At 45.1% G+C, this 144179-nt stretch overlaps 2 protein-coding genes and 1 long non-coding RNA gene across 8 annotated transcripts in view; 1 reads left to right on the top strand and 2 right to left on the bottom strand.

Annotated features, from left to right (window-relative positions):
• Window positions 1–24889: 24889 nt before the first annotated feature.
• GPAM (glycerol-3-phosphate acyltransferase, mitochondrial) lies at window positions 24890–87962 on the bottom strand. Of its 6 annotated transcripts, none has more exons than XM_078434836.2 (22): window positions 87708–87962; window positions 59887–60057; window positions 59680–59810; window positions 58441–58563; window positions 55395–55468; window positions 52044–52157; window positions 49694–49840; window positions 48994–49090; window positions 48189–48325; window positions 45040–45139; window positions 44493–44705; window positions 41140–41253; window positions 39566–39651; window positions 38273–38388; window positions 36101–36171; window positions 35035–35299; window positions 34416–34558; window positions 33198–33275; window positions 32423–32563; window positions 30633–30822; window positions 29367–29425; window positions 24890–28697 (listed from the first exon to the last, which is right to left on the bottom strand). In XM_078434836.2, exons 3-22 carry the CDS (start codon window positions 59779–59781, stop codon window positions 28581–28583), a joined length of 2487 nt encoding a protein of 828 aa, XP_078290962.1. In that variant the 5' UTR covers window positions 59782–59810; window positions 59887–60057; window positions 87708–87962; the 3' UTR covers window positions 24890–28580. The 6 variants fall into 6 exon arrangements, with proteins under 6 accessions (XP_078290962.1, XP_078290961.1, XP_078290963.1 ...); XM_078434835.2 differs by lacking the exon at window positions 87708–87962 and adding an exon at window positions 61548–61747; XM_078434837.2 differs by lacking the exon at window positions 87708–87962 and adding an exon at window positions 61548–61747 and having other exon boundaries at window positions 59887–60054.
• A 32551-nt stretch (window positions 87963–120513) lies between these two features.
• LOC132684895 (uncharacterized) overlaps window positions 120514–144179 on the bottom strand; it is a 37157-nt gene continuing 13491 nt past the window's right edge. Inside the window, exons 3-5 of the long non-coding RNA XR_013550568.2 lie at window positions 130562–130647; window positions 124874–124947; window positions 120514–123434 (exon numbers count right to left, since the gene is read on the bottom strand). This is a non-coding gene — a long non-coding RNA (uncharacterized LOC132684895). The remainder of the gene's footprint in view (window positions 123435–124873; window positions 124948–130561; window positions 130648–144179) is intronic.
• TECTB (tectorin beta) overlaps window positions 134340–144179 on the top strand; it is a 23245-nt gene continuing 13405 nt past the window's right edge. The window contains exons 1-6 of the mRNA XM_060641507.3: window positions 134340–134582; window positions 135291–135481; window positions 136674–136816; window positions 136922–136994; window positions 142806–142909; window positions 143030–143113. Of these exons, the coding sequence (XP_060497490.1) occupies window positions 134507–134582; window positions 135291–135481; window positions 136674–136816; window positions 136922–136994; window positions 142806–142909; window positions 143030–143113 (671 nt within the window). The 5' untranslated portion in view covers window positions 134340–134506. The remainder of the gene's footprint in view (window positions 134583–135290; window positions 135482–136673; window positions 136817–136921; window positions 136995–142805; window positions 142910–143029; window positions 143114–144179) is intronic.

Genomic DNA, 144179 nt, shown 5'->3' with positions numbered 1-144179 from the left:
ACGAGGTCACATGGCAGTCCTCGCCGTGCTGCTTGTGTCTCCCCCTCTCTCTCCCTCTCCCCTGCTCGCCCTCTGTGTCTCTTTCAAAAATAAATTTAAAAATTTAAAAAACAAAGACACTTAATCCTGGGATTTGGAGTTGGGACCTCTGAGAAGGAAAAAACTTGCGCGTGTGCTCTCTCTCTCTCTCTCTCTCTCTCTCTCTGTTATTATATTTGAAACTGAGAGGACATATACCTGAAGCTGCTGGGCCTAGCGCACCAAGAAAGCCCACCAACACAACAGAAAACACGACCAAGAGAATGAGTGGAGGCCTGATGACATCGTTAAGACCCTAGATGCAGCTGTGTCTGAAGCCTTAGAATTTCTTATATAAATAAATTCCTCTCTATTTGCCTACACCAACCGGACCTGGATTCTTAACATTAGCAACCACAAGTCCTCAGTAATACACTCACTCGCCAAGCCTCTGTTTCTTCATATTACAGTGGAGATGATATATATCAGTGCTTAGCCTCATATGGTGACGGTGAGGTTTAATTAAGATACGGCAACAAGTATAAAAGTGTTGGCCTTTAATGCCAATTTCTCCTAAAGTAAAAAACTCGACTAGATTAAATAGTTGTGGCAGAACTGACCATGCTCCCCAAATACTCCATGTACTCTCAGCCTTTTTGCATGTAAGAGAGGCTGTATGACGAGTCCTTGCCGATATCACTGACATATAAGAGCCGATAATTGACCCTCCATCTGCCGTCTCCGGCCACTGTGACCGAGAAGCTTTATGAGGAGCTGATGGCACCACAAGATCAAAGCAGCCAGAATTGCTGAGTTACTACATAAAGCACAACTGCACCAGAGAGTTGCTGGACCCACCTCTGCCGTGTTAAGTCATTGCGATTCAGGGGGGAATGTTACTGTAGCATAGCCTATCCCACGTTAACTAATAGAAATTTCTTCTGAAGAAAGACCTCCACAGCCAGACAGATGAATGTAGTGAGCATCTGAGCCTGCATGAGGGGAACGAACCATCCAAGGAGGTGGACACTCCACCCCGAGACAAACTTCGCACATGGCCTAATTTTGCAGGCTGTCTTTTCATTTTCCAAGTGTGAACTTTCCTGGCATGTCCTACAGGAGTCTTCTTGACCTCTCTACTGAAAGCAAGTCCCCTCAGTATTGTCCCTCTCCGCTTCCTGTTTTTTTTTTTTTTTCTCCTCCCCCCTCCCCCATACCTTCTTCTTCCTCTTCTTCTCCATCAACAGAACTCACACTGACTGGTTGTTTTCTATGTGTTGGGAAGAAGCGTAAGCTCTCTGCATGGATTGTGCCATTGAGCCCAGCCACAACCCTCTGCATCCATCAGGAATCTTGAGTTCACACAACAGAAATCAAGCCTATTTAAGCAGAAAATGCATTTATCGAAAGGGTATTGAGTAGCTCACAAAAGCATTGGGATACCTGGAACCAAGCAATACTGGATGGCCAGAATCCCGGCTCCGGTCAAACCACAGGCCAGGAACAACCACTGCCACTGCTGCATGTGGGTCACCATTGTTGTCACCACCGGCCCCACACCTGGGCATGCTCACGCTAGTTAGTCAACTCTAACTGCTCCTGTGTCTTTGAGCCACAACCTTACTCGAGTCAAAGCCTGAGGCAGAAGCACCCAATTTTCCAAGCCAAGGCCAAGCGAGGTCCTCGCTGGGCTACTCCAGCAGTTTCCATGAATGGCTGCCTAGTGAGAGGCACGCTGGATCGCTCCCAAAGAACAAGAAGAAGATTTGGATGCTGTCTGGCTCTAAAAGCAAGTTGCCCACGTTCCTTGGGGCAGACAGAACATTCCAGTCACAATTTTTAAAACCCCTTGCTAACACCAATGCCACCCCCACTCCAAAAACAAACCAAAAAAAATGTTGAACAACTATTTAAAGACCATCCATTTGAAGAGGGGCCGAATTATTAGCTTGACGAGGGCACCCACACTTTCCTGTCTCATTCTGCTGGTGAGGTTGAGAAGTTTCCCAGATGACTTCTTATAACCTTAGTCTCTCACAGATTTGTAACTTCCCACAGCACAGCCAGGTCTCTAAGCCTTCCAAGTCCTGCTACACAAAGTGTGGCCCTGGAACCGGACAGCGCGTATCACCTGGGAGCTTATTAGCCCCAGGCCCCACCATCGTCCTACTGAATCAAAACCTGCATTTTCTCAAAGTCCCAGTGATTCATGTCCGTGTCAAAGTTTGAGATGTCCTATTCTTACGCAGTGATTCTCAACCTCACCCACACAAGGAAATCACATGGGCAAGTTTTACAAAGTACTGAAACCTCATCTCACCCCCAGAGATTCTGCTGTAATTGTTCTGAGGTGTGGTCTGATCATTGAAATGTTGAAAATCTCCCCAGGTAACTCCAAGGAAAAGCCAAGGTCAAGAACGACTTAGAAAGATGTGATTAATCCATCCAGAGCGCCCTCAGAATGAAAAGTTACTCTCATGAAAGCTGTGTCAGTCCAGGATCATTTCCCAACATTTCCCTCAGAGAGGGTCCCAGAGTGTTGTCACTCACTAAAGTTGATTCCTGGAGAAGTGATTTTTAAAACCACTGCCATTCTGAGCTTCTTACTCTAGATCTCAGTGGGGTTTTTTTCCTATAAGAGTTGAAGCTCTAAAAAGCATTTTTACCCGAGAGGTCAGACGGTCTAACACTCTCATGTTACAGTTGAGGAAACTGACGCACAGAGAGAGGAACTGAGCTTTCAGGCACAACCAAGGACCTTAATTCCGACCTTCCAATGTCAAAGGCAGTCCCTTTCTGCCACACGCACCGTGTGCTTCTCCAGGAAAGCATGCTTATGAGGAAAGATGTTCAATGAGGGCATGGTCAAAAGTTCATTGCCAAAATGTTTACTATTAATAATGAGGCTACGAGCTTTGAAGCCAATCCCGTGCCAGTAGCTCCCACAAAAGCCATTTTTTCAGTTTGCTCTCATCTAATTACCGGTAGGTACAGTAATTGGAAACAGGCTATCTCCGATGGGCAGGGTTTCAGGAAATGGAACCCTCTAATGCAATTCTGCCGGGGAAGAGTCTGCGTCCACTGTCACGTGCAGCTGGGACTCTCGCAAGGCCCGCCCTGGGGAGAAGGAAAGAGGACACGTTCCGGGGGGAGTGGGGAAAACAGGACTAAAAGACCAGATTACCGAGGTCTGGGAGAGTGACAGTCTCACGAGGAAAGCAAGCACCTGGCCCCTGCGCTGTGGGGACTCTGTGCTGTGCCAGTGCCCGAGGGGCCGTTACGTGTCATGGGCCACGCAAGCCCGGCATGAGGGTGGTTGGTTGTAGTCTCCAAGTTATACTTACTGGATAGGTACCCCTAGTCTCACAGGTCGGGGCGGAGCCAGGATTGGGGTCCGAGGTCATCTGACCCCAGGGCTCCGGTACCCACTGTGCTCCACCATCCAGCCCTGCTGCTTGCAGCAGCCTCCATTCTTCACCGCGACCAGCCGGACCCTTAGAGAGGGAACTAAGCACAAGCACTCGTGCCACCAGAGCAGAGGGGCAGAGGCTGGCCCGAGGAGAGTGGCCATCGGAAGGAAGAAAATGGCATTCACGTAGTGAACAGATGCACCTCTCAAATGCTCTGGGAGTGCCAGCAACGTGAGTTCAGCTGGCCCAGGAGCTGCCCACACAGGCGTCTGCTGCAGTGCGTGGTCACTGCAGCGGGGCCACGGGACCACCACCCCCATTTGCGCCATCTGGGCTTCCAGGGGCAGAGATGCTGCCACCGTCTGCAGCCGAGTGTAAGATGATCGGGTCTCCAGTGAATACCACTTAACAAGTTGATGGCTCAGTGGCTCCCAAGATGGATTACCCGAAGCCCCTTGCTCGGAAGCCAGATTTTCCGCAAAGCCGGCTGCAGGTGGTTTCTCATGGTTGCCATCAGCCTTGTTAACAGCACCTGATCTGCACATCATCGTTTCCCCATCTGCTGCCTACCAGCTGGGCTGCTGGCGGCTGGGGGATTGATTTTTCAATCCCTCTCCCTGCTTCCTCGCTTTCCCTCTCTCCCCGTCCTCTCTGCACTTCTATTCCAAGCCAAACTTTTCATTGGTTTAAAACCCCATATCCTATTTTGTCCCCATTTTCAAGCCCAACTTCAAATTTGTATCAGCGAGGTGAGGGGAGAGACACTCTTTTTTGCCTGGTTATGGTGGTGGAATAACACCGGCCAATCCCGGCCTACCCTCCTCTCGCCATGAGGTTGCCCAGGAGTTCCAGGAGGGCCGATGCAATGCTGAGGTGGGGGAGGGAGAAGGATTTTGACATCATCTCCCCTTGCCAGGTCGCTACCGTCATCCCCATTCTTGCCCCTGAGGCCCCTGTTGCCCTTGACCCTTCTGGAATAATCTGTTCTTTTTTTCATTTTAGGTCGGATAAAGGAGGCAATTCAGTGAATTCTTTATCAAGACTCATTAGGGTGTCCTTTCCCCCTGAGGCCATGCTGCCTCTGTGGAAGACAGACACAAGTCTCCTCTGCCCTCAGGCACATCTGGCAAGGTGGCTCCTTCTCCAGGGCTCAGCCTGGGGAGCAGGAAGCCAAGCCCTGGTGAGGTCTCTCCATGTCTACTCCTCCCCTGCCTCCCTTCCAAGTTGCCTCCCTACCTGCATCCCCGAGACTCTTTCTGGTCAGAGATGGGGGTGGGAAGAGGGACTGGCTCCCATGTATCTTGTTTCCTCTGACATGAGTCCTTTCTAGGCTACTGAAACTCAAAAGCCAGGAAGAGAGAATTTTCCCTTCTCCTTTCTGCTCTCGCGGGAAGGCATATGGAGAAAGACAGGACTCCCACTAATGGATGGAAGGAAGAGATGGGAAGGAAAAAGAAATAACCAGTTAATATTTTTTAAATATCCCACCACAGATTAAGAGACAGGCTCAGAGACGTGCAGCATCTTGCCCAAAGACACCAAGCAAATGCTTATGGGAAAACCTGAACCAGGAGTTCGTAGCACGAATAGGAGACATGGAGGGGCGCCAGGGTGGCTCAGTCGGTTAAGCGTCCAACTCTTGGTTTTGACACAGGTCATGATCTCACAGGTCATGAGCTGGAGCCCCACATCGGACTTGGTGCTGAAATCACAGAGACTGCTTTGAATTTATCTTGCTTGCCTCTCTCTCTGTCTCTTTCTCTCTCTCTCTCTCTCTGCTCCTCCCCAGCTCACTTGCAACTCTTTCTCTGAAAAAAATTAACATTAAAAAATTTTTTTAAAGAATAGGAGATACAGGAGAAAATCCAAACTCCTTTTAATCCAGTGGGTCAGGCTAGGAGTCAAAACAACCTGGTCACACATGGGGAATCTGACTCTAACATGAGAGCCCCAGGAAATTAAAGAGTTATCTGTACTCTTCAGAAACCATTTTCCAGATGAAGACACTATGGCCCAGAGTAGGTAACTGATAATCTACCTACTTGCAAAGAAATTGAGGCCGTCCACAACAAGTTCATGGCATCAAGACTAGAACATGATGCTGGGCCCACTTTCCTTCTTCCAGAAACCAGCCCATTGTCTATCCTCCATCCTGTTTACTCCTGGGAAAGAAAACATTTTATCCATATATATGTGTATATACACATATATATATATACATATATACATATATCCATATATATGTATCCATATATATGTGTGTATCCATATATATGTGTATATACATATATATATATATATACACACATATATATATTTTACCATTTGTAATCAATTTATTCCCAAAAATTATCTAGAAGGCCAATCAGGTTGGGACAGAAAGGGAAGAGTCTGTGCTCAGGTGTGACTGCCGTGAGCAAGAGGGCTATTAATACGTACTCAACACTCAGTTGTCCCACCCAGGAGGTGTGTACACGTGTTTGGAGCAAGCAGGCTCAACAAAATCTGAAAATACTAATCTGACCGGTAATTAATTACTAGATCAGTCCTAAGAAATATTGGACAACATCATAATTCTTTCGGTCAAATAATAATTGAATGCCTCCTGTGCGCCCATCCCCATGCTCAGACAGGGCACGGAGGTATCATCTATCTCATATAATGTCCCTACACTCGGGGAATTTACACTTTTATAGGGAGATAGGCCGAAACAAAAGTAAACATGAAAATAGGTAAAGTGATTCTTTTATGTGAAAAATGGCAACATTATGTGAAAAAGCTTAGGCTGGGCTAGAACAGGAGTCGGTAAGTTTTTGTTTTTGTTTTTGTTTTTCTAAAAACGGCCAGATGGTAAATATTTTTATGCTTTGTGAACCATACAGCCTGTGTCTCCACCTCTTGGCTCCGCCCTTACAACCCCAAGGCAGCCGAACAGGTAAAGGAACAGGTGCGGCTGTGTTCCAATAAACTTCATTTATGAAATCAGGCTGCAGTCAGATTTGGCCCACGAGCTTGGTGACCCCTGAGCATGATGCATGGGGGGCAGGAAGGTAGAGGGGATGTCCCGAAGACGGTAATGTGTAAGCCAAGTCTTGAAGGGGCAGAAAGAGAACAGAGCCTCGCCGCACAGGGAACCCAGGGCAGGGGCGGGCTGTGAGCCAGCGTGGAGACAACAGAACAGTGGAGAGAGGAGGTGCAGGGCTAAAGGGGCTGTTGGCACCAGCAGGGGGCACCCACGTGGGCGGGCCCTCCCTGTGGGCCCTTACAAAGGGTCAGAATTTTACCCCAAGCGCAACAGAAAGCCACTGACAGTTTTAAGCAGAGGGTTAATACGATTTGAGTGTGTTTTGTCTTAAAGCACGGCCCCTCGTAAAGCTGCTTTGTGAAACATGAAGTACATGGGAGGCAAGAGTGGCAGCAGGGACAGGGGGAATGGCGTCTTTCGGGAGCTGGGTGGGGGTGGCCGTGGTAATGGAGAGCAGGGGGGCATTTGAGACACACTGGAGTGATCGAGCCCACAGCTCTTACAGGTGGAGGCCATGCGGAGGGGAGCAAAGGAAAGACTCAAGAATGACGAACAGGTTTCTGATTGGAGCAGGTGGGTGGAAAGGGCCCCCAGGCCCTCTTAGCTCTGAGAGGCTCCATTTCTCTAAGTGGGGAGACGGCGATAATGCAGAGGAGGGGGCAGATCACAAAAAGGATCACCTGGCCTGCAGGTACTCGTGCCATCCCTGGCTGTTCATTGCATCCATCCACCTTAATTAGGCACCACTGTGTGCCCAACACAAAGCCAGGTTTGCAGGTCCCACCTGGATGCAGTTGGCAGTCTCATGAGAAATAAGGACAGGTGAATGAGGTCGCAGGCCTCCTCTGTGCTGGTGACACTTGGCCCCCCTCCACCCACGTCTGTCTCCAGTTCCCAGGCATCAAAGAAATCAAAAGGGCAGCGGAGGCTGAGGCTGAGGAAGAGCATCTGTGACCTATCAGCACCCGCTCCACTGGTGGAAAACTGGGAAGTTTTAAAAAGCTTAACTTTTAAATGAAATAAAACTGTCATCTTTATTACCTGTAGGCAAAAGCTGGGCCAGATGAAGTGATTGAAATGCCAGCCTCCCAGCGAGCATGGGGGATGGGGATGGTTTTCTACTTGGTTTTGACTGGTTTCCTGAGGAAAGTCCCCAGGAGATAGTCTGGGATAGTCCAAGGACAGCTGGATTCCAGTCCTGCCGTGCCCCAGGGAGGATGCCCGTATTTGACCCTGAGCAAGTCATGTGCCTTCCCAGGGCCTCAGTGGACCCACCTGTGAACTTGGGGCAGATGCTCCTGGAGGCTCTGGTGTCTTGCCTGGGCCATAAATCTCCTCTGCTGGGTGATGTAATTCACCATAGGCACTGCCCCAAAGGGTCTGTGGCTCCTGTAAATCATGATCACCTGCCCTCTGCCTGGGCCCCATAAATCACAGGGCTGAAAGGCCTTCCCTGCACAGACTCAGGGCTCTCCTCAGCGGCCAGCAGGGCCAAGTTCTGTCCATTTGGCAGAGGAGTCTGGCACATCGTGACAAGCATGTGGCACCCCAGAGTTCACAAGGAAACATAGATGCTGGCACTGACCCACCTTCATCAATATGTCCTACCCAGGGCCTGTGGATTGGGTCATTCCTGACCTCCCCCAGACTCGCAGCGACCCCCCCCCCCGCCACACCAGCCTCACTGACTGGTTCTCCACCTAGCCTCATCCCATGAAATATTTTCACTTGTGTACATTGGGTTCTTTTACTCCACAAATATTTGCAAAGCCCTTACAAGGTGTCAGGCCCAGTATGAAGAGCTAGGGACACAGGACGAAAAGACAGACACGCATGCTTGTCGATCTGGTCAGGAAACGGCATCACAGTCTATTTAAATTATAACTTGCGGGGCGCCTGGGTGGCTCAGTGGGTTAAGCACCTGACTTCAGCTCAGGTCATGATCTCATGGTTCGTGGGTTCAAGCCCAGTGCTGACAGCTCAGAGCCTGGAGTCTGCTTTCGATTCTGTGTCTCCTTCTCTCTCTGTCCCTCCCCCACTCGTGCTGTCTCTCTTTCTCTCTCTCAAATGTAAATAAACATTAAAAAAATTTTAAGTACATTATAACTTGTAATAAGTGCTAAGAAGGAAGTTACAACAGAAAGATATGAGACAGACAGACAGGTGCTAATGTTGGTTAGTGCAGGGTCAGGGGGAGGAGGCTGTTCTGGGAAGGCCACTCTGGGAAACGACACTTGAAGGGAAGCCTGTTGCACTTGTCAGGAGGAGCATGGGCGTGGCGGCAGGACAGGATGGGCCACCTTATTCTAGGTGATTTCAAACGCCATTTCTTAAGGGTTTGTATTAGTTGCCTGGGGCCATCATAACAAAGTACCACAAACTGGCTTAAAACAGCTGACCTGTTTCCTCTCACAGTCCTGGAGGCTACAATCCTGAACTCTAGGAGTGGGCCGGGCCGTGCTCCCTCTGAAAGCTCCAGGGAAGAATCCTTCCATGCTTTCTCCCGGCTTCTGGTGTGGCCGGCAATCTTTGCTATTCGTTGGCTTGTAGACATCACTCCAGTCCACCTGCCTTCTCCACAGAGAAGACCTCTCCTCTTCTTTTAAGGATGCCAGTCATTGGGTTTATGGCCTACCTTCAACCAGGAAGACCTTATTTAAACCACATATGCAACAAATCTATTTCCAAATAAGGTCACATTCTGAGGTCCCATGTAGACGCGAGTTTTAGGGAAACCAGTCAACCGACTACAAGATTTGAGGCAAGGGACGGGTATGATGGGATCTGTATTTCAAACCTATGGCTCTGGCTGCCATCTGAGGAATGGACTAGGGTGGGAAAGTAAGAGTCTGAGGAGCAGAGGGGAGATGAGGGAGGTGGGGGCTGGGCTGGGGGAGACTGGAAAGAAGAAGACAAATTCTACATCTGTTTTGGAGGTTGAGTTCACACCATTGGCCATGGATGATGGGACATGAGAGACAAAGGAGAAGGATCAAGAATGCCTCCCCATGGTTTGGCCACGGGACCAAACATACTTTGAAGGTATAAAACGATACTTTCTTCCCCCTGGGAATTTCTTCCCAAATACCCATGTGTTGGTGGATGGTTCGGTTCTGTTCCCAGGACAGAAATCCTAGGAGGTGAGCACAAGGCCTCTTCCTCCACTTTGCAGCTGTCCCCTCCAGGCACTGTCTTTGGCTTACGTGAGGGTTTCCATCCCGTAGGAGAGAGAGTAGACCCGTGCTCCCTGATCTACCCTCCTGCCCTCCTCCTGTTTCCAGGGCACCCTGGGTGTTGGGGTGATCACTGTCACTTCAGCTTTCACGCCATCTCTGCCCCATCAGCCCATGAGACCTTTGGGCCACAAGCAGAGGCTCACATCTAACTTCTCAACTTTGGCAAAGAGCCAGCACTGAATAATGGGGGTGGGGAGGGGGAGGAGAGAGCTGGGTTCTCAGAACTTTCAGGGTCCCTGACAGGAAGGACTCTACGTCAAAATATGAGCCACAGAAGGAGGCAACAGGAGCAGACCAGAGTGCAGACATCACAAAGAATTGTGTCCCCCCGAAGAAGGCTTTTTCGAGGTAGCATCCCAGGGACTGACTTTGAGAAAGGGATATTTTCTACAGTTCCTGGCCATCATTTTGGCAAGTAGCCTTGAAGCAGCTTTGCAATCTTGAGAGAAGCCTGGGAACATCAGAAAACAGTGGCTTCTGGGAAGTGGCCAAAGGGGGAAGAAAGTAGCCCAAAGGTAAAAGCACATGTGTGTGCACACACTGGAAAACACACACACATTGCTCACCAGGTTGCCTTTCGATTTTGTGCTTTAAGAAAGTCAGAGACACAGGCGTGCCTGGGTGGCTCAGTCGGTTTAGCACCCAGCTTCCACTCAGGTCATGATCTCACAGCTCAAGGGTTCGAGCCCCGCGTGGGGTTCTGCACTGACAGCTCAAAGCCTGCTTCAGATTCCCTATCTCCGTCTCTCTCTGCCCCTTCTCTGTTCACACTCTCTCTCTCAAAAATAAAGAAACATTAAAATTAAAACAAAAAGAATGCCAGAGACACAAAAATTGCACCTGAAAGGGATCAAGCCTCCAGATCCAAGTTCCAGATTTCCAGATTACAGGCAATACAGGGGACAGAGGAACATGTTATACAGGACATCGAGGATGCCAATGACAAGAACCAGGTGTGGGAAACCACAGAGTAACGCACCCAGTGTCTTAACACATTCATTGCGAGGAGGAAAAAATGAGAGAGGAAAAGTACAGCTCAAAAGAAACTTGAAAGACCTCATTGCTTGCCGTGTGTGGCTCCTACTTGGATCCTGACTTGAACAAACAAGCTGTTAAAAAAAAAAAAAAAAATTTGAGGTAATTGAACATCGAACACCAACTAGAATGACTGCTGTTTTTAGGTGCGATCATGCTATTGTGATTATGTTTTTAAAGAGTCATTATCCTTTAGAGCTGCCTGCTGAAATATTTATGGAGAAAATGATCCGATGTCAGGGATTTGCTTTGAAATAATCCAGAGGTGGGGGCTCAGGAAGAAAACAGATGAAACGGAATTGGCCCGAAGCTGGCGGTGGTTGAAGCTGGCTGATGTAAGCGTGGGGTTTTGTGGCACGAGTCTCTCCACTGTTGTACGTGTTTGAAATTTTCCATGATGAACAGGAATTTTTTTTTTTAAAGGAAAGAAAAAGTCCCCTGTTCAGTAGACTTCCAGCCTCCACTGACCAGCTGGGGGCCCCTGGCCGCTCCCAGCCAGTCCCCTCAGGGTATGGATTCCTGCTTTGCAGGACCAGCGTCTAAGAACTCCATCTAGTCAGTTATCTCTGCTACTTCTTTGTCTTTTTGTTAGTGTGTCCTCTCTGATTCTCTTGGGAAATTCTCAATGGGGTGTCTAATTCCTGGATTGTCCTCCAACAGAGCTCCACTATCTTTCACTTCCTCTAAGAAGTCTGGCTTGGGGGGCGCCTGGGTGGCGCAGTCGGTTAAGCGTCCGACTTCAGCCAGGTCACGATCTCGCAGTCCGTGAGTGCGAGCCCCGCGTCCTCTGGGCTGATGGCTCGGAGCCTGGAGCCTGTTTCCGATTCTGTGTCTCCCTCTCTCTCTGCCCCTCCCCCATTCATGCTCTGTCTCTCTCTGTCCCAAAAATAAATAAATAAATAACTTTAAAAAAAAAAAAAAAAAAAAAGAAGTCTGGCTTGGTCCCCAACTCAGCCAAGGTGAGTCCTTCCTCTGACTCACCCTGACACCCTGCCGGGCCTTCCCACACAGTGTACCCATCATCCTTATGTGGTAATGGCCCATCCACTTGTCCTCATCCCCCATCAGACCCTGAGCTATCCTCAACAACTAGCATGCAGGAGGGCTTGAAGATTATTTGACCAACTGAATACATGAAACCAACCACCTTTCTGTGTCTCTTTTTGCAGAAAGAACTCCGAAGCTCTAGAGGCAGAAATCTGACTTCTGACCCTTGTTCTGTCACTGCTTTGCTGTGTGGCCCTTGGCAGGAATCTAAGCCTCTCTGAACCTCTCCTCTAATAAAGTCACACTACGATCACATTGCAACACAGAATGAATGGAAACCTGGCCGCGGCTCACTGCCGCCTGGTTTCTGGCAAACCCACGTTGGTAACACAACCCCTGTATCCGTCCACCTTTGCCTTCAGAAGCAACACCACCACCTCCAACCCGCTGGCCCTCCCTTCATCAGACTCCATCCTGTTCCACCCTGGCTCCCCAAGAGTCCTCAGGCTCTGGACAATTTCCATCGATAAGGCTCTCTTTAGGATGGAAATCATCTACCAATGACATTTGAAACCAAATATATGAACATTTCAGACAAGCCCTAGACACAAAGAGGGTTTATTTTCAGACCCAAGAAATGGCTGCTGGAGATTGACAAACGAGCAATGCCCTCCAGCTGCCAGGGTGGAAGCTGTATCCGCTGGGGGAAGAGAAGGCCACCTGCCCAGGGTGTCCACAGCCCACACCGCGAAGGCGGCAGACCCAAGAACTTGAGGCAGCGTCACACGCGGTTGGCGATGTTCAGAGATGCCGGCAGCAAGACTCGCCAACCGAAACCGCTGCAAACAAGACACCTGTGCCCGCAGCTGTCAGGGCCTCAGTGGCCCCCAGGAGCACAAAGGCAGCCTTGGATGGTGGGTCTCCCCGGGTCCTCCAGAGAGCTGGGCCCTGTGCTTAAAGGGAAACATCCCTGCGCCCCAGTGCCCAGGTGCGGAGCAGCCTGGAGGAGACAGCTTTGGGGGCGGAAGCAGAGCTGGTTTAATGGGTTGCTTCTCGAACAGTGACAGGCCTCGGTGGCCACCGGGCCAAACCTTCTCTGGATATAGATCCTCCCTGCCTGTCTGAACCCTCCTCCGCCCTCCCCTGCCTCCTCCTACCCCACTTCCTCCTCTTGGTGCTGTGGTCCCGCCTCCCCCCTCCTTCCGGCTCATCCCTCCTCCCTCACTCAATGTCCCATCACCCTGCAGGACCCGCAGAGCCCCAGCCTCCTCACCCCCTCATTGCTTCCCAAGGCATTGCCTCCGCCCCAGCCAGCAGTGTGCAGGAGCGGACCCGTGCAGATCTAGTGCATTTGATGAGCTCCTACTGAGTGCCACAGCCAGCCAGGCCTGAAGGGCAGGGGGGGAGGACAATGACAGGCCCAAGGCGGGTTCTCCCCCAGGAAACTCACCCCGTAGGGAGGAGGCTGGAGGCCCTCACAGGTTCCTGGACAGGCAGACCCATCTACACACACTGGACCCAACTCGGGGAGCCCTTCTAATGTTCACCACAGCGGCCCAAAGCCCCAAGGGCCCTGGCCAGAAGTCCCCACTCCCAGGGCTCCCATGGCCAGTTGTGGGGCCACAGCTGGTCTGCAACAGGCCCAAGGAAGCAGCAGCCACGTCTGAGCACCAGAGTGGAGGAGGGAGTCCAGAGGATGCGAGACAGCAGTTCCAGGCCCTACAGTATTTCCATATGAGGTCCCCGAGACACCCCCGAATTCTCCCACCAGTGGCTTTCAAGCCTACAGACAACTCCGGGCCACACTGACGGGGGCTGGCGCCCTCTAGCGGTGGAAGTGCCGAAGGTCCTATTCCGCCGCGCCTGCCGTCTCCAGGGGCAGGAGCTGCTTCCCTCTGGGCCGGGAGGACGGTTCACGTTCAGAGTCCCAGAGGGGCACGACCAGAGCAAAACTGTGAAGCGCGGCGCACCAGCCGTCAGGCCCCAGTCCCTCCCTCCGCCCCTCCTCGGCGTTTGCCCATCTTCCCGCAGGTCCCGGACCCAAAGTCACACTTCCTCGCTACCCACCTTACAGCTTGCTCTGAAAAGTTCACTAAAGGTGCAAAATTTACACTGTAAAGGAGACCTAATAGGGTAGCCTTCTCAGGAGGAAGGAGTTTAGAGCCAGCGAAATCTTCGTTAGGAGTGAAGTTCTGACACGATTCAGACATCCAGGATGTGTTTCTGGGTGGCATGGGAGGGACACCCACTGTCCCTTCTGCAGGCCCATCTATCTGCCCTGCAGGACTCCTGAGGCACCCCACTTTCCGGAGGTGAAGAAACATGCAGGTGGGCCACAACGGAGAACAGGAGGGATCTGGAGCTCACTGCTTACGCAATAGCCGTGAGGGCAGAGTGGGCTCAGAGGCCCCTGGCACAGAGCAAAGGGGACAAGAGACAGCCCAGCCTGGCCCCTCACTGTCTGCAGCCATTACAAGCATTCCTCAGCCAGCCAGCGGCAAGAAGAGATGGGGGACCCTGCTTCAGCCCTGTTGGCACCCGTATCCCCAATGGTTTCAAATATTTATGCTTGTTTTGCCAAAAGGAGGCTCCCCCCCCCCTCCCAGGAAACGCTTTTGGGGACACAACTATTAATCAAGCACAGTTCCTGCCTTCCTGAAGTTTTGAGTCTATGCATCAAATGTCACATCATCCTTCCAGGCCACACTGCCCTCCTGCACTCCCCCCAGGGCTGGCTGCAACCCGCGTCGGGTTCTGTGCTGACATCCCAGAGCCTGGAGCCTGCTTCGGATTCTGTGTCTCCCTCTCTCTCTGCCCCTCCCCCACGTGTGCTCTGTTTCTGTCTCTCAAAAATAAATAAATGTTAATTTAAAAAAAAAAAAGTCTTAAACCTTGGGGGCGCCTGAGTGGCTCAGTTGGTTAAGTTTCTGACTTCGGCCCAGGTCATGATCCCACAGTTTGTGAGTTAGAGCCCCATGTCCGGCTGTCGGTTGTCAGCACAGAACCTGCTTCAGATCCTCTGTGCCCCCCTCTCTCTCTGCCCCTGACTGGCGCGCTCTCTCTCTCTCTCTCTGTGTCTCAAATAAATAAACATTTAAAAAAAGAACCAGAGGAAAAGTCTTAAACCCTGTGGATTTCCCTTCAGTGGCTTCCTACCTTGTGCTCTGGTGCTGGGTTCCAGCCTTCTTCCAGCTTCTCTACAGCCCAGTATCTTCCCATCCCGGCACCCTACTTGTCCCCTAGGCAGGAACGACCCACTCCTGAGCCCCTTGCAAAGCTGGCTCTTTGTCAGACTTAAGTCTCTCAGCTTAACTGTCAACTTGCTCAGAGAAGTCTCCCCCAGTCCACACCCCACAATTACACTCTCTCACAGCACAGCACCCCATTAGCTTCGTTCACTGCAGTCACCCTAGTCTGCACTCCCGTTTTCTCCTTCCCGACCTATCTCACAGACTGGAATGCAAGCTCCCTGAGGGCCGGCATGTCAGTACCGTTCACCATTGCATCCCCAGCACCTTGCTGCATGTCATAGGTGCCGGAGAATACCGGGATGAAAGGATCAAAGAGTCCAGGGCCACGGGAGGGATGCAATGAGGCTTCAGAAGAAGGAACAATCACAAGACAAAAGGGAGACAAGAGACCCAGGGTTGCACGAACCACACCCAGTGCTGCTCCTTATATCCCACCCCTCTCCATTTCTGTCTCTTCCCTTCCCTTCCCTCCACCTGGAGGCTCCATCCTGAGGTCTCATCTGTGGCAGTCATTGCTAAAGTGCATAAGGAGCCTTCTCCAAGCCCTCCTGGAAGCACATACTATAGTCCTGAGGTCTGGGCGGTGGCCGGACTTTTTTTCAGTGCCGGGTCTGGGAGCCCTAGATGAAGTTCTAGCACCACCTAGTGGACAGAGCTGGAATGCGCGGCATGGCCCCAGCCTGCATCAGATTCAAGCAAACTGGCCTCTGAGACTTCATGACCTCAGGAAGGCTAAGGAGGCTAGGGAAACACTACTCCTGAACACGGGTGTCCCTGCGTGTGGCTGGCATAGCCTTTTCCAGAGTATCCCGGAGATCGCTGGCTGAGGGAGAGAGTGGGCAGGTGGAAGTAGAAAAAGCAGAGGGTCCGCGGGAAGGTTTCTGAGTCATCTGGAAAGGGACAGACCCTTTACAGAGCTAACACTTACAACGCATTTTCCATATGCCAGACCTGATGCTAAGTGCTTCCTAAACATTTGTTATTTCATTATATCCCCGATGGGTGGAGGAGGTTAATCAAGAAATAACTGCAAGGTCTCTGGGCTGGTGAGTAGGGAGCTGGGATTTGAACCCAGGTAAGCCTAGGCAGATTCTAGGCATGGATTGAATCACAAAGCTATGAATGCCTCAACAGCAGTCACATCACGGAGACAGTTAACCCAGAAGCCCCCAGATTCCCACCGGGGACTCTACCTGCTCAAAACTATGTTGGCAGTTCACGGCTCTGTACCCAAAGAAAGCCGTGAAAATGGAGTCACCCGTGACTTCCTGGTCATGGCCTTCTTTTTCCTCATCCAGAGGCCCCAGACTTGGGATTGACCCATCTGTCACACTCAACACCAGCCCTCACGTCCCCCCCACCCAGCAACAGCAGCAGCCTCTCTGTCCCTGAGTGGGCGAGTTTAACCCCTGAGGCAGACGTGCAGGTCCTGGGAGCAGGACTTCAAATCATAAGGGTGACCCTAAGACCCCACCTCCAGGTGTGTCACCCTTCTCTCCCTCCCACTACCCCCATCCCTACCACACCCCCAAATGTGGTGACAGACTTACCACACCCCGATCCTGACATTCAAACACTCAGGAAGAAGCTCATGGTCAAGGAAACCCTGGCACTCGGTGGAAAGAGCAGAGGTTTGAGGACCAGGCTGGCCACGCTTCCCTGAAGAAACTTGAGGCGTTTCCCAAGATGTTCACGCCTCCACTTCTTCATCTGTAAAATGGGGAGTGGCTGGTTGTGCCTGTGAATCTGTTAGCTCAGCGACTGGCAATTAGTTTGCGCTCAATATGTACCACGTTTTCTCCCCTGAAAATAACAAATTTCCCATCTGCACACTCAGATGGCTTTCTTTTTTGTCATTTTAAGCACAAACACACATTTAGAGACATTGCTGTCTATTTAGGGGGGAAAAGAAGAAACTGCAAGCCCAGTGGTTCAGTGACCCCTGACCCTGACACGGATGCCACAGGATAATCCGGTTGGGGGGGGGGGGGGAGGGCGGGGCGCGGAGAGCTGTAGCAAACTAAAAGGCACATGCCTCATCTAAATAAACCTCTACTCATTATCAACCCCCTGTTCCTGGTAGAATGCAGGCCCAGGGCTGCCAGATCTTCTAGTAATCCTAACAAAAGCTAGAATTTTACTCGAACTTTAGAATTTAGAAACCTTTTGATAATCTTAAACACTGACTCCATTTGTCTGGCATTTCAAAGTTACCAAACGAGGCAGGTCTGTGGGCTGAATTAAGCCTACAGGGCACACGTGTGCACGGGTCTGCACATGTGCACTTCATAGTTCAGTGAAATTTGGGGCACCTGGGTGGTTCAGGCGGTTAAGCATCCGACTTTGGCTCAGGGCACAAGCTAGCAGTTTGTGAGTTCGAGCCTCACATCGGGCTCTCTGCTGTCAGTGCAGAGGCCGCTTTGGATCCTCTGGCCTCTTCTCTCTGCCCCTGCCCAACTTGCACTCTCTCTCTCAAAAATAAATAAACAATGAGGCACCTGGGTGGCTCGGTCCGTTAAACGTCTGACTTCGGCTCAGGTCATGATCTCAGGGTTTGTGGGTTTGAGCCCCACATCCGGCTCTGTGCTGACAGCTCAAAGCCTGGGGCCTGCTTTGGATTCTGTGTCTCCCTCTCTCTCTGCCCCTCCCCTGCTCATGCTCTGTCTCTGTCTCTGTCTCTGTCTCTGTCTCTCTCTCTCTCGCTCTCAAAAATAAGCATTAAAAAAAAATAAGTAAATAAACATTTTTTTTTAAAATAGTTTGATAAAATTTAATTATCAAGTGAGATTTTGTAAGGATTCCTGTCCCCACCGTCTGGTTCTCACCCTTCCTTCCAGGTCCAACTGAAGACTGATTGCCATGTATCCCCCTCAGTCACCACCCTATCTCCCACAGCCATTTCTGTATTTGCCTCCAGGTGACTTTTGTTGGGAAAAGTCCTGCGTCCCCTAGGAGACAAACACCACACTTTATGCTTTGTATCCTTTCTCCTGCCTATTAAACTCTGTCAGTGTTGGCTACTGATAACAGTAACACTCCCTCAGCATTTACCACCCTGAATTCTAATCTCTCCAAACACCGTGTTGATCTTTCTCACTGGCAACCAGCAAAAGAGGCAGGGTGATGTTTATAGATCATTCCTCATCACCATCATTGAGCGTGGATCTCAAACTGGGAATTAGAGATGTCGGGTTCTCTCTTTCTCTCTCTCTAATTGTTCAGCTGGTTGGTATGTCAGTGCACTGGTAGGTCCAACTTCACAGTCTTTGGAAACACTCTTAACATCGCTTGTAGCTCAGCATCTAGTCAATGAATAGTCATGAGGGCTGTCTTAGTTTGGGTTCCCCTAAAAGCAGCTCGTGAGACAAGAATTTGCCTCCAAGTCATTTATGTGTGAGCTGACGCCAGGAAGCAGGGATGACCAAAGGGACACAGGGAAGAGGGAAAGCCAAGAAAAAAGTATAATGAGTGGCCAATTGGAGCTTAATCCCATTGGGGATCCTCTGAACTGTGCCGACGAGGGGCAAAAAAGCCAACTATTTATCCCCTGGGTCCAACCCCTTCTTGGTTGACTCATGGGATGTTAGCACCCCAGCGCTTCTGGCTTGCTCTGTGGTCCCCCCATGCTTCCCAGTCAGAGAAAGCCCTCAGCAGGGAGATCTAGGCAGACAAGGGGTGCAGGAATGTCCTTGGGTGACCCCCAGGTGGCCACGAGGGTATAGGCAGAGTCCTAGAGAATCTACTGCAAGGACTCTGCCTCCAGAAAACACAGTTCCATGACCCTAAGAGAATAAATTATACTTTCAAAGCATCGCCCACAGGCTCATTTTGGTTTCCTGTGATAGGTGCGGAGTCATTTCTCGGTGCTGTAATTTACAAAGGGGAGAAATCAAGCGTTTGCCCAGATGGATATAAACAGTAACTGACTCTAATTTGCAGACTTGATGAACTTTCTATCACTAAAGACCTTGCCAGGAGGTTACTTTACATAGAAAAGCATTTCATCCTTCCAAACTATTTTATAACTTTTAGAGTTGATTTTCTCACATCTTTTCAGGAATTTGTCTGGTTCTCGGTGTCATCTGTCTTTGTGTGCTTGTGGGTCGTCTCTGCTACAGGAACCCCCATATTCAGTGTCTGCCGTATTCTGGCCCCTTGCAGTGTCATGAGACCCAGATGCCCTTTCTGACAAGTACTCTTTCAATCTCTCCACTTCCCCTTTATTTATGTAAAGCTATTTTCTGGGTACTGACAGAATTCTATTGTTAATAAAATTGAATTAAAACAGTGACCCTGGACACACCATTCTGCTGATGCTCCCGGTACAACAGACTAGAGAGCACAGTGAATTTTCATCGAGGATGGCCTGAAATGGAAGGTTGTTGCCAATAAAAATTAAGCTTCGTCCTGATCAAAGACAATGGCTGTGTTCCAACGCCCATTTGAAACATTCTTTCCAAATTAATTTCCTGCTCTGTGCTTACGGGGAGAGGGCAGTTCAGTGGGGACAGTTAATGAGGCTGGAAGGCCCCTACAAAACAGATTCTGTAAAACTTCCCAATCCAGAGACAGAGACAAACTTTCTATAAAAACTGACTCGCGGTTTTGAGCCTTACACCATTAGGTAGCTATGACCCTGTTAATATCATTACTGGCCCAGGAGTGCAGGTTCAGAAGGTTTTACTCAGTGCTTTGTAGGGGAGGGGGTATCTCCTGACCCCAGATGGAAGGGCCAGGACTGCAGACTGCAGCGGGGGAGGACAGGTGGAAATGCCACCTCTTCCCTCCACGTGAGACAGTGACTTTTCCAACCCGGTGAACACAGTGGAAGACTTCAGAGTGAGCCCAACCAAAGTCTGCCTTGTGCTCAAAACACCTCCCAGATAAATGCCATCTGCAGATTCTGTTTCAGTGTTATTTGTTCTCTCTTCCAGACACGGACCCACCAGGGAGGCGGAGTGCCTCCACTGAGCATTTGTAAAACACAGTGCTGAAGATCGAGTCTGAAAACGAGCCCCACAGCCTGCGAGAAACATGACCCTGAGTAATTGCTTACATTCAGTTTCCCCTTGGGGTCTTTTGGACCACCACCAAGGGATCCGCGTGGTGCTGGACATGCGTGATAATCAAAAGGCTATCGTATGATCGGTTCACGAACTGGCCCTTGTACACAAAGGGCAGGAGACACCAAAGAAAGAGGCAGACCACTCCAGATTGGTAGGTGGTGGACTTAAAGAAGCAAGGGAACTTACGAGGCTTATCCTGGGCAGCTGCGAGACAGGGAGATCTCTGCACCCACGTGTCGGGATCTTAAAAGTTCACAGACAGACCCTAACTGGGATCAGTGCCAGAAACTGGTCTGAACAACACCTTCCTCTGCCAACACTTCCATCCCTCAAATGGCTGTTAGCGCGGGAATAATGGGCGAAATGTACATTCCACGGACAGGGGAGAGGGTGAGGACCTCCCACTGCCCCGGTTCAGCTTGCGGGTCAAGTGGAGGTCACATTCTCTCGATAACCTCCCCCAACACATGCGGTTAATCACTGCCGAGTTTTGGCTCTGTCTTGTATCAGATAATAAATGGTAGCCAGTTCTGGCCATCTCACAACCTCAAAAGCTCTCCTTCTGCTCAACTCTGTTGCAAACAGCACAGTGGAAAGAGGGCTTCTGCAAAATCCTCTGAGCAAGTCACGGCACCTCAGGGAGCGTGGCTGTCCTCTCTATTGTGTGAGGGTGACCTCACAATGGATCCTCGAAGAAGCAATTCATTGGAATGAATGTGGAAGTGCTTTGTAAATTTTAAAGGCTTGCAATTGGGTGGTATTTGCTGTTCCATACATCCACTTTAGGACAGAAGGTTTGGCTCTGAAAGGGAAATTAGGAGTCACCTAGCATCCAGCCGCCAAGCGTCACAGAGGAGAAAATTGCCCGCGTTCACACAGTTAAGTCGATGACAGAATCTAGAACAGAAGCATTGTTGTTTGACCACCGGCCAAATGGAGTGCAAACGAGTAAGTAAAATGATCAAACTGCCACGCAGCGATGTAGAGACAATTTACCCATTTAGTGCAGAACTTAGAAAATTACATGAAGATGTGAAACTACAAGAAAGTTGATTGGCTCCAGCAAAACAATGTGTTAGACATTTTATTAAAAATAATTTTTATGACAAATAATAAAAACTGGGACAGCTGGCTGGCTCAGTCGGTTCAGCATCCAACTTCGGCTCAGGTCATGATTTTGCAGTGTGCGAACTGAGCCCCGTGTCGGGCTCTGTGCTGACAGCTCAGAGCCTGGAACCTGCTTCAGATTCTGTGTCTCCCTCTCTCTCTGCCCCTGCCCTGCTTGTGCTCTGTCTCTGTCTCTCGAAAATAAATAAAAGTTAAAAAAAATTAAAAAAAAAATAATGACAGTGATTTGAAGGGCTCTATAAAATTCACACACAGAACAACACTTGGGCATGGCTTTCTTTTCATAAATTGAGTGCTGAGAACCACCCAGATGACAAGTCACACAAGGCAGGAGGTATGCGTGTCCTCATCTAGAGACCGCTAAGCGATGACCAGCCTCACTATTACCGTTTCCCAATGCAGATGTGCCTCAACATGCATAGAGTCCAAGCTCTGTCATCCCATAGCCCAATTCGGTCAAGTTTACTTGATGGCGTTCCTACTTTCCCGAGAAGAAGCCTTTTGGAAAGGGTATTTATTACCAATCGCTGTCCCCTCGTTTCCACTTCCTGATTAAAATGTGCACAAGTGTGACACTTCAATTTTTGCCAAGGCAGTGTGTCTGGAGCTTCTCAGACCACTGAGGGTGTGTTAAAACAGACCGCTGGGCACTGGGGTGCGGCCGAAAGTATTTGCTTTTCCAACAAGTTCCCAAGTGGTGCTGATGTTGCTTGTCTGGCGATCACCCTAGAGAACCACCAATCAACAGAGAGCAACCGTATTCATTCCCTCCTTGAAATCCTGATCCTGGGCCCCATGCAGCTCTGGTTTTCCTTATTAGGTGAAGGGAGACAGGTAGCTCTCTTCCCCACCATGCACACCTAGAGTCATACAAAGAGAAGCAGGGTATTTTGCTCACCATTTTAACAGTGGTATTTAACAGGGAAATTACAAAGCATGCAGATTTGGCCTCAAACCCTCCAAAAGTACTAGCAGAGATGCACTTTGGGGGATCCTGAAAAACGGAAAGATTAGAGAGCATCGGCGTTGTGTCTCTGCTGTCCCCCCATAAGTGCTCAGATTCGCTCAAGAGGCAGCAGTTAGATGTTTATAAACATTTCCTTACAAGCAAATTTGAAGTTGGTAAAGTTCTCAAGTGGTAAACATCTGAGTATATTAAAAAAAAAAAATGTAGTGAAGTCCAAACTGCAACAGCCAGAGTCATGGCAGGACAGCCATTTAGAAAGTCTCTTCCCTTGAGGATGCCTGGGTGGCTCAGTTGGTTGAGCTTCGACTCTTGATTTCAGCTCAGGTCATGATCCCAGTGTCGTGGGATCGAGCCCTGCCTAGAGCTCCACACTGAGCATGGAGCCTGCTTAAGGTTCTCTCTCCTTCTCCCTCTCCTCGTCTCGTGCTCTCTTTAAAATAAAATGTAAAAAACTTTTTAAAAAGAGTTTCTTCCCCTCTCTGACGGAGTTTTAGTTGAAAAGAGAGCAGCCAAAACTGTAACAAACAGAGACATCACGCTTCCGGAAAAGTCTCAAGGAACAATACTGCGAGCAACAGTGGTAGCAATACCACCGGAGTGGATCAGACTCTAAAAGCAAAGGGTGGAGAGATTCCCCGTGAACACTGGAGATAGTTCTTCTCCTAGAATATGGAGGCACCAAAGTAGTTCAGATGACACGGATTATTTGAGAGATGGTGACAATATCGGAGAGGATGCAGACTGAAAGAAATCATTATTGAAACAGCATCGAGCAAAGCTGCCCATTCCAGTGAAATCGTCCACCATGCAAATAACGTCCATGTCTTTTATAATAAACTAATGGTATCCCAACAAAGTAGCTTCTTTCTCCAGGCTAGCAGGAGGATCCTCTCTGTCACTGACCGGCAGATGCGTATCCCCACGGATACAGTGACCACATGACCTATGATCTGCACCTAGTCTCTTCTGAGAGCCAAAAGGGCATTACTCATAGTTAGGAAGGGACCACAGCAGGCAAACGGGGGTCTAGGTATAGGATCAGCTCACCAACAAAGAACCCCAGAGGAGGTCCTTGCTGTATGCGGGCACCTCACTGAGTTCTCTACCCTGGCTACGCAACTTGAGGATTTTCGGCAGGTGTTTGACAGTATCTGTACGGATTCTTTGCCTTCTAATTTTCAACTGACCTGCAATGCGAAGGTGGCAAGACGTCTTCCCAGAAGGCTGGAAATTGAGCCTGTGCATTTATTCTAATCACTTCCTGTCAGAAGCAGCTTTTGCACTAACACCAAAGCCACCGCCTGTGGCAACACTGACTTGTTTGGACGTGCGCTTTCCTTGACGTGGGCATGGAAATGAGCCCAACATCAAAGGCCGACTCAGAGGCCCATTGCCTGCCTGGTTAAACACTAGCCAGTGGTCATCATCAAAGCCTTGGTTTGAGACTTCATCCCTGCCAAACTCAGAGGAGCAAGGTCAACCTTCTCCCAACAATGGATCACTCTCTGGCTCTTGGAAGGGGCCTCTGGAACTGGTGCTTTCGTAACTGCTTTCGGCCAGGCCAGAAGGCGTGAACTGGCAGCTGCCAAGATCTACGCGGTCCTGGGAAGCCGTGTACGCCATCCACACAGTTTGTCGCACCACCATGTAAAAACCAGGTGCTTTCATATTAAAAAAACAAATAAAAATTTCAGACAAAATTCACTTTTTTTTTTTTAACTCAGAGGTTCCCGAAACAATACCAGGACCATCTGATAAAGGGTGGGAGGCAAGGAAGAGGTGAAGCGTGGAATCCTGAAGAGACAGAAGACCAGAGGGCCAGGGAAACTGGAAGAACAAGAGAGCATCTCAGTGAGAGGACAGGCTGTGGCAGGGACAACACCACACATGCTGCGGACAAGTAGGAAAATGACTTTGTATTCGTCAAGGAGGGACATTAGAATTTTACTAGATGGGTGTGAGGACAGACTGCAAGGTGTGAAAAGGGGGAATAAACAGGACTAAAATGAGTGAGCACAGAACTGAACATTAAGAGATGAGACTTCAATTAACATCCATTTAGAGTAAGTGGTTGTAAAAAATGGAACTTTGTATGATAAGGGGAAGGTCACGTTGGGCGGCAGCAAGAAAGTTGCCAATGCAAAGAATGAACGCACCAGAGGGCAAGGATATAGTCCTGGCAAGAACCTTCCAAAGCAAATCAGAGAGGACAAAGTACCAAGTTCAGATAGAGGGTCTGGTGGAGAGCAGGGTTCGTGGTCTGGGGTGTCAGGGTCACAGACATGTCATGGACCCAAAGGGCATGGACGGCATGGTCCAGGCATGTGGCCGCCACCCTTTCTGGAGGGTGTACTCTCGAGAAGGCTGCGTTTGAAGGCTTTCGAAGGATCCACAGAAAATAGTGCTCTAAGAAAATACTTGCCTTACTTGTCAAAAAAGTAATTTCTGAGCAACTATTATGAACTAGTGGAAAAAAACCTAAGACTTCAGTACAGAAAGATATGACAGAAGCACCAGGTTTAAAGGAATCTTTACAGAAACTCAAAGTAGATCTCTGTGATACGAATATTTATGAAGGAGATAAAAAGCTTGATCAAATTTGAAGAGCTCTGGGTCAGTGATAAAAACCATCCACTGGGGGTCCATAAATTTATGCAAGGCTATTTCCTATGAACATTTTATTAAAGTCCTATGTAAAGTCCAACAAGAGCAATGGTATAATAACCTATTAGGGAACTTTCAACTACAAATTTGAGATATCAAGAATATATTCATTTTTTGGTTTATTAAAACAAAACTACACTTCTGTGCTTCTGACAATACATTAACAGGCATAACAATCAATCAACATTTCCAAGTAAGTTTCGTTCACAAAATCACATAGTATTATTTCACAGTACTTTATAGTAAGCCTTTTTACAACAATTTAACATTTCTTTGTACAACAGGAAAATAACACCTTCCATCAAGGCATTTCAGAGCTTTAGATGTTTAGAAATAAAGGCAAAATTCTTCCAAATGCGATCATTAGTTTGTATTAAACTAGAATGCCAGATGCCAAGTCTCAAGTTCCTAAAAAGAGTGTTTTAAAAAACAGATTTACATCCAAATTAGGTCTTATAAACTTCAGTGATAGGTCTTATCATTTCTAAACACTAGAACTATCTGTGGATAAAAATCTGCATTCAGTTGTGCAATATTTTCTTCTAGATCTGAATTAAAATCTTCATTATTTACCCCAGTTAATCCTTGTGTTAATTTTGCTACTTTTAGGGAAAAACCCAGGATCATTGACAGCTGATCTTTCCATCAAAGGAAAGATATCAGACTACCTATATTACAGTTTTCTGTGCTTATTGTCTCCAGGGGAGGAAATGTACACCCATTAACTAGAACATTAGATTATACAAAATGCATGCAAATTCTGCCTCCCTGCTGTTACTGTTTAACGTAGTGCTTCCCAAAATGTTTTCCATGGCTTCGTGGAGGTTCGTAGGGGTATAAAGGGGTTTTGAAAAAGATCCTGGGGTCACAATAGTTTGGAAATGCTGGGTTAAACAGGCTTGGGACCGGCACACCCTGAGGCCTTGCTACACTAGAGCAAACCATGAGTTTCTAAAAAAAAAAAAAAGAGGATTCACGTACACTTTTATTTTACCCAGCAACACTTCTACAAAACACCAATGAGCATCTCACAGCGCACTCAGATTACATGGAGAACCACGGGATGTGCTTTTCCCCTTTGGGGGACCGCAAGTTCCACAATCTGAGTTTACATTCATTGCAGTCCGCTCACCTCTCTGACTTCCAGAGACGACAAATCCGAGAAGGAAGATTCGGAATACTTTCTCTGTTACTAGTGCTACACGGTTCACACTAGTGCCTTCCCTTTGTTTTTCTTCAAAGCTAAGGCAGCAGAAATTCCTTCCCCTTTTCTGAAATCACTTAGGACATTGGTAATTTGAAAGCGTGCAGTTTCGTATTGCTTGTTATTGGATTTTGTTTTTTAATTTGACTCACAGTCTTCCCCTGGAGGGCATGCATTTCAGGTTTACAGAAATGCAATAGAGTAAACTGTAATAAATTATTTACAAGCACCTAGTTTGTTTATTCTTACATGGAAGCCATTCGCTTTTGGAAAACAGTGAGAATAAATCTTTAAGCAAAACAGTGCTAATCTGGAAGCCTTACTGTGATGATGTATGTTGTTTTCAGTAATGAGGCACTGAAGAATGAGTTGTGCTAAAATTAACTCAGGGTCAGCTTGTGTGGATGAGCATAACTTTGGTTGAGATTTTTCTTCCTTAAAAAAGGTTTTCAAAGCACCAGTTAATTACAAAAAGCATGCATATTTATTCTCACAGTGAGTTAAGTTGCAAGAGAGCTAGCAAATCATACGTTGCATTCCCCAAAGCATCTGATTAGATTTCTAGAAGACAAACCAACTGAAAAGGGAAATGAAGCCAGAGAAGCCATTGTTTCCTGCTTGGGTGGGCATGGTGGGAGCTCTTAGCAGAAGTCACAGGCAGTGCAGCCGATTCCACTCACGGTCAGTCCCAACCTTGACCCTCCAGGTAACTAAGAGACAGCCTGAGTAATCCTTGATCTATAATTTAGAAGGGGAATGAGAGAGATGAGTTCAATGACTGCCTGCCTAGAAAAGGGCCACTCACGGGGAATAAGACAGCCTCCGTGGGTGTTCCCCATGTGCACAGCTCCAGCCAAAAGACGACACGTTCCTCTCTCTGGGTTAGTAAAATGGAGTGCTACAAGGTGAAGAGCCCGCTCCGCACCAGAGCCACTACAACACTGACGATGGCTTAAGGGTACACGAGTTCCTACAAAGAACGAACATATTTTAAACGTGGAATTTGAGAAGACTGGAAAAAGATCGCAACGGCACAGCGTTATTGCTAGGAGTTTCAAACGAGCTATTTCGTACACTGTGAAATACCAACCAGTAAGTACCTTTCCCTCTCCCGACACGCACGGGATATTCATGAGATACTATTAGTGTTTAAAGTCCAAGCTTATAAAAGTACAAACTTAATTCTCAGTACCTTTAAATTCAAAGACTATATGCCATATTCATCAGGAAAAATTCCTAATTCCATAATACCGTGAACAGAAAGAACAATAAACTGTTAGAAAATGTTTTAATATCACATGATCTTTATGAAATCCACACCATCACTACAACAAATAATTATGCTCCTGCTCATAACAAGGCACCTACCCATTACGAGCAATTTTTCATCATAGTTTGCCACTATGTGGCCTCAGGGTTTCGGCATATTAGCCCATATACGTTTTTAAAAACCCATCGTTTTTCCTCGCAGCTAAAACTCCATAAATGCCTTCAACCATTTGCCTGTCGAGGGGGCCACCACATGCTGTATACCACACAGCCTGAGTGGGTACCAGTCACCTGGACTGGGGCAGTGCACAACCTGTACGCAGTACATGAGAGCCCCGGGTCGGCAGCCTAGAGCCGACTTAACACTATCACAGTCCAGCAGACCAAGCTAATCAAGTTAGGCCAGGTGCTATTTAGCGGAAAGATCTCTAAGAAATAGCTGCACCTGTTGAGAGGCAGGTGCCAAGAGGGGTGGGAAACAGTGCAGAAATAAAACAGGACTTGTTCCTAAATACTTGCTGGTCATTTAAAACTCAATGGCACTTTTTATATGGGCAGAAGTGTTCAAAGTCAGTGTTCTGGCAAAGTTTACCTTGAATTTTGCCAGCCAAATTTACTTCCTGATGTTAACTGTTTGATCACATTAGCTCTATTTCTGACCTAACCTCATGTTTTCATGTAGTTCTTAAAACACTTTCTAAATCTGACTGCAAAGGACAGCACAGTGATACCTGGGTGTGATACAGATCAGCCCGTTCATTTGTAAAGCACTTTGGGATGAAAGGTGTCCCCTTTAAAATTTAGCTACTATTGACAAAGATAAAACTGGAAAACAAAACAAAAAAAAACAAAACCACACACAGTGAATGGATGACCCGATCATGTTTAAAGGAAGCATTAACCATTAATCAGAAAATATACCGACGAATTATCCAACAGTATTAGGTACACTATACAAGATTCGGTTCCAGAATGAATCTATGTTTTTGTGCCCATCACAGGAATTAGTTCTTAACAGTTATGCTTAAAGGTGAATCTCTAATAGACTCCAAGATGATTTTTTGATATCTCATTGTGTCATCTACCGATGATTTGCAAGCGGAGGCGGAGGCCCCAGTGTCACCTGCACGGGGGCTGCTGTGTCATCTCAGGGTGGGAGAAGCACAGGCCCGCGGAGGGGAAGGCACTTGTGTTCCTGCAGGTCACATCAGGACAGGTCAGGCCTGACCACACGCCGGCGCCTTCAACTCTCGAGCCAGAGGCTGGAGCCCACGAGGGACGTGCCCCACTCCCTTCACTCGCCACGGGGCCAGGAGTCACCTACAGCACCACGAAGCTCAGAATGTATTCTAGGAGTTTTTGCCGGTTGCACTGAGGTAGAAACGTGCTGCTGAGTTCTAAAACAGACACTCTCTTTTGTTTGGTCTCTTTGAAAACCTAGAGAGAAAGTTGAAATTAAGGACAAACCGAAGAAAGGAGACATTTCTGGCACCAACCCTGACCTGTGTCCTAGACCCTGAGAGGCAGGAAGGCACATAAAATCATATCCTGGCTTTAAGCAAATGTGCATGTGGGTGTTTACGAGTACGGGGTGTGGAGGTTATGGACGTGGGTGTGGTGTTCTTGGGCAGAGTCCAATCAGTATACTTTAAAATTTGTGTTAGAATAAAGTCACAAATAAGTCCCTTACAAAGGCTATCAGTACCTCCATGGAACTCATGTCCCACAGCAAGGTAAAGTACACTGGACAATACTTCTGGCAATACCAGCAAAAACACAACAACTGAAAATCATATGGCTTCATTAACATCCCTACCAAAACTGTACTAGCAGCTTGAAACACCCCAACACCTGTTGTATGTAAACGGTTTGGGGATAAAGAAGAAAATCAGCAAAGTTCTGGAACATCCAAATAAATCTGTACTGATGGGCCTCACCTTCAGCATAACCCGCCCTCTCTCAATCCCCAGAAACGCTGTTATGATTAGTCCAGCAGAAACTGCTTTTCTCAGGGCCCACCCCAAACAAAGGTGGCTCAGATAGACTAGATCTGAGCGGAAAGAGAACAGAAGACACAACTTTGTACTGTAAGTGGTGGGCACTCACCCCAATATCCTTGAACATTTTCACAGCATTCTTCACAAGGCAGTAAGTGGCACTCTCAGCTGTAGAGACAGGATAAGACCTTGTCAAAAAGTTCAGCAAACACAAAAATGCCAACATCCACAGTAAGAAAGCGTGGGAGGTGCCGGAGGCCTTGCGCACATCAGCAGACTGGGGCCAGGCTCCATTTCTGCTACTGCAACCCGTGAGGTCTCAAAGGATCTGCTGTTTCCTTAAACTTGCTCTGTCATCTTTTAAGGAAAAAACAGCAAGAAGAAAGAGAGAGAGAGAGAGGGAGGGAGGGAGGGAGGGAGGGAGGAAACGAGAGAGAAAAGGAAAAGAAGAAGAAACACCAACAACCATCTTGAAAGGTTCTTGAGAGAGGCAACCAAGACAGGGTGTAGAAATTCTGTTAAACTGCACATTGACGCACAGACGATGCTCACATCAGTGGAACCAGAATGGGCACAAATCTAGGGGTTAGAAGAAGAGAATTCTGGACCCGGGTTTGCCCATTAACTAGCTATGTGATCTACGATAGTTTCCTCATCTATTAAGTGGGTGGCTCTATCTCTATATATTCATCTATATGGATATGGAGAGACAGAGAGAGATGCCTAGAGAGAAATTATCTCTAGATCGCTTCTGGCTCTAGAAAGTATCGATTCCAAGCAGTGTCAGTCCTAAGCCGTTAACTATATAAAACACTATTCCCACCAGATCACACTTCTTATACAGCGAATGTCGGCCGGGTGTGGAGCACTGGAAACATGCGGCTGCTGGAGTGAAAATGGGCACGACCACCCAGGAGTCACCCGCAGTGCTTACTGAAGCTGCCAGACGACTGCTAGATGCACCCAGTGTACAAGTGGGCGTGTGTTTGCCCAGGATGTAGGACACATTCACAGTGGCACCTGTCAGAGTAGCTCCAAAGTGCAGACAACCCAACTATCCATCGATGATGGATAGAAATCATATGCAAGAAGTATTTATATGGTGGAGCACTATAAGGCAACAGAATGAACAACCGCCCACACGCACTAACATGTACGAACCTCACTTACGATGTTAGATGAAAAAAGCCGGACATAAGACTATGTAACTGTATCATTCCGTTTATATAACATACAAAAACAGACACTAACAGGAGTCTATGAAGTCGGAGGTCAGGTTAAGTGTGCAATTTTTCCTAACTGTCTACAATTAGCAGATTCCTATAATTGAAAGAGGCACAGCTTTTAAAAGAAGCCACGGTGGCGACACACATACCATACACAGCGACGCTTCTTTCTGTCCTGGCGATCAGGTATTTGTGCAACTTCTGCAGATACTCTGGCTCCGGAACCGGGCCAGCGAAGTTGTGGATGAAGATGGCGGCGGAGCTGTAGGCCTCCAGCAGGGGCCCCAGGAGCCTCTGCAGGAAGGTGATGAACTGCTGGTGCTCCTTGGACTGGCTCACCTGGGAGTGCGAGAGCGGGCCATGCGGTCACCGGCGGGAGAGAAGAAGCAAGCGCGCGGACACAGGGGCCTCCCGAGAGGCGGCAACTGAGACGTGGCCTCTCACTAGTCACCCCCCAGAAGCAGCCTGCCACTCCGGGGGCACAGACCCTCTGCCAGAAAGGACTCTGGATGTGAAATGGGACTGTCTTCACGACAGTCCTCTTTCCTGCAGTACTTGAGATTTACATTCACTAAGCAGCTGCCTGGAAGAACCGGTCATACTTAAATGACAGAATTATGACATTTTGCCATCACTGAAAATAGCCGGTCCCAAAGCTGGGCCCTCCAGGGTTCGAAGCCCAGCTCCACAGCACTCGAGTGTGAAAGAAGGCACCTGGCAAGACCACCAAGGTCACCTCGGTCCTTCCCAGCCTGCGCTGGCTGCCACCACTAAGTGGCCTCGGGCCCACATGGTAACACAGTGGGGATGACAGTAGTGGTGACGAGGTGCGTGTGGCAGACGGGGCTCTCACTGCACCCACCCCTAACAGGCCAGCTCGGATAAGCCCCTTGCAGTGCCGAGGTAAGACCACTCCCCCTCTTAAAACCATGAACACTCAAAATGGAAAAACTCCTAAAGGTCATTTCAACTCTCCAAAAGCTACACCTCCTGAGTCTGTGTGTGTGTGTGTGTGTGTGTGTGTGTGCGTGTGTGTGTGTGTGTGTGTGTGTGTGTAAATTGGAGGTATCATACCACTGCAAAAAGAGTAAACTACTTAGTGCCAGGCCGCCTGGGTGGCTCAGCTGGTTATGCAGCTGACTCTGGCTCAGGTCATGATCTTGCAGTTCATGAGTTCGAGCCCTGTGTTGGGCTCTGTGCTGACAGCTCAGAGCCTGGAGCCTGCTTTGAATTCTGTGTCTCCCCCTCTCTCTGCCCCTCCTCTGCTCACGTTCAGTCTCTCTCTCTCTCTCTCTCTCTTTCAAGAATAAACATTAAAAAAAATTTTTTAAAGAGTAATCCACTTAAAATACTCAGAAAAACATGGGTCATCAACTTATAAAATTACAAACCAGAGACAATCAATCTTTTAGAAATCTAAATTTTCTCCTATGATGATCCGGATTTGTTTTAACTGAAGGCAAAGACTTCAATGTATGAAATTCTGGGAGGGTTGGCAAGACTGAGAATGACTCAGAAAGAGTCACCGGCCAGTGACAGCCAAATAGAAATCTCTCCCCAACTCTGGGCACTGCCTGGCTTTACTGATGACTGAGTGAAAGTCCTCCCTCTTCAGGAGTGAGCGTAAGTGTAGGGAAACACATTTGCACCTGTGCATTCTGATGACAGGGCTGTGACATGTCTCCTTCCCGACGTTCATCTTCCCGAATTTGCACTTCTGTGTCCTTTTCCATTGCCTACACCCAAACTGAACCACTGGGGGGTATTCATTCACCTCAAACATTTGAGTATCTTTACCAGGCAGAAAGCACTGTGGCTGGTTTATGGGTGCTGGAGATAGGAATAAGCCACCCGAGTCCCGTTTATAAGATCCTCACTAAGGGCAACATAAACCCCAACTCTTCAGTGTAACATCCACCAGAATTCTTCACCGAAGTACCTTCAGGTAGCAATCTCGCTGCTCCTCACCAAAATCACTGTCTTCATCTTCTTCATCGCTTCTCCAAGACAAAGGCTCCGGAAGCTTCTTGTCCCACTGCTGCTCAGCGAGACCAGGACTAGTATCTTCTTGGTCATCTTGCTATGCCAAAGAGATGACCAACAGGAAATAAATATGCGCAGGCACACAGACATCTGCCTGGCTGGACAGCAGACAAAGTATCCTCTCTCACTGCCCTCCCCTCTCTCACTGCCCCTCACAGCATCCACAGAGCACCTCCCTCTCCAAACTCAGAATCACTTGGGAGAGAGCAGGGAAGGAAACAAGAAAGAGGCAGCGGGGGAAGCTACCAGACAGAGCAAATAATAATACCCCCACCTCCTCTAAATTGGTATCTACTTTCCCAGGCCGTACTTGCTGTCCTAAATCTACAAAACTTAAAATCTCAAAAGAGAAAAACGCGTGCGTGCAAACCACAAGCACTGATATATAAAACATCTCATCTTGGAGTGAAAACTTCTGGGTATCACAGAATCAAGTCACAATAGGTTCCGGACAAGACCAGTGACACAAAAGAAACCAAAGTATTAAAAACAATCCCCAAAGACATTTACTCTCCCTATCCTTACTTTTCTTTTCATGTGGGCTTGACTATATACCAAATGTGATTACTGGCTGAAATAACTGCCTGTAACATTACTTAAAATAATCGGGAGGGAAGAGAAGGAAGAGTGAGAACCTAAGCAAAGGCGAATAAAGCAAAGCCACCTCTCACCTCTGCCACTGTGAGAATGCCATACTGGATAAACCTTCCTACTGTCTCGTGGCAAATTTGGTAAAATGTCTGGCAGGGCTGAAAAGAAAAGGCATTTAAATACAAATGTCGCCGACTTTTCTAAAGACAGAAACACGGTACAAGGTGACTGCCAAATGCTTCCATATCAACCCCCTCACGCCACTGGGAAGCCCTAAGATCCCCGTTGCCCACCCTCTCGCTAAATGCCTGGTCAAAGGCAAAGCCCATGAAGAGCCCTCGTTCTGTCAGAACACCCAGGGTGCCACCACGTGCAAAGGGTGCCCCGAGCTCAGCGTCTCCCGCAGGGGAGCAAGTCCTCATCAGGACTGCCTGTCGGGCCCTACCACCTATTTCTTTTTCTTTCTGAGACAATTTCTCTGCAAATGCTACCTCACAGTAAATATTGTACATAAAAGTGGTAGATGAGGAAAGACAATACTCAAATAGCTCAAAAATGACTCAGGAAAAGGACAAGGTCAATCCTGGGAGCTTTACCTACCCCATTCCATCCTGCTGTCCAAAGTTCATGCAAAACAGATTCCCCAACAGGACGACAACATACCACACACAAATAATGCTGCTATGGAGGAGGGCTGTACTCACAATACATGTACTCATAAATGTTCCAGGACACGTTCAAATGAGTGGGAAAGAATATTAGACTTTAAATAGAATACAAGTTCTTTTTGTTGATGATTTTGAGGAAACAGAATCTATTGCCTAATATGTATGTCTCATTGTGAACGTCTAGAAGTGCCTGAATAGAACATAAATGCTCATCAGTACTGCTGGGTCTTAGTTTTCCCATTTGTAAAATGACAAGGGCTTGCAAAGATGATTTTTAAGACTGTTTCTAGCTCTTATCTTCTGGGCATGTTAATAATTTACAAACCTCTGACCCAGTGCCTTATGTACAATAAGAGCTCAGTAACTTTGGATCTGACTGATGGAGAATGTTGAGCCATCTGTCCTATCATGCCTCCCAGCTGCATGAAGGGTTCACTGGAGCAGTGACCCCAATAGCAAACAAAGATAGTACACAACATGTTGACCGGATGGTCACGGAGACCCAGGAGTAGAGCGTACAGCTTTAACAACAGACCAAACAGCCTCTGAGACAAAAACACAAAGGTGGCTCGTGTTTTCACAAAAATGCTCAAGAAAAAGAACAGGCAACACGAAGGACTCTTCACTTACGAGAGCTATGGTGCCTTCATTAGAGAGCAAATAGCACAGGCTGGCGGCCTTCCGCACGAGCTGCTCCTGGCTGATCAAGTTAGGGGACGTTCCGGCAGGCCCTCCGGAGCCCCTCTTGTGCAGAACCGCGTAAAGGCTGCAAGCTAAGGAAAGAGATGCGTCAATGAAGCCAACAGCCTTACAGCTCCAAGAATTTCCATAAATCCCTTCAGGATCCAGGGCTCATGATTCCATGGGATCCCAACTCCATCAAACACGTTCCTCAGGCACTTCCGACCCTCCTGCTCTCCTTCTCCTCTGCCCCCTCTTGATCGCAACTGAGCGCCCTACACTCATTTTACTGCTACGTGTAGTGCTGTCTCAGTCACGTTTCCAGCTCCTGAGAGCAAAACATGTTCCCTCTCCTCCTCAGTAATAAGTATACTATGCAAACAGTAATTCAGTAACTACTTGCTGATAAATGTAAGAATAAGCTATAGTGATAGAGATTCTATTTTTATTTGAAAACTGAAAATACAGCAACACATTCCCTTAAACAAGGGGCTACCATCCAAATCAACACCACTCTGTGCTTTAGGCCCTTTTCCTGCCCATGAGGGTACCCCGGGGCAGGCCATACCTATGATGGCCTCCATGATGAAGACGTGGAGTACCCCGTTGCTGTAGAAGTTGAGTTCAAAGACTGACGGGACAGTTGTGCTAGGAGTAATAAAAAACTCATCATTCCTGCTGGTGTGAGTGATCGTGACACAATTTCCCAGCAGCTGGATGGCGTGCATAACTACATCTTCGGAGTTTCCTGAGAACCCCAGGTCAAAATCTCGAGCCAGGACTTCCTCCTTCATCACAAAGAAGTCCTCCACCAATGTGGAGAGATCAATTCCCTAGAGAAACAGACAGAAATGGTCTCACGACAGTGGAAAACCTACGTCCCAAAAGGCCATGAGGCCATTCCGAGGAGTTTTCTCCTTGCCTTGGCTTTCCTGCAGCCTGCTGTTGGCACATACAGGAAAAGGGCCAGAGTATCAGTGCACAGGTGGCCAGAAAACTGGTGAAAAGGCCGGTCCTCCAGCAAGCCAAGATATTCACATCCAGAGAACACTCTGGCCACCACACGTGATAGGAGCATATAAGGTGACAAAGGGAAGCAGCAGCCATCTAAAAGCAAGAAGTGCTTATTTCTTAGCAGTAATTTCCCTCATTTTAAATATTTATCTGACAACTACTTATTTGGTGCATATGTGTATACACACACACACACACACACACAGGCACTACGTTTGGTGTTGAGAAATGACTGTGAATGGGACAGACACACTCTCCCGTCACAGGGCTTAGACAGACACATTAAGGGAAGATGGTCCTAAATACAAATCAAATAGCTTGGAAACCGTCAGCTGTCAGAACACTTACTGCACATCAACGCGATATGCCTTATTTACGTGAACTGTATTACTCAAGGCATGTCTTACTGCCACATATATCATGCAGTCTCTGAGGTTTCTTTTCACATGGACTTTCTCCATCAGAGTTGTAAGCTCCTGTGGGCAGGCTGCTTAGCTTATTTTACTGTGTATCTCACGAGCACAAGCCGGAACTGGGCCAGACCTATTAGCGAGCGAGTATCTGGAAAGCTGCCCAAGCCTTCTCGTGCTTTCTCAACTCCAGTAACACTGCAGACATACCTGCCTGTGTCTGTAGAGGAGCAGGCAGGCCACGATGTGTGTTGACATAATGGCACAGGACTTGCTAGCAGCTGGAAGGCAAACACAAACCTTTAGGTTCCCTTCTCTTTTAATATAGCTGGAAGTTTCTAAAAGTACCTAAATCTTTTATTTATTTTCAAAGAGAGAGAGACAGAAAGAGCATGAGCGAGCAGGGGAGGGGCAGAGAGAGAGAGGGAGAGAAGGAATCCCAAGCAGGCTCTGCACTGTCAGCATGGAGCCTGACACGGGGATCGATCCCACAAACCATGAGATCATAACCCGAGCTGTAATCAAGAGTTGGGCACTTAACCAACTAAGCCACTCCAGTGCCCCTCAAAGTACCTAAACCTCGAACAGCAGTATTTAAAACTCTAAATACCTCCACATCTACCACATTTCCCGGAACTATGATTTACTGAAGGGAAATTACAACATTATACCATGTTCTGGGCCCACAGACTCTCACTAGAGATCACTATTATAACAGAAACTAGCCTAAGATGGCTCCACCTTCCAAACAGGCCAGTGGAACTTTGTTACTGAATGACTGAGAGAAACCTTTAGGGAAATACCAAGACCCAAATTATACGCCTGTTGTGGTGGTTCTATGGGGCATCGCACTTGCGTGTTTCTGGACTTGTTCCCAGCTGCAGTCCACGAGAACTGTGCCTCCTGCTCTCCTGGTGCAGGCAGATTCACCATCACAGTAAAAGAAAGGTGCAGTGGGAGAAGAGGGTAGTAGGCTTGAAGTCAGAAAATTTGGGCTCAAATCCTAATTCCTACACTAATTTCATAACTTGGGGGAAATCGCTTCCACCCCCATGCCACAGCTTCCGCACTGCTAAGATGAAATGTGCCGCGTGCACTGGACTGAGGGTGCATGATCAACATTCCAGGTCAGAGGGAGGGAGGGAGAGGACACAAGTGTATCTGAGAGTTACTATGGCCCCTAACCCAGTACTCTGAGTTCGTAGAAAATTATAATCATATAAGTCAAATAAGTATCTATGGAATATTCCGAAATAAACACACCGCTTGTGAACATTCCGAGATAACGAATTCATGAATACGCCACTCACAGTGTTATCTCCAGTGTTTGAAAAACAACGTACCAAGTACCATATTTATCGCCATTAAAAAGAATATTTGTCAAGTTTTTTAAAAACATAAATATTTGTGTTACAACTGGAAAACAGCACTACATAAATCTGTAAAAAATACTTTTAAAGACCGGATGGCAACATCCCTGGTTATCTGGGCAGTGGGTTTTATCTTTATCTCCCAACTTCCCAACATTATGGACGTATTATTTTGAGCACACAGAACTTAAGCAGGAGAGAGACACAGACAGGAGCTTAAGAAAGGAGACTCCGCCCTCGCCCTCGTGTGAAGCAGGAGGGCAGGAGCGAGGCTGGGCGAGGAAGCCCCCACGGTGGCGCCACCAGGAGGGGCTGAAAGTCTGGCCTGACTCGCGGTGAGGCTCGGGGAAGGGCAGGGACAGCCCACCTGGGCTGTGCACTAAGGGACCACAGCACTGCGTGCCACAGGACGGTCAAGCAGATTCTACAACATGACACACGTCGCCACTTGGGGCTTAGAGGAGGCTGATTCTGTACCCCCACTCTCTCTACCCCGGCTCACTCCCACTTGAATTATTTGTGCACAACTATGCCACCAGGAGCAGCACAAGCTCGTATAGAACTGCTAATTATTCAGTTTGTATTCCCCACAGCGAAAACAAAGCTTTACACATACATAATGGCCCCTCGATATCTGCTGGGTGAAAATAAGCATGGGGTCAGCAGGCAAAGGGACACGCGACTCTAAAACTAGATGCCATACTGCTAGTTAGTTCAAACAAACAAGATCATGAGCAAAAGAGGCAACAGATCATCCTGATGGTACTATTTTTTAGAAAGCAGAAGACCTACCACATGAGCACCTAATTACCAGGCGCTGTGCGTGAGGTTTTCCTCGATTCGTTCAGATGCCCACAGCATCCCCTTTCTAATAACTTGCCATCACCACCCCTGTAGCGGGTGATGCCACCAGAGGTACAGCCTGACTACAGCGGTCTCCAAAACCAGTGTGGTCTGCCCTGCATGTGCTGAGTCTGCAGGACAGGATTAGAGAGTCTGACGTTGGACTTACTGAAGAGAATGTGCTCGGCCAGATTGGCAATTAATCTTCTTCGGAAGGATTCACCTGTTGCATTTCTGGACTCAGTAACGGATGTGTCTGCACCTTCATCAGCGGCATCACTGGGTCTGAAAAGATTTTTTTTAATTAGACTCTACAACCACACTCTTTTATAAGCAAACTATCTAGAACTAAGGCGTAAATGTATCAGACACTTCAACCACTACACAGTCTACATTTAAACCACCAACAGATTATTTCTGTGCATTGTCTTCCTCCATAATATACTTTATTGGGTTTAACACACTCTCCTGACCAAAAGACTTTTATTGAGTTAGGACTAGTCTATTGGTACATCACCCCCAAAACCCACTGGCTGGTCAAAAAAACTGCACAAAGCAAGGTATCTCATTTTATTATCGTTAGTTTTTTCTTTTTGAGAGAGAGAAAGAGCACAAGTGGGGGAGGGGGAGGGAGAATTCCAAGCAGGCTCCGTACTGAGCACAGAGCCTCATGCGGGCTTCATCCCATGATCATGTGAGATCATGACCTGAGCCAAAATCAAGAGTCAAACGCTTAACTGACTGGGCCACCCAGGTGCCCTGATACCTCATTTTATTTTTGATTTTTTTTTAATCTTTTAGAAATGTTTATTTTGAGAGAGAGAGAGAGAGAGAGAGCGTGTACGCACAAGTGGGGGAAGTAGGGAGAGAGAGAGAATCTCAAGCAGGTTCCATGCTATCAGAGCAGATCCCAACGCGGGGCTCAATCTAACAGACCATGAGATCGTGACCCAAGCCAAAATCAAGAGTCTGCTGCTTAACCGACTAAGCCACCTAGGTGCCCCCGATACCTCATTTTGAAACATTTCTAAAATTTCAACACTTGAACACATTAAGGGAAGGGCTTAATATTTAATTTCTCTAAGTTACAATTCAATTTGAGTTCTGGAAAACTGACATAGGAAAACTCTTTCATACTCTGCACTAACAATATACATAACCTAAGCTACTACCAAAAGGAATTCAGTTCCCACATTCAAAAGCATAAATCAAATAAGAACTCTTACCCGATTCATACACTCAAAAAGATTTTATAAGGCAAATAATCAGAAACCTCCAGATGAATATGAAAACCCATCACTTCACTATCCTTTATCAAACCAAGAGAAAACTTCCTCAAAGTGAGGAAGTGAAAACGAGAACATGAACATTCTTCAGAAAAGTAACCTATTTTTCTATGCTGTGGAGGGAACAATAGATACTTGTTGGTTTCGTTAGTATACAACATTTCCACAAATCTTACCTTGGAGGAAGGATGGCTGGTAGCAATGCCTGCTCCAGGGAGAGTGGAGCAGATGCGGGTTTCTGACTCTGGCTTTCTAAATATTCCTGGAGCCGTGGGGGAATACAACACAATCATTAACTCTCATTGTCTTGCTTACATAAACATACATAAAATACAATTTGCTCTTCAAAAAGTAAAAAGGGAATAGTTTATAAAATGAGCCACGCTACAGGGCAGAAGCACCACACTCAAGGACCTTCAGAAGCGCGAACTCACCCCAGAATGCTGGCAAGCGCAAAACCGAAAGACTGATGATAGAAAGGATGGGACAGTGATGCTTAGGCTCAATTATTTAAAAGTTAAAGGAATGAGAAAGAATGAAATATGGCCTTTTGTAGCAACGTGGATGGAACTGGAGAGTGTCATGCTAAGTGAAATAAGTCATACAGAGAAAGACAGATACCATATGTGTTCACTCTTATGTGGATCCTGAGAAACTTAACAGAAGACCATGGGGGAGGGGAAAGGAAAAAAAAAAAGAGAGGGAGAGAGCCAAACCATAAGAGACTCTTAAAAACTGAGAACAAACTGAGGGTTGATGGGGGGGTGGGGTGGGTGGTGGGCATTGAGGAGGGTACCTGTTGGGATGAGCACTGGGCGTTGTATGGAAACCAATTTGACAATAAATTTCATATTAAAAAAATAAAATAAAAATAAATAAAAGTTAAAGGAAAACTCATAACTTTTCTCACATCTACACGAAATTATCTGACATTCCCAATTATTACTATTAGTGATAATCAACACAACCATGCTTTTTAAAGGAAATCTGACAACCTGAGGGTTACGTAATAGTCAAAAGAACCTCCATCCAAAAGCAAATCCTAACAATACAGGGAAGATGTGCAATGGTTTTGAAAAAGACAAAATGGTAAGAAATGGCAAGGCTCCTAGAAGGTGAAAGCGTGTAAGGCCAGGAAGCATCCAGCCCGGCAGTTAGAGTCTTTAAAGTAAAGGTATGAAAAAGGAAAAAGCAGGACTTCTGCTCCTTACCCCTGGGCTCCCAATTTCCATACTCATCCTTCTCCTTCTTTACCAACTTGAAAATCTTAGGAATTTAAAACTGCCAGGACCCCAGGGACCCACCAGCCCCAGGCTCCTCCATAAGAACAGCACTATCCCTTTGAATGTGCGGGTGCGAGATCCCACTCAGTAGAACAGAACATCATCCTGGACTGTCAACTGTACCCGACTTTAGGGGCTAGGTTTTGAAATTTTTCCATAAAGGCGATTTTAGAACATAATATAAAATAGCAACATATATTATGAAGCAACATGCAAAATTCCCGCGAACTAAAAAAAAATAATAAATACGGACCCCGCTATTTCCCAAAGATAGACATTTAGTATCATGCCAACAGGCATACTTTGGTGGGATAATTTAGGAAATGCCATTCTTGACATAGTCCTCATTTTACAAGAGACGAAACTGAGGTCACACATAGAGGAGGCAACAGAGGCAGGGGCAGAGGCCACATCTTCTGACTCGGAGCTACGCCAAGGCTTTAACAGAGCCCCATCCCAACACTCACCTTTAAGGAAAATGGTTGTGCAAAATCCACTCTGACACATCCGTAGTTTTTTCGTAACATTCTGATAACGCCTCTAGCTACGCTCCAAAGGCTCTCGTTCTTCTTAGGTTTTCCCTAAATTCCAATTTTCAAAAGAATAGTGTGGATAAGAGATAAAGCTAACGGGTATTCTGCTATACAAAAACTACCAGTTATTTTTATGGAAACTGGAGGTTTGTATTGAAAAGGACAACACTGAATAAAGAGGGAAAGTAGGTATTCATTGACTGAGACCTGTCAGAAAACGGTCAGCACACAAGATGCTACAAGATGTAATCCTTTCATTAGGGGAGGCAGTTTGGTCAACGAAAAACAGAACACTCAACGCTAATTCATTTAGTACACTGTTCACACCATTCACAAAAACACCGCTACAAACTATGGTGCTGGCACAAAAATAAAAACATAGATCAATGGAACAGAATACAAAGTCCAGAAATAAACCCACAATTATATGGTCAATTAATCTTTGACAAAGGAGGAAGGAATATGCAATAGGAAAAAGACAGCCTCTTCAACAAACGGCGGTGGGAAAACTGGACAGCAACAAGCAAAGAATGAAAAACGGACCACATTCTTTCACCATACGCAAAAATAAACTCGAAATGGATTAAAGACCTAAATGTGAGACCTGAAACCATAAAAATCCCTGAAGACAGCACAAGTAGTAATTTCTCTGACATCAGCCATAGCAACATTTTTCTAGATAGGTCTCCTGAGGCAAGGGCAAAAAAAGCAAAAATAAACTATTGGGACTACATCAAAATAAAAGGTTTTGCATAACAAAAGAAACATTTAACAAAACTAAAAGACGTCCTACTGAATGGGAGAAGATATTTGCAAACAAAATACGTGATAAAGGTTAGTGTTAAAATATACAAAGAAGTGATACAATTTAACACCAGAAAAAACAAATAATCCGATTAAAAAATGGGCAGAAGACATGAATAGAGAAGTCTCCAAAGAAGACTTACAGATGGCCAATACATGAAAACAGATGGCCAATACATGAAAAAATGCTGAACATCACTCATCATCAGGGAAATGAAAATCAAAACTACAATGAGACATCACCTCACATCTGTCAGAATGGCTAAAATCAAAAACACAAGAAATAACAAGTGTTGGCGAGGATGTGGAGAAAAAGAATCCCTCGTGCACTGCTGGTGGGAATGCAAACTGGTACAGCCACTGTGGCAAACGGTATGGAGGTTCCTCAAAAAGTCAAAAACAGAACTACCCTATGATCCAGGAATCGCACTACTGGGTATTTACCCAAAAATCAAAAAAAAAAAAAAAAAAAAAAAAAAGGCTTCAAAGGGATACCCGCACCCCTATTTTATTGCAGTATTTACAACAGCCAAATTATGGAAGGAGCCCAAGTGTCCATCGACAGATGAATGGATACAGATGTGGTGCATACAGACATAATGGAATATTACTCGGCCACAAAAAGTATGAAATCTTGCCATTTGCGGCGACAGAGAGAGAACTAGAGAGTATAATGCTAAGAAAAATAAACCCACTCAGAGAAACACAAATACCATATGATTTCACTTATATGTGGAATTCAAGAAACAAAACAAACAACAAAGGAAAAGAGAGAGAAACCAAGAAACAGACTCAAAACTATAGAGAACAAACAGATGGATACCAGAGGGGGTAACCTGGTAACCTGGGGGTGTAGGAAACAGGTGAAGGGGGTGAAGACTGCACTTACAATGAGCACTGAGTAATGTAGAGAACTGTTGAGTCACTATCTTGTACACCTGAAACTAATATAACACTGTGTAACTGTACTGGAACTAAAATTTAAAGCTTAAAAAAGAAAAAAAAATACCACTGCAAATCAACGAAAGATAAAACTGGTGCAACAGGAAGGAGAACGGTTTGCAGTTCTGAGAAAAATAAGATGTCAAAGAAGCCACTTAATACGAAGTCTGATAATCACCAGCGTCCAAATATCTAACATTAGGCAACCGAATGCCAAATCCAGCCCCACGGTGGTCTTTAACCCTATTATTCATTTAGTAACATTTCCTGAACATTAATTTACATAAGGCACAATGACAGGCATATAAGGGACACAGGACTCTGATATGGCCTCATGAGACAGGGTGAGTAGTGCACACATTCAAGACAGACAAATATACACAAGGAGGGGTCTCTTAAGAGAAACTCAGGTAACAACAGTTCAGCTCATCACTTCATTCGTAAAGCCTCTAATTATCTAGTGTCCTTCAGCTTCTGGCATGCTTCCACACTAAACAAGAGCAAAACAAAATCTGTCTGGAACTCTCACAATGCCGGGAGGAATGGGAAGTTGGTAAGAGCACTCTTGAAAACTCAGTATCTACTAAAGCTGAACATATGTATACTTTATGACCCAACCATTTCCACTCCTAGGTACATAACTAACAAAATGCATACCTGTGTTCATCGAGAGAAATATACAAGATTGACCACAGTCAAAAAACTAGAAACCAAACTGTTTTCAACTGAATAAACCACAGTACACGCATACACTGGAATACTACGTGACTATGAGAATGAACACACTCTAACTATATGCAGCATGGATGAATCCCACCAACACCTACTTGAGCAAGGAAAACCAGAAGTAAGAAGACCACACACTACACAATTTCATTTAGGTAAGAGTCCAAAAATAGGCAAAACCAATCTATTCTGTAAGAAGTCAAGATCAACAGTTACCTTCCCTTGAGGGAAGAAAGGGGCACAAGGGGGGCTCCTAGGGGCCAATAATATTGTCCCTTGCTGTGCGTGATTCCACGGACATGTTCACTTTGGGATAATTCAAGCTACAGGCTTATGATCTGTGCATTCTTCTGCAATTTACTATACTCCCTTCAATAAAAAGTTTACTAAGAAGTTACTGCCACCTACCAAGTTCATTTATTCTAAATTGCTTTATCAACATGATCTCAGCATTTCGTCAGGCTGAACTTAACAATTTATACACAAACTACAACCCCGGGGAAAACGACATATATATATAACCCTCCAGGCAGAGATGGCAACATGGGGCCAAGTGTTCTCCCATTTCCCGATCCCGATCCCACGATCGAGGCCAGCACTGAAGAATCTAGCCACACCACTCCCTCCGAGAGCAGGGAAGCGCCACATTAGCACTACCCATCAGGCGGGCACAAAAGATGAAAGCTACTCACCATGCCCATTCTACATGTATCCTGTTTTAAACAGTACCAGAAACCCTCCTAATTCCAAAAGCACTTCTCTAAAAGCAAAAGACTTGAAAGTGAAGAAGACTTTTGGGTGGGCAATCCTCTTACCAGTTGTTCGCCATTGTAGTGACCTTCAATAATGCGATCGTAGGAGATTCCAACAGGTATGATCAAGATGTCTGGGATGGTATTGGTAGACAGCGTATCAACCACAACTGACAAAAGTCCTGCCCGAGCACAGGAGGTTTTCCCACTCCTAGAGCGTGTGCCTTCCAGAAAAATCTCTAAGAATTGCTGCTGTCGAAGTAGTTCAACTATATGCTGGAACAGAAGGAGAACGTAAACATGAAATCAAGCCCGCTCCACTTAGAACAAGCTCAGCCAAGTTAAATCTTCCAACAAATGATAACCTAGAACTTCACTACTGACCAAGTGTTTTACTCACGTAAATAATAGCAAGCCAGCTCCTCCAAGCTCTATTTTGGTGATTACAAAAATAATCATCAAACCCATACCCAAACAATACCACTCAAATAATTACACAGACAACATTCTTTTTTTTTTTTTTTTTTTTAAATCTCAATCAAGTCTCTTTTTCTTCTACTGTGGAATAACGACTATAACTGCTTTAAGGACACTGAGACAGCATACATACCCCGTGGAGCAAAGCTCTATAGAGAATATCCTTCCGCCCATCTGGCGTTTCATCCAGCCTTCGTCGGATGAAAAAGCCCCCAAGCTTATGGATCAGGGTACTAGATATTGAAGAATGCGTTAGTTATTTATATAGAAAAATATACGAATACTTAAATTCCAACTTACTTCAAAACATACACCATATGAATATAAACCACATGTTGTTTGAGCTGCTGACATTTTTCCACTTTCCATATTACTGATGTTTCAGTCACTTACATCATTCATCAGCCTTCAGAACATCACTTTGTGTACTGAAGCCCTATTAATGTCTGTTCACAACCAAAAGAAGTCTGTACAATATCCCTGCAAAGGTGGTGTTACAGATTTTAAGAGGATTATGAAATACTGCTAAATTTTAAAATCCTGTCAAGGGTCTCAGGGCACCAACCATTAGACATCCTGAAATGTGCTTCTGGCACATGAACTACAAAATGAATATGAGGTTACAAAAGCTCCTATGGGGACATTTTTTCAAGAAAGTACTGCTTAGGGGCGCCTGGGTGGCTCGGTCGGTTGGGCGTCCGACTTCGGCTCAGGTCATGATCTCACGGTCCGTGGGTTCGAGCCCCGCGTCAGGCTCTGTGCTGACCGCTCAGAGCCTGGAGCCTGTTTCAGATTCTGTGTCTCCCTCTCTCTCTGCCCCTCCCCTGTTCATGCTCTGTCTCTCTCTGTCTCAAAAAAAATAAATAAACGTTAAAAAAAAAAATTTTTTTAAAAGAAAGTACTGCTTAGAGAGTGTCTCTGTGAGCCCATGATAATTTTATCAAACCCAAACCAAGCATAACCAATTTTCCAAAACGTGAAACAAAAATGTGCTTCATGTACACTTACACAGGGATAAAGCGATTCTTTTATCAATCCCTTGTTTCTTTCTACAACATTGTTGGATTTTTATATTACGATGAAATTTTATAATACGCAAGTCAACCTTTCCAAACGCAGAGCCTCTTCCTAATTCTTCTCTAATAGAGTGATATTAAAATAGCAATATCAACACATATTTCCAGTATCTTCTGTAGTCAGGATAAGGAGGCAACAGTAAGATGTCCCTAGAGCTAAATATCACTCTCTGAGAACAAGACTGCAGAGAAGTTCATAGCGAATGTGAGATGAGCCACCCACAGAACAACCCGCCCCAGAAAGTGACTTGTGAATGTATAGGTTGGCACATAACAAAAGAAAGCTGCGAATCAACAGGTAAGGTCACTGACTGGCTGTCAAGTATGAAGGAATGACGAGCTAAGCAACGACTGGCATAGAGTTCATGAAAAGAAAAGTTGGATTACGCAAAATTATCAATTTTTAACATGCATTTCCATGGGATCCTTCCAGGAGCACTTCCAAGCTGAGAACCTGGAGGGAATGATTACAGGAGTTATTCTCATTGTAGGAAAGGCAAACTGTACAGGGCAGGGCCTCCCTAGAGCCCGAAGGGAACACTCCTCTTGGCTCTAAATCCATGCTTGCCAAAAACTTTCTGATGACACTCTTCCCCTCCAGTGGGCTTCATGCCCAGTGCGAAGCCCAACATGGGGCTTGAACTCACAACCCTAAGATCAAGACCTGAGCTGAGATCAAGAGTTGGATGCTTAACTGACTGAGCTGCCCAGACACCCCAACTTTCTGATGACTTTCTAATGCAACTTCCCAGGTTCCTCAATACTGGGAAGAGGTGCTCAGAAGAGTAAACAGATGTCCTAGTCCCTAGAGAAGCATGTCTGCCCCGTGCGGGTATATCACATTGTATTAGAGCTATTTGTCTACATTCCCCAGATTATGAGCAATTTGAAGGAAAGGACACAGCACTTCTTCACTCTTGTCTAAAGTATAGCTGGGTAAGAATCAGCTGACTGAATGAATGAATGGCTCCGCTCAACCATTCACATGAGGCTGGTTAGCCACAGAACTCTGAGCCAAGCAATTAGGAAGGAGCTCCTTGGACTGTGGGGCTGAGGAAAGGGAGATGACTGCCACTTTGTGAGACCCTGTGTGCACAACCCACAAGCCCACTTCCCTTCCTGTTGCTATAAGTCCATCCTCCTCATACTCCCTACTGCTTACTCAGAGCTGACCTCAGGGATGCTCTATGCTTTGAAATTTGAGCCTTCAATATCCCAAACCAACTAAACCTACTCCTTGTTCATTCCCCATTGGTGCTCAGCTCCACTATGTACCTAGCACCCTGGCGGTAAAGATCAAGGAGTGTCCCTCCCTCATCAACCCCTCTCCCACTCTGGACTAGCATTTGGTCTTATAAATTCACCTTACTAAATACTTTTCAAATCTATGTCCTCCTCACCAAGAGCACCACTACAAATTTTAATCCAAGCCTTCGTTATCTTTTGCCTGAACTCTTACAATACAGTCAGAATGGTTCTAACTCCCTCTAATCGAGAGTGACTTTTCAAAATGCAAATCTGACCACTTCTCAACTACAGGATACACTCTAAACTCTCGGCTTAAAAATTGTTCTGACCCAGCTCTCACTCCCTACGCGATGGCCACCTCTGGTCTCTGACCCTTCCCACCGTATCCTGCACTCTAACCCTAACCCTATTGAACTGTCTGCCGCTTCCTAACCGTACCACACACTTGAAACTTTCTGCATCTTCACATGCTATTTCCTCTGAACGGAACCCACCGCATCCTCCTGAAAACTTCTAAAATACACCTTTTGCGTCTTACTGAAATCATTACATGTTTCTAGTGTTACTAAATTACGAGGTCAAAGTTAACAGGTGTGGGTCTTCTCACCTACTTTGTACCAACACCACCGTCCACCCCCACCCCCATCTTCCCTACTGCCAACCTTGATACAGTAATTTGCTATGTGGTCTAATTGCCTTTCAGCCATTTGATAAATATTGCCCATGAAGTTGAGGTATTCACAGTTCACCAAGCATTCCATACAGAACACAGGAAGAACGGTGATAGTCTTAGAGCTTTTTTGTACTTTTCAACTTTTCCACAACAAATTTTTACAGTGAAAGTAAAGAAGCTCATGTCATCTTTACAGTAATGTGGTTCAAACCATAAAAGAAAAAAAAGAAAAATTTAAAATACAATCTTTTCCATACCTTACATTTCAAAACAAGCTGATCTTACCTGAAGATGGGAATGTTGAGATTGTTGCCGGAAGCGATGTATGGCGCCTTGATGTTATGGCAGAAGAGAATGAACGTGAGCAGCAGATAATCAATGTGTGATCTGTGAACTGGTAGAAACAGAAGTGGCAAATTCATCTAGTAAAAGAAAAAAATGCCAAAGTTCAAATTCAAACGCGAACTTGGATCACACTCCGCAACTTCCTATTTGGTCAGAATCACTCAAACACGGGCTAATCAACAACTCGTTCTTGAAAAACATTTTCCAGTAACATGAACGTCTTGCATTGTAATACTTCCGCGGCTGAAAACCACGAGAGCCACAATAAAAAGGAGCTGGGGAAGGAGAAGCACAATGGAGAGTTCAAGTGGACCCTCTGTCTTCTGAGAGGCAGCCCTGATTATGTTTAAAAAAAAAAGAAAAAAGAAAAAAGAAAAAAGGCAAAGGATCGAGAGGCAAGCCTGGTTTGGCTTGAAATCACAGGCGATCATTTACCAGCCATGACTGGGAAATCTTAATCTGTCTGTGCTTTATTTATTTCCTCATTTATAAATAGGGATTATTCCACCTGCTCTCAGAGTTGTTGCAAAGCAACCCACCAAAGGAGTCCTGCACAGCTGCCAGGTCCCCCTTCACCCACCTCTCAGCCGCTCGCCAAATGCTACTGTGGTACATCTCTCAAGGGGGGCATCTGCTGAATGGGCGGGATGCACACAGCACACAAAAGAACATTTCCATACAGAAGAGCTCTAACATCATCCACAAACATGGGGAAAACGCAATGACAGATCACAGAAACTCTTGCCTCAGTTGCAGCTTTAACCATCTCAAGTTGGCCTTTGTGAATTTGAATATTCCAAAAGAAGCTGTTGAACAGTTTGAGCAACACCCATCCCGTCAGTCTAAGGGCGGAGGGGGGGAGAAGAAAAGGAATTTAAATGCATAAACATACATTTATATAGACGTTGACTTTTACCTATTCAAGTTTCTGAACCTACAACTTAAAAGTGCTTTCAAGTGACTTAGTGTCTGTATCTGCATCTGAACTTTTACATATAGACTCATAGATACATATTACTTATTACAGACTAAAATCTTCCATTTTTATTTATTACAGACTAAAATCTTCATTTCACTCAAACAGCAGACTTTACACATCAGAAACAAATGATCAGATGAACATTTAGGTGAGCAGAATGCCATATAAAACCACTCCCTTTAAGATATGGGTGTGTGAACCCTGGCTCACAAGTCTAGAGAGAGGTCAGCAGTAATTCAGTGGCTGTTATTAGTTAACAAAGATTAAGGAACCTTAAAATCTACCACAGTGCTATTTCCCACATAATTTGAATACAAATATAAAAATAAAAAGGAGTTAGTTTTCCCATCAGATTATGTCCAATTTCTTTTGGACCAAAACCACTGTGCTAGGAAAGCCCAATGGTTCAGTCCCTGTTTGCTCAAAACAGCTCTCATTGAAAGCTTTTTGCTTTGCCTTTTAATACCTGATCATCGTTGGTGAGACAGTGGCAACCATTTCTTGAAGGATCCTTTTGGCTTTCTTTTTCACTTTATTGATGGCTTTTGACTGCTGCTGGGCAGAACCATCAGGATTTAATTCAGCAGCCACTTCTGCAATTGCCTCCTGTACTCTGAATTGAAAGCAGAAAGACAATGTAACTGTTTCTATGTGACATCCTGCATTCAGTATTTTCTAAATCATAGATATAAATCACAAAACAAAACTTATCTTCTCTTTAATATGTGATTAACACAATAAGCTCAAGTTAGATGTGTTTTGTTTGGCTGCCTACTGAATATTAGGGATATTATATTCCTGAATCGATGAATCCCTGAGGAATCTGGAAGGCAGATTTAAGAATTTAACTCAAATTCAATGGGTTAACAATGACATCAATTGAAACGTTCCAGATATGCTGTGAGGGACACAAAGTTGCACTCTAGCAGAGGGGAGAGAAAGAAAGGTTATCCCTTTAGGCATATAGTTCAGAGGTATCCAAAGCTCACTGCCAAAGTAACATGAGATTTTTCTTTTGAAGATCTAATTTATTACTCATTTATACTGTGACTTTATTAGAACTATATGTAAAACTCTCTAGGAGGGATCAAAGAGGGGCATAGATATTTACAAGTGTTTTCCATTTTAAACCAGTAATGTAAGAAAGGCGCGGCTCAAGATTAAAACAACACACAACAATAAACAGCGAAGTTAAGAGAGAAGATTTAATCCAGTTTGGCAAAACTTCCACGTGACTCGGGGAAGAACATACGAGATTAAACCTCCTTAAATCACTTTTAATATTCTAGTTACTAGTCAAAACACCTGGCTGGGATAAAACATACTTGGAGGTTTTTACCTAGAAAATAGAATATATAATAACCCAAAGGAGTTTCAAATAATTCCTTTTTCTCCCACTGTTGCTACTGATTTTAGACCAGCACGGAGCAAAGCTCCACACAGCCCCATAACTCATCAATACCAAAAGACCAATTCCACAGGACACTGAGGCCTTTAATACCTTTATTTCAATCTGGCCAGGAATGTTTTTACAAGTAATTGACAAGATAATTAAATCTCCATTATCAACTATTTACTCATTCATTCAATAAATACTTACTGAGTACCTGCCATGTGCCACCACTGTTCAGGTCTTCATAGCCACACTACAGGATCTGCATTTCTTTTATTTTTTTAAAATTTTTGTAATGTTTATTTATTTTTGAGACAGGGAGAGACAGAGCATGAAGGGGCGAGGGTCAGAGAGAGGGGGAAACAGAATCTGAAGCAGGCTCCAGGCTCTGAGCTCTCAGCACAGAGCCTGACGCGGGGCTCGAACTCACAAACTGTGAGATCATGACCTGAGCCGAAGTCAGACGCCTAACCGACTGAGCCACCCAGGCGCCCCCAGATCTACATTTCTAAGTAGTCTTTTCAAACCACTGTAGTCTCTGGCCCCCCAAATCTAGGTAGATGTCCACCACATGCCAGTAGAGACTGATCTTCATGCAAACTCCCATATTCTAATGCCTAAACTTGAGAATGACTTCTTTCCCTGTTCGATCTTATTTCAAGCCAGTCTCTGCTATTTTCTAAGCAAGTTCCTCTGAGAGCAAGGACAGAACCTTATTCTCTTAAAATTTCTAGTAACGATTTTCTAGTACAAGAATTTGTGCCTACATACTCAAAAATTATTTGACAGAAATATCAAACATGCTTCTCTTTTGGTTATAAAATAGGAAACACAAGGGGCACCTGGGTGGCTCAGTCGGTTAAGCACCTGACTTCGGCTCAGGTCATGGTCTCATGGTTCATGAGTTCGAGCCCGGCGTCGGGCTCTGTGCAGACAGCTCTGAGCCTGGAGCCTGCTTCCGATTCTGGGTCTCCGTCTCTCTCTGCCCCACCCCCACTTGCACTCTGTGTCTCTCTCAAAAATAAATAAACATTTAAAAAAATGTTTATGAAGTAGCAAGTTCAAAAAACAAATAACAAATAAAACAGGAAAACACACGGTCCCAAACATTTATATTACAGAAAACAGAGAACTGGAAATATGTGCACCTCTGAATTCCAACTCTCCTTTCATATATTAGGAAGCCATTCATTCAATCGTCAATGCATAAAACAAGACTGCTATTCCCACATGGCACTGCTCACCAAAACCATCTGTTCTCCTGCCTTTCCTTGCTTTCCTTTGGAGTTTAATATCTGACATTTGGAAATGGAAACCCCTCTTGAGACAGAGTCCCAGAGTCCCAAGGTTAATAAAGGCAATACTGCCCTGCCCCACCCCTCTTCCCTGTCTCTTCCTTTTACAACAGCATCCCCACCCTTACCTACTGCTGTTCAGGACATTTTCCGTCACGTTGGTGGCAAACATGCCTGTATGGACATCTCGCTCTTGAACAAAAAGCACATAAGAAAGACGTCTTGCAAGCCATCCTCGATGCCTGCAACGTGAAAGGGGAAAAAAAAAAAAAAAGACTTAGGAACACCTAAAATGAACTGCTTAAATTATACAGCTGTTTCCCTGATGTAGAAACAAAGCCTCATTTCATCTATTCCTGCTATCTGGTGTTATCCTATAGCAAATTCTCCTTGGCAGTTCAAGATGATCTGTGGCAATTTCACTCACAATTTCTTTCATGTACTCTCAACTAAAATTTAAACTTGGAATTTGACTACTAAAATGCCTGAATAGTGTACTCTGCAAATAATAAACCAAATACCAAAAGAAAAATGCCTTATTTCATTACTACATTTTTTAAAAGTAAGTTCAATGCTGTATATATAAGCAATATAGCTTATGGCTGTGGGCTATAAAGAGATAATTTGGAAGTCTTTTCCTACCATAAAGGGCTTTTTTGTTATTATAGTAATTCTTCTAAGATAATCGCTAACTCCCAAAATGAGTGGACAAGGCTAGTCAAGGGAAGTCAAGGATAACTAAAGTATGGCCTGAACACCTATATACAGGGCTCATGAGGCCAGAAGTTCTTTCCCTTTTTCTTCCCCCACATTTGACATTTCTAAGAGATAGGACATATTCACACCAATGTTGGTGGCTATGTGTTATTTATATGGGGGCTTGGGGACAGAGAACTCAGAAAAAGGTTAGAACCTTCATATGCAATATTTTGAAACCATGTGTAATGATTGTGTAATGCCTCATTATCATTTCCCCCTTAAGGACATTCAAATGGCCAGATTTCAAATATAAATTCATGAACTCTGAAAAGCCTTCAGTTGAAGAAATTTGAGGAAGAACTGTGGAATCACTCGTTCCTTCATCTTTTTTGCTGACATTCTCTTTTTCTTCCCCCTTTCCTAGTTGTCTGCAAATTTGGTCCAATAGGGTAAATATTTAATTCTAAATTCTTCCTCGAGTGAATACTTTCAGAACTGTTATTAGAATGTACAGTCTCCGGGGTGCCTTGGTGGCTCTGTCGGTTGAGCATCCGACTTCAGCTCAGGTCATGATCTCAGGTCTGTGGGTTTGAGCCCTGCTTCAGGCTCTGTGCTGACAGCTCAGAGCCTGGAGCCAGTTTCAGATTCTGTGTCTCCCTCTCTCTCTGACCCTCCCCCGTTCATGTTCTGTCTCTCTCTGTCTCAAAAAATAAATAAACGTTAAAAAAAAATTAAAAAAAAAAAAAGAATGCACAAAGTCCCAGTTCTTGATGAAATCCTTTTGTAATGGACTGAAAGCTCTGTGTGTGTGTGTGTGTGTGTGTGTGTATAAAAATGTCTTCCCTTCACTTCATGTAACACACAGAGCAGCCATACAGCCAGCTCAACCACACAGGCAGTTTATTACACCAAACGGTTTCATATCACCGAGTCATTATCACATTGAATGGTTTCATATCACTGAGTCAATATAGCATATGCTTTTTTTTTTCTTAACTGCCTCCAACTGAGGACAACAAATGAACCCTCTGTCTGACTTTATACATAAAATGTCTACTTACATAAACAAGAAGAGGCTCTCTATGAGATCCCTTTTCTTAGGATCTTAATCAAGTCAAAAAGGGAAAAAAAAAAAAAAAAATCAGTGGCCCAGAATTTCTCCTCTCTCCTTTAAATGTAAGATAGAGACAGAAGGGTAGCATGGGAATGGGAAAAAATATGTCCCTTGATTTTAGTTCTATTAAAAAAAAAAAAGGCATTTAATATATATGCAAGTATTGTCATTCTCAATTATGATCTCATCACCAAAATATGATTAGTAATTCCAGAAAGCCTTCAAATTTAAGTATTTGACTTCTTAGATAAATTTTCACAGAATTTAAAGCATTTCTCATCACCTGAGCCTACTACTGACCTATCCCAGGCATTTACTCTTAGAATTATAAGGACTGGTAGCATTTTTGGCTGCCATTCTCTCCTGCCTCACAGACTTTCACACAATCTTCCCTCCCCCCTCCCTTATCCCCTAGCCTAGATTCATTAAAACAAAGCCTCTTTTCTCTCACTCAGATGCCCAACAGCCCATCCCCACGTGTCTGAAGTCTGGAAGAATTCTAAAAAAAGTCTTAAGCTAATAATAAATGAAAGAGCATTTGCTCAATATAGGAAAATATCTTCTAAAACTCCATAGATCAGGCTGATTTCAATTTTTAAGTATAAAATAATAATTTGTAAGCCATTCAACCCTACCCTTTCCTCAGATAAATCTTTACCATGTTTTGTCACACTTCAGATATAAAATCAGTATACAGGAGCCCCTGGGTGGCTCGGTTGGTTGAGCATCCAACTCTTGATTTCAGCTTAGGTCATGGTCTCACGGTCCATGGGATCAAGCCCCTCGTCAGGCTTTGCCCTGGCAGCACACAGCCTGCTTGGGATTCTCTCTCCCTCTCTCTGCCCCTCCCCCACTCACTCTCTCTCAAAATAAATGAATAAGCTTTAAAAATATATATATACTGGGATGCCTGGGTGGCTTAGTTAAGCGTTCGACTTCAGCTCAGGTCATGATCTCATAGTTCATGAGTTCAAGCCCCATGTCGGACTCTGTGCTGACAGCTCAAAGCCTGGAGCCTGCTTTGGATTCTGTCTCCCTCTCTCTCTGCCCACCCCCCCCCCCCCACACACACACCCTGCTCATACTCGGTCTCTCTCTCTCTCTTTCAAAAATAAATAAAACATTAAAAAAAATTTTTTTTTAATAAAAATATATATACAAATGGGGCGCCTGGGTGGCTCAGTTGGTTGAGCGTCTGACTTTGGCTCAGGTCATGATCTCGTGGTTTGTGAGTTTGAGCCCCACATTGGGCTCTGTGCTGACAGCTCAGAGCCTAGAGCCTGCTTCGGGTTCTGTGTCTCCCTCTCCATCTGCCCCTTCCCTGCTGGTACTCTGTCTTTCCATGTCTCTCAAAAAATAAAATAAAACATCAAAAAATTAAAATGTACACACACACACACACACACACACACACACACAACAAAAAGAGAAAGCTATAGGTGATATCTACACCCTCATGAAATAGTTACCATATAATTACATAGCAGTAATAGTAAGAGATCTCTCAGGTGGCTGTACTGCTTCCAATTTTTAGATAAAGCCTCTTGTGTCACAAGCTCAATTCTATTAACTCAAAAACATGAAGAGATTCATCTTAAGGTATAGGCACTGATTATTACAGTTCTTCTTTTGAGATGTATTAGAAATATAAGAAATTTCTTTTTACCTTGTGTGAGTTTCATTGATATAAATAACATTCCGCAAACCCAAAGATGGGATACTGGAGTTGAAAAATTTATCCTACATGAAACGAAATACACACAGACATAAATATACAATTGGATTTCTGGCAAAGAGCTCACATTCCCACTTCTTGATAACTTTTATAACTCAAGTATGAAGTTAGGCATTGCAAAAATCTAAGTGATGAAGAAAAATTACATTTTATTGAGAAAAGTACTTTTTGGCCTTCAGAGAAGGTCACAAACTTGCAAAGGAAATTGTGCCTCCCTGTCCTGCCTCATTCCCCACCCTCAACCCAAAAGAGTTAAAGCTACAGAGAGCTTAAATCAACGATAGGAACACTGAAGATTTCAGTGTTTCCCACATGTAAAAATACCGTACCATAGTTATCTTTAGATTACTAAATCTGGCAATAATGCTGACACAGTAATTATTATCCCCATTTTACAGACAGAAAAATTGAGACTGACAGGGGTTTTTAATATTCAAATCTACATCTTGCTCTAAATGTTTACTTCATTAGAAAACGTATGGCTGAAGGGGACTCTCTTGACAGGAAACCTTAAGGGATAATTCAGAGAGAGTTCTGCTCAAAAGAGAAAGTCTATAGCTTTATCAGTGTGGACAAAAAGGTAAGCTTTCCACAGATAAATGTTGGGAAAGCATAATGTACCTTCAATAAAAGATATAAAAATATTTAAGTGAATCTCTTTAGAGATCAGGAAAACGGTATCAGAGAAAGGGTAGCAAATATCAAAAAAATATTATAAAAATATTATTTAAAATTATTTTAAATAGGGACACCTGGGTGGCTCAGTTGGTTGAACATCCGACTTTGGATTTCAGCTTGGGTCATGATCTCACTGGTCACGGGACTGAGTCCCATGTCAGGCTCTGCGCTGAAGGTATGGAGCCTGCTTGGGATTTTCTCTCTCCCTCTCTCTCCTCCTCTCTCTGCCCCTCCCCTACTCACGTTCTCTAGTAAGTATTTTAAAAATCATTTTAAATAAACATGCCATGATGAGAAAAAATGAAATATGGCCTTTTGTAGCAACGTGGATGGCACTGGAGAGTGTGATGCTAAGTGAAATAAGCCATACAGAGAAAGACAGATACCATATGGTTTCACTCTTATGTGGATCCTGAGAAACATAACAGAAACCCATGGGGGAGGGGAAGGGAAAAAAAAAAAAAAAAAAAAGAGGTTAGAGTGGGAGAGAGCCAAAGCATTAGAGACTGTTAAAAACTGAGAACAAACTGAGGGTTGATGGGGGGTGGGAGGGAGGGCAGGGTGGGAGGGAGGGCAGGGTGGGTGATGGGTATTGAGGAGGGCACCTTTTGGGATGAGCACTGGGTGTTGTATGGAAACCAATTTGACAGTAAATTTCATATATTAAAAATAAATAAATAAATAAATAAATAAATAAAAATTAAAAAAATAAATAAATAAATAAACATGCCATGGAAGAACATCAAAGATCAAGTTCAGCTCCAACAGGAACTGTATTTAAGCAAAAATCAATTATATACTATACTACTGACCTATTCCTACCCCAAACCACTCCTATCACCACCACCAAGTAATTTCCTATATTCTCTTCTGACTTAAGAACATATTAGAGTCAAGGTATTATTTTGATCTTTTAAGCATTTAAAATTAGAATTAGAGAAGATGCCAGGTCTAAAAAGAAAGCCACATGATCATCTATTTAAATCTGTATTTCTACTGGCCTATTAACCTGAACTGGCCATACTCCCGGACCACAAGTTATCATGACCGTTCCATTCTACCAACATAGCACTTCTGTTCTAAAGGAACAATATTTATGATTAAGACATTCTTGAGCAGACCTGAATATTTAACATAAACTGCTTGGGTCCCACACAAGTTAGTAAATCCCTTATACCAGACTCAGAATTCTACTTCCTGCCAAGCCAACCCAGAATAGAACATTCATGCAGTACAGCTAGATATTTATACAGATTACAAGCAATCTCTATAAATGACAGGCATTTAGATGGCAGAATTTCTGTCCTGATAACTGGCCCATCCCAGAGAGAGCTGAACGTCCAGGCATACCTTTTAAAAGGCAACTCTACTGCCGGAGAACACAGCCACATTAGATTCTAAATTCCTGTGCTAACTCATCCCTCTAGCAAACTGCCAACAGAGGCTGACCACTCATTTGAGTGACTCTCTTCAAATACTACACTGTAATATGGATGATTTTGCATGATTGTGTCTGTTTCACCAAGATACAAACAACAAGCCCGTATACACTCTATTTAAAATATTCATCCTTGAGGCACCTGGGTGGCCCTCACCTGGGAGGCAACTGGGTGGCCCTAGTTAAGTATCTTACACTTGATTTCGGGTCAGGTCATGATCTCATGGTGATTAGATGGAGCTCCATGGGGGGCTCTGACCTGGGTATGGAGCCTGCTTGGGATTCTCTCTCTGCCTTTCCCTCTGCCCCTCCCCCACGTGCTTGTGCTCTCTCTCTCAAAAAAATAAATTAAATCTTCATCCTAACATTTAGTAACCATCCTTCACTATCATAGTCAACAGACACCATCCATCCCTACTCACCCTCCCCCAACAGAAACTTACCAAAAGGAGAGTAGGGCAAAGCCATAGTTTTAAAGCTTTAAAACTCTCTCCTGCTACCCCTTGCTCATCTTGCTAGAAGTTGAACATTGAATTAAAAGTTCAACATGTAGAAGTTACATGAAGGTTCCCACCAACTCTTAGAGTTATCTAAAAGTAAGATCTACCCTTCCCCTAAAGTCATACTAAACTAAAACAACCAAATTATCACTTAGCATCAACTGTTTAACCAATGTTTACTGAATAAATGAATGGAAAGACAAATTGAGTCAACATCATTACTTGAAATAATTTGGTTTATAAACGTGGGCCTAAGTTCTTAAAATGAATTAAGTCCATTAAGACTACCCAGTAATAAGATTCACACAAAGTTGGAATTTCACTCTGTTTATTAAAGGTCAACAAGCAGTAACACTCTTACCCAGCTCTGGGGAGTACAGGAATAACAACATCTTCCAACAAATGGCCTTTTCCGGCTCATTAGGCTTTCTTTCCATTTTAAGGTTGCAGATCTGAAGACAGTAGGTCTGAAACCACACTCACCCTAATAAATGTTAAGGGGAAAAAGTGTCTGAATGGCAAGAAAACTATACTTGTCCACTTTCTCTCTAAAACTAAGATATTTCAGAAGAGAAACTTAGTACTTCGATTTCTTTTGGTAATATAAGTTCCTCAGTGTAATTTTCCTTCATGGTACTCCCCTCCATCATCAACACTTGGAACAAAACTTGGAACATAAGCAAAAATTGAACACCGAAGAATGATAATGGCTAGCAAGGACGTCTGCACACTCAGAGGTTCAAAGGCAAGATTAAACAGCCCATGACAGTAGCAGGTAAATAAAATCAGGCTCCTGGATCCATACAGGGAACAGTTAATCTTATTCCTCTTCAATCACAGACGCCCACAAAAGCACTACAAAGTCTTACATAGTAAGCAAGTTGTTACATACAACTTGAAATATTTTAAATTAAAAAACAAGGTAAACTTATGTAACATTCCTTTATCCTGGCTGGAATTTAAATTATAGCTGTAAAGTCCAGTTAGGGTCAAATTCTGCTCCTGTTTTAAACACTTTGTTCATTGAGTTCATTAGTTGCTCAAATACCAGACAAAACATTCTCAAAAATTAGCAGAAAAACCCCCCAAAACTCTGATACCATTTTTATATAAAGCAGAGTGTTCAAGAAATATTTTAAACAAGCCATGTTATGTCAAAATGGGGGGGGGGGGGGACACAATACAAGAAAATGCATATCCTTTGAATTGAGATTCATACTAAAATTTATTTCCCACTTAGAAGAAAAAAAAAAAAACCCTTTATTTCCATTACAAAATTCATACTTATTACATTATGGAAAACAGATACAGAAAGTACACCATCCAAAACAACTCCTAGGTTTTTTTTTTTCTATGCAAAGTATTTTGCTTTTTAACATAATCACTGTGCTTAAATATCCTACCCAACTGTCTCTTCCCAATTAACATAAAACCATAAGAATTTTTAAATATGAAGTCTCATAGGCATACCTTCTAACAGCTGGAGGCAGTTTCTTTAGATATTAACCTCTACATGATATTATGTCGCTTCCAGTTCTCCACCTTCATAAACAACATTAAAATGAACATCTTTGAATGTTTTAACCCCTATTCAACTTACCCATTCCTCGTTTGCATGCTTACATCGACCAACACTGTATTCTGATGAATTTGGCAGGTAAGAAACATCTATTGTGCCAAGGGTCAGTGCAGATTCATCCATGTCACAAGGGGTAACTCCCAGATCATGTGCTATGAAAAAAAATATATATATACACCATTTAAATTAATAAGCCAGACAGTAGACACCAAAACTCAAAATTCTGACCTCGACATTCTTTTGTTCCATCATACGATGTCAAATGACCTCTGATGGGCTTCCACCATGTTTAGTTGATGTGTAAAAACAGTGTTTGATGTGTTTAAACTCAACATCATCTCCGGTAGACTGTTCTTATTTTTGTTTTTTTTTTAAATCAACATCTGCATCTTTAGACTTCTTGAATAAAACAGCCACGAAAGGGCAACGTAAATAATAGCTTATTTCAGGTAGGTGACGAAGAATTATTTTATTTGCATTAATAACTGAATAGTTCCTGGGAGAATGGAGGCCATGTGTTTATTTGATTAAATATAAGTTACATGTATGCACACAAATAGGTAATTTTCCTTAATTATGTGCTGGTAATTTTTGGTCATACATACTATGCAATGGAAGCATGGGTAAAAGCAAGAGACTTTAGAGAGAGCGCCTCTAAAGTTCCCCACTTAAACTGAATTGAGCTCTCAATTTTCTCGTGATGTCTTAAATGCAATGGCATTTGCACTTTTAATACATCTACAAAGCTTTAAATCAAAACCACACCATCTTGAAATATCGGACTTAAAAGCTTTCACCCTTTTCGATGTCTTTTCATACCCTAAGGGAAAAGGTTCACTAACGGTGCACTGCTAAAGAAAACAGAGATTAACCTAAAATATAAAAACTCCCTAATTGTCAAATTGCTTCAGCTTTTGTCTATTTCTCACCTGGCCTTAAATTATTCCTTTAAAATTCTGAAAGGTCACGTCCAGGGTAACTGTTATTTGGAGCGTATATTCTGATTTCGTTATAATCCCCATACGGGTTTGCTGCGGCATCTACTGTCCTCGGCACAACCATTATATAGCACATCCTTAACAATTTAACATGGCATCAACCTAACCTAACCTAACAGGCCAGGAGAAAACAGGAAAGCAATACACCTGGCATGAAAGCTCTTCACGATTGTAAAATAAATCAGCTATCAGTTTCACATGCAGAATGTAGCTAAAGCATGGGGAGCCCCGCTGCGGCCCGAGAAAAAGTCCCTGGTGGCCCCAGAGCTGGAGGAGTGGAAGAAGAGAGAGCGGATTGCCAATAGGAAGTCACGGCTTCGCTCCTCCCTCCCTACAGCGTTGATCCGAGGTCCATAAGTAAATCAAAATCTGGAGGCGCCAGACTATCGGCTGAGGGGAACCAACTCTGGGTTTTGTAAGAACAGCGATCGGAGGAGGCTCACCTCGGAAGCCAAACATACCCGAATTCAAACCACCCACTGCTGACCATCTGTGTGACTTTGAACAAGTTGGTTAACTTCTATGCCTGGGTTTCCCCATCTGGAAAATGGGCATATGCTAGATCCTACCTCCTGGGGGTTGCTGGGAGGGTTGGATTGTATCTATAAAGTGCCTAACCCAGCGTCTGACACACGGTGCACGCTCAGACCCATCAATGGTCATGTGCCATCGGACTGTTCTCAGCACCAGCTGCTTGCAGAGCACCCCAGCAGCCTCAAAGGCAATGAGGTGCGTAGGCTACTCAGTCCACGGGAACTTCCCTCCTCCTCCAGGGGAGCCCACACCGCGGCCGGGTCTCCCAGGGACAGAACCATCCCGACCCCCCCACCCAGCACGAGCCGGGCCCACTTCTCAGGAGGAACCCCGGAGCTCGGGGGGGATGAGAACAACCTGCCGGCGTCGCGCCGGGTCCAACGGAGAGGGCGACGACGCACTTGGCGCGGCACTCCGGGCCCGAGCAGCCTCCCGCAGCCGCTCTCGCCCTCGCGGTCCGCACCCGGCAGCTGCGCCGGCTTCGGCTGCGGCTGCTGCAGCTGCCGGCACTTCAAGTCTCCGCCGGTGCTGCTGCAACGTCGCGTCCCGATGACGCAGGCGGCGCCCGCGAGTGAGCGGAGCCGGAGGGAGTGGGCCGACCTCAGACGTGGGCGGGGGGGGGGGGGGGGGGGAGCGCGGCGCCCGGGCTCCGCGTTCGGATCGCAATAGAACGTGCGCACACAAGGGGGCCGGTGGGGCCAATAACGGAGCGCGAGCGCCTAATCGGAAGGTTACTCTGCCTCGGCGCAGAGTCACGTGTGCGCGCGCCTGCGCGTTGCTGCACGTGCGCCTGAGGCTCCATTGTGTCAACTCTGCCTATCTGGAGGTCTGTATCCCCGCCTCGCTCTTTGGGGAGTGTTCGCCTGGGCCGTTTGGTTCCCTTGTGCGTGTGTGTGGGGTTAGGAAATTTGTAAGACTCTGCAGAAATTGTCAGGGTTGGGGGAGCTGCGGATCGGGAGCGGCCCTGTTGTGTAATGTCTGTTAACAGTGGCTGAGTGCCTTTTCCTTACAATGGAAGAAAATGAGTTGAAAGAAAAATAAATAAGGCTTAAAAGAGCCCGAGTCCTAATCTGCCTACCTCTAACCCTTCAAACAAAATAACTTGGGGTCACAAGGAAGTTCTTTCACAATATTTGTCATGCCATTGACAAGGCCAGTGGTTATCAAGAACATTAGCAATTCGGAAGGCAAAAGATAACGTTTTACCCGCACCTTAACAACAAACATTGTTTGAACTGGCAGATGGGAATACGAAGGTGATTAAGACGCAGCAGAGTCCCTGGTCTCACACCTCTGCTGCCAGTCCTCATCTCCTCTATGAACGTTAACCCCCACTTCTATCGAAACATGCCCTCCGCGTCCCCCCATCAAAAACCATCCAGAGCTCTCCACAGTCCACATGCCGGAGCCTGGCACGTAGGCCTCCAACAGATAGGCCTCGACTTTTCCCGCAGTCGCCAAGAGGAGCTCCTACAGCAACCTCTCTGGTTGTCCCTAGTCAAAACACGGGTTCCCGTAGTCTTAATCGTGCCCACACCACTCTTTTCTAAATTCTATCATTCTTTCCTGAACTAGGTCCCCAAGCCTTCCCTAACTTCTCCAGCCCTCAGTAATCACACCCTTCTGTGAAAGCTCACAGATTTACCCAGGTGCCACATTCTGGGTCTTTATCAATCTGTGTCATTCTTCCACAAGAGTAGGAACTCATCGTCAAAATCAGTGACTTTTCTCGGTCTCAGTAAAAACAGCACTCATTTATGGTAAACCCTCAATAGCTACTCTTAAAGCTGAGGAACAAGAAGAAAAACAAGAGTTCCTTTTCTTGAACTTTCAGCTTCTATTTCTAAATTCATCTCAGAATTCAGGGGGGTCCTTTTTTTAAAACAATCCAAAACTGTAGGAGTGGCGATGCAAGAAAAAAAAAAAAAAAAGATTGAGCTGCTTGAAGTCCAAATTCCTGTGTTTATTCAAACCCACACACACCTTAACTCCAAGCACACACCTAAGTCTTCAAAGGCTATGTTGACTAGAATACCATGAATTCAAATCCCAAAACGTCATGACATTTTGTGTATAGATTTCTGGTCCCTGACCAAAAAGAAAAAGAAAAAAAGAAAACAGAGGAACGTCTCAGGGTTTGAAGTCACAGCTAAAGAGAAAGTAATGTGAAATGAAAGAGAGAGAGCATTACAGGAATGGAAATGGAAGCCAGAGGGGAAAATTACATTTTCTTTCACAGAATTTATTTGTAGTTACTCTTCTGTAACATCCATTGCACAAGGATGAACTGTACTTGCAGGAGATGTGGATTGCAATGCAAGGTGTTTCAGGTTACGTAAGGAGAGTTGTTTCGGAAACAGCTGACAACCTCAGCAGTCTGTTTTATCAACAGAACAACAATAATTTATAGTAATCCAGCAGCTAAGGCAGCTAAGATGGAACAACATTGACTGAATTTACTCTCCTACTAAAACAACTAAAGAAATAAAATAGGCAGCAGGGCAGGGCAGGGCAGACCATAAGAGAGAGCAGACGAATAAGGTGAGCACTCCGCTTACTAAGGCAGGTGCCAGACAACAGTGCAGAGAGGGGGATCCAGAAAAAGCTAGACAGACTACCTGAGTTGAGGAGATAGAATCGGGAGACCAGGGAAGCCCAAACAGCTGGAGCTGGGAGTAGAGACCTAGAGAGAAGAGAACTACACGTGTTAGGAGGAGCTGTGAAGACCTACAGGTCATGCTCCAGTCTTCAGCTGATTAGCACGTGAATGGGAGGAAACTAACCAAGGCCAGGGAAAGAGCCACCTAGACAGAGAGAGAGAACAATCACCAAAGGTTGCATGGGACAGGGAATTGGTTCTGTTCCCACAAGTCAGAGTGGAAAGATACCCAGCGATCATACAGGACCAGGAACAGGACCCGATCCTGGCACCCAGATCAGAAACCTCATAATATATGACTCAGTAGGTCTTGCCTTGGGAGTGGAGTAAAAATAACCTCAGGGTAATTGCTGTTCTGGTCCTACCTAACAAATCTTAAATGCTAGCCCCAAAAGGATCAAACCGATTCCAAGAACAGTGTCCGAAAACAAGGCCCAACAGTACTTGGAAATCAGAAAAGGAAATGAAATTCCTTTTCTGAAGGAAATCAGAAAAATCCAGCACCCAATTCACAATGTCTGGCAACCAATTGAAAATGATCAGGCATACAAAAAAAAAGTGGGAAAAAATGGTCCATATACAGAGAAAAATGAATCAATTGAAAGAATCACAGAAATGACAGAGATTACAGACTCAGTAAACTAGGACATTAAAAAATAATTCGAGGGGCACCTGGGTGGCTCAGTCGGTTAAGCGTCCGACTTCAGCTCAGGTCATGATCTCACATTCCGTGAGTTCGAGCCCCACCTCGGGCTCTGTGCTGACAGCTTAGAGCCTGGAGCTTGCTTCTGATTCTGTCTCCCTCTCTCTCTGCCCCTCCCCTGCTCATGCTCTCTCTCTCTGTCTCAAAAATAAAAACATTTAAAAAAATTAAAAAAAAAAATAATTAGATCTGTATTCTATGTGGCCAAAAGAAGTCGAGACATGGAATCTTTTAACAGACCCAAAGCAAACGCCTAGAAATTAAAAGAACGTTGTCTGAGATTTTTAACACACACACCCCTACATTTCTTTCAGATTAAATATTACTGAAAAAAAAACAAAAGTTAAAGAACCTGAAAACATTGCAATAAAAGCTATCCCAAATGAAATACAGAGGGAATAAAAAGACTGAAAATATAAGCAGAGTATCCATGAGCTTAACATACATGCAGGTGGAATCCCTGAAGCAAATATGAGAGTGAGGAGGAGTCAGCACAGGCAGAAAAAAAAATTCCAAGACATAGTGTCTGGAAACTTCCCAATTTCGGTAAAAACTATCAACTCACAAATCCCAGAAGCTCAACAAGCTCTAAGTAGAAATACATAGAAAACTATACTAAGGAACATCACCATTAAATTGCTTAAAACCAGTGCTAAAGTGAAAATCTTAAAAGAGTGGAATAAAAGGGACGCCTGGGTGGCTCAGTGTGTTGACCTTTCGACTTCAGCTCAGGTCATGATCACATGGTTCGTGGGTTTGAGCCTTGCGTCGGACTCTGGGCTGACAGCTCAGAGCCTGGAGCCTGCTTCGGATTCTGTGTCTCCCTTTCTCTCTCTCTCTCTCTCTCTCTCTCTCTCTCTCTCTCAAAAATAAATAAATATTTAAAAAATTAAGGGGCGCAGTCGGTTAGGCGTCCAACTTGGGCTCAGGTCATGATCTCACAGTTTGTTGGTTCAGGTCCTGCATCGGGCTCTGTGCTAACAGCGCAGAGCCTGGAACCTGCTTCAGATTCTATGTCTCATTCTCTCTCTGCCCCTCCCCCACTTGTGCTCTGTCTCTCAAACATAAATAAATGTAAAAAAAAAATTTTTAATTAAAAAAAAGATGCATATCTATGTAAAGAGACAAAGATAAAATGACAGCAGATGTCTCAACAGAAGTTTGCAAACAAGTCAGGAAAGTAGCATCTTTTAAGTACTCAAAGAAAAACTCAATCTAGAATTCTTTTCCCCAAATAGATATATTTCAAAAATAAGACAAAATAAAGGCATGCTCTGACATACATAGTCCAACTATCCATTACAGCCAAGATGGTCATGTGACCCAGTTCTGGGCAATGAGACCTAAGAGAAAGTCAAATTCGAGGATTTCCAGAGAAGCTTTTCTTTCTTAGTAAAAGGGAACAGGGAGCTGGCACGGCTTCTTTTTCACTTTTTTCCCCCATTTGTTCCGTAACTTGATGTCCAAACCCAATGCCACCAATCACATACCTCTGCATTTTGTTAAATCTCTATCTGTTTAAACCACGATAATCTTACTTTCTGTTACTCACAAGCAAATGAGTGTCTGACTCATATTTAATTTTGAGCACAATTCTAGCCACTATAATGACTGAAATATATGGGGGTGGGGGGAGAGAGAAAGAGTTAAGAAATAGTCCCTGCCAATTTAAGATACAAAACAGATGAACATAAGGGAAGGGAAGCAAAATTAATATAAAAACAGAGAGGGAAACAAACCATAAGACCCTCTTAAATACAGAGAACAAACTGAAGGTTGCTGGCTGGGTGTTGGGTGGGGGGATGGGCCAAACGGGGAAGGGGCATTAAGAAGGACACTTGGGATGAGCACTGGGTGATATATGTAAGGGATGAATCACTAAATTCTATTCCTGAAATCATTATTACACTATATGTTAACTAACTTGGATTTAAATTAAAAAATAATAAAAATTAAAAAAAAAAAAAAAAGTCCCTGCCAGTCTATCTTGTGGGGGCTTGTAGCAATGGAAGTGACCTCAGAGCCAGACATTTAGAAAGAATCCTAGACCAGAAGAGAATGGAATCCCTCTGACTCAAGTTTACCACATTTGTGGCAGAATAAGGAGTTCAATTCGTCTAAAAACTGCTTTAGTAGTAAATTAAGCCACAAACTTCAAATAGCCCAAGCAGGAGGCCGTCAGGCTTCTGGAAGCTCTGTCTTGGCATCTCCTACAGGATGGGCTACCTGACAGCTACCCAGCCCCCTACCCCCAAGGGGCTACCCAGCCCCACCCCCAGCCCCCTACCCCCAAGAAGGAAGGCCAGAAGGAACTAGGTAGGGATCCAGACTTTGTTTCAGCCATGAGCTATGCCTCAGGGCAGGGCACCGGCTCCAGAAGGGATCTGGGGCACTGGATCAGGCAACTAGTAAAGCAGGCTAATTAAGAAAGAGCTTACAAGTCACCTTTTTTTCTTTTTTTACAATTTGTCAGTTCATTCTTAAGAAATGAAAGGTATTTTTCCCCTTCTCCCAGGAGTGTAGCCAGGCTCTTTGGTTGAAGACCCTGGATTCCCCAAGCCCTTAAGGGAGGCTAAGTAATTGCAATTAGCAGCCTTTTTGTTGCTGAAAGCCAAAAAAACACACAACAACAACAACAACAAAAAACCCAGTAACTAATGATTGGGTTGGCCACCAAGAAGACAAAACCTGAATGGGCCCTTTGTTTTTCCTGTGGAAGTAAGCTGGATTGTGTGAGAAGAGGTTGTCTGAGAACGGGTTGGGGACCAGCACGGCGCTGAGGAGGGGTTAGGTGTTGAGGATACTGGTTCTGGATTCCGTCTGAGATTGCTTCATGGAGGGCCTTGGAGGCGGCCGGTCTGCAGAAGGAGAGTGACCCCAGGAAGACTGAGAGGGCTGAATGTAGAGTCTTGGGAGCCTCAGTGAAGATCCCAGTGGCCGAGCGTGTTGTGAAGGGGATGGAGGTCCACACACTACGCGGGGCCTGGGCAGGGAGCAGAGGTCAAGGAGACCGGATTTCAAGCTTTCTGCATAAGTGCCTGGGTAAGGGAGAGGAGGAGGACCCCCAAAATCATCACTGTTGGACTTCTACGAACCCTTGACATGAGATTATTTCAGCATCTTTTCTTTTGTGACATACTGACCAAGAGTGCCTTTAAGATAGTCTTTCTTAGTCACTGAGGATACAAGATGAAGATATGGGGATGTCACACATAGGTCCTGCCCTTGTGGGGTTAAAAGTCTAATGGTGTGTGGCATGTTGGGACGGAGACAAGTCGTGGAAAGTACAATGAAGATCCAAACAGCCTCTGTCACAGAGGTCAACAGCAGTGAGCAGCAGTAGAGAAGGTGGTCAGGGAGGACCTCTAAGGAGGGAGCAGCTACCCCGAGGCTGTGGTGTGCAAAGGACCTTGTCTGAAAGGAGCCCAGAAAAGACCCTTCCAAGAAGGGAGAATTCCATGTGCCAAAGCCCTGCAGGAGGACAGAGTTGACAGAGACAGAGTTGCAGGCGGGCTGCAGTGGAGGAAGGGGGAATGGGGCAGAGGGAGGTGTTGGCCAGCCAAGCCTCCTTTATCCCAAGATGAAGCAGTGCTTTCTTAGCCACAGTAAGAAGTTTTGAAAATTAAAAACAACACTGTGACATGAGTCAAAAATGTCATGGAGGAATTCGCATGCCCTTTATTCTGTAAAAATTAGAGTAAGATGAATCAAAACAGAAGCCCAGGTCCACAGACCTGGCCAGCCTGGAAGAAGGAGGACGGGGCATGACTCAGAGGCTATCATGCAGGCAGGCACCTGCCTGGGGCAAACTGGCCACAGAGTATGTCCCTAAGAGGAAAGTGAGCACATTTCGTAAGCTACCTTTGAGCACTTTTTATGCGCCAAGCCCTGTTCTAAATACTTCACGGGCATTATCTCAAACAATCCTCTAAATCAGCCATGGCACAATCTAGAAAACAGCTCGGGCCAGACCACTGGAAGTGGGACTTTCATACAGAATCCTTCTTAGAAAGGTCTTAAAAAAGCTGAAAGAACAAAAGGGGACTGTGAGGCAGCCCAGAGATTTCCAATAGCAGACACCATCCTAGGGCTGGAACAACAAAGGAAGATATTAACAGAACCAGGAGCCAGAGCAACATTTGAGACCAAGGAAAGAGGGGCTGCCTAGGAAGAGCCAAAACCACAGAGCTGCCCCTGCTGGAGGAGCCACCTGAAAAACGGAGGGACACCCTCCCTGGCTTCCTCCTCTTTCTGCCCTCCCACCACCTGCAAGCCCCTCCTATTGGCTGAAGCAAGCTGCAGAGAAGCCTAAGGAATGAGATTGCAGGGTCCACTCCTCTCCCAGACATAAAGTAGAGCAGGGAAGGATGGAGAGGGCATCTGAGAACAAACAGAAAAACAAGGGCAGCCCCATAAGCCAGGAAGGATTATTACCCCCATTGTTCAGATGGGGAAACTGATGCACAGCAAGAGCTTAAGCGAATCTAGTACCTGGTAGAACCCCAGTTTAAATTCAGATCTATCTGATTCTAAAGCACAAACACAGGGGCACCTGGGTGGCTCAGTTGGTTGAGCATCCCACTTTGGCTCAGGTCATGATCTCGCATTTCGTGGGTTCAAGCCCTCCATTGGGCTCTGCGCTGACAACTCAGAGCCTGGAGCCTGCTTCGGATTCTGTGTCTCCCCCACTCTCTGCCCCTCCCCTGCTCATGCTCTTTTTCTCTCCAGCTGTCAATAATAAATAAATAAACGTTAAAAAAATTGTTTTTAAAAAGCACAAACACGTAACATACATTTCAGCCAGCTTAGGTAAGAGCCTGGTAGCTAAGAATAGTCACGTCCCATGTCTGAAAAGCATATGTTTTAAACCCCACTCTATAAAACACTCAGATGAAGTTGGTTTAAGAACTGAGCTGTGAGTCAAGACACCAGTAGGCCAACCCTGAACCTTCTAGCAGAATGAGAACTCTGCAAGGACTTTGGAGCCAGACAACCTGGGTTCCAATCTTGGTTCTGCCATCTACCAGCTGTGTGACCCTGGGCAATCTATTTAACCTCTGTAGGCCTCAATTCTCTCATTTTTAAAGTGGATTTGCTCATGTCCACTTCCTTATTGGGTTAATTTTAGATAAAATGGAATCATGTATGCTGCAAGATTATTAGCACAGTCCCTGCTGCATGGTTAAGAGTTACTAAACAGTAGCTATTACTATGATTGGTAATAGTCTCCTCTTGCAGAGACTCAGGAGACAAAGGAGAGATCCTATTTGTTTGAGCTTTCCTGGCAAAGAATTTGTTCTAAAATCTTTGGAACTCATATGAACTCTTAAGGTCACTTTGTTCTGGAAAGGGTGTCTCTATATCAGTCAGGATGGGCTAGGTTATGATACAGTAACAAAGATCTCAGAGTCTTAAGACAACAAAGTTTATTTCTTGCCTATGATACATGTAAACTACAGGTTATTATAGGAGCTCTGCTCATAAAGGACACTGAGGGAAGCTCTTTATTGACATGTACTTCCTTATTTGCTGAGGCCAGGAATGGAGAGTGGAAACCAGGTACTGGCTCTTAATCCAGACTTAACTCCTGTTCCCATTTCATTAGGTAAAGCATTATATAAAGCAACTGGGTAAAGAAATGTAATCCTGTCGTGTGTCCAAAGCAAGCTAACCAAACATTTATGAACAGCCCTAATGACTATCAAAACAACCTCAGAGAACCTTCTGGTTGGGCTAGATAAAGCAAAGTTCCCAATCTGGAATGAAGAGCTTTAGGAGCTTCTGACAGGCCAGCCCCATATGATATCATAAAAGTTTGTCTTTGCTGTGCCTTTGTTGCATTTATGATGACAGCATGTCGGTTTAGGAAAACTTTTTGTTCCTAGATATTTCTTAAGTCATTTCTCTGAAAATCACTCTTGGTTTTTGGAAGGTATTGTCCAAGGTGGTTTGTGGAGTTGTGAGACTAGCTGGAAACAAAGTACCTTGTCTTCTGGAAGAGGGATCCTAACGTGGACTAGATCATGAGTGCCCAGACTTACCCAGAGCCCCTCTACTATTGTACAACTTGATGTCAGATTATTGGATACTGATGGTTTGTTGAGCAAGTTCAAGCTCTAGGGGAAGGAGCAAGACCTTTCCTCTGCTTTCACAATCCCACGCTTCCTGGATTTCTTTCTCCCTACCTAGATGTTTTTCCTTGGCAACTTTTACTGGCTCAAAGGCCTCCTTCATTCTCTCTCCTTACTCTCTCCTCAGCAAACCAGGAGCCTAGGAGTCATTTTTAACCTCTTCCTGCCTCCAATCCAACAGTAACTTCTAGCAATTTTGCCTTCTAAATAGCTTTAAGCCCATCACCCGTTTACCTCCTCGCTATCTGCATTGTCCTAATGCAGGCCACTACCACCTTCCCTGGAAGGCACAAAACTTACTACCCGGACTCCTCATGTCAGCTCCCCACCCCCCACCCTCCCAAACTCCCCACACATCCTCCAGAGCAGACATTTGAAAATGCAACACTGAGCATTTCTAACACCCCCATTTCTCTGCCTGATCCCCACTGCAGGTGATTAAAATCCTTTAAATTGTTCCTTGCAGTTTTTAGGACAAAGGCCTTGGACTTTTAGGATAGGGACTTTTAGAAAAAAGTCTTCAACATGGCCTCTAATACCTGGTATTAAGTAACCTCACCACCCTTATCTTGCTAGTCTCACCGCCTCATCTTCTCTCACTTGCCCTTTCTCTCTGACTTTGGCTACACTGGCTGGCTTTCAGTTCCTTAAGAAAAATGCCTCTGCCCTTCTCTTTCACTGCCCTTCTCTTCCTCTGCTGGCAGTGGTCCCTACTACAACCCCCTGTTTTCTCTACGACTCATGCTTCATAACACAGTTCAGGTCTCACCTCCTCATGACAACTTTCATTGATTCCCAGACTAGGTCAGAACCCCTTGTTGTATGCTTCTCCCCCATGGGACTTATCACAATTATAATTGAAGACTCCATTGTAGAATTAGCCATTTAATGTCTGCCTGTCCCTCTTAAATTCTTGACTTCTCCCATTCCCATCTTGATTTCCTACCATCTAACAGTGCCTTGCACAAAACAGATGCTCAAGGTGTTTGTTGGATGTCTAAGTACAAGATGAGATTGATCAACTACTTAATAAAGGAGAACGTGAATGGCTGTTACAACTGTCAACAATCCTGGACAAGCATAACGTTAAGAATAGGATTCAAGGAGGGATCTATGAACCATAGAGCTTTAGGGGCTCAGGATTCTATGGGTCTTGGAGAAGCATGTATTCAAGCTTGGTAGAGAGGTAGGAAGCAGATTACCCATTCTTCTCCCACTCCCAATCTTTGGGTCAGAGGGGAGGGAACACTATGGATAAGGAGGCAAACATGCGTGTGCCCAGTACACTTGAAGGAAGGAATTTGAAAATACTTGAGAGCTAGACATGGCTGGAGATAGACTTATTTTTATTTGTCCTCCTCAGGATCAGTTTTTGTCAAAAAGGAAAAAAAAAATTCACAACGAAGGCAAGGAGAAGCGGAACTACTTTGCATTGAAAGTATTCTTTTTTCTAAGAGAAGAAAGTACATTAGAGCTTCATGTATTAAGTCTCATCAGGAAAAAGATTAATCTAAGTTCAATTAAGTCTCGATTTAGAAAACTTTTAAAGAAATTTAGTTTTATTACTTTTGAGGACATAGAGGCTCCAAGATTTTCCTTTAGAAATTCATTCTCTTGAGTGCTCTAAACATACTCCTTTTAACTATCTTTAGCTTTTAACTTACAGATTTCCCAACAGAAAAGGTTTTCAAAGAGTAATACCAACCCAGTTTCCAATTATCTAAATTACCTGGTATAAAGCAAAACTCGAATAAGCATAATAATACAACTGACTATGATTACTACCAAATCTTTTCTGACAGCCATCATATTATTCCATAAAATATTTGAAATGGATTACAAGGACGATCTCCAACATGAAAGTAAGATATTGTATAATAGGCTTTCCATAATCCAGAGTCACAGGGTACAATCCCCTCTCCTAGCCCTACTTGGTTAATACCACTGATTGAGCAGGTCACTGAGCCCAACCCTTCACCCAGGCTGACTTACACCTCACCCATTGCACCCTCTTGCACATCCAGTTCTGCTTAGGAGACGGCAAAACATGTGTCCCCTTTATCAAATTATTTTATAGTTACTTTTTCCAAAGGCTGTCAGTTCTGGTCCAGAGTTCCTACTTTACCTCTACAAATCATAGGCACATATATGTAAATTTAGCACACATCCACAAATTGTAGAATTCCTAGCAACCATTATGGGTTACATGGGATTAAAGAAACCTTAATATCCACAATGTTGGTTTTCTCTAGGTTAATTATAAACGATGCTTTTAGAGGATAGTCTGTAAGCTCCTAGGTCACCTGCTCATTAACTATTAAATATATAGAATCTAGGTAAAGGGTGAATTATATCTAAAGCCCCATAAAGTGATCAAATCCTGGAATGAATGAAATTTTGACCTCCCAGAGATAAAGTTTAGTTAACTTTAAGCTCTACAGGGTCGTGGCATGCCTTATGTTCATGGCATGAATTTTTTAGTGGTGATAATAGTCACAATAAAATTATCTACTAGGTCAGTAACCCCATTTTATAAACCACAGGACGCTTAGACAAATTCTAATTAAAAGAGGAGTCAGCTGGGCGTCCTCTGCACATGACCTACAATCTGTTCTTATTCACAAAACCAGAGTGGCACATAAGGGAATCCTATTATTGATTAGGCACGGGCTTGAAGATTACAACACGGCCACCATTCAGCCATATCGGAAATGGTAATTATTCTGAATGATTAATTACAGCTTGACAAACTACATTATCCAGAACTATGAAGGGTCTTGGAATGTTGAATGCAAACTCAGTCTATGGTTTTAATCTCTGTGCCTCATTTTCCTCATCTGTAAAACAAGACTAATAACAGTATCTACTTTATGCGGTAGATGTGATGATTAAGAGTTAAAATATGGAAGGCACTGGGACACTACCTGGCATGTAGCAGGCAATACGTAATGTTTGCTATTATCCTAAGAGTTCCTGAGAAAATGTCTAATCCCTTAAAAAGAGAGGCCTCATTTGATCCAGGTATCAATCCCACTTGCCTTCACAGGCCATAATTGATCAATGTGGTGTTTCAGAATCGCAGGCTTCCCCAGCTCCAACCCCAACAACTTCCCATTTCCAGTTACAAATCCGCATAGAGTTTTCCTTCAATGACTATACTACGGATTGTGTCGCTAAAGTCTTGCAAGCCGTAGTTCCTAACTTTTTGGAGTCAGGGAACGCTGAGAGTCAGATGAAGCTCTAAATTCTCTCCCAAGGGCGGGGCGGGGGGGGGGGGTGGGTGGCGGGAGGAAAAGGCACATGTAGAAGTTTGCATTTGATTTCAGGGGGTTCATAACCCCCCCACTCTGCGGTCATTCAGGGACCCCAAAGTAAGACTCGGCGTCAGTTTGAAAGCATGGCTTGGAAGACAGCCACATGTGGGATCTTGTTCTTCTAACAATGTCTAAAGCAAGAGGAGACCGAAACACATTTCTGCACACTGTAAAGGAAGTACGAGTTACTATCAGCCAGCTAAGTACTTTCCAGTAAGGGGTTTTGGTGAGGATGAGGATGATGAAGAAAGGGGAGAATGAAGATAAAGGCAGACTTTTAAGTAGCTAGGTATGCAGCAGGGCTTTGAAACTGGGAACTGCAGCCTGGCTGTTCCTATTAGCAACTCGAAAGGCAGTTTGGGTAACTGATGATATCGACAGCTTTCTTTAAAACCTCCAAAAGGCAAAATATTATCACTGGGGCTCTTCACGCCTGTTCAATGATTCAGACACAAAAGAAATGCTAATTGTGGGATCTGAGCTGTGAATTCTGAGTGAGCCTAGGGACAAAGTGATTATCTGGTGGTCTTATGTTGCTGGAAATTTATTAGAGTGTTTTAAGATTACATTAACTGGTTTTCACCGTAAGTGCTCTGCCTGGAGAAGCATTAAAGGCTCCTGATAAGAAAGATTTCAAAGAGGTAATAGCATCAGCCAGAAGATCTTTTGGGTGAGTCAGGGGTACTGTAAGGAGAAAAGCCCAAATGAGGGGGCCGGGATCAGCTGGGGTGGTGGGATGGACTTGCGACAACCAAAAGCTTCCACTCTGCCAAGGGTCCCCAAGGTCCCTTCTCGTTTCTGGTTTCCAACAGCAACAAATGCCAGAGACCAAAGAGGAAGGATCATATATTTACAACAAACGTCGTAGAATGAGGCCAAGGACTTCATTTCTGCTCCATTATGGTCTCAGATTGCACCCCTGCCTCTCAAGTCTTCTCAAGACCTGCAAGTGTCAACATGCTGTTACCCTTGCCAACCTCTGTCATCCCCCTCTCCATCATCGCCCCAGTCCCCGAGGCCACCTGTCTTCCTGGGCCATCCCAAGCTCATCCCCGGTTCAGGGACTCCTTACTCCCTGTCCCTGCTGTGGAGAATATTTCTTCTCTGGATATGCACATGGCTGATTCATTCTTATGTTTAGGTCTTAGCTTGGTTAGCAATTTTCTATTCCCTGCCTCATCATTTTCTTGTATGTCATCCCATTTGATTTTATTTACAGCGCTCATCACTATTTGATAATGATCTCTAGTTCATTTTCTTTATGCTGCCTCTCTTCTCCATTAGAACGTGAGCTCTCTGAGAGGCAGAACTGTCTGTGTCAAGCATTGCTGTGGCCCCCACCCCAGGTGTGGCACAGAGAAACCACTAGATATACATTTGTTGGCTAAAGGAATGAATGTTCAGGAATAGCTACTATTTATGGAGCATTTGTTCTGCGCCAGGCACAGGGCTGTAGTTTTTACAAATATTATCTCACTGAATTCTCACACCAACCCTGCAAGGTAGTAGGTATTTGTCTATTGTACAGCTTATGTTTCAGAGAAGTCACATGCTTTTCCAATGTCAAAGCCAGCTTGTTACATGCTAATGAGTAACCTAGGCCTCATTTGAACCTAGGCATGTTTGACCCCAACACTCATACTCTAAATCAGGAATCGGCACAATTTTTCTGTAAAGGGCTAGCTAGTAAGTATTTAAGGCTTTGGGCATATGGTCTCTATCACAACTACTCCATTCTGTAGTAGTATGAGAGCAGACATAGATAATACATAAATGAATGGATGTGGCTGTGTGCCAATAAAACTTTATTTATAAAACAAGTGGTGGCCAGGATTTGGCCCAGGAGCCATAATCTGCAGAGCCGTCCTTTAAATCATCAGTTGACATGTGCTATGCCAGAAAGGGGTTAAACAAAAGAGGGGGAGGGGAGTAAAAGAAAAGCATTAAAATGTGTATTCTGTGCGTGGTGAGCCTCTTCTTCAGATAAGAAGGACACCCACTTTCAGTTAAATTTTAATTTAGTTAAAAAAAAAGTGAAATAGGAGATAGAATTCTGGTAGGAAACAGGACTCTACTGATTGAACTTCTTGACTGAATTATGACCATTCTTTAAGACTACAGTAGAGCTTAAAGCAAATGAGTTATTCCATTTATACCATGGTTCCACTTACTGTGTAATGACACGTGATGCAGCATCATGTGAACATGATGTCAGAACCCAAACAGAACCACATAACCTCCCGTTGCAAGCAGGCCCCAAATGGTCAATATTGAAGGACCAAGTGCGGCAAGACACTCTGTTAAAATTCTTCCTCTTTGAACAATGAGCCTAAAACCCTCAGTCTTTTCTTCTCAAGCAAGCCCATGATTTATTGGCAAGAGGTGAAAGATAAGATATGAGTCACAGGTCTGAGACAGCCCAGAGAAATCTCTTGCAGCCTCGTTGGAAAGGGAAACGCTATTTGTGCTCAGTTATATAGTCATTCACAGTGGCTCTCGAGACCAAGTATCAGCATTAAGGCAAAAGATGAACTTACCAGGCCCTTGGGTCTGGGCTGGGAGGTAAGGGCTGAACTTTGAGAAGGTGGGAGATGGAGGGATGAAGGCAATAAGTGCTAGAGCGCTTGGTGGTATGTAAGGACCGGCTGGTGTAGCTGGAGCCTTGGGTGGCTAGGTATCCCCGCTCAAACCTTGATTTTCTCTAGGGCAGCCCTAGGTCATCAGAACCCCATTAAACAATATTTATTTCTCTCTTACTCTGAAGAAGAAATCCCTCTGAAAACAGCACATGGTACTTAAACCAACTGGTGCATTTTCCTCAATTTGTATGCAATTTTCTAAACTTGGCCATTAAATGTTCAAGCAGGTGACAAAAATTCAAACTTTAGTCAGTCTCCTGAACCTTCTCCTAGGCCCATCCATGCACCTCCTTGTAAAATCCAGTATTCGCAAGAATGCTGCTAAGTCAGTTTAGCCAGAGCCCCAACCTTCGATATCTGATCAGGCTCCTAGCCCTCCACCATTCCCCAGGTGTTGTCTGACCACCCCAAACTGTGTTCAGGGAAGAATCATGTTAGGTCGGTTTACCCAGAGTCCCCCTTAACCTTGTTGTCTCCTTTTAGTACTTTTCCATCCAAGGCCCCCACCCTGTTTCTTGCCCATGCTGTATTTGGAGTTGAGTCCGGTCTGTCTTCTATACTGTAAAGTCCCCATCGTGGTGGTGCCTATACCTCTGGTGAGAGTCCTGAATAGTCTGCCATATCATGTTACAATTGTTATTGAGTAATTTCTTCTTTAACACAGGAAAGCAACCCCAGGACAGTAGAACCAGCATCTAGAGGGGAATCTGGAGATGTAAGATCTGCCCCAGCTCTGCCATTAACCTGGGTACCCTTCCCCCTTGCTTCCCCTTCTAAGCCCGTTTTCTCATCAGTAATGGAAAAAGTCAATCTCATACATACCTTTTAATCCACCCAAATCCATCTTTTTGCTATGTAATACCTATCATATTTATTACTGCTTATAGTTACTCTTTAACATGACACATATTATTAATTAAAGTAGATTTCTATTGAGCACTTAATATTTTCCAGGATTCAGAGCAGTCGATTAAGCATCCAACTCTTGATTTCAGCTCAGGTCATGATTGCATGGTCATGAGATCGAGCCCCACATCGGGCTCTGTGCTGAGCGTGGAGCCTGCTTAAGATTCTCTCTCTCTGCCCCTTCCCTACACTTGTTTGTGCGCGCGCTCTCTCTCTCTCTCTCTCTCTCTCTCAAAAAAAAAAAAAAAAATGACCAGGATTGTACCATATGCTTTCCACGTATTCTATTATTTAATACAACCTCCATATGAAGAGGGACCCTTATGATTGCAGACTTCTCAGCTATGACAGCCAAGGTTCAGAGTAGTAACATACATTTCCCAAGGCCAAACAGAGAGTGACAGAGCTGGGATTTGAGCCTGAACCTATTTTTTCCAAGAGTTACACTGTCTTCATGTTCTCCATAGCCCCTGGTCAGTGTCTGACCCGAGAAGAAAACAGATTCAAACTCCCTTGCCCTGAACTGCTTACTACTGCACCATGATGCTTCTCACCATATCAGGCTACAAAATACCAACATGTGTTCCCTGGAGGAGGTGGTGTAGGAGCTCCCATGGAAGTCCAATGCAGGATCTTTGCCCCTGAGACACTCAGAACCCATGATAAAACCCATGGCCCAATCAGTGACCCAGGAGAAGCAGTGTTGATGACTCAAAGAGGAGGACCTGGGGCTTCCTCAGTTCCTTACTGTCACTGTGCAAAAGCAAACACAAAACAATGGCCTCTGCTCATCTCTGGTTATTCTCTGGAGAATCTTTTTCTTCACTAGGGAGAGGCAACTCCTTCAAAAATGCACCAAGTTAATAATCTGGCAATAGAAGACATTGGGGGTGGGGTGGGGGCTCTCCTTGAAACATATAGTTGGAGTTTTTTTTAATGTTTGTTTATTTTTGAGACACAGAGAGCAAGCAGGGGAGGGGCAGAGACAGAGTGAGACTGAGGATCCAAAGCAGGCTCTACACTGACAGCAGAGAGCCAGATGCGGGTTTCAAACCCACGAACTCTGAGATCATGACCTGAGCTGAAGTCAGACCCACCCAGCTGGAGATTTTCAAAAGGACATATCGGTATTGGCCTGCCTGGGGAGCAGATTGGGGGCATGTGGTAGGAGAAGGGTAGATTCCTAGAGATAGCAGAGCAAAGCTGATAATGGTTTGTGCAGATCTGATTCTCTCAGGGGTGAGGAAGAAGAAAGGAGAATGAGGTTAATTACTGAATGTCTACTATCATCTAAGGTCTTTCATATACACTAAGCATCAGGTCCTGACAACAATGTATAAGGTTGATGTTTTATAGATGAGGCTAGTAAGAGTCCAAATAGAGATTTTCTCTTTTCTTCATTCTACCTCAGTGCCCCTGTTGACACCATTCTAGCTCTAATTCAGAGTTTCATGAAGTAGATGGCACTTACTCAATGGAATAGCTGTACAAAATACTGAGGCTACAAAACCTAATATAATGCCTAGCTTATGGTAGGTGTTTGATAAAACAGAATGGATTAACAACTCACTGTGGCTTCAGAGACGGAGGTAAATATAATCTGATCCAATAGTTCTCAACTGGGGATGACTTTGCCCCTAGGAAGACATTTGGAAGTGTCCAAATGTCTTTTGCTCGTTACAAAAGAGGGGAAGAACACCACTGGCATCTAGTGGATAGAAGCCAGGATGCCGCTAGGCATCCTACAAAGCACAGGACAGTCAGCCCTACAGCCAAAACTTATCTTACCCATAATGTCGCCAGTGCCAAGGTTGAGAAATTCTGATCTATTCCAACACGGTTCACAGGCCATGGTTCACATGACCCAGGGAGACAGATGACTTGCCCAGGGCCATATAACTGAGCAATGGCAAAGCTAAGATGACAAACTTCCCTAAGCCTTCTAGATTATTCTCTTTGGACCTCAGGCTGCTGACCAGCCAGAGGGCTGCCTGCCACAAGAAGGGTGAGTTAAGTGGAAAAGACTGTGTTGGCCAAATTGCCCAGGCAAACCAAATACAATTATGCAAGGTCAAATGGACCATGCCTGTTGCTCCCCAGACCCTGACTAAGCAGCCAATGGAGGTTCCAGAAAACTAGGTACCAAGGCTTGGAACACAAACTGCTCACTAGAGGTCTTTGATGCCCACCATATGCCCACTTCTTCCTTTTTGTAGGGTTGCAAACCAAAACAGAATTGTCAAGTCAAAGAATTTTCTTCTAATAATTCAATAGGCAAGTTGAAGAAAAATGAATGATTAAGTGATCATATTAGGCCCAGGTAGAAACTGCCAGAAATGAATTCTCTCCAAAATATATCAGGCATTTGCATTATTGGTATCACAACAACAATTTTTTGACATCTTATGTGCCAAGAGATGTGTTTGGTCCCAGCAGAGAGATAGACAGAAGTAGAAGAATGTGTTCACTAATAGCATACACAAGGCACACCCTTGACCTCAAGAAGCACTCAGTCCAAACATGAGAATCTCCTTTGCAATTGCCATCACAAAGTAAAACCAACATTGCAGAATGGTAAAGCAAAACCCTCCTTGCAGCTAAATTATCTAATGGGGCGCCTGGGTGGCTCAGTCAATTAAGTATCTGACTTTGGCTTAGGTCACAATCTTGCGGTTCTTGAGTTTGAGCCCTGCATCAGGCTCTGTGCTGACAGCTGAGAAAATCTGGAGCCTGCTTCGGATTCTGTGTCTCCCTCTCTCTCTGCCCCTTCCCCGCTTTGTCTCTCTCTCCCTCTCTCTCTCAAAAATAAATAAATGTTAAAAAATTTTTAAAAATAAATTATCTAAGCCTAGCATGAATCACTTATTTTAAACAATGTTTAACAGAAATGTTCAACCACAACCGAAGAGATTGAACTTTGCCATTTATATTACCGGGATCTGGCTTGCCTGATGGGCATTTTCTTCTATCCATCAAGCTTCATGGGGACTTCCAAAGCCCAAACCATATCTGAACTATACCAGATCCTTCGACTCCTAAAAGGCTGCTCCAAGCCAGACTGGCATCTTTTCCAGCAGTTTCTAAGCTGCATATCAATGGAAGCCGAAGATCTGGGTTAACACAACTCTCAAGATCACCTTTTATCTTGAAGTTTCAATGAAAAATTAAACATCCTGATAACACTGAGTACGAATTGCTTTTATTTCCATTGCAACTACTTTCTGAGACGGATAATTCCCTTTTAGATTTTCATGAGTTTGGCCCAGAAATTGGATACTCAAGGCATTAAACATACAGCAGCCCGGGACGCCAAGAAAACAGGAGCGTCCATTTAAGGATTTGGCCACTACAGCCAGCTAAGTGTCTTGGGGAAGTGAGTTGAATTTGAATACATCAGCTCTGCCAGTCTGCCACAGACTGGGAAATCAGACACTAAGAAAGACACCCCAGGGGCTCCCGCTTGAGTTTGGACATAGGTGTTAACCTTGGTGACAGGCAGTTTGTTAGGCAATGCTTCCCAGACTTTGAGCTATCACAGTGCAGTAAACAATGGATCCTAACTTTTTTTTCCTGCCCGATGGTAATATTAAAATTAAATTCAACCTGAGTTGACATCTACAAACACCATCCTTTCATAAATGAAAGAATGTTTCAACATCTCGACAGACAGACAGACAGGAGAGATAGCCTCTGAATACACACAGCTGTACTAAAGACTGGCTATTCTGTCCTTAGTTCTTAAGTCACCCTGGATTGGAAAAACGTCATAGGCCAGCACTCATCTGCAGTCTGGAATATGGGTACTGTGAGGAGCCACTGGAGTTGCTGGGAGAAGAATTGGCTTGTGACCCAGATGGAACAGAGAAGATGTTGCAGGATAAGGAGAGGGAGAGGTAAGGGTCGGATTGGAGGGACTGAAGTTGCCCTGAGAATAAACCTCGCTGCTCTTTCTTTGGTGGCAGTCTTCCACATGGCGATGTTACCCTAAATTGCTTGATTACTCATCTCTTCCACTGGACTTTGAGTTCCTTGAGAGCAGTGGCTGTGCCTTGTTGCCCTGAGTCAAGGAGCCAGTTAGTCGTGGGGCAGGCCTGGTGGTATAGCAAGGGAGATTGTGAAGGAGCAATGGCAAAGCACCAGGAACACACAATGCTGCTTCATGAACCCGCACAGTCTGACGATTAGAGGGCACATTTCTATTATCTAATCATGCGTGCTGTTTGTGGCTGGTGCAGTGGACGGGGGGGCCCCACCTCCAACCTACCCACAGGCTTGCCCTGAGCATCATCCCTCAAGATAATTAAAATGAGCCCCAAGGGGAGTGTGATGGGGGTTAGGGCTGCTGCTGCCCCGGGAGGTGCCAGGGGACTCCCGAGTAAAGGCTCAGCTCCTCTCCCAAGTCCCCAGAGCTGTCTGGGCTGAAGCAGGGCTGGGGTGTGGAACAGCCAGCCTCCAGCCTGCCTGCCTGCTGCTTGATCCCACTGGTACTGCCATTGCCAAGTCAGAGAAGAGCTCTCAGCCCCAGGGTGTTCCATTTTCCCAGACCCTTGTGCCTCACAGTCACTTTTGATTCGGAATTGACAGAAAGAAAACATCAGCCACACTGTTACTAAGTAGACCGCCCCTCTGACCCCCCCATTTCCGCCCATGTTAAGATCCACAAAAACTGCTCTTCCCTGCGGAGAAAGTCTAGCTCATGGGGAAAAGGATGTTTTCTTTTGAAACTCATTTTGGGTAGTTTTGGATTTATTTATTTTTTTTTATTTTTTTTTTATTTTTATTTTTTGTCAACCTGACTTCTGGCAGGGTGTTGAAGCCCAATGCACAGAGTCAACCTCAGCTAAACTTCCCACCAGACCCACAGGGCAGGTTAGAGAAAGGCCGAATGCAAAGCTCAGTAAGTAAAACACACAGAGGCAAGGAGAGAGGATGGGGTGGAGAGAGGGTTCCTGTCGCCCTGCTGCTTGAGAGATCAGGAGTGATGGAGTATTTTCATTAGTACTGGCTCAGCAGGACAACTTGGAGCCCCAATACACATCTGAAATGCCGCTCGTGGCTGCAGAACCAGGCTTCCCCTTGGCAAGATTAGCAAGGCTACAGGTTCTGGGGACCAAATGGTGAGGGTGGGCTTCCCACTGCAAATATCCTGCCACTTTCCTTTTATGACCTGTTGGGGAGAGTTTGCCTCTGGGTACAACTTGCTATTCCATGTCTCTTTGGAAATGCTCTTGGGGAGCCTGGGTGGCTCAGTTGGTTAAGTGCCAGCCTCTTGATTTAAGCTCAGGTAATGACCTCACAGTTTTTGAGTCCGAGACTCCCACTGAGCTCTCTCTCTACTCCCACCCCCCCCTTTCTCAAAATAAATAAATAAACTTTAAAAAAAGGAAACGCTTTGATACAACATATTATCTATTGCACAGCATTTCTGATCCTTTCTCAACATCCATCTAATCTTTGACTCCCCAACCAAACAAAGGTTTTCAAATCCTGAGTTCATGTGAAGACAGTTATGTCCCTTGAGATATCAAATCTACAGCCTGCCTTCCCACCATCATTGCTCCCTTAGGCATCGCTGGCTAAAACCCGTCCCTGGGAGGTCCTACTAAACATTATGGACAGTAAGCAGTAGGTGGGGATTGGTTAACAGACAGCTGAAGGCAAGAGTTAGGCCCCAGGTAAGGAAGAAGAGATGGAAAGAGAGTCGATATGCCCTTGGAGGTCAAGGGGACAGGGTCCCCCGTGGGGAAGGTGGGACAGAATTGAAGACCATTCTTTCAGGAGCCTGAAACTGATCATTTCCTTTCAACACACTTGGCAAGCTTAGCCTTCCCATCACCTCCCAGAGTTTCTGGCTTTGTCTGGAAAAAATGCTAACCAGTTCTTCACAAGAGCTGTCACTAAGTCCCTGGCCGCAGGGCTCACAAAAGACACTGTGTGCAGTGCAAAAGGAACATGGTGCTCCTGGGGGAGGACGCTGAGTGGGTGGGGAAGGGGGCAGCCTTGGGAGCACTCATGGGCAGCCAAGGAAGATGATGGGCCCGTCCCCACATCCTCAGCTCTCTGTTCCCTGCCCCAGCCTGCCTGTCCTTGGAATTCCACCACCAGAGATGATTGTCCCAGGTGGGTTAATCATCCAGGCTGGATGTGTAGGAACCTGGGGGACAGGACAGAGAGAACCTATTTTCTGTCCCTGGGAAGGGGCTTAGGGATTTCTGTCTGGTGGGAGTGACCATAGGGGAGTGAAGATGCTGAGCTCCAGCTGGGGAAGAGAGGGAGGCACTAGAGAAAGGGGTTTCTGGGAGACGGAGTTAGCCAAGCCTTCCCCCTGGCCTTCTTGAGTTTGGACTCAGACTCTCTCTATCCATGGAGATAGCTGGGTAGAAGAGTACTGGACAGGAAGTCAGGGGAGTCTCCTTTAATCTGACTCTGTCTTGCTATGGAATTGTAAATACCAGAGATGGACAACTCAGCCTTAGGAAGCATTCGGTCCACCCCCCTCACTTTATACTCACAGCCTCTGAATCCTAGAGAGTTACAGGTGGTTGGCCAGGGTCACACGTGCTGAGCATTCTTGCTCATGATGGCGTGTTAGGTGCTCATATGCTATCGGTTCACCAGGGAGGTCTTGCCTGACGAGCTTTCCTCCCCTACCTAAATATGGTCCTTCTTTTTTTTCTCATCACAAATGGGAATGACTTATTTATTTGTGTGTGTGTGTGTGTGTGTGTGTGTGTGTGTGTGTGTGTGCGTGTTTTGTTCTTGTTTTAATGCTTATTGTCTCCTATTCAACTGTAACTTCCACAAGGGCAGGGATCTTTCTCAGCCTCATTCTCCACTGTTCCTCACACATGGCAGGCACACACCTGCATTTAGTGAACAGAACATCTCTATTCTCAAAGTAACAGCACCAGGGGCATCTGGGTGGCTCAGTTGGTTGGGCATCCGACTTCGGCTCGGGTCACGATCTCACGGCTGGTGGGTTCAAGCCCCACATCGGGCTCTGTGCGGATGGCTCAGAGCCTGGAGCCTGGATTCTGTATTCTGGATTCTGTGTCTCCTTCTTTCTCTCTGCCCCTTCCCCACTCATACTCTGTCTCTTCATCTCTTAAAAATAAACCAACATTAAAAAAAATTCAAGGTAACCACACCAGAGACATATGATACCCATTTTACAGATAAGGAAACTGGGGGTTAGACAACATAAAGAACAAGTGGAGAAAGCAAAATTCAGCAGTGGATCTGAATGACATCCCTTCCCTCCCCCCCCCCCCCCCCGCCCCCATGCTGTACTACTTTTCTAAGAAAGGTTTTCAGATTTTGGAGTTTCCCTTAAGCTGGAGGCCTTGGTTTAGGCTTTTTGGCTGTGATGTTCTAGGACCAGATGCTCCCAAACCAGTCCCTGGTCTTGTGAAGCTCGGGGCTAGATTGTGGTCCAGGCAGGAAAGATAATGCTGAAGATCACATAGCAGTGAGGAGGTCCCCACTCAGCAACTGGAGAAGCAGACAGTGAAACAGAAATATCTGCCTGAATTCCAGAGGGGACCAGTCACCAGGAGGCAGTGAGCCCAGAGCTAAGTGTTTATGAAACCCCCTGGTATGCGGGTATGAGGCTGGATACATCAGAGTCTCAGCTGCTGCACTTACCAGCTTGGGAACGTTAGTTCTCTTAGCCTTAACTGGTTCCTCTAAGACATAGAATGATGCTAACCCCCTCCCTCACAAGGAGGGTGAATGAACTAAGGCAGGGAAAGCCCTTAGCACAATGCCCGATCTACTGCAAGCATCCAGGCAGTGTTAGTTTCTATAAATGCTTCCTTCAAGGCGGGACCAAATTCCTGACTTGGAGCCCCTCTCAGTCATGAGGTCAGAGCCCATAAGTGATTAAGACAAAGGTAGGTGAGAGGCTGACGGAGAAAGCAGATCCTGACAGAGAGGACGTAGCTCAAAACTAAAGTGAACTCAGGTCAGGGTCTGTGCCCATTTCCTACCATATCCTCAGAAACTTGCGCACAACCTGCACTGTGGTTCATGTGCAGTAGGCTGAGTGAAAAGGTCCAACAGAGCAGATGGGAGAGTGGCCTAGTGTTCTATTCATTACCCCGCTATCATTCGTTTTTCACGGATTCATTCGGCACCAGATTGGCATTGTGGCATAGGAGTGAAAGCATGGGCTCTGAAGTCCACTGTTTACTAGGTTAACTCCTTTCTTTTTTTTTTTTTTTTTTTTTTTTTTTTTTGGTGGGGGCGGGGAATGGAGAGGGAGGGAGGGAGAGAGGGAGAGAGGATGGAGCATGGAGCCCAATGTGGGGCTCGATCCCACCACCCTGGGATCATGAACTGAGCCGAAATCAGAAGTTGGACACTCAACCAAAGGAGCCACCCAGGTGCCCCAACTTGTTTCTTTATGCAGTTCCCTTGTCTGTTAAATGGGTTGACACCTCCCAGTTTGAGGACTGGGTTAAAAAGCATAAGAGCCCTCGGAACAGTGCCAGGCAGCTAGAAGGTTCTCCGTCAGTGTTACCTGTTATTGCCAGTAAGAGTCTCTTGGGTGCCAGACACTGCTGGGCTGGAAGCAAGGCCCCTGGCTTCACAGAGCTGCCAGTGCGAGGGAGTGGATGAGGAAACAAGCCATCATGAGACGACACGATTGGGGGTTCAGTGAGGTGAGGTCCAGGGGATCCTAACCTAGTCCCAGAGGAAGAAGCTTTACTCAGAGACCTCACTAATCTGTTGACTTGGCCAGAGCAGGGGGCAGGGAAGGGAGGAAGTGCTCCGAGCAGAAAGGGTAACATGCAAGAAGGCCGCCATGGTGGGTGCAAAGAATGAGTGTCCGTGTGGAGAACAGAGATGGGAGAACAGTGAGAGAGGAGGAGCAGACTCAGGCCATCCGGATGATGGTAAAGGGAGAAAGTGCTCCCAAAAGAGCAGGAAGGAACCAGGTCCAGGAGGTACAACTCCCCGCTCTGGATTTGACCTCCCTCTTGCCATTTCCCTTAAAATTGTGAGGGGGGAGGAGACTGACTTTGACAAGCGCCTCAGACCATTACCCCAAATAGTCTCAGGAAATCCAATGGGGCCTCTGCCAAGAGAATCTCCCTCCCCCCCCCACGCCCCCCTCCCGCAGAGCCGGTTTGCAGGGCGGGGGGTGGGGGGGCAAAGCCAGGAAAACAGCCTGCCAAAACTGACACAGCACAAGCAACCCAGGTACAAACAGTTCACAATGAAGACAACCTGGATGGAAACATGTGGAAATTAAGACAACCACCACGGCCAGAGAGAGGAAATGCAGTAATCAAAAATGCACAGCAAAAAAAAAAAAAAAGAAAGAAAGAAAGAAAGAAAAAAACCCAACAATTTTAATGCTGATTTACTACGAAAGCGTTGTTTTCCACCCAAATAAAATGGTGTTTTCCTTGTCTTGCATCATATCCTCCCCTCCTCGGGCACCTCCAGCCAAATGTAACAATTAGAGGGGACGTTTCCATCCTCTTCCCAGGTGGGTAAATCCCTGCTGGCATCATGTGGAGCCCAGAGCCCAGCTTGCATTCTTAGCGAGGAAGCCCTTTGACTTGACCTCTCAGCCCAAGCACATGGCCGAGCTGGGGCCATGAGGGGCGTGAGAACCGAGAGTGCACATCACACACAGATCCCAGGCAAAGGGGGAAACAAATTCTCATAAATGAGATGCTCGGCCCCATTCTTCTCTCTGTGGTCAACATCACAAGGATTGGTGTCACCAAGCAGAACCTTCAGGGGGCCTTGTCCCATTTGCAAATCATATCAATGTTTCAAGCTAAAGCCACCAGATTCTCATAATGCCCAAAACCCTACTGGGACTTTGGGGTTCTGAGCCAGGGGGAAGGATGACAGACATACCAAGGGAGTGGACAGACCTCGAGAAAGGTTTCCCGGGGAGCAAAAGCCTGCAGATGTGAATGATACATCGCGATCACGCTCACGCCTCTCTCCAGGTGCAAATAACTCACACCTTGGCCTTGCCTTTTGTAGAATTTCAAGATTTCTTTTTTCTTGCACATCCTTTTTCCATTTCCTTTGACTCTCCTGCTCTCCACTCTGCACCCCAGACCTCCACCCCTACCCCCTTTTCGAATGCCATGACATCCTAGGAAATTAGAGACCCCCCCCGCCCCCCCCGCCAAATTACCTTTAATACCTGTATCCTTGACTCTGTGGTGTTTAAGGAATTATTTTCAACCAGCTGATTAGCAAAGCTGATGGAGACTCTGCAGAACACAGCCCCCGCCTGGGTGTGGAAGTGGACAAAGCTCCTCTGGGTGTCTGTTTGTATAGCTGGAGACTGAAGGACTTTGGGTGTTCTGTAGTAACCTCAGAAAAAGTCCCTAGGCAGCAGTAAACTCTCCCAGCATGGTTTTGAAACACCACAGGAGGAGGCCTCTTTAATCAAATAATAACTAGTCGGAGATAAGGCCTGCTAGTCTGAGCTCAGCCAGCCAATCAGCTGCTTCCTTCCGACTGCAAGGACAAACAGACCCAGGCTTCTGGAACGAGTTTCAGGGCTTGTTATAATTTAATGATTCTGTGGGTGGTGTCTTCTTGGCTTAGCCTGATGAGGATTTTCTGACCAGGGAGTGAGCCTCAGGAGCTCAGGAGCCTCATTCTCACTGGATGAGCCTGACGCAAGTTGCTGTCACTGAATATCCTGAGCGATCACGTGGGGCCCCCAGTTCCCAGACTGGATGCTTCCATGTTGCCAAGAGAGTTCTCACTGCGGCCAAGAAAGCAAGCCTGAGTGGGTCTGAGCAGGGCTGGCTCATGGGGGGTAAGCATATTTGGCACCAGATGAGCAACTTACAGACCGTGACCCTGAAGAAGTCATGTGAAGACGCTAGTGACCTGCTCCCACGTGTTGGAGATGCTCTACATGCATTTCCTTGGACCCTTAATTGGCAGGGACTTTGAGTTTCTCTATAATCTTCATCCTTCCGTGCCCCCCCTCCCCTCTCATGCTGTCAGTTCTTGGTTGGGCCTCTGAGGCATCATGAAGAGGGTGGGTGCTGGGAGCTAAGCAAGACTGAGAGTGGATAATGGCCCTGCAGCTTTCTAGCCCTGTGACTTTGAACCTGTCACTCAGCCCCTTCCGGGCTAAATTACTTCAAGGATTCAATGAGAGAAGGTCCCGTCAGATTCTTATCTGCCCCTAAGAAATGTAAAAAGACCCTTAAATTGTATTGACCTACTAGAGCTCCATAGGTAAAGGAAATTCAGGGGGACCCCTTTGTTATGCAAATAACACTTAGCCACCAGCGGAAAGAAACCCCTTCCCATTAGCAGTCATTCCGCCTTAGAACCCCACCCCCACCTCCTCCATCAACCTTTCATTCAACAGATGTTTACTTTGATCTACTGTATCAAAGACTGAATTAATCACTGGGAGGAGGGGGACCGGAAGGAGCACCCTGGTGGACTCCCCTGTCCTCAGGAAACTGTCACAGCTCAGGAGGCAGGAGTTTATTATAAAGAGTCCTTTGTGCAATCAAGCCAAAGGAAGGGGCCAGTGAAGGCAGCTTGTCACAGAGGGTTTGGGCCTGTCCAAGGGCAGCAGGGGAAAGCCAGCAATGGTGGACAGGAAGTGGACTCAAGTTAGAGGGCCAAATAGAGCCAAACCATCTCCAAGGGAACTCCCTACAGGGCTCCGACTAGGGGAAAAAAGAGGAAAAGCAAAGGTGTGTGTTTGTGTGTGTGTGTGTGTGTGTGTGTGTGTGTGTGTGTGTGTGTGTATCAGCCTCCTTAAGATATAATTTACATCCCATACAATTCAACCATTTAGATGATATAATTCAATGATTTCTAGCACATCCACATAGCTGTGTGGTCATCGGCAGAATCAATTCGAGAACAGTCCATCACCCCAAAGAGAAACCCCTTCCCATTAGCAGTCATTCTTCATCCCATGCCCCTTCCTCACCTCTACCAATTCTAGATAACCACTGATCTACTTAGTGTCTCCTATGGACTTGCCTATTCTGAACATTTCATGTAAAGGAATCATATACTATGTGGCCTTTGTGACTGGCTTCTTCCACTTGGCATCATATTTTCAAGTTTCACTTCATTCCTCTTTATTACTGAATAATATTCCATTGTGAAAATATACCACAATTTGTTTATCCATTCATTCATGGGCGTTTGGATAGTTTCCACATTTTTGCTGTTACGAACAATGCTGCTATGGACATTCATGTACAAGTCTCCACTCCCCTTTAGCCACAAATTCACAACCCCATAGCGGAAAAACAAGAAGACAACAAAGCAGGTGAGAGAGCTAGCCTTCGAAGCATTTGTCTCCAGCTAGAAGTTAGGACATCCTAGCAGTAGCTGAGTCTGATATGTGCACAGGTTTTTACAATGTGGAAGCACCATCACATATTGCTACTTGTGTAATTGCCCTCACAATCCTAGGCATGAGGGAGGCATTATTTTTATTGCCATTTTAAAGATGACACCATAAGAAATAAAGTTTCAGTAACTTGCCAAAAGTCACCCATCCAAAAATCGAAGCCAGAATTAAGTCCTATGTTTTTTTCTAGCTCCAGCTCTTCGCACACAAAATAGGTCTTTAATCTTCTCTTACATTCTCAGTCTGGCTTCCAAGATGTACTTCAAGGAGGAAAAAAAAGGAAGGAAGAAGGAAGGAAGGAAGGAAGGAAGGAAGGAAGGAAGGAAGGAAGGAAGGAAAAGACAGAAAAAAGAGCTTAGTTATTATTTATGGAGAAAATGGCAATTAGACCAACAAATAGGTGCTATAATCTGCATTTTAAAAATGTATACATTCCACTCAGAAAAATTAAATATCTTTTCTAAAGACACAGACCTATTCAAAGGCAGATACGTGATTCCCAAACATGGGTGAGATCAGCTTGCTTCCTTGCTAACATTTAACTGAGAGCAGTAGAGGTCTTGATTGTTCAGGTGGGAGGAAGGGTAACCTTGGAGGAGGCACCGCAGGTTAGGATAGACCTAGGTGAGGGAGATGCCATGCATCACGGGGTAGATTAGGGAACATGAAAGCCTGAAGATGAGGAGAAAAGATGGCTGTGAAGACAAGAGCGGGAGATAAAACAGAGAGAAGGTGGGGAGAGTCCTGTTGAAAGGTTGGCCATGTTCCCAGCTTTCCTGTGGCCAGCAATGTTTCATCCAAACCCTAAGGTCACTTGATAAACAATACAAACAGATGTTCTGGATGGAATGATGTGGGGAAACATGAGCCAGGAATAGCAAGTGTGCTGATAGGGCTACAGAGCCCACCCAGCTTCTTATCACCTGTCTAGCCCCAGCCAAAGAGCACAGACCTGGCAAGCACCACCTACGGGGGATCCTCCCAGAAACAGGAGGGCAAAGCTCCCCATGGGGAGAGAGGAGGCAAAGCTGGTGATGGGCATGGCCATAGCTCACCTCTGAAGTAGAGATTCCAATGCAAAGTGTTCAACCTGAGAGTTGGGATCATGGGATGAACAGAAGGGGTGTGAAAGGACAGGAAGTATGGAACCAGCCAGGAACCTCATGGCTTCTAGATCTTGACCCATTGCAGCAAGATGGTGCCAACTGCACTTGGTTTCCTTGGGCCCATTACTTGCGGACTGCAGTACAACACCAGGAAAACTGCCAGAAAGAGCCAGTTAGAGAACTCTCCAAGATATCAAGCGGTGCCAAGCCAGTTCCAGGCCCCTCATATCTCTGAGCTATCTACAGGACCCACTCATGGAAGATGAAAGGGTATCTTTAGATCTGCTCCCACTTCAGGGGGAGAACCAGAGAATACTGGGCATCAGGAAAAACAAGGCAAGCACCTATCAGTAGGTTCAACTTGCTGAAAAGAAACAGTATCTGTTGTCACCTACCATGAGCCAGGTCCTGGAAAACTGTATAGGGTAAGAATATGTACACCCATCTCAGAGAATGAAATAGTAGAGCTCAGAGAGGTTAACTAAGTTGAAGTCATGCACTTAATAAGTGGTGCAGTAGGGACTTAAGCCTAAGGCCATCTGACTCCAAAAACCCATGATCTTTCTGGGAGTTCACGTTAGCACTCATAAGAGAGTTCTTTTTAATTTTAAGGTAATCTTATTTATTTGAGAGAGAGAGAGAGAGAAAGCACAAGTTGGGGAAGAGGGGCAGAGGGAGGAAGAGGGAGAGAATCTCAAGCAGGCTCCATGCTTAGTAGCATGGAGCAAGACATAGGTCTTGATCCCACAACCCAGGATCATGACCTGAGCCAAAACCAAAAGTCAGACACTCAGCCGACTGAGCCATGCAGGCACCCTAAGAGAGTTCTTAGATTCATCGCCTTTTTGTCTCTCACAAGCTGCCACTTATTCCCATTCTCCCTCAGTGATTTTTCCAGCATTCCCAAAATCATATGTGTGTGTTGCATATAACATGTGCATCTAGATCTATATTCATACATATCTGGGAGAATACAGATCTATGCACATATTCATGCATGTGTTTCCTTGCTTTTAGCTACATGTGTTCTGTTGCCTTGAGAGAAGGGCACAAGTAAATTTAGTTTTAATTTCCTCAAGGCTATGTAAAAGTCTGTCCTTACATAGGTGGTTGATGGCTGTCTTCCTATTTATGTCGGCCCTTGAGTAGAGAAACTGGCTCCTGTGACCAGGAAGCTTTTCCTACTTCAGGCATCTTCTGAGTACCTAGTTCCGGGATGGGTGTTTCATCTCTGAGAAGATCTCTACAAACTTCCATTAATAAGCTACCCATTGATGCCTACCATTGATGTCTGTGTCGTAGCCAAACAAAAACCCTGTTTGATTCGGGCTTGATCTAGCTGCACCGCACAAGGGCAGAGCACACACACACACACACACACACACACTTGCCAATGGAGTTGGGGAGACTGTCCAGTATATATCACAAAAGCGTCTTAGCACCAGGCAGGTAACGTAAACAAGAAGAAATAGGTTAGCTGTAATTAATAGGGAGTAGTGGGGGCTGAGGTCAAATGCAGGGTACACACCCCATCTAAGGACACCTACCACCTTCAGCCAAATATTACATGGGGAAATGTAGGCCATGCTGTCAGATTTCTTTATTTTCAAGGGAGGCTGGAAATAGAGATTTTAATGTGGAATCTCCAAAATTTAAAAAAATTCGGCAACTGTTCAGGCCAAAAAATCCCCACAGATCTTCAAGATAAAGTCAGTCTATGCACGGGTAGTTTTTTGCTCCATAATATAGACAAAATACCCATTCACATACATGTACGTACCAACTCTCTTTCACAGTGGCCAAAGCTTCTAAATAGACTGTAAGAGCTGATCCTCCAAGGGTCTTGTGGGTTTCTCTCTCTTGCTTCTCTACTCAAGAGTCAAGAGTCAGTAATGTGTGGTCACAGAGGACCCCTTTATCAGAAGGCTCCAGGTACTTAAGAAGCATACAGATCTCTAGGCACCACCCAGGAAACCTGAGGGACGGAAACCAAGAAGCACCCATTGTTTGCGTCTTGCTGTGACCAACAGCAGGTTTCTAGTCATTAGGAGTCCCACACAAACCCACACGCCTTTCTGTAGATTTGTTTTTGTTTTTTTTAATGACTCATCGGTGTCTACAAGGCCCCTCAATATCAAAAGCTGGTTTATGGCCAGGGACCCACATAATCACAGTGCCTGGCACAGAGCCTAGTCCTTGCTCGGTACTCAATGAATGCTGAATGGGTGGAGGCAACACGTGGGTGTGGGCAAGGCTGTGTTGACACAGAATGCCCAGCATACACGCCTATCCTAATGCCTAATGAGAATATCCCAAGCTTCCCCCCCAAGGATGCCTCTTTGAACCACCACTACACTTGGTTCCTCACGATCTCAGACTGCTCCATCACTCTCCTTTCACTACCGGCTTCGTCGTTATTTAATGCACGTTCCCTGTCCAGGTGTGCGGATTGGTCTTCCCGGCTAGATCCTGAGGTCCCTGGTGATGGCAAAGATATTCCTCAGATTCCTGTAGCTTCCAGGCCTGCCATAGAACCTGGCAAGGGTGTGCAGGCAAACAATGCATGCCGTGGCACTGTAGAGGTGTACTGAGCAGCTTCCCCACCTGGAGAACCTACTGCAGGAGCCTACTTGATGAACATCCTCCAGATACTGCCTCTTTGCATCCATGACATATTTCAGCCAAGACCGCATTTCCCCAGACTGCTGCTGGTCAATGGCTGGGCGCGATAGAGGGCCAGAGCCAATCCTTTTCTGCCCGTGCAACATCACTCCATCAGCCCAGCAGTGACGTTTTCAGAGCTGCACCGCTGTCCTCTGTGGCTCCTCCTTCCTTCTTTCTCTCCCTTCCCAGCTCAGACCTGCATCACGGTCCAAGGCCCACCTACTTCTGCTTCCTCCCTCTCCATCCTCCGAAAGCATTTCCCCCAATAAAGCTCTTGCACACCTACTCATTTCGGCACCTGCTTCTTGGAGAACCCAAACTGTTGAACAATCAAAGTGCCTAAACCCCGCCCATAGCCATGTCCCTTTCTTGCACATGAAAAAATAATAATCCATTGACCTCATTTGAACACATGGTGTGAAATTCTTACCTTAGAACCAACTGAATAAATTCTGCTCTGAACTACGATGTTCTCTTCTATGCAGAAGCCATGAGTTGCAGTGGAATGAATCAGGGCCCCTGGAGATCTATATAACTGTAGATGGCTTTGTGACCTTAAGCACGGGCCTTTCTTTTGGGGTGCCTCATTTGCTTAAGAAGGCTAATAAGATCTTCCTTAAGTTGAAGTACATTTCTAGGCCCCAGATGGAGATGTTCCTGCCCAGACGCCACATCAACATGTCAAATCTTTGATAACTTTCATCTCCCTGTAATTGCTCTGCTCCGCCGAAAACACAGTATATCCGATCGGCTAATCCTCAGGTGTAAAGTTAACTCTGGGCTCTACACTTCCTTTCTCTTTCCTTCTTCATTTTATATTTGTCTCTTCCCTACACCTTATTCTTTACCATAGAAAAGCTTCCTGACTTCCATCCACTGTGCAGTTCTCTGGACCCTTGGTCCAGAGACTGCCTGCTTCATGAGGTATTAAATAAATTTCGCCTGTAATCAACTCAATTGTCTCTCTCAGTCACTGCTAACTCTTACCTTCCAGGATGTATATATTTGAAAAACATGTCTTAAGTGCCGTAAAACAAAATTAGCAAACTTGTTCTGTAAAGAACTAAATAGTAAATATTTAGGCTTTGTGGGTCTTACGATGCCTGTCACAGCTACTCAACTGCCATGTCGACAAAAGCTGCCACAGAGAATATGTAAAAGCAGTGTGACTGTGTTTCAACAAAACTTTATTTTTTTAATGGTTTTATTTATTTTTGTGAGAGAGAGAGACAGACCGTGAGCCAGAGAGACGCAGAGAGAGAGGGAGTCACAGAATCTAAAGCAGGCTCTGGACTCCGCTGAGCAGTCAGCACAGAGCCTGTCGTGGGGCTTGAACCCACAAACCACAGGATCATGACCTGAGCCAAAGTCAGACGGCCCAACTGACTGAGCCACCCAGGTGCCCCTCAACAAAACTTTATTTAAATAAAAACGTGTAGTAGACTGCAGTGGGTCCAAGGGCTGTAACCTTGCCGACCCTTGCCCTCATCACAGAATCTTATGGCTGGAAAAGGCAATAAACATTGTGAGGTTCAGGGCACCAACAACCTTCCTCCTACATTCATAGCAGAGCTGACCAATCAGGGAGCATCTTCTTGCAAAGCTTACAAGTGACCTCAGAACCCTTAACACAGGGCTGTAGATGAACCTCAATTGGCAGGTACAGTGATGTCCTTCATTTTCCCCTGATCTTGTTTAGTCCCCACAAGTCCTAAATGAGAAAACTGAGGCCAGTGATTCAAAAACAATAAACATAAAAGTATTTTAGGGACACCTGGGTGGCTCAGCTAGTTAAGCATCTGACTCTTGATTTCGGCTCAGGTCATGATCTAATGGTTTGTGAGCTGGAGCTTTGTGTCAGGCTCTGGGCTGACAGTGCAGAGCATGCTTGGGATCCTCTCTCCCTCTGCCTCTCTCTCTCTCTCAAATAAATAGATTTATAAAAAAGTATTTTAAAATGTGTGACGCACTTCTTCAACGCAAAATGCACTGATATGGGGCTAAAAATTAGCCATTTAAAACAAAGTGCAAATAATAATAAATTAAATCATTGCATACAAAATGATCATGATCTTCTGCAGCAGGAACAATTGGGTTGGAAATTTCTATTGCCCAATTCCTACCTCATGGAAAGTAGGGATTCACCATTTTAGTTTGTACAGATAAATGTTTGCTGTTTTCTCCCACTGGCAGAAACCGTGCTGGGCTCCCCGGCCCTGGGCTGCAGCCAGGAGACAGGTCTGCGTCTTGCCCCGGCAACACCACACAGGTGCTGGAACACAGTTGCAAGCTGTCTTAGATTCCCTCCAAGCAAGTGTCTGTTCAAAGCAGCGTCCACATGGGCACCTCCAGGTGCTCCTCTGGCTGGTGTCTCCTTGAAGCGGTTTTGTCATGGTGTTCTAGGAGGGCAACCTTGACATTTCTTCTCTCTGCTCGACTCGTTGATCAGAAAGATCAAAGCCTTTCGTAAAATACGCAACTGTTCAGGATTCGTGATATTGTGAGTTTCTTTTTAATAAGAAATGTATGTTTTGGTCTTCGTTCCCATTCCTGGCACAGAGTTCCTAAAACCCTTGAAATTTCTGAAGGGGAAAGGCGGTGAAGGATAAAGATGCCTTTTAGTTTTCCTAGCAAGCCCCTTTCAACCACACTGCAGTTCATGTTAAAATGAGGTGGTTTTTGGAAAGTCCCCAAGGATGGGGGGCTGGTGGCCAAGGGGAACCTCCATTAGTTGGTTGGAACTTTAGCTCCACCTCCCGACCTCACAGGGAGAGAGGAAGGGCTGGAGATTTGAGTTCAATCACCAATGGCCCATTGGCCATTAATCACTCACGCTTGTGCAATGAAGCTTGCATGGAAACCCAGAAGGACTGGGTCGGGAGTGCTTCCAGACTGGTGAGCTCACCGAGGGTTCTGGTACAGTGGTACACTCAGAGAGGGCGTGGAAGCTCCTTGCCCGTTCCCACACACCTTGCCCTCCCCACCTCTTCCACCTGGCTGTTCTCGAGTTGTATCTTTTATAACAAGTCAATAAGTAGACTGTTTTCCTGAGTTCTGTGAGCCACCCTAGAAAACTAGTTGAACCAGAGGAGTGGGTGGTGAGAACCTCTCATTTATAGAAATACAGATGTAACTTGGATTTAAGATTGGCATCTCAAGTAGAAGGAAGGTAGTCTTGTGGGACAGAGCCCATAAACTACAGGATCTGACACCAATTCCAGATAATGTCAGAATCGAGTTTAACTGTAGGACACCAGGCTGGTATCACTGAATTTCTTACTGTTTGGGACACGCACACGTCTGGTGTTGTAGTGAGTGCTGAGAGTAGAGACACACAGGAGAGTGACTTTGCCTTTACAGGACTGACAGTTTACCTCCCCACGCCTAAGAAGCCAAGTTCCCTCATACACATTACATAGGTGAACTCCACCATTGAGAGCAACTGCCCTTTGAGAGTCCGATGGTAGACCCGGACCTTCTCCACAGGAAAGGCACATGCCCCATGGTCACCCCAAGTTTCCCAGTCTTCAGGATCACCTCCTTATTTATATCCAAACGATAGTCCCAGACTATCGATAGCATAATCATTGCACAGAATACAAATGGTCCTCTGTATCATTAAGCAGAACGGGTAACATCTCAGTTTGCAGCACAGTCCTTAGGACGACTTTGCCTGATTAGGGCCTCTCTGGGGATCCCGTGTGGATGCCAACCTCACAGCTGCCGGACAGAGAAGTGCCCCAGGGATCCCTCCCAGAACAGGTGGATCTGTTCCCTCCTTGAACAGATCTCAGCTTCCAATCTAGAACACAGAATGCTCTACAATCTCCACAGGGCAGCACTTTCCAGGTTCCTGATATGCACAGGCACAAATCTGTCTACAACTTTATAATCTCAGAGGAGAGCCCAGCGTTGGATAAGCTATAGTAACCCACCTGGGGGACACTGGCTTCTGGAGGGCAAGTCGGGGCCTGAGGTTCAAAGCTTCAGGACACTCAGCCACCTGGCCCAGGTGTCACTGCCATACCTTTCCACACCATAATTTCACCCTCCCAGCTCTGCCACCAGCCAGCCTCATTTCACTACCAGGATGTCTATGTGGGGAAGTGAAGGAAAAAGAACGTTCTAGGGAGCAATGGCTTGAGGGTGGGAGGATTCTGGGTAGGATGCCCGGGCACTGTGATCTCTCATAGAACAGGACAACGCTTCTCTTTTCCTAAATGAAGCCTTCTCTGACCTCTGCGTAAATAATGGCCACTCCCTCCCCACCGAGAAGAATGTCTGGCCCAAGGAATACTCTGCTCAATACGTTTAATATATAATGAAAGAAATCACAAGGGGTCATGTTTTTGGAGGCCGGCTGAGGCTCCACCCCTCCTGGAAACCTCCGCTGAGCACTCTGAGGATCGCACCATTTTTCATGTGGACACTCGTTCATTTGTTTTCAACAGATTCGTATTGAGCACCTACAATGTACCAGATCATATAGGAGGCCCTGGATTTGCAGGAGAGACTAAGGAAAGCCCCTGCCTTCAAACAGGTCACAATATAGTTTAGTACATACAAAGCATCCAGTTTGGGTTTCCAGTTGCTTCTGACAGCTTTTTCTCCCCAAAGAGCAAGAGGATGCTGGAGAAGGGGGAGGGCTGACACTGCCTGAGCACTGGCACATTCCCAGTCTTGTGATATGTGCTTTTCTGCAACCAGGTGGTCTGACCCTGGAAGAGGGACCTCAATAAGGAGATGATGGGAGAGGAACAGAGAAGAGACATGCAGAGCACAGGAGTCAGAGTCCAGAGGTTGAAGGGCTGTGGACAGATGTTCCCCATTGGAAATATAAAAGGAGGCTTAGAAAGGATGGAGGGAAAGATCACCAGGCCTGGTGAAAAGAAGCCGGGTTGCATCCGGAACCCATGTGACCTCGGGCACACCACCTTCTTATCTTGGCATTTCCACATCAGTAAAGGCAAATGGTGGCCCAAACAACCTCCAAATCTCTTTATGTGCAAACATCTATGATCCTTGCTAACCTACACGTTTTCCTCCTTTACTTCCTGTGGACCTTCTTCTAATACCTCCTTATAAGAAATGACTTAGGGGCGCCTGGGTGGCTCAGTCCGTTGAGCATCCGACTTTGGCTCAGGTCATGATCTCATGGTTTGTGAGTTCAAGCCCCACGTCGGGCTCTGTGCTGACAGCTCAGAGCCTGGAGCCTGCTTTGGATTCTGTGTCTCCCCCTCTCTCTGCTCCTCCCCCGCTCATGTTCTCTCTCTCTCTCTCTCTCTTTCAAAAAAATAAATAAAAACATTAATTAAAAAAATGAAAAAAAAAAAGAAATGACTTAATGGTGCTTCCATAAATGTGATCTTTGTATAAGGGAGGGCCCATTAAACCTGAACTTTTAATTCTTTTTTTTTAAGTTTATTATTTACTTAGAGAGAGAGCGAAAGTTCATGCACACAAGTCGGGGAGGGGTGGAGAGAGAGGGAGAGAATCCCAAGTAGGCTCCACACGGTCAGCACAGAGCCCCATGAGGGGCTCGAACTCGTAAATCATGAGATCATAACCTGAGCTGAAGTCGGACGCTTAACCAACTGAGCCACCCAAGTGCCCCAGAACTTTTAATTCTTGAGGAAAATTCGTTTGGGGAATGAAGGAGAACAAAAGAGCTCAGTGGTTTCTCCATTCTCCTCTTTCCAAGCGCTCTCCTTCATGCTTCACCTCCTCCTCTGGCACCACTCAATCCTGGAGCTCAGCCACTGGCTGTGCGGGTTCTTCTCTTGCGCAGGTGACTCACCTGACTGGCTGTGCGGCCAGAGCCCAATGGGCTCCTGCAGTCACCAAGAGGCCTTGGCCTCTGGCCCTCCGGCCTCCCACTGGGAAGAGACCAACAAGACTGTCCTCCCAAGTGACATTTTCCTCATTGTGCTGGCCCCCCGGGCTCAAGAAGATGGGTTGAGACTGGTAAATGAAGGTAAAGGAAGATGCGAGCCGAAGACCCTCATTAAGGTTCTCATCCTGCTGTTGCGAATGCAGAAGCAGAGATCAAGGTTCCTGCCCCCACCCTAGCCACTGACCAATCACATACTGAGAACTGCATGATGAGTACCTGGTGCCTTTTGGAACCACAAACAGTCTGGGTCAATTTGTTTCAAAAGCTCATTTGGCAACCATACTGCTCTCTTCTGTCTGCCTGGTCATGAGGCTCCTGCTGACCCACCACCCGTTGAGACAGGCAAGAAAACCTGCCCCTCAATTACAAGGGTCTGGGTACACTGAGCATAGTGCAACTAATTAACCACATTCCATTTGCAATCATGAGATGATATGAGCAGAACCATAGCCTCCTCACTAATCATTTTCAGGTCTTTTGAAATACAACCTCTTTTTCAAAAGGATAATCTTTTTTTTTTTTTTAATTTTTTTTTCAATGTTTTTTATTTATTTTTGGGACAGAGAGAGACAGAGCATGAACGGGGGAGGGGCAGAGAGAGAGGGAGACACAGAATCGGAAACAGGCTCCAGGCTCCGAGCCATCAGCCCAGAGCCTGACGCGGGGCTCGAACTCACAGACTGCGAGATCGTGACCTGGCTGAAGTCGGACGCTTAACCGACTGCGCCACCCAGGCGCCCCTCAAAAGGATAATCTTATCACTGGGCTAAGTTGCTGATAATAATTATTAAATGATGGAAGATGGGCAGCTGAAAATATTCCATAAACAATAGTATGACAGTATCATCTTGATTATTCTGCTTAAAGTCTTAAAAAACAAACATCATTTTGTGTTTCTGGGTCCCGTAAAGATGTCTAAATCAATAGTCTCAGAAATCCTTACATATTCTGTAATCAAGAAACCAGAGAGTTAAAATCGGACAATCAAACCACTAATATTTGTTGAGTATCTACCACTCACAAAACACTGTGACACACAGAAACATAAAGCTCAGCCTTTGACTTGGGGATGCAAGGCGGTCACTGAAGAGGGTTTAGGAATGGAAAAATTAGAAAGCTACATAAAAATAATTGAGTAGCCAGGCATTAGGAACTCACACTGAAACGACCATCTGAAATAAGTACTTGGCTGGATTATTATCAATACGGCCTGACCAAGTTCTGATGTGAGAGTTGGTAATTTTACATGGAGCATAAAAAGATAAACGACAGACAGGAATAATGCTGGGTTTTATATGCGTCTCCAATCAGTTGGAAGGGCATTCAGCTGCAAGTGACAGGAAACTCACAAATGGTGATTTAAACCAGCCTGGGGCATGTTTTTCCTCAATAAGAATTCCAAAGGTAGACAGCTCAGAGCTGGAGAAGTTGTCATGAAAATCATCAATAGCTTCTACTATTTCCTGCCATACTGTCTTTTGTAGACTGTGCCCTCATGTACTCAAAATGGCTGCTGCACCCCAGGTATCATATTCACATTCCATGAAGAAAAAAAGAGGGAAATATAAATGGCAGAAGTCTTCTCTTTTTAAATTTATTTGGGAAGAGAAGCCTTCCTCAGGTATCTTCCTTCATCTCATTGACCAGAACAAATCATAGGGCCATCCCTAGCTGCAAGGGAACCCGGGCATTTTTTACTTTCCAGGCTCTACAGTAGAGAAAGGCAAGGGAGAAGGAGATTTAAATAGATTTCATTGAGCCTACAGTATGAACTGTACTTGATTAAAAAAATTTTTTAATGTTTATTTATTTTTGAGACAGAGACAGAGACAGAATGCAAGCAGGGGAGGAGCAGAGAGAGGGAGACCCAGAATCCGAAGGAGTCTCCAGGCTCTGAGCTGTCAGCACAGAGCCCGATGCGGGGCTCAAACTCATAAAGGAACCGTGAGATCATGACCTGAGCTGAAGCCGGATGCTTAACCAACTGAACCACCCAGGCAGTCCTGTACTTGATTTTAAATAGCCATATTATAAGAGACTGTTTCCCTGGACTCACTGACTATACAACATGCCTTATTTTTACCTTTTTAAGAATAGGTTTTTAAATTTAATTGTGTTTTTAAGAATAAGTTTTCAAAGAATAATTAGATACATATTTTATAGTGATTACCTCCGAGAATGATGAAATTCAATTTTTTAACAATTTATTTCCTGTGCTATTTTTTAAATTTAATTTTATTTGTTAGTTTTCTCTAACAAAAGCATATTATCTTGTAATCAAGAAATTTTTTTTTCTTAAAGAACATTCATGATTGCTTATGATATATTGTCAAGTGAAAAAGCAGTGTATGACATGTTCCCGCTTTTCATAAATACATACAAGAGAAACCAATATATATGAGAGAAACAAACAGCTGGAGAGTTGCCTCTGAGTGCTGGAACTATAGATTGTTTTCATTTTTTTCCTTTTTCCTTTTGGTATTTTCTGAATGGGTCCCAGTAAGGAATATTCAGAAAACACAGCAACACTCCAGTCTTGAGTGTACCCTGAACAATAGGCTTTGAGGATGAAAATTTGAGCAAAAAAAAAAAAAAAAAAAAAGAAAGAAAAAGAGAGAGACAGAGACAGAGAGAACAAAACATTCTCCTGAGGAACAGGCCTTATTTGTTAAGACCAAAAAGGATACAGGAAAATGCCTCCCTGGGTCCCTATTTCCTTTCTCCTAAAGCACTTTCTGCTAAGAAACATTAAACCCCCTTAACATTCTTCAGGGGATTCTCAAGTCCAAGGCTCAGAGACCCACAGAGGGCTATTTGTTCCTTCCTGGTGAGTCAGCTGGGAAATGTGGCTCATTGTTTTCTAGCCAATATGGCCACGGGAAGGGCCCTTTCATGGCCTCTTTTCTTCCCAGGAGGCTGGAAAAGCTGAGGAGCAGAAAGATGGCCGATGGCTCCTTTGACTCTCAGGTGGCCCAGTCTCTGTACAACCCAGTAGCCATTTTCTTTCCCTTGTGTTTTTTTTTTTTCTTTCTACTAAACACTCAGCTTTCTCCCAGAAAGCAAAAGCATCTGTAAGTCTCCTGAGTTTGCAGAGCAAGAGGCCATACTCCCAAAGAACTGGGAAATTAATAATCTGGTGAAAGGTTTCTCCTACCAGACCAACCTCAAAGACAGACAGTCCATTCCTTAGGCATTCATTCACTCACTCACTCACTCAGTCACGCATCCATCTATCCATCCATTCAGCAAGAGTGCCTGGCTTGAGGATATAGTGAGAACCAGACAGATTAAACATGGCCTTTAGGGGTATGTTTATTATACTGGGGGCACATGGGGTGGGGTAGACAAAAAATAAGAAAAAAGGAAACACACAATAAATACTTTCAGAAAGTGAGCACAGGTTCTAAAGAATATGAAGCAGAGGAAGGTTCTAGAGAGTCACAGAGGAGCAGGGTGGGTAGTGAGGAAAGGGTCTTTTGGGAGATGACGTTTGAATTAAACGTAGGAGGAGACTTGAGTGACAGGAAGGAGGGAGCCGTGAGCAGCTCCAGCACGGTAGAGGCAGGCACCTGCAGAGGAGGGAAGCTGTAGAAGCATGGGCTGTCAGGGGCTATAGGGAGGGGGACAAGTGGCCATCATCAGGGTGTGACCCGCCAGAGTGAAGGGTTGCAAACAGCCATCCAGCCATCCGCAACTATGTTCCAGTCCTGCTGGATGAGAACATAGACGATTTGATGAAAAGCTTCTTCTTTTCTAGGAGCTTCCAGTCTAGGCCTAGAACCAGAAACAACAACTAACACCATTGCGGAAGAAATCAGGGCTAAGTTGCGTGGTGCTGATTCTACACAAAGGCATTTGGAGAAGGCAAGATCACTGTGAGCAGAAGCAGTCAGAGGCTTTCCCTGGGGAGGAGCGAGCCAGACCTAGGTGGGGGGAAGGATGGCACCAGCACGGCTAAGCTTTCACGGCACACGCTCACTCCTCCCGCAGCAAACACCTAGAACCACTTTCTATCCCACAAACCTTGGTCTCAAAAACCTTCTCAAACTAGCATTCCAGGCAGATGCCTCCAGAGAATCAGACTTAGCAAGGAAGAGAAATCTCAGCCTGAGCCAGAGAGCGTGGGTCAGGGAAATCGACAGGAGAAAATGCCTCCCAAAAAGAGAGGCCCAAAGATCAAGTAGGAGTTACCTAAGAGAAGCTGGCCAAGATGGTGGGTCGAGCCACAAGAACAGCAGGTGCAAAGGGCTGGAGGTGGACAGTATGGGGCAAGTGGCTCCATGTGGCCAGAGTTATAAAGGGCAGACAAGATTATCACAGAGGGCAGTGGGAGCCACGGGGGAAGCTCGGGTTTAGGGGAAGCAGCGCAGAGGCTTTGAGAGGCTTCAACCAAGGAGGAGTGTGATACTTGTCCAGCTCTAAGCATCACGTTAGCTGCTCTGCAAACCAGGGGAGACAAGGCTAGGGAGGCTGTTACAGGAATCCGGGGATGGCACTAGGGTGGTACCCAGGGGAATGCAGACAGGTGGGTGGCTCGGAGACAATTTAGGACATGAAATTGCTCGAAACTGGTGATCCGCTGGGGGGCAGGGAAGGGAGCCAAGGATAGAGTGCAGCTTCCTCATGGGAGTTCCCAGACCCCCCCCCCTCCCCTCCCCTCCCCTCCACCGACCAGGGAGAGATGAGAATTGACAAGGTCAACTGAGCTGTGCATCCTGACCTAAAGTACCCACAGGAAGCGATCGGCGCCCAAAGCTTTGTCAAAAGACGTCTACATCTTCCCTGAGAACTCGATACCCCCAGACACGCAGCTGTTCGTCACTTCTGCATTAGGTCTCAGACAAGTGGTACACAAAGGCTTTTCCATCCAGGGCCTCTCATCTGTAATGGCACTGAGCAGTAGCCCAACCTTTGAAAACCACTTCCTACTCTAATTTGCTGGTGTCGCTTCTTTGCAGAAGACAATCCAAAGGCTCAGAGAGGTTGGGAATGTGATTCAAGGCCACACAGCAGGTTGGCGATGAATAGAGTTAGAACCAGACTGTCCCAATGTGTTAGACCCCTCGCTGCTCAGGCTCTGAACAAATCCTAAGTTAGGTAGGTCACTGCCCACCTTAGCATAGGGAAGCACCCTCTGAACACTGTGTCAGCACCTCTGGTCAAGCCCCTTCCCCCTTATAGGCAAACCTCAGGGCGAGGCCTAGAGGCGGCACCTCTGAATCTCAGTTCTCACCTGAGCACCTACTGTGTGTAGATGCCACCATCGGCACTGTGCACGGGTTCCCTATGTGCACTTCTGTTGAGGCCTCTGATAAGCACTTTTTGCAGAACAGGAAAAAAAAGATTTTTAAAGTTTGCCTTCCCTTGAGCTCTCTTGAACCCCTCTTGGCTGGCCTCTTCGTGCGGGGCATGCAAATTCAAATTCAAAGGAGCTGAACTGCTATGCAAAAGTTAGAGACATCTGGAGATCTGGGGGGCGGGAGGAGGGAGGGGCAGGGGATGCAGGAGTCTCAGAGACTGGAAGCACCCAAGATTGGAAACCCCGAGGAGTTGGGGCGGGAAGGCAGTGAATAAGGTGAGCTGGACAATACAGGCCCTCCTCATCCCTCACATCTTCATTCATTCATTCACTCATTCATTCATCCAACAGTTACTTATGAAACACCTTCTAAAGTGTTCTGGGTGCTGGATGTTATGCTAGGTGAAAAATGTCGGGCACAGAAAGACAAATACCATATGATTTTACTCATAGGTGGAATTTAAGAAACAAAACAAGTGAACAAAGGAAAAAAAAAGAAACAAAGAGGCTCTTAAATCCAGAGACCACACGGATGGTTACCAGAGGGGAGGGGAGTGGAGGGATGTGTGAAATAAAGGGGATTAAGGGCACATTTATCACAACGAGCACTGAGAAATGTAAAGAATTGTTGCATCATGTTGTACACGTGAAACTAATATAACACTGTATATTAATGACGCTTGAATAAGAAATGTAACTAATTTTTAAAAATAAAGTGCCCTGGGGGCTGGGACTATAATAGCAAAGTCAACAGACAAAGTCTGTCCACATGCAGTCAGCACAGGGGTAGGGGAGACGGTCGGTGAGAAAGGACATCAGATGTCAGGGTGAGATATGCACTAGGGAGAACGCCCAAGCCTGGGAAGGAGACACACGGACTGGGCGGTAGGTGAGAGAGGCTCAGGGAAGGCTGCAGGGAGGAGGTGAGTTTTCATCAAAGACTAAGGGAAATGAGGGAGCTAGGGCAAGAGCAGTGATCCGGGCAGTCCCCACGTCTGAGACCCCACACCACCTCCAGGGCGGCCTTCCCACCACAGGGTTCCACCCAGGTCTCTCCTGAAACAAAACCCAAACCAACCAACCAGCCCGCAAAACAAGTCTCCCCATTCCTCCTCAATTCAGTAAGAGTTTTTGTGCTGGATCTGTCCACCCGAGTGGTTCTAAACTCCATTTAAAGATACATTGATGGACTCCCGCCACGTGAGTAGTTTTCTCTTTCCAGAGTCTGTGGACTGACAAATAGCTATTGTAACTTCAGTAACACTTTTTTTTTTAATTTTTAGTGCTTATTTATTTTTGAGAGAGAGCGCACATGAGATGGGAGGGGCAGAGGGAGAGAGAGAGAGGGAGACACGGAATCCAAAGCAGGCTCCAGGCTCTGAGCTGTCAGCCCAGAGCCCGACGCAGGGCTCGAACCCATGAGATCATCACCTGAGTGGGAGCTGGGCGCTAACCGACTGAGCCCCCCAGGCATCCCTAGTTTGGTAACACTTTCAAATGAATGGCATGTCTTCTTCATCAGTTCCCCGTGTGCTTCAAAAATACCACCTACTGGGAGCTGCCACGTGATTTTCTACACGTAGATTCATTGACTTGCAGGGACTTCACAGGCCCCAGGGCTGGTCGCCCACAGAAACCACCGATGAAGGTCAAAATGAAAACTTCATTGAGCAGCAAACTGAAGCCAAAGGAAGACTAGAAGGATTTCCCAAAGCCACACCATGAGAGGTGAGGCAGAGACCTGAGCCCTCAGCTTCTAATGACCCGTGTATCACTCTTTACCGAAGAATACTCAAGACTCTCCTATCGGTGGCACCTGCGTGGCTCAGGCGGTCGAGCGTCTGACTCTTGGTTTCAGCTCAGGTCACGATCCCAGGGTTGTGGGACCGAGCCTCGTGTTGCGCTTCTCGCTGAGCCTGGAGACTACTTAAGATTCTCTCTCTCATGGTGCTTGGGGGGCTTGACCGGTGAAGCGGTCCACTCGTGATTTCAGTTCAGATTAGGATTTCACAGTTCATGAGTTAGAGCCCCATGTCAGGTTCTGCACTGACAGTGCAGAGCCTGCTTGAGATTCTCTCTCCCTCCCTCTCTTATCTTCCTCTCCACCGCTCTTGTTCTCTCTCTCTCAAAATAAATAAATAAAAACTTCAAAGAAAAAAAAGATTCTCTCCCCCGCTGCCTCTGCCCTCCTCCCCCAAGTTAAATTAAAACAAAACAAAACAAAACAAAACCTAGGGGCGCCTGGGTGGCTCGGTCGGTAAAGCCTCTGACTTCACCTCGGGTCATGATCTCACGGTTTGTGAGTTCACGCCCCGCATTGGGCTCTCTGCTGACAGCTCAGAACCTGGAGCCTGCTTTGGATTCTGTGTCTGCCTCTCTCTCTGCTCCTCCTCTGCTCGTTCTCTGTCTGTCTCTGTGTCTCAATAATAAATAAATGTTAAAAAAATAAATTAAAAAAAAAACCTCATAAAAAAAAGCAAGATTTAAAAAAAAAAAAAGGCTCTCCTATCAGGCCACACCCACCTCTGCGTATTTGTGGGGTATCACCTCCCCATAAGCACCAACATGGCTGATAAAATCGATCACTCACACCATAATTCCCCTGGGAGAGAGACTAATGGCCTCCAAAGCTGTCTGTGTCTTAATCTCCAGAACTTGTGAGTATGGTACTTTACATGGCAAAGGGAACTGCAGATATGATGAAGTTAATCATATGATTAGGGAATTATTCAGGTCGGCCCGATGTAATCCTATAACGTTGGTAAAAGGGTGGTAGGCGATAGGAGAGTCAGACGGGGAGATGCAAGGATGGGAGCAGAGGTCAGAGTGAGGCAGGGCTGGGAGCAGGGATGCAGGCAGCCTCCAGAATCTGCAAAAGAGCAGAGGCAAGAGCCTCCAGAATGAACGCGGCCCTGCTGACGCCCCCTTGAGGCCGGATTTTGGATTCCTGATCCAGGTTCTTGGCCACTAAGGTAGTGGTAACCGTCACAGAAGCAGGGCGCAGGTAATATACCCTTGCACATCTGTGATAGTTTGAGCCAAATTTTACACTGCGTATGTGCGCATTTACAGGTGAAGGGAAAAGAAAACACACCAAAATATTAATAGTGATTAGCTCTGAGTGTGGGATTATTGGTGCTTATATTTTTATCCTTCTGTGTTTACAACATTTCTACGATAAACATATGCTGCTTTTGTGATCAGAACAATAAAAAGACTTCAAAAGCCTTACCCATTCTTGAAAACCCATCTCCAGATTAGCAAAGACTTTCACTCTCCCAGAGCAGAGTGAGAGTGATTTCCCCTAGTGATTTGCTCCTCCCTGGTGCTTATCTTACGCTGCCTTTTATTGGCAGTTATTTATTTACTTTTCTTATCATTCCATCTTTGCGGAGAGTGCTTCAGAAGTGAGCTGTATTTATCTCAAGTGTAGCGAGCACACACAATGCACACTTGTGACATACAATTGCGTTGGCTATGTTGTGCTAATACCTTCCAAACACACCAAGGGTGAGACCGCCTCTCCCACCTCAGCCGTAACTGTTCGGGTCCAACCCTACGACCCAGCAATACTCTGGCCACTGGTACCGCTTTGCTTCCAGGGGACCAAATGAAGTCAAGCCAGCACCCAAAATGGCTCGGAAAGATTTTTCTCAATAGCTCCTGGTTAAGGAAATTCTATCCAACCTGCTGACTCTCACCTTCTGGACTGATTTTTCCAACCGTCTTTGGGGCTCAGAGAAATTAAGAAACTGGCCTGAGGAAACCGAGGCAGTAACTGTGGAGCCAGGGTTCCCAGCCAGGCCCCCCTCCCACCCCCGCCACCCCGCTCCCAGAAACACTGGATGTGGGCCCTTGGGGTGAGATTGAACAGCCAGCATTGTCTGAGTACTCACCCTGCCTGGACTCCTGCTCTCAGTCTCCCTCACAGGAACCAAGGGCAGGAATTCGGCCCCAGCTTCCCCTCCTCTTACCTGAGCACCACCTGAACCCACCAGGTTCCCTGCCTGATGCGAATGCCCATGATCATCAGCTGTCCCACTCACTGGACCTTGAAATTGCTCTATTCTGGTATTACTGTCTGTACTTCCTAGTGGACAAAAGACACCTTGAAGGCAGAGCCTGTGTGGAATATGTCTTTGTGTCCCCCGTGGCATCTGGCATAAAGCCTTTGTGGGTTTTTTTTAAGTTTATTTGTTTATTTTTAGAAAGAGAGACAGAGAGAAGACAAATGGGGGAGGGGCCGAGAGCTAGAGGTTCCCAAGCACGCTCCGAGCTGATAGCGTGGGGCTTGAGCCCGTGAACCGTGAGATCATGACCTGAGCCAAAATCAAGAGTCGGATACCAGGGGCACCTGGGTGGCTCAGTCAGTTAAGGGCCTGACTTCGGCTCAGGTCATGATCTCACAGTTCGTGGGTTCGAGCCCTGCGTTGGGCTCTGTATTGACAGCTCAGAGCCTGGGGCCTGCTTTGGATTCTGTGTCTCCCTCTCTCTCTACTCCTGCCCCGCTCACGCTCTGTTTCTCTCTCAAAAAATAAACATTGAAAAAAAAAACAGTTGGACACTTAACTGACTGAGCCACCCAGGTGCCCCTGGTATAAAACCTTTCTTATTAAAGCTTGAGGAGAAATGAATTTCCTGTAGGTGCCATGAAAATGGTAAAGAGAAGCAAATTTTACTTCATTACCAGAAAATGCTTGTCGATCCTTCAATGATTGGGCTGTGAAGTTCAAGGTTAAGTACTAAGCAACTAGGTTACGAGTGACTTGGGAACAGAAACTGATTCAAGGTTGAACCCTTAGATCAAAAGCTCTTCACTTGAAGCCCATGACCTCAATGGACAGACTTGAGTAGGTCCAATAACACCCCAAAAATGTATGTAAATATTTGTCTGCCACAAGGATCCATACCTTTCATCAAATTCCCAGAGCGGGTGAAGACCTATTTCCTAAGTCTCACTCACACATCCAAGGAGTGTGGAACGAGCACTTCCTCAACAACCATTTGCTATACGTATTAACAAATTAAGGAAAAGAAATAAACAGGAAGCAGACTTTTAAGCGTGGGTCTATTTATTTCGCTGGTCTTAGTGAAAGCCTTTGGAGTCCTCCCACGTGGTCAAATTCTTCTTCTCAGTTAGAGGATCCCTTAAGTCAACACTCACAGGCCAAATCTTAAAAAGTGGCAATGTGACACAAGTTTTGGACTGGAAACCGGGAGACCTGCATTCTGATTCAAGTGGTTACTAATCAGTCAGAGTGGCCTTGCGCAAGTCCCTGAAGGCAAGGTGGTTTGTGACTGTTCTTAAACGTATTCTGCCACAGCCAAATGACAGATGATTGTCCCATAGGGAAACAAGGAGTACTTTTTAAAATTTTTTTTAATGTTTATTTATTTTTGAGGGAGAGGGACGGAGCACGAGTGGGGGAAGGGCAGAGAGAGAGAGGGAGCCACAGAATCTGAAACAGGCTCCAGGCTCTGAGCTGTCAGCACAGAACCCACCATGGGGCTCAAACTGGCCAACGGCGAGTTTGACCTAGGCCGAAGTCGGACACTTAACCAACCGAGCCACCCAGGTGCCCCAAAGTACTTGTTAATGTATTCAAAAGTAAAATGAGACAATAATTCATAAACACTATGCATATATTAACAGCATATTCCAGAACATTCTTTATAACACCACACACCCCCATCTTTCCATGCCCCTGTACTCCTCACCCACTTATAGCCTCCCTTTCATTTCCACCCAAGAAAGCATATAAGCAGGCGAACCACAGCAATTCCTCCTAATTTAATCTAAAAGTTCATTGTTTCCAGACACGAGCGCTTTGACGAGTGTATGTTACAAACTCCTCTGACATATCTCCGGGCAGATCGTAAGCATATTGAGCTCAAGGAGTACAGCGGAGGTGGAGAGACCCCCTGCTTTACCATCACATCAATTGGAAAGTAGATCTTAACTCTGCTAACGGGCTGTGTGACTTTGGGAAGTTTAATGACTTCTCTGAGCCTCTACTGCTCCAACTGAAAAAATAGAGATGATACCCCTTAGTCACAGGGTTGTGGGGATTAACAAGGTGGAAAGGGCTTTGTAGCCCTGTCCTCAGCTTATGATAATTTTAATGCCTGTCTCATCCTGATTCCCCTCCTGGACCCCAGGTTCATAGTCATCAGGAGGAGAGGATCAGATTAGACCTATGTTGGTTCCCCTCACCTCCTACCTTCAGCTCAGCTACCAGGTACCTTGGGAGGAAATTCTTATTAAGAAGAAGAAAAAACACAGAAACCTTGTTAGTAAAATAATGCCTCAAAGATTTGCAACGTAAGTATCAGCTAATATTATCAAGAGAAACCTGTTTGCTGTTGCTTCTCTGAAGGACAGGAAATATCAGCCTTCATTCGTCCCTCTAGCAGCCGCAAAGGGAAAACTGTAGGGAGTGGCGCGTCCAGGCCTTCCATACTCTGCAGAATTAGGTGGAATTGGGTGCTTCTCAGATTCAGGGACTGGCGGGGCGCCTGGGTGGCTCAGCTGGTTGGGCATCTGACTTCAGCTCACGTCATGATCTCATGGTTTGTGAGTTCGAGTCCCGGGTCGGACTCTGGTCACAGCCCAGAGCCTGGACCATGCTTTGGATTCTGTGTCTCCCTCTCTCTGCCCCTTCCCCGCGCACGCGTGCGCTCTCTCTCTCAAAAATAAATAAACATTAAAAAACATTCAAGGGGCGCCTGGGTGGCTCAGTCAGGTAAGCGTCCAACTTCAGCTCAGGTCATGATCTCACAGTTTGTGGGTTCTAGTCCCGCGTCGGGCTCTGTACTGACAGCTCAGAGCCTGGAGCCTGTTTCAGATTCTGTGTCTCCCTCTCTCTCTGCCCCTCCCCCGTTCATGCTCTGTCTCTGTCTCAAGAATAAATAAACATTAAAAAAAATTTTTTTTAAAAAACATTCAAATTCAGAGACTGGTACCCTTGTGGGAATGAAGCAGGGGCTAAAGACACAGACACAGAGTGAGCCAGCCCGTCTTCCTAAGACACCAGGCTTCTTCCAATTTTTTTTTTAATTTAATTTTTATTTTTCATGCTAAGTTTTTCAAGCGGCAATATAAAACCTCATTTTTGCTTTCATTAAAACAAACAGAAATATTATGGTGTCACAAGACTTCTATGAATTCTGAAGATGGGGGGGAGGGGGTACAATCTAGTCCCATCCTTTACCATGAGGGAGAAGTAGCCCTGTCCTCAGGGCTCAGAAACTTGGAACAGGATGATCTCCCTAAAATCTCATGTGGCTGTATATTTGCATCAGCTCCAGACCTGCCTCAGACTGTCACAGCTTAGCAAAAACAAACAAATAAATTAAAATGTAAAACTAGGGGAGAAAATTCAAGTTCACCTCGAAAAGAATTACCTTCCAAGGCAAGCAAGCCAGGGATAGCCCATGAACTAACAGCTCCCTGCTGTCAGCCTGCAGGGCTGCATGATCCTGGGAGAATGTTCCCAACTTACGCCAAGACCAAGAACGGAAGGCACTCCCGGACATGCCCTGGGCTGGGGCAAGTGCTCCTGTGATAGATGTTAAAGGCAGGGAGGGAATGGACCAGATATTCTTCCTGTGTGTGAAAGGAAATCCGGAAACTGTAAACGTTCCCATAAAAGAAAGCTCACAAGTCAACCGAGCATCAAGAAGGACAAAATTCTTGTCATTTCTGGGCACTGCTTGCATTTTGAAAGCAATTCATTTTATCATATAAAATTGAGGAAGTGCTGGCAAGTGCCATCCAGAAGTAAAAGTTACATATAATCCCTGTCTTCGTCAGGTGGGGCTGCTCTAACGGAATATCAGATCCTGGGTTGGTTGTAAATGACAGAAATTTATTTCTAACGGTTCCAGACGTTGGGAAGCCCAATGTCAAGGTGTCAGCAGATTTGATGTCAGGTGATGGGCCACCTCCTGGTTCACGGGGGTCACCTTTTTGCTGCGTCATCAACGATGGAAGGGGAGAGAGCTCTCTGGGCATCAACCCCATTCACGAGGGCTCTGTCCTCATGACGCAATCTTCTCCCAAAGGCCCCACCAGTGGGGGGGGGGGGGGGGTGGGTAGGATTTCAACATATGAATTTTGAGGGAACACAAACATTCGTTTCATAAAATCTGCCTTCCCCGAGGTAGTAAGTGAATAACTGTTAGCACTTTTGTATAGCTTTTCATAGATGCATGTTCTTTGCATTTGCAATTGTCCTATAAGCAATGTTTTGTAGCCTTTTCTATCACTAAACATTAAATTATCAGCATTTCCCCCATGTAATTATTCTGCAAAATTATGGTTTCTATAAGTTTCATTATATTTCATTGAATATAATATACATATTCAATACACATACAGACCTTCCTCCACTTACGTTAGGGTCACATCTTGATAAACCCATTGCGACTTGAAAATAGAAGTCGAAGTGTATTTAACGTGCCTGACCTACTGAGACTCACAGCTCAGCCCAACCCATTCTAAATGTGCTCAGAATGCTTACATTAGCCTACAGTTGGGCAAAATGATCTAACGCAAAGTCTATTTTTTTGGAAAGTGTTAAATGTCTCGTGTCGCTTATTGAAGAGCGTGCTGAAAGTGAAGGACAGAATGGCTGTAAGTGTGTGGGTTGTTTGCCCTCACGGTCGCGTGGCTGACGGGACTGTAGCTGCCACCATTTGCCAGCATCACAAGAATCATACTGCATATCACTCGTGCAGGAAAAGATCACAATTCAAAATCTGAAGTACCATTTGTAATAAATACATGTTACTTTTACACCACTGTAAAGTCAAAAAATCGTTAAGTCAAATCGCCATAGTTGGGGAACGATCTGTGTAGTCAGACAATATATTTGTATATATATGTGTATATATATATTTTTTCAATTGCACAGTTATGTATACATTTAAATATACATATCTATGTATATATGATTAACTAAACAGTGTTATTAATTTATTTCTAATTTTTCACTATTATAAACAATAGGAGCAAAATAGCTCATTTTTATTGTGTTAAATGCTTTATATTGACTGTTAAGTTTCACAACAATGCCATGAGGTGGGTATTATCAGTCCCATTTTATAGATGAGGAAATAGAGGCAGAGAGAAAGAAGTAGATTGTCCCAAGTCACAGGGCTAGTAAGAGACACAGCCAGAATTTAGACCCAGGCAGCCTCTTAACCACTCTGAAATCTGACTGGGTCTCAGTTTCCTTCTCAGTAAAAGGAGACTGTTGTGGCCACTGGTCTATAAGGTCCCTTCCAACTACACATTGGATTTAATCCATTCCATCCCCTAGGAGAGATATAACAGTGGGGAAAGCAGAGGTTTTGAAGCCAGCTTAGTCTGAGTGCATAATCCGAGCTCTACTGTCCACCAGCCTAAACTCCTCAGCCTTAGGGCCCTCATCTGAGAGGGTGATGGGAGTCCTACTTCATTGGATTGCCCTGAAAAATTAATCAGATGATACCTGCTAAGTGCTTCAATGTTTCACAACGAAAAGTTTATTCCACTACTAAAAGACGAGCGGTTTTACAGTTACCACCATTGAGGTCTTGACAAAGGATGGCGACTTCTATTATTCTAGAAGGTAGAAATGAATTCAGGCAACATTCCAGGAATGGAATTATATTCACATCACACCAGGAACCTCACCTGAACTTTACCACGTACCAGCTGGGACTTGGCAAAGGATGTCTCTGGGAAACTTCAGGCCGGATTTGATAGTCAGCCCCTCCCCTGCAGACCAGACATGGACGGAAGTGAGTTCTCTGCCCTCCCGGAGCCCAGGCTGGCCAGTCATGGACCCACACAGGGAAACCTGGCCCCTGTGGCTAAGATCCAGGATGAAGTCCTTGCAGAGGGTCCCAGAGAGGCAAGGAGCCCCTGGCCGGGGATATGAGGTTAGGGACAAGGAGGCATCAATCACAACCTATGGCTTCCCAAAGGTCTCCAGAACAACCCAGCCATAGTCTCTATTTCCAGAAAAAGGAGATTTTATTTGGTTTTACTTCTAACTGGTAAGAGAAATAAAGAGATTTACCATCCCAGGGAGGGCACCAGCCAGGGGTTTATCCAGAAAGTGTCTTAGGATGGTATCATCCATAAGAAACGATGAGGCAAAGGGGCGCCTGGGTAGCTCAGTCTGTTAAGAGTCAGACTCTTAATTTCGGCTCAGGTTCTGCCCTTGCTGTTTGTGAGTTCGAGCCCCACGTCTAGCTCCTCGCTGACAGTGTGGAGCCTCCCTGGGATTCTCTCTGTGCCCTTCCTCTGCTCACTTTTGTGATCTCTCTCTCTCTCTCAAAATAAATAAGTAGACTTAAAAAAAAAAAGAAATGATAAGACATCACTCTCAACATACACGAAACAACACACCCGTTGCTGAACCAACTTACCAACACCTTGTTTTTCTCAATCACTCCGAACCTTCCTGAAAAGGTAGGAGCAGCAGTATTATAGGAGGTTGTAAAACCACTCTGGTTCATGGCCCCAACTTCTCCACCTCGCCCACCTCTCTACTGCTTTCACAAATCTGATAAAAATCCCTTTTTCTTGCTTCCAGTTTCTCATGTTTTCTTCCAACAGAAAAGGCTGTTTCAGAGGTTGGAAAATGGCCAGTTTTACCAAGAACCTCCCCTGCCCTCCCACCCACCTCTGAAAAGAGCTTTTCTGTTTGAAGCCAATGAAGACCCTTCTCCATTTTGGCCCCGAGAAAGAGGGGAGAGGGGTCGGCTGAGGAGAGCCGAGAGAACAAACCACACCTGTCAACGTCTCCCTGGGGACCCTTCCTCTCTACCGCAGCCTTTGGAGAGGAAAACAAAACTTTTCGGAAGGCAGTAGAAAGCAACAAAAAGCTCCTTGGAACAGCACTTTGTTACAAGATTCCTCTAATAATATTAGGACGGGAACCAGATGATAGCAGAATGGAATGTTCCATATGTTCTCACACATCCTCCCCATTGGCAGGAGAGGAAACAAAATGCCCAAAGTATTATTGTTACCACACTTCCTGCCCTCAGTCTACCAAACCTGAACAGGATGGATAGGTTAGGCTTCTAGAGAACCTGATTGTTTTTCATGCAAAACACTTCTGTTGTTTTGTGTGTTTTCTATTTGTTTGTTTCAGCTTACTGTTTGTTAGAGCACTGACTCCTGGATAGATAAACTTTTAAAAACAAACCACAGTACCCACCCTATTTGTAATCAACTGTTGACTCTGTGAAGTATCTTTTCAGAACCTTCCTGCCAAACCCCTTGTTCTTCAAACAACATACCTGCGTCTGGGGGAGACATGACTTGCTCGGGGTCAGACAAGGCCACGATGACCAGGAAAGGGAGATGGCTCCTCAGCAACTGTTGACCAGACCAGGGCTGTGACAATGACCTCGGCCAAGCACAAGCATCCCCCACTCCCTCCGCCACCCTCAGAGAGAGTGTTTTTAAAGAATTTGTTATTTTAGATTTCCAAAAGAGCATTAAAAATTCAGAACTACATTGGATTCTTGATTTTTTTTTTTTTTTTTTTGCCATACACTGTTTATATTTTGAATTGCAAGTAGGAGAGGGGGGACACATGAGTATTTGGGGCTTAGGGACTCTGCACTGCCCACTGTAGCTTTGCTCTGTGTCACCTCCCCAAGCCCCCCTGCTCGTATCTCAAACATCCACCTCCCTTTCCCCAAAAGTCACATTCGCAACCCACTCGGGCAGCATGATGACCTCCTGTGACATTTTTCCCTTTCAAGAGGCTGCATGTGATTCTCTCATTGACCTTTAGCTGTTGGAAGTTGGAGGACAGCAAGAGAAGAGGAAGGTACATGGATTTCCCCTAGTTGCCCCGAGTGGGAGGGGATTAGAATTAATTCCACACAGAGAGAAATGAAAGCTAGACCAGGGTCACTGGCTTCCCTTCTCCTATTGCACAGATGAGGGAACTAAAACCCAAGGGAAGGACTCAAATGCCCTGGCGGCAGTCCAGACCCAATCCAGGACTCTGCAGTCCTGCATCAGTGCTGTGCCCACCTCAAACCCCAGGCAGCTGTATAGAACACCTGCTCCATGGACTCTAACGTCTTTTGAAGGGTAAGTAACCTTTGAAAATAAATAACTGGAGTCAGGGTTAAGCAACAGATCTCAGGTAGAAATTTTAGATTCCAACAAAGACAGAGAGAGAGAGAAATTTAGAGGCAAGGCTAGTGGAGCCCTGTCAATCATATTGTGAGCATGTTGGGTAGAGGCCAGAGGGGCTCTTCTGAAGTAAGCATCTTTGCCCATATTCCTTACCCCATCCCCTCTGAACGTACCTAACTTGGGAGAGAAAGTTCCTTGACACGGTATTGATACATAAAACCCTCTCCTCCAATGGTGCTGGTAAGAATAACAAGCCCAGCCCCTTAACCTCCTCCCGTTCCCCCTCCATACCCCCTCCCCTGGTGCTGTGTGAGGATTTCCTGTAAACAACACCATCTGTGAGGGGATGACCCAGGAGAATGGCTGACAAAATGTGTCCTGAGGCCTTTTGAAGGTTGTCACACCCATTAGCTGGTTATCTTCTGCCAGGTTCCCAATTCCTGTGCTGGCCCCACCCCCAGCTCCAGGATCGGTCTTCCCCTTTCAACACACAGGCCCAGAAGGATCCAAAAAGGATTCTCTTTAGTTCCTTTCAGCACAGCTAAAACCAAGTAACATTGTCGCTTACAAAGAAAACAATAAAAACCTTTGGAATACCATGGAGAAGCAAAAAAGAAAGAACTCCCCAAAATACAGAGTAACTATCACCACGTTGTATACCAAAATGTCATGGTCTCCATGGAGGTCATGAAATGCTTTGCTGACAACCGAATACATTCACTCAAGGATGCAAACGTGCATCAGGCATTTTGTTACTTCCAATTCGATGTTCATAGCAGACATCACTAAGTCAAGCACAGCATTTTATCCAAATGTCGATGTGCTGATCTGAGAATCTATTTCAGCACAGCATTCTAGACAGCCACAACCAATCAGTCTGAGTTGGCACAGGAGATAAAGCCCATATGCCATGCCTGCTCTTGCCAAAATAGATGGGAGAACGAGAGAGAGCCTTGTCCAGTTTCTTCCCTCCTAATTCCATTTTTCTTTGGACCAAGAGGTCTTCGTCTTGATTTCTTTTTCCCCAGGAGATGGTCTCACAGTCACTTTCAACTAATTCCCAGTGCATCCCTCATTGAAGCAAACTTAGCCATGTTGCAACAGACCATGGAACGTAGGAATCTCCACTAGTTCTGTCTCCAGGCTGAGCAAATCTTGTCTTCCCTGATTGGCTTAAATGCAGTGCTGGTCCCACTGAGTGAGTCAGGCTAGCCCGTTTGTCATCTTTATTGTTACATGAATTTTGAGATGGACTCATCCTGACATCTCCCTTCTCCCCCAACTTCTCTCAGTGTCTGACTTCCACAGTTAGAACAGCATTCCTTGTGTTCCAGAGGCCTGCGAGCCTTTAGAGGAAGCCCCACTATGGAGTGGTTGAGTCCAGTCTTGGGAGCCACTCAGGCTGACACTTGAGCCATGAGACATTGGGTGAATCACTTCACCTCTCTTGAGATCAATTTGTACATGTGTTAAATGGATGAGCTGGAGATCTGTTTGTCTTCCCAACCTCATTTCCAGCCTGTTCTCTGCCCCAGGTGTGTGACCTCTATGAACCACTTCAATGAGCTCCTTTGTCCTCTGCCTTCCCCTTGGGTTTGTCATTGGAGAGACAAGCACGAGATTGGAGGGAGGAGAATAAGTTTGGGGTATGTAATCCTCCCTGCATCCCTCCCCAGTACCATGTCAGCTGGGTGTTTCTCTTCCCTGCCAGGGTAACCCATCCTCATAGCCCTCTTTGTCCCCAAGTTCCCTTGTCTGCCCTTTCTTTCACTTCTGCAGTCCTAGCAGTTACCAATCTCAGGGTCCCGCACTATTCCCTGAAGTTTTCCTATATCCTGCCCACCCCTGGGAAAAAAACTCCCTTTATTAATCCTTCTCTAAACTATTCATATTGCTTCGGGGCTCCTGACTGACACAATTGGGCATAAAAGACTTAGGGTTTTGGTGAAGAATAAAATAATGTAACCGAATTCCAATTTCACACATCCTATTCATGTTCAACATTTGCAGTCAGATGCTGTGTTAGTTTCCTGGGGGCTGCCTTAACAAAGGATCACAAACTAGGTGGCAGAAAACAACAGAATTTTATTTTCTTATACTTCTGAAGGTAGAAGGGGTCAGCAAGCTCATATTCCCTCTAAAACCTGTAGAGAAGAATCCTTTCCTGCCTCTTTGAACCTCTGATGGTCCCTGGCAATCCTTAGGGCTCCTTGGCTTGTAGATGCAGCATTTCAATCTCTGCCTCTGTCATCATCACACAGCCATCTTCTCCCTGGTGTGTGTTGTCTTCTGTTGAAAGGATCCCAGGCATACCGGTTTAAGCGTCCTTGCGGCTCTAGTGGGAACTTGTCTTAACTAATTACATCTTATTTCCAAATAAGGTCACATTCTGAGGTACTGGTAGTTAGCACATCAATCTACCTTTTGGGGGGACACAATTCAACTCATTAAAGATGTCTAACAAGGTCATCAAATGTAACAGGCTCAAAATCAAGCTCTGAATTTCCCCCCACAGTCTATTTTTCTCATGGTCTTGCCTGCATCAGTCGATGGAAACTCCATTCTTCTAATTGCAGAGTAAAAGCCTGGGCAATTAGGACCCCTGAGTCCTCCCTCTCTTCCACATCTCCCATCTCACCCCTCACTGCCTGTCCCTGTAAGTGCTGCAGAGACCATCCAGGATGGGGAAATTTAGGCTTTCCCCGCAAGATCACAACCCAGATATCCTCTCCCACTCTGCAGTGTGATGTTCTAGGCGGTGCCTTCATTTGTCTTAGTAGTGCTTTGGAAGACTCCATGTATGTGTTTTCATGATTTATTATTGTAAAATTATTATTGTTTTACTTAAGGCAGGAGTTAAAAACACAAATGCCTGCAGAGTCCAGATGGAATATGAATTTGAGAAGCAGAAGCAGGTGGAAACATGCATACAAACTGTCTGTGAATGGTAGGGACCATGACAACAGGGGGGCATGTGACCTGTCAACCGCATGTGAGAGTCAGTCTGTAAGCACAACTACCACTGTGCCGAAATGTGGGCACAGTATGGTCAGAGCGTGTTATTCTTCAGATTGAGTTGAGATAAAGGTGGTTGTTAAAGGTTATGTGAAATCTCCCAATTTTAAATGTTGGCTCAAATTCATAAAGTTCTCTGAGGGCCAAACAAGTCATGTAGTCTGCTGGTTGAATCAATCTATAGCCTGCCTATTCCTTTTTTTTTAAATTAATTTTTTGGGGGGGAGGAGCAGAGAAAGAGAGACAGGGAGACAGAATCTGAAGCAGGCTCCATGCTGTCAGCTCAAAGTCCGACGTGTGGCTCGAACCCACAAACCATGAGATCATGACCTGAGCCAAAATCAAGAGTCGGATGCTCAACCGACTGAGCCACCCAGGTGCCCCATGGCCTGCCTATTCCTAACCTCTGACCTAAGGAAAGGCACTTTTGTAAATAGTGATGTGTTAGGTGAGTATGGGAAGTAACCTGAAGAGAAAGTAAGGAAGGAGGTGAGGAGCCATTGCCAGCAGAGGAGGGGTTAATCAGTGGAACACAATGAAGAGACCACACTGAATCTACTAAATGGTATGGAGAAAAAGGAATAAAACCTAGAAGGGCAAGTTAAGGGAGATCATTGAGGGGTCCCTCCAAGTATTGATACCCAGGGATTTGATTTTATCCTGGAAATCATAAGGAGCCATTAAACACATCTGAGCAAAAGAGTGACTGACACTTGGTTGCAGAAAGATTTTACAAAATCCGGGCATCCCTAGGATGTCTTCTGAAGTGTGGCACTATCTCCCTCCCTTTGATGAAACTAGCAGGCTGCCATCAAAGGAGGAGTAGCAGAGGGCTGAAACCTGTGCCCAAATCAGCTTCACAACTCACTGGTTTGGCTTTGTTCTTTTCTCCTAAAGCCACTTTCTTGTCCTTCTCTCACTTGCAATGTGTAAGCCACCTCTAATGGGCCACCTCAAAGTTACTCAATATGGGTTCCAAAAGGCCTGGGACAATGAGGCTGGCTCCAGGGGGGATGGCACTATCAGCTCCCTTGAAATCACAAGTGTAGAAAAACAAGGATTGCCTGCTAGGATAATGGCTTTAGTGTGTTCACAAAAGGAGGCCCTGGCATGAAGTCATAGGCTTGAGTTATGCAGAGGAGAGAATTCTGATTCCACTCAGGATAAGCTCAAGTGCAGCGGGGAGAGGTCGACATTTGCATCTTTCCAGTGGCCATTTGATAGGAAACCTCTACTGGGCCCCATGAGAGATTCTGGGAGGGGGCAGCTTACGGTCACATTGCTTTATCCCCACCTCAATCCCTTTCACCAGCTGGAAAATAGAAGACTTTTGCTGTGGGTCTGCCCTCCCTGGATGGCAATGAGGCTAAGTGAGGTGATTCTCCAAGGTTGCAAGTCTCCAAATTCCACCTGGGAGAAGGTCAAGAAAGATGGATGAGAAACAGAATCTTGACTTGCCCTTCTTCAGCGGTGCAGGGATCAGGACACCCTTGGTAGCCACAGCTGAATATTCGAGGTTTAAACTATTCACAAGTGACCCTGAAAGTCCAAGACATGGAGTCATTTGTTCTTTCTGGTCAAGTGGATTTGAGTTTCGAGCAGTCAAAGATTGGGTTCTGGGATCCAGTTCCATAGTCAGTAATGGAGTCCAGTCAACAGGCTACAGTAGAATGCAGTTAGTGTCACAGATGTACAAGTTCATGGTAAGTAGTGGAAACTTATCCTGAACAGAGAGTCAACTGCTGGTGAAATGGGTGAGAGAAATTTTATTGAGGAAATTATACTCTATACCAGTGTTAGCAAATATGGGGATTCAAGAGGGTCCCAAGATCTATCCCTAGGGATCATAAAGGTTCTACTATGCTGCAATCAGAAATGGAGGTGGGCAGGATACCAAAATGTCATAAATCATAGGCTCTCAAAGATGTCTGAAAAATGTACAGCTAAAACAACAGGAACAACAACAATAAAAGAAAGGGAACAATTCACAGTCTCCACAGGGGTTGCCTCAAGGAGATGGGATTATGCATTTTTCTCTGTGTCTTTAATGTTTTCTAAACTTCCTAGACCATCTGCGATGAGCAAATATAACTTCTTTAGTAAAAATAACCTAAAAATAAAAAGGGGAGTGAGGGCAGGAAAAGTGAAAGGAAAAGGTTGGTAAGCTCTCGAGGAAGTGTCTCAGCCTCACCGCCCACAGCTGTGCAAAAGCCACAGCTCAGAGCCACCACTCAAGACCCGTTCTCCACCTGCACAGCAAAGCAGTCTAATCGGCAGCCTTTCCTCCAGCTAAAAACACCATCAGCCACCAGACCAGCTTCACTATTAGAAAAGGTGGTCTCTACAAAAACCCTATGATTTCACTCATATGTGGAATTTAAGAAACAAAATAGAGGAGCATATGGGAAGAGAGAGGAAAAGAGAAGAGAGGGAAGCAAACCATGAAAGACTCTTAAAGATAGAGAACGGAGGGTTGATGGAGGGAGATGGGTGGGAGATGGGCTAGACGGGGGATGGGTGTTAAGGAGGACACTTGTGATGAGCATTGGGTGTTGTATGCAAGTGATGAATCACTGGATTCTACTCCGGAAACCAATACTGCATTGTATATTAACTAAAATTTAACTTAAAAAGTAATAAAAATTAAAATAATAATAATAAATTTTAAAAAAAGAAGAAATAGTGGTCTCTAGTAGGACCGTGCATGTATGTGTGATCTTAGAGTATTGACAATGCACTCATGGGGCACCTGGGTGGCGCGTTAAGTTAAGCGTCCCACTTCAACTCAGGTCATGATCTAGTGGTCAGTGAGTTCGAGCCCCGCATCGGTCTCTGTGCTGACAGCCCAGAGCCTGAAACCTGCTTCATATCCTGTGTCTTCCTCTGTCTCTGTCCCTCGCCCGCTGGCGCTCTGTCTCTCTCTGTTGCTCAAAAATGGATAAACATTTAAAAAATATTAAAAAAAAAGAAAAAGAAAAAAAGAAAATGCACTCACAACCTCCACCTACCTGTCTGCAGACTTTGCTTAGTAGCAAGAAATTGTATCATTGCAATTATATACTTTGATATACAACGTCTAGTTTCTAAAACATTTTTTGATGCCTCTCCTCTGATCTTCATCATAACCTCGTAAGGAGCTTGATGCAAATGAATGGCCAGAGAAGTGGAGCCATTTGACCAAAAGCAGGACCAGAATGGGGGGTGCGGTGGGGGTGGGATCGAAGTGCCCTCCAAACCCAAGCCCTCTGTTCTCCAAGGGAAGACTGTGTTGGGCTGTGCCTATCTCGGAGTGTGCATAGAGCCACAAATGGACTTTGTATCGGATTGAGCCATCTTTCACGTCCCTCTGGGAAGGATTGATTTCCATAGCTTTTTAATCCATCTGTAAGAGAGCAGAGTTAGTTTCCAACCAGAAACTAAAGCAGTGTAAATGGTCTGAAGTAATCAGTAAGGGTCACAGGGCACAAAGGGCAGGGCACAAAGCCACAGAACTATCCGGCAATTGCAATACTTGAAAAAAAAAATTGCAGGCCGGACTATGCAGCTGTCCAAGTTGCTCAGATTCAACATATTGGGCTACTCTGTGTTGTTTTGTTTTGCTTTGTTTTAAAAAAGTAAAGGAAAAAAAAATCACCGCACTAGATTCTCTCATAAAGGATCTTACAGCTGCGTGTACATTCTGGCTGGTCCCAGAATGTCGCTACAGGTTCCCTCCACTATCTGAATGTAGAGTGTTCTTACGAAACCTTTAATAAGCTGAAAGAGTAAAAGCAAAGAAGCAATGACTATTAATTTACATGGGAAATTTTTTGAGCATCGCCAGGCCCAACAAATAACCTCTCTTAGGCTTTTTTGATACCTTAGGATACATCTTGCTAACGGATGCACAAAATAAATGGGGATAAAACACAGGTGCTCACAGACACAGTTCACAGCTCTGGAAGCTTCATGTGGAGATGCTGAGAGTCATTCTGGGGAAGGAGGTTGGCGGACCGCTCTTGCTGCCCGAGGTACATGCTGCCTCTCTGTAACAGCTCGCTGGGAAACAAACGCTGACCGCTATTTTTGCTTTTTTCCTTTTTTTGTACAAGCAAAAATCCTCCTTGGATTTCTTTCAGTTAGTGAAGACAGGTACTAATGTAGATCTCTCGTAAAAGTGAAGTGGCAGAATGCAAAACTTTTGAAAACTGGAGGATACCCGTATCATTGTTCGGGCCAACCTGTTGGCTCACTGGGTCACTGTCAAATAACACCGTTTGATTGTGAATTGTTAAATATAACAAATATTCAGTGACCACAAAATCACTAAATCAATGGACTCTGTAAAGACAGACGATGAAGATAAAAGCAGATGGGAACAAAACCAAAAAGACACCTCACCTGTGTCCCAATCCTGCAGGTGGAAGGTGGTAGGGGGTTGACCTAAATTTCTCCTACAAGCTCTAGCCCTGCATGTTTTTGTGCTGTGACCTGATTTCTCAGCACAGGGGCAGATACGGGTAGATAAATGGTTCCATAGGATATGATTTAAAAGAAGAGTTAGTGTCAGAAAGGCAGCGCTGGGGGCCAGAAGCACCTTGACCCTTGAAGCTCCCAGACCCTTGAAGGCCACTTGCTGGCAATTGAAAAGGTGGGACCCCCCCAGCTCCTGAAACATGTGAGTTCTTGAGTCTATCCGGGAGCCCTAAGGGCTCAGATGAAAGATGTCTTTTACATGAAGGGAACTGAACCCCATAGAAGGACCCAGAAAAAACTGCCCTCCAGGGACTTTGAGAAATGGTGTTCAGGTGATAGAAATAGCTACTAGTTACGAGCACTTACTGGGTGCCAAGTACTTTATCTGTCTTAGCTCAGTCTCCACAGCAACCCTTGGAGGCAGGTATTGGCATTACCACCTTTTTCCAAATGAGAAAGTGGGAGAAAGAGAGGTTAAGTAATTTACTCATCATACACATAGCTCCTCAATGTAAGTGGACATCACACTTTAAGGGCCACCCACTTACAACCGCCCTCTGAAAGAAAGAGAATCCAAATTTTTCTTACGCCTGATTGCTGTACTTCAACCAGCATGAGCTTAACTTGGATCTCAGCTGATTGGACCAGGAGTTGGTCCTTCTATAGGCTGGTCAGTAATCATCGAGATAGCTGGCCTGGCAAAAGAGCTCTGCAATAAGGTACCAGCTGACCAATAAGATCCTCTCTTGGGACTGAGCACTAATCTACAGAGGGGTTCAACATGCAGTGGACTGTCTGCCCCGGGCCTGGGAAGGGGGTGCAGCAGCATTGCGCCAGGATTTATTGTTCTGGCCAGATAACCACCAAAAGCCCTGCCAGTTCTGAGAGCCACCGACATATCCAGTTCTGGACCCTAATTTCTTCTGTCCCTCCAGCCCCCACCAAGGAGGGAGTCCACCACCCTGTGCTCTGAGACCTGAGGCTTGTCTGCGTTGGGTCACAAGGCCTGGCTACTCTGAAATGTGTAAAGTCTTTGTACTGAACCCTGTTCCCATTATCACTGCAGGGTCTGCTCTTCAGATTTCAGCAGTGGAGGACACAAAAGAGAGAACGAGCCCCTTTCTGTTTGTTTGTTTGTTTGTTTGTTTGTTTGATGTTTTTTTCCCCACATAGCCAGCTGCCATCAAAGTAACCATCACACTGTCTGCAATTCTGCTGGGCCGGGGCCCAGGAGATGACCGATAGTGGGCACTTCTAATGGAGCTGGGGTTGACAGGCACAGCCTTGCCATGTTGCCAAAGGAAGCAGAAGGGGAAGCACTGGGCGATGAAGAAGGGGCAGAGAATCTCAACAGTGCGAAAAGCATCACTTGGACAGTAGTGCAGTTGTAGCAGTAAAGAGGGTTTGGGAACCTCCGTTTTCCTATAATCCATATCAACCATTTCAATCCTCACTATGAGCAATTGGGGTTTTTCAGTCTTATGTAAGTTACCCTTAATCACTGAGACATCCCATCTTTTCAACTGGAATGTTACTTTAAATCCCTTCCTTATAGAAAATCTGCTACTGCCATTGTGCCAAAATAAACAAGTTTTTCCAGATGAATCACTGGATTAATTAAACAGAGCCCCTGCACAGTCTCAGGAGCATTCCGTGACTCTTTCCGTGCCCACAGTCAGTGTAGAGGCTGATATTCACTGAGCATGTGCATGGGTGTGGATTTAAGAGCTGTGTGCCATATCCAATGGCAGTTTCTTCTCTCTCTGTGCCAAAAACAGGGGTCTATGTGGTTAAACCTAAAGATTTTCAGGGAGTAAGATACCGAACCCTTCCTAGAATGAGATCAGGAAAGAAGTCGTTCTTTACCAACCCAGAATTAATGCTTCTGAAACAGGCTTACCCACAGAATGTTAGGACATTCTGTGACCCAGGGTATGCTCTCAGATTTTTTCCAGATAATTCTCTAATCTGGGGCCTTGAGCCCTGGTCAGGGCCTTTGCTTTTCATTCACTAGGGAATTAACATATGTTTACTGAGCATGTATTAAAGATTTTCAGGCTGTGAATAGATAAGGTTGGAGCTGTCCTTTAAGAAGATTGATCTGGCAATAATTTGCCTGGTCGACTGACATTAAGGAACACAGCCTAAGGCTATCATAGCAGTTAAGTTAGGATGTTTGAGGCCTGAATAGAAACAGTGACAGGGGAAATAGAAGATGATGGAATAGTGCAAGAAATCAGGTTAATAAGCAAATACAGCGTGGTAGCTTTAGAGCCAGATAATCATGGATTACATTCAAGCACCAGTCCTTACTCCAGCAAGTGACTTGATCTTCCCATTTCAGTTTTCTTATCTGTAAAATGGGAGTAATAAAACGAATTCTTGGGGCGCCCGGGTGGCTCAGTCAGTTGAGTGTCCGACTTCGGCTCAGGGCATGATCTCACAGTTCATGAGTTTGAGCCCCGCATCAGGTTCTGTGCTGACAGCTCAGAGCCTGGAGCCTGCTTCCGATTCTATGTCTCCCTCTCTCTCTGCTCCTCCCCTGTTCACACGCTGTCTCTCTCTCTCAAAAATAAATAAAGATTTAAAAGAAATTTTAAAAATAAATAAAACTAATTCTTGATAGACAATAGATAGATAGCCACATAATCTTCCCAAAGTTAGCTATCTATATTTGACTACTATCTACTCACCAAAACTCATTTTTAATCTCTGGGCATGCCACGGAAGCTAAATGTTGCCACACGATTGAGTTTTAGCCAATGGATTATGAGTAGAAATGATGTGTGCCTCTTCCAGGCTTGGCTTTTTCCCATTCCCCATTGGAGGCCCTCCATACTTTTCTCTATTTGCTTGCTCACTACAGAGATCTCTGAGGATTTGGAGGAGAGCAGAGCAAGCAGTGAGAATCGAGAAGCTCATTTCCATGGGTAACCACAGGAAGACCGTCTTTCAACTGAGCAAACCCATTTGAAACTTCACATGAGTGAGAAATGATCTTCTATTTCTATTTTATTCTTGTACAGGACTTGACAATATCATCCTTCAGTAAACAATCATTATGACATCTCGGTATTATAGGCAATACAGAGACCTACAAGTTCTCAATTTACGAAGACAAAACATACACATAGCAGCACATACTAGATGCCATATACATGAGGCAGACAACAGAAGTTCAAAAAGTTCAAAGTCCTCAGAGGTAGGGGGATCTGAGATATCTTCACATAACAGGTTGCTTTGAGCTTGTCTTTGAAGAATGAATACTGGATTGTCTATATCATGGAGATTCCACTCATTCACTTACATTTAAAAACATCAACAAAAAATCCCCCATCATCCAGTATCCGTTCCCATGGCCCTTCAGGTTGTACCAATATTTCTTTACTGCTCATGTCTTCTGTCAATGATGTCCAATGTGGTCTGGTCCTAGTTTCCACCCTGACCTTCACCCATCTGCAACCTTCTGAAATCACCTAACACCTACTTTCCATCCCCCAAAAGCCCGGCTCAAGAAAGGAAGGACCTCCAGCTTCAGAATTGCTGGTACCCTTTCCCATGGATCCATCACAGCCCTGGGCTTATGGCTCTAAAAGAATGGTTGGTAAATGAGAGGTAATTATGCACACATACTGCTCCAGCATTTTGCTTTGCTCCTTGCAGCTACTGATCAATTAATCCATTTTAATGACGATTTCCCTCTGGCCATACAGGCAAAAAAGTCTTCATTACAGAAACAAACAAACAAACAAACAAACAAAACAAACCCTGATGGATCCAATGAAAGGACTTTGTACTTTAACCATTACCTTGTAAAGAAAGTATGCAACAAAAAATTACTCCTCTAAATTCCTTCAATCAAACAACGAATTACAGATGCTATGATGACAGTTCTGCCATGCTTTACAATTTGCTTTAATCAAACCTATCGCCCTTTAGCCTTTATCAGTTCCACCTTCCGAAATTTTCAACTTTTCCAAAATGTTTAACACAGGCATTGTAATTCTCCAGGTTCAGAAAAGCACAATGTTTGCGTTAAGATGCAAAGCAGACTTAAAAGTGTCACAGGTCATTCTGCCAGTTTATTAAACAAACGAGACCCCCAAGTGCAGGGTCAGAAAAGCAGAAGAATAGAACTACTCAGAATTTGGCACAGGAGATGATTCAGCACTCTGTGGAACATACATTTTGCAGGGAGAATGCTAACAGAGCTGCAAGATTTGGAAAACACTCCTTCCCCAACCCCAGGATGCAATTTGGTTCTCAGAGCAAAGGGGAACCCCTGGCAGGTATGTGCCCTGCAGTTACACAGAAACCCTTTTGGTGCAATATGGAAATGGGCTTCTCCTCAGAAACACACTTACACAAGGGTGCCTGCCTGAAGGGGCTGCAGTAATGAGAACGAGTGAGAGAATTCGTCACGGCACATCAGAGATGAACATCTGTAGGACTTCAGAAGGAGTCTAACTACGGCTCTTTTGGCTAACTGGCCAAAATGTCACCAACTGACTTCACAAGGAAATACAGAATAATACTCTCCTGTGTTTGAGGGCAGTTTGAAAGTTCTTTGACTTCTTCCAAAGAACAACTTCGGCAAATATTTTCTAAATCAGAGCCTCCTTAAATGCCATACCCTTTGCCTAGAATACTCTTCCTCTACATACATACTCCCACATACATGTGTGTATACACATGAACAAATCCCCAGCTCATTCTCATCCTTCAGGCTCCATCTTAAATCTCTTCAAAGAGATTTCCTTGACCAGGTTGTCTAAATTAGATGCTTCTTCTCTTTCCTGTTATTCTTTATCTTTATAACCCATATGTGTCCTTCCTCAATATCCTTATATTTACCCCAAGTAGAGGATCCACAGATCTTCCTCAACTTAGGATGGGGCTGCCCAGCTTTACGAGGAGTGTTGTACCATGTATTGCTAGCCCAGGAAAAGATCCAAATTCAAATTTGAAGTATGGTGTCTCCTGAACACATCACTTTCACACCATTGTAAAGTCAAAAAATCTTAAGTTGAATCATCATTAAGTCGAGGACCATCTGTCTACATATTCATATATGTTATTTGATTACTACCTGGTACATAAGAGACACTCATTATGTGTCTGGTGAGTGAATGAATGAATGAATGAATGAGAGAATAAAAGGATGATACCTTAGGAAGTTTTAACAAATTATTCACCTTGAATGTTTTAGACCAGCAATAAGATCCTTAATCTTGAACGGAAAAGGAGCTATTTTTCATTCTCTAGTCTTACAATTAGAGGTGAGGAGGGTGGTGGGGAGACAGGCAAAGGAGGGGCTGATGGGTTCTACTCTCCTGAGAAAATGGTAAGGTTTTATCCCCTGCTTAGAGATTAGCCAGTTAAGACTGGAGGTTCTCCTGGAAAGACCAGTTTATCTGCCTGGGTCAGTCTGGTTCCCAGAAAATGGTGGCTGCTAGATCTGGGGAGGGATGGGGGAGGTAGAGCTTCTTGTTCTGAATTTCTGATGCCCTATCAGCACAGGCTCTTTTCTCACTTCTCAGTTCTCCTTTATGAAGTGTATTTTCTCTGAGGGGAACACCACTTTCTCTGGAGAACTATTAATTCCCAAGGAGTAAGCCATTGAAGCCTGTATGGGAACGCCCACTCATTTGCAAATTGGCAAAAGAGTCTCCCACAAAGTAGAAGAAGGCTTGATTCAGGGCTTAAAGGAAACAATGGAGTCCATTTAACAAAGCCAACACTTAACGAACTCAAAACAGTGTGCTTTAAAAAATAAGTTAATAAAGAAGCCTTTTAAACTTTAATGCATGTTTATTAGCTTTATTTCTAAAGTACCATCTGTTACTGTAAGTGCTTCCTGGTTTGTTTTTCATCATGATTCATCACCTATATGATTTCTGAGCTGTGAATGAAAATGTTGATTGGACCTTTGCAAATGGCAACCCTTTGGTGTCTGGGTCAGCTTTCACAGATCATGCAAGACCTTCAAATAGAACAGACAACTCCTACTGCCTGGCAATTCGCAAAAGAAAAGCACAGGAAAGATGAGCTCACCTTTCAGATGAGTCTGCCATAAAATCCCCTTTACTGGATTCTTTCAGGATCCTGGGATTGTTCAAATCTTCCCATCAGTTTCATTTCTGTGTTTTATGGAGAAATAGCAATTTAAGTCTCAGTGGGAGACATTGCCCCGGGGTCCATCCCCCAGTGGCCTCCCTCTGACTCCATCATCATCTCTGGAAGGGAGAGGGGTGTTGGAAAGCAGAGAAGGGATGGGGTGGAGGAGTGAAACAGTGGGTAATTACCAGGAAAAAATAGGAGCCTCCTACCTTTTATCAGAGCAAGCATCAAATACTGTTCAGCCCAAGTACATTTTGTCCTGTTCTGTTTCTTATGCAAATTCAACATCTAGTGAGCTGCCTGCCACAAAAGTTGACTCCGCTTCCCCAACTTCATTCAACTTGCCCTTGAAAGGAGTATCATATACCTGATTGTTAGCTGGGCCCCCACCTCTAAGAAATTGTAGGCAAGATCTTATCATTATCAGGCTTTTCTAGAAATCAAAAGCACCTGCTCTTTGATAAGGTGGGCTTCTAAAGAGAGAAATATTCCCATTAGAAAATGCCCAGAGTTCATACGGGAACACTAGTGATAGGTCTTCCTAGCCTGAGGATACCAATCTCAGATGAACAAACTCAATGTCAGTAAACCTTTACTGACCATTTACTGCGTGCCAAGACTTGTGCTAAGCAATTTACATGTATCATTTCATTAGGTCCTTGCAACGGCCGTAGGAGACAGGAAGCCTGATTTTACAGATTTGGAAACTGAAGGCTTAGAAAAGTCAAGTTACTTGTGTAAAATCATACAACTGGAAATGTGCCCGAATCAGAATCTCTCAATCACAACCCGTGCTTAGTTACATATGACACCATTCAGCATTGATGACCATAATGTATACCCATAATGTATACCAGTGATGACCCACTCCTAATGGGCTTCCCTCTTTGGATTTCCCAAGCAGAACAAAGCATAAAACAAGTTCTCCCTGATGCCCTGCCCCTTATAGAGGAAAATAAACCAGGTCTCTGTAAAATGATTTATATCTCATTTAATACTCTAAAACTATGTCATAGATATTATTCATATCCTTTTAGGACAGGAGGAGATTAAGGTTCGTGGAAGCTAAGTAACTTCCCCAAGAACCCACAGCTAGTAAATGGTATTGATGGACTTCTGATCTCAGGCCAACAGCAGAGTCTGTCTGCCCAACCTATCCTATTCTGCCTCACAGCATCTTATAGGCATTTATCAGACATTCCCACTGGGAGACAAGAAAGGTTTTGATTTCCACTGCAACACTTTCCTTGAGTGAACGCTGCCCTTCCAGGTCAGAGACAAGATGATCCTGTTGACCTACCTGGGCCAAAGTTGGCTGAAAGGAAGGATGTATTTGAAGATGTGTGAGAAGAACCTTTTTGAAATAGAAACAAATATCCCAGCATACCTGGAAGAGCAATACTGAGTTATCAGTGATGAGCAATCATTATGTTGAATCAGAGGGGCCATGCTCCATGGGCTAGGCTGCTTTGGGCCTCTGTGACTCGGCTTACTTGGTAATTCCTCTGCCAAGCATCTTGATTTTCCCCTTTTCCCTCCTCTCCATCCTCCATCCCATATCCCATCACTCTGCGCATCCCTCACCTCCCACCCAGTTGACTTGCCTGTGTCTTCCCAGGGCATGGTATACTGTTGGGGCTCAAATGTCTAAGGAAAAGGACGGAGGAAGAAGCACAGAGTTAGTGCTAAACCCTACAAAAGAGAAACTCAGAGAATTCACACATATTTGTCAAAGTCACGTGCCCTTTTTTGTGCTCAGGAAGTAATGCCTGTAATGAACTGTGGAGATCGCTATAAACATGCTGGTCTCTCCGGGCCACATGAAACTTGATCCAAGTGTATAGATTAAAAAATTATGTTCCATCCCCCCTTCCCTCTTCAGCCCACTCAGTCTTTATCCATAAAATACATGCATGTCTGCTATACAATGTAGATATGTCTCCTGTTAAATGAATCTAGGATACAACACATCGTGGTACTTTTCCTTTGAGGAGAAAACAAAACAACTCCGGGACATAGACATTCGCACGAAATTGTTCGTTGTCTTTTCATGGAATCTACCATTTATCCACCACTTTACAGTTTAAAAAAACCTTCGTTTCATTGCTCTTCCTCCCTGTGATGTAAGCCCAGGCCTATGGCTTCCATTTAGAGAGAGGGAAACTGAGTCACAGACATTTTTAATGACTTGCCACATGGCTACCTCCGTGGTTCTTAGACATCGTTGTTGTAAGACATAACACAACTTAACAACAGGTTTTTAAGAAGTGAGGAAACTTTACCATGTTATGTATACACATTGCTTGTAAAACACATCCCAGTGTTTCTGCAACATTCAATTACATACACTTGGAGGAAGGGATGTGTATCTTAAAACTAAGGAAATGTGGTAAGTAGCAAATAACGAGTTAGCCCAGCATTCTGATTCTGAGTCAGTGTGTTTTGGTGACTTAGATTCTCAGCTACATTATAAAGCCCTGCCAAGCAGGGCATTTTTCTGCACTTTTTACATCTGTCTCTTGAAGGGCTTTATGTAGGGGTTTCCACACAATATACCCTCACTTGATCGATAAAAAGAGTCTGTTTCCTCTAAAAACATAGATTAAAACAAACCCTGATTTTTCATTCTTAAATTTCTGGGTGCCCAAAAATCTCAGGTAACATATTCAGCAACTTCCCAGGAGCAGCATTTTATCTGTTGTTTTCAGTGGGATCTTGCTTGGTGATAAAGGATTGAGCCGTAAGATTGCCTTTCTAATATTGCTCTGGGAGACTAACAGAACTTTAAAAGCCTGCAGATGTAAAATAAAAAGCTATATTTCAGGATGAAGTTCTAGAGAAATGCCAGAATGATATTCTGGTTCAGCGTTTATTAAAAAATATTAGAGGGGAGGGACGCCTGGGTGTCTCAGTTGAGCGTCCGACTCGATTTCAGCTCAGGTCATGATCTCACAGTTCGTGAGATTGAGCCCCGCCTCGGGCTCTGCACTGACAGCATGGAGCCTGATTGGGATTTTCTCTCTCCTCTCTCTGCCACTCTCTCAAAATAAATAAGTAAATATTAAAAAAATATTAGAGGGGGAAAAAAACCATTAACATGTTTGTGGTAACACAAACAACGTATTTTTGTTTGAGTAGCGGGTCTAACACAGCTGAACTTGGGTCCTCTTTAAGTTGAGACAGCCTACATATAAAAACAAGAATGTAAGAAAGCAAGATGTAAAGAAAGAAAATTGTCACCTCGAACTGTACAGAAATCAGTTTGCCTCCAACCACAGTTATTTTTTGTATGAGGGGGAAAAATTCAACTTTTTATTCCAATCCTGGTTGAAGCAGTTTAAAAAAAAAAAAAGTTTTCACAACTCTGTGAAGTAAAGTAAATTAGATTCAAGCAGCTGTAACTGAGCTTCCTATCGGATCATTGTGCAAGGTTCCCTTTTATTTCCCTCCACAGTGGATAATGCGTGTTCATTGTGATTTATCTGGAGCCGGTTTCTTTTACACCCTCAGCTGATATAAAGTCGAGCTAGGACTGAAGCCGGAGATTTGGGGAGCATCTGGGAGACAGCCTCTACAGTCCAGAGAGAATGAAACAGTCAGAAACATAAGCAACCGCATGTGTCATTGACGTCCCCGGTGGTATGAGCCCCACTTTCTGCCTCTCAGCACAGACAAGGAACCATTAAGAAAGAGGGACGGAATTATTGATCTCTCTTGGAAATTTTCCCCAACGGTGCGTGCTGCTTTATTTTCACCCTTGATTTTAACTTCTCGCTCATGTTTCTGACCTAGAGTGATCGAGTCTCGGGCTCTGGCAGGACTGTGAACATCTGGCCAGCTTGGTTTGGCCGCCTGGCAGAGAGTGTGTTCTGAGAAGCAATGGTGATGAGGGCCTTTGTCCTGTTGGCTGTCTTTGCAGAAGCCTCTGCAAGATCTTGCACTCCGAATAAAGCAGGTATGCCTCGGTGCTCGTCCATCTTTCTGGAAAGTTTCCTGAAGTTTTTCTTTGCAAAGTTCAGAGCTCTGTGTTTATCTTGTTACCAAAATTCAATATCATGGTCAAGTAGAAACTGTTAAGCACTCCAGTGCCAACGAGATTTTTCCCATAGGAAGTGAAAATGTATTGGATAAACATAGACTTTTTTAAAATTAGAGAATCCTAGATGGATGGATAGATGGATGAATGGATAGATGGATGGATGAGTAGATAGGTAGATAGATAGATAGATAGGTAGATAGATGGATAGATATAAAATCACCACTGTTTTTCTGCTTTCTATTTGACTATTGAACTTCTGTCCTGTGCTATAAAATAGTGTTTCATGATGTTATGCATGAAATGGACATTTTAAAAAATTTTAAGTTACATGCTCACTTTCATGGCCATGGAAATTTGTATATATTTCTAAATTTATATATATTTCTAATCCATTCAGTCTGGTTTCACAGATATATTCTTTAAAATAGATCAAAGCTTAAAAGGGTACTAATTTTGAGTCCCGAGGTTTTGGGAAAGCGTTCATCACAGCTCATGAAGGATAATGAGGAAAATGTTTCTAACCAACTCTTTTGCATGTTCAGGTGTGGCTAGAACCTGCTGTTCTTTATGTAGATTGATATGATCACCGTATCTGATTTCAAACCATGTGTATCCTCTTTCTAGATGTCATTCTCGTGTTTTGTTATCCCAAAACCATCATCACCAAAATCCCTGAGTGTCCTTATGGCTGGGAAGTGCATCAGCTGGCGCTTGGCGGGCTGTGTTACAATGGGGTCCATGAAGGAGGTTACTATCAATTTGTGATCCCAGATTTGTCGCCTAAAAACAAGTCCTATTGTGGGACCCAGTCCGAGGTAAGTCCAGGCCACACAATGAAGAGTTGCTAAGAAAACTAGGCCCCCAAAATAAGATAAAGTTTATTCTCCTAATTTGTTGCCTGAGCAACGTAGGCAACCTTCTGTGAGTAGAACAGTGTACATTTCCTACGTCCACCCTGCTTTGAGTTCTGAGCATGTGCTCACAAGGCACCATCCTCCCCGGCGGGATGGTGAGGCATCCTCTGCCTGAGACTTTGAAGTGGTGATGAAAGAGAGTTAGAAGCGCATTTTAAAGAAGTAACCAAAGTGTAACACAGTTCATAGTTGGGTCTCATGAAGCACCTGGAGCAGGTAATCAGAGTTAAAAGGAACCACAGACCCCTTCTTGCCAAATATCCTTAGATGATAGAGGAGACATTGGAAACCTCCCAATAAAGTCACTAGTTGAGGGCCACAGAACCAGTTGGGGTGTAGTCACAAAGGGAGACTGCGCCACTGCTGACCCCTAGCATTCCTACTGCCTTGACTGCACAAGATTGTACATAAATAAGGTCTCAGCAAATGAGAGCGAAGAGCACCCAGGGCCACCTCCTCTTCCTAAAGGCCCCGCAAGGATTCAGTAATTCAGAGAGTCATGGGCATGATTAACAGAAACATCATGTCTTTGAGTATCCTGAAAGAATGAGCTAGAAATCATCTGTGTAGTCTTAGGCAGGTCACCTCTCACATGGATGTTCGACATCTATCCCAGCTTCAATATTCTGTGATCTTGGAGTTCAACAAGTCAGAGGAAAAAGTCACAGAAATAGTACTTATTATTGGCAGAAGGAAAAAGCGATGAACGAGATAATAACGTTCTAGAAGTGGGAGATGAGTGAAGGCATTCATGCGAGATTACTTGGACGGGGGAAATGGATAAAAAGGTGATGCTGGGAAACAGATTCTTTGGCCAGTTCTTCTTGGTCAGAAGCCCAATGGCTATATGGGTTTCTTGTAAGTGTACAACATTCAACCCAGATTATTTTAAACAACTTTAGCTGAACATATTCAAGAACTCTTTACAAACATTATCAGTCAACCCACATCCAAAAGAGTAGGCACAGATGTCAATGACTGGCAGACACTGATGTCTTCCTATTGGTCTGACCATCTTCTATCACTTTTTCCAGAACCCTCATTCTCATCATGGGGTCCAGGGCCACCCTAACTGCCTTCTTCCTTTCTCCAGTACAAGCCCCCCATCTATCACTTCTACAGCCACATCGTTTCCAATGACAGCACAGTAATCGTAAAGAACCAGCCCGTGAACTACTCCTTCTCCTGCACCTACCACTCCACCTACTTGGTGAACCAGGCTGCCTTTGACCAGAGGTAAGTCACTCTGAGAGTGGAGGGCTGGCTGCCTTGTGTGTGTTCTGCAGTCCCTGTCAATCAGGCATGTTTCAGTCCTTATGCAAAATTCTCTCCCCTTTTCAGAGTGGCCACTGTTCACGTGAAGAACGGGAGCATGGGCACATTTGAAAGCCAATTGTCTCTCAACTTCTACACTGTAAGTGGTCTCCAGGTTCTCATTAGTGCCCCGTGGCCTTTCCAGGAGATGACAGGATAATTCCTCCAAGTTTGCTTTTCCTTAAGCTCTATGCAGAACCCCATTCTTGAACTGAAATGAAGAGACAAGCTTTGGTCTAGTTCTAAATCTCTTCAAAGGCTAGATGCCACAGAAAGGTAGATTCATAGCCTGGATAGAGGAGCTGAGAGAGGTGCCATAGAGCTATAAAGTTACCCTTCCCAGATTTTGAGAAAACTGAGGCAAGAGAAATCCCGTGAGTGGCCAAAGGTCAATAGGTAGTAAGTCAGCCAACATCTAACCCTCAGGCAAGATTAGTTTCCACCGCAATCCACTCGAGATTTATATTAGTATCCAGCTCTTGTTAAAGCATTTGGCACAGAGTAGTGACCTTCCTACCCAGGACAGGGCTAAGGAGAGAGGATGGGGTTGCCCTCTGCTGCCTAGTTCTTTGGTATCCAAAGCCCTTCGGATAGTGGGCTTCCTCTTGGTCTAATTTGGGCACACTGCCTATGTTGACATTGAAGTTCAAGGCATAATTTGGTCTCTCAAAATAAAACTAAATCTGCAGTGGCCATTAGCCCAGCTGCCCTCCTGTTTAGAAGGGGTGTTTTGTTTTTTAAACCTGTAGCTTCCAATGAGGAAGCATACTTAGAGTGACACTCCAGCTGGCTGGAGGAAGATGCAGGCAGAAATAGAAACTTTTACATACAACATTAGAACTGGGAGATATCTTTAGAAGCCATCACGCCCAATCCATTCATTTCACAAAGGAAATGACTCTATTACCTGGAACTCCACTGACCTTGAACTCTTTGAACTTGCTTTACCGCCTGCCTGGAAGCCACCAATCCAGCCGAACTCAGAAGGTGAGAGATCCTCTAGGAGGGATCCTAGAGTCACTTGGCCCATTTTACAGATAGAGATCTGAAGCCCAGAAGGAAGAAATGATGTGCCTACAATCCCGCAGGTACTTCAGAGCAGTGCCCAGTCTAGCATACGGATCTCTCTTAGCACTGCTTTCTGAGGCTTACTTCCTATGAAGGGGATGGAACTTAAGTTTCATGACCTCTCTCTTGCACTGGCTTCCTTTAAGGCCCCGGGCCTCGTTTCATATGCAAAATTTGGATTCCTTTTATTAGAAAGGACTCTCTAAATTATATAAGCTTTGAGGTCCCAAAGAACATAGATCTGCCCCTGACCACAAACCACTAGTGGTTAAGTCCCGAAAAAAGAAATCCCATTAGCCCCTGGCCCTATCATCAGGAGAGTTAATGCAGTGTGGACTGGCAGGGGCATGAAAAGGTAGCAACAACATTGAGTAACTGATGAAGGTTGTCCAGAGAGAAAAACAGGCTTACTCACCAACAACAGTCTCAGGGGGTATCATGGTGACAGGCTGTCTTTCCTACTGAGTCCCTGTCCTGATGTGCATGATTATTACTTTAACCAGATAAAATTATAGATATGATCCTATAAAGATTTTATGAAATTAGCAATAGAAAGGCACAAGGATTATCAAAAATCATCTCTCACCATCAACCATGTTAGGCTGTTTCAGACATAGAAATCCAATTTTAGAACTGGAAGGAACCTATACTTTTTTAAGAAAAAAAAAATTAAATGTCATATCCTCATCATCACCCAGACCATACTCTGGGCTGGATAGACAGACATAACAGGACATTTCCTTGAGCTGTTCTAGAAGTGAAGCTAAGGCATCTCCTGGGGCCCATTAAGACCTTTATAGGACAAACGGACTTCAGCAAAGAGGGAGTCAGATGTTGCAACAGAAACTTTTGTACTGATTAGTATTCCTACCATAGTCTGGGTTTCCTATGCCTGACCCATGCGGCTGGTATTTTTCTTCTCCTCCCTTCTTCCGCTTTGAGAGCATTCTTGTGTGTTTCTGAAGCAACAGCTGCTCCCTGCATACATTTCCATCAAATTACCAGAGACTGAGCTGTGCCCTAGATTGCACAAAGGATCAATGCACCGCCAATTGCTTAGGATTCCAAGGGCTCTAAATGCTGGGCTCCAAAACCACCAGTTCTACTCAACATGCTTCCTCTCTTCTCTCTCTACCCCCTCCCACTCACTCCTGCCAACAGGCCATAGTTGAGTGAGTGAGAAGTTATTTTGGCCCCCAATTCAAAATAAAGGAAGGTAGTCAGCTTGCAGAAGTAGACTACCACTGTGCTTAAGAAAATAGTCTGCCATTGACCCACTGGTTTAAAGTCTAGTTCTACCATTTATTAGTTGTGTGACCTTGGGTAAGTTAGTGAACCTCTTTAGGCCTTCATCTATGCCTTTGCTAAATAAAACTAATAATAGCACTTACCCCGTATGTTTATTATGAGGATTAAATAAAATTATTCTTATGAAGCACTTACCATAGTACCTGACACAAGGTAGGTGCCTGTGAAAGTAGCCAATTGGGGCTACTTTCATGATTGGGGCCCGGGACCCCATTTAAAAGTGGAAACTCTGAGAGCTCCTAGCACCAGCAGTTGCCATTAGAGTGTTGTTGCCTTTATGCCGTCAATGTCAGTATGGGGCTAGGTTGACATATTCAATCAAAATAGTATTGACCTTTCTTCCTAGTTAGACAGAGACCAGTAAAAAGGCGTGGGATGGAACAAGTGCAAGCCATAGAGGCCAAATTCATAGACTTCCAAAGTCAGAACAATCTTAAGAGATGATCAACCTTGACTTTGCACCCAAAGTCCAAAGCCCTTCTGCAAGATTGCTAAGGGGTGGGCTCCCCACCTCTTTCAGGGACAAGGGCAAGTTGACCCTTCCCATTTTAGATATGACATCCTGAACTATAGTCCATTGCTTGTGGTTCTGTCTTCTGAAATAATTCTGAGTCATGATGTTGCTGACGGTCTCAACTATCTTAGGCTTGCCTACCCCAATATCTCTCCACCATTGGTGCTCTGCCATCCTCTTCCTCCTTCTTCTCTAAGAACGATCCACTTGGCCAGTGCCCTTATTAAAAAGTGGAGCCCGGAATTGAAATCTTATATTCTAGACCTTTTCCGACCTATGCAGGGCACAGCGGGTCAGAGGTGACCTTCTCAGTTCTGAAAGATTCTAGGAACATGTTCTGGGATATTAGCTTTGCACAGTTTTCTTTCATTTCTATCTCGCACTGAGCTTGTAAGCAACAGCAACTCTCAGCTCTTGCCCACGAGAACTGCCATTAAGCCAGATGTACCCATCCTAACCGTGTCAATAGCCAGTTGTGACTCAATCTTTCTGCCAAGTGAAAGGACTGGAGGGCATGATTTTTCAAGGTGTTCTTCCATCCTGTTCAGCGAATGGGTAATTTATGTGGTGTTTCTGTGCTTCCAGGAATGCCAGAACATACAGTCTGAGTATTATAGGATGAAGCTATCTGGAAATAGGTCCCTAACTCATGTTCTAAAGAAAGTAGGAGGAGATCACACTGATAATTGCCTCAGCTGTAGGGTGAGAAGTGGAGAAACTGACCATTAAAAATGCTTTGTTTCAGAAATGGAATTAATGGTGCAGATTCTTTTCTCCACTTTGTAACAGAAACACACTAGCTCCTCTGCAAGTAGAGGCATATTCCAATGCCCTGATACCCTGTGGGATGATCACTGGGAGATGGGGTGGGAGAAGCACCAGTGGCTACACTGGGGACTTCACTGTGGTCCCCAGGTTAGGTCCAACATTTGTAAACAGTCTCTTGAAACATGACAGACCCCAGAAACTAACAATAAACGGGAACGGCCATTGTCAATCTGCCACTTTACCTGCATATTATGCTGGTAAATCACTTATGATTAAGAATGTTATTGTTTAATTATTGCAACCATCTGAGTGGTGCAGGGGGTTGACTGAAAGAAAAGAACTGACTTCTAGGTGACTGAGTCAGGGAGCCCTAGCTGGACCTGAAGTCAGTTAAAAATGAAGGAGCCCTTGGAAGATGAATCTAAGACCTCTCAGCAAGTGCCCTGAATTTGACCCTTAGGGGGTTAGAGTCCATTTTAACTATATCCTTGCTGCCACTATTTACCTCCAAGTCCATGAAAGTCAATCTTTTAACTAGTATCCTGGCTTAGGCTTTATACTTCTATTACATAAAATCACCATCATAAAAATATTTCTGCAAGGCTGATGAAGGCACAGGATATTCCCATTTTGCAGATGGGGAAACTGAGGCCCAAAAGCCTGATTTGTCTGTAAGTTAGTAGTGGGCACTAGAATTAGCCCAGGATCCTTGTGCATCTGTCAGAAGGCTTTTGTCTCTGGAGGCTAAACTCAGAGAGTAGTTAAAGGTTGCTACTCAAGTTGAATGAAACCAGGGCAATGAATGGAGAAGTCAGTCTCCTTTGGGTAAGTCAATTGGACACCCTACTATTTTTCTTAACTCACCCAGAACTGCCTGAGGAAGTGATAACCACACACACACACACACACACACACACACACACACACCAGTGACCAAAGACTGCTGCTCCTGTGCTCAAATCATGGTCATGACTCCCTACTGCACTTAGAGTTGAAACCACAGAGTTCTGGATCCAGTCCCATAGCCTCTTTCACTTCACTGCCTGTCATCTGCACTTCCTACCTTCCCCTGACCCCTTGCTCACACATGCTCCAGCATATTGGCCTCCTTGCTGTCCTGTCAGATCCACTGTCACCCAGGGCTTTTGCCCTGGCTGGAACATTCTTTCCCAGATGCCTGCCTGCACTACATGCACTATAGAAGCATTTTTTTTGTATCACCACTTATCCTGGAAGCACAGGCTCTTTTGTTTCCCTCAAGTCTTGGCTCAAATGCCACAACTTCAATGACACCTCCCCAACTACTGTATTTAAAATTGTAACCTGCCCCTCCAATTTACCACACCCTGCTCACATTTGTTATAGTTTACAGGATGGAAGAACACCTTGAAAAATCATGCCCTCCAGTCCTTTCACTTGGCAGAAAGATTGAGTCACAACTGGCTATTGACACGGTTAGGATGGGTACATCTGGCTTAATGGCAGTTCTCGTGGGCAAGAGCTGAGAGTTGCTGTTGCTTATAAGCTCAGTGTGAGATAGAAATGAAAGAAAACTGTGCAAAGCTAATATCCCAGAACATATAATACCTATATAAGGTATTATATTCTATTCTAGCATATTATGTAATTTACTTACCTGCTGTCTATTGTCTGCATCCCTTGCTAGAAAGTCAGGTGGTTAGAGACAGAGATCTTTGCTTTGTTCTCAGATACATCTCTATGAAAGCCTATCCCAATATGGAGAGCAGCGCCTGACACTTAGTAGGTAATCAGTAGGTTGTTGTTATCGCCGCTATTGTTAATTGTACTGGAATCAGATTATATGCTTTCTGACCCACGCTAGAATCTGCTTGGGTAGATAGTCAAGGTGAGCGAGAGCAAAGTGGGGTTGCATGTGTTTCATCTCTATTCGCGTGAGTGATTAAGTAAAGCTCAGTGCTTCAGCATTCTTGGATTCTACCTTTTTTCCATCAGCCAAATCTTGCTCCTCATCGGCATAGATGAGACATACAGTATGTGTTGTTTCATTGTGACCAGCAAATCCAGAGATGTGATAGCCTCATCCTTTCTAAGATGGCACCAGCATCCTAGGAGGTACACCTTCTCTAGTTCTGGAAGGTCTCCCTGTGGTCTCATGTGCCTGTGCCTTTTGGGGAACTCCCACCCCCACTCCGCCCCAATTCATCTGTTCCTGTCATGGTCAATTGTTCAGTCTGAGAGGTTGTAATGCCCCGTGTCAATTTCCTTCTAAAGAATGCCAAGTTCTCCACTAAGAAGGAAGCCCCTTTTGTCCTGGAGACATCTGAAATCGGTTCAGATCTCTTTGCGGGAGTAGAAGCCAAGGGGTTGAGCATTAGGTAAGTATATTTCCTCCATGTTTATATTTTTAAATACAAAGAAAAGAAAAAAGATCAGCCAAGATGTTGCTAGGCATACAACTCTCTGGTTCAGAGGGATGCCTTTTATTTCATTTCCAGGTTTAAAGTGGTTTTGAATAGCTGCTGGGCCACACCATCGGCTGATTTCATGTATCCTTTGCAATGGCAGCTGATCAATAAGGGGTGAGTACCACTCCCTTGAGCACAGTGCCGAGAAGGGCACCAGGTAGACCCAAGGCTACTTTGGCTTGGAATAGCTGGGGAGGAAGAGGGGGAGCTTCTTAGGGTCACATTAGTGACACCTTCTGTGTTTCCGCACTGAGTATTGATGCTAGCAAACTTTTATATAGTGCTTTCTGGGTACCAGGTACTGTTCTGAGAGCTTTATTATGTGTTAACTCATTTGCCTTGCAAGAGGTAGTGGTTATTACCTACCATTCCCATTGTTCTGGTGAGAAAACTGAGTCACAGGAGGTGTTAAGCAATATAAGTTATATAACATACTGTGTGTGTGTGTGTGTGTGTGTGTGTGTGTGTGTGTGTCTCTGTTTATGGGGAAGTGGGTTCAAATCCAATTAGTCTGACACCAGAACCCTGGTGAGGACTCAATTAGATAATCCATGTAAAAAAATCTAGCATGTAATACCTAGTCAGTATCCAATCAATTTAAATAATATTGTTGATTTTTATTATTAATTCAGTAGATAATGAAGAGTTCTTAACATTTTTGAGTAGAGGACAAAAGTATGGGAATTGTACAATAGAAAGATGATTCTGGAAGTCATCCACAGGATGGTTTAGAAGCAGGACATGGGAGGTAGAAAGACCATATTAGAGGCCGTGGCCCAAACTGAGGCATAGCCAAGTGAATAGAAAGGTCATCCAAAGGAGGGAGAAGTGATCAAAATTTAGCAACCAATTGGATATGGGGTGGAGAGAAGGACGGGGCAAAAAGCCTGAGAATTATGGGACATCAAACCTCTGGGTTGTGAATGTGAGGAATGTTTTCTGTTGGTTGCTAGGGAAGAAGATTTCTGGCTAAAGGTGTTGGATTCTCCTTGACTTCAGGGATGTCATGTTGAGCTTGAGATGATAATTGTCTAGAAACACTTAAAATTGTAGCTTTGAAAAACAGAGGACAGATGGAGCTAGACTAGAGATGTGGGCAACAGCCACACAAAGAACAGTAAATACAGAAGAGACCATTCCCCAAACCCAAGCAGGCAGGCACGTCCATGTTGTTGCTGGA

This window comes from Panthera onca, chromosome D2 (assembly GCF_046562875.1).
Source record: "Panthera onca isolate mPanOnc1 chromosome D2, mPanOnc1 haplotype 2, whole genome shotgun sequence".
NCBI lineage: Eukaryota > Metazoa > Chordata > Mammalia > Carnivora > Felidae > Panthera > Panthera onca.
Note: the sequence above shows the minus strand (reverse complement) of the source record. Positions and strands in the feature narration are given on the sequence as shown.

What these genes read in the sequence shown, in the direction of transcription:
- GPAM (XM_078434836.2), bottom strand. Translation starts at nt 59,781, where the DNA reads ATGGATGAATCTGCACTGACCCTTGGCACAATAGATGTTTCTTACCTG. An exon ending in CACAACCATTTTCCTTAAAG is followed by an intron (nt 39,652 to 41,139) that starts GTGAGTGTTGGG and finishes CCACGGCTCCAG; the next exon opens with GAATATTTAGAAAGCCAGAG. An exon ending in AGCGAGATTGCTACCTGAAG is followed by an intron (nt 30,823 to 32,422) that starts GTACTTCGGTGA and finishes TCGCACTCCCAG; the next exon opens with GTGAGCCAGTCCAAGGAGCA.